At 30.3% G+C, this 144,179-nt stretch overlaps 17 protein-coding genes across 23 annotated transcripts; 7 read left to right on the top strand and 10 right to left on the bottom strand.

Annotated features, from left to right (window-relative positions):
- Window positions 1-25,368: 25,368 nt before the first annotated feature.
- LOC112719754 (ACT domain-containing protein ACR4) lies at window positions 25,369-29,329 on the bottom strand. Of its 2 annotated transcripts, none has more exons than XM_025770436.3 (8): window positions 29,159-29,329; window positions 28,428-28,512; window positions 28,297-28,342; window positions 28,044-28,158; window positions 27,739-27,806; window positions 27,023-27,613; window positions 26,805-26,909; window positions 25,369-26,069 (listed from the first exon to the last, which is right to left on the bottom strand). In XM_025770436.3, the coding sequence occupies exons 1-8, from the start codon at window positions 29,160-29,162 to the stop codon at window positions 25,725-25,727; spliced, it is 1,359 nt and encodes a 452-aa protein (XP_025626221.1). In that variant the 5' UTR covers window positions 29,163-29,329; the 3' UTR covers window positions 25,369-25,724. The 2 variants fall into 2 exon arrangements, with proteins under 2 accessions (XP_025626221.1, XP_025626222.1); XM_025770437.3 differs by having other exon boundaries at window positions 28,428-28,500; window positions 29,159-29,324.
- A 19,634-nt stretch (window positions 29,330-48,963) lies between these two features.
- Window positions 48,964-50,087, top strand: LOC112723720 (cytosolic sulfotransferase 12). The gene has a single exon (XM_025775170.2). It carries the CDS (start codon window positions 48,984-48,986, stop codon window positions 49,974-49,976), a length of 993 nt encoding a protein of 330 aa, XP_025630955.1. The 5' UTR covers window positions 48,964-48,983; the 3' UTR covers window positions 49,977-50,087.
- Window positions 50,088-54,926: 4,839 nt separating this feature from the next.
- On the bottom strand, window positions 54,927-56,155 carry LOC112723719 (cytosolic sulfotransferase 12-like). The gene has a single exon (XM_025775169.3). It carries the CDS (start codon window positions 56,128-56,130, stop codon window positions 55,114-55,116), a length of 1,017 nt encoding a protein of 338 aa, XP_025630954.1. The 5' UTR covers window positions 56,131-56,155; the 3' UTR covers window positions 54,927-55,113.
- A 5,057-nt stretch (window positions 56,156-61,212) lies between these two features.
- On the bottom strand, window positions 61,213-62,216 carry LOC112723718 (cytosolic sulfotransferase 12-like). Its single transcript, XM_025775168.3, has one exon. The coding sequence runs from the start codon at window positions 62,206-62,208 to the stop codon at window positions 61,213-61,215; it is 996 nt and encodes a 331-aa protein (XP_025630953.1). The 5' UTR covers window positions 62,209-62,216.
- Window positions 62,217-64,088: 1,872 nt separating this feature from the next.
- On the bottom strand, window positions 64,089-65,108 carry LOC112719753 (cytosolic sulfotransferase 5). The gene has a single exon (XM_072207812.1). It carries the CDS (start codon window positions 65,106-65,108, stop codon window positions 64,089-64,091), a length of 1,020 nt encoding a protein of 339 aa, XP_072063913.1.
- Window positions 65,109-73,243: 8,135 nt separating this feature from the next.
- Window positions 73,244-74,508, bottom strand: LOC112719751 (cytosolic sulfotransferase 12). The gene has a single exon (XM_025770433.2). It carries the CDS (start codon window positions 74,415-74,417, stop codon window positions 73,398-73,400), a length of 1,020 nt encoding a protein of 339 aa, XP_025626218.1. The 5' UTR covers window positions 74,418-74,508; the 3' UTR covers window positions 73,244-73,397.
- A 2,039-nt stretch (window positions 74,509-76,547) lies between these two features.
- Window positions 76,548-77,576, bottom strand: LOC112719750 (cytosolic sulfotransferase 12). Its single transcript, XM_025770432.2, has one exon. It carries the CDS (start codon window positions 77,574-77,576, stop codon window positions 76,548-76,550), a length of 1,029 nt encoding a protein of 342 aa, XP_025626217.1.
- Window positions 77,577-80,800: 3,224 nt separating this feature from the next.
- Window positions 80,801-82,089, top strand: LOC112719748 (cytosolic sulfotransferase 12-like). The gene has a single exon (XM_025770430.3). It carries the CDS (start codon window positions 80,940-80,942, stop codon window positions 81,942-81,944), a length of 1,005 nt encoding a protein of 334 aa, XP_025626215.1. The 5' UTR covers window positions 80,801-80,939; the 3' UTR covers window positions 81,945-82,089.
- A 746-nt stretch (window positions 82,090-82,835) lies between these two features.
- Window positions 82,836-87,405, bottom strand: LOC112719749 (uncharacterized). Its single transcript, XM_025770431.3, has 8 exons — window positions 86,582-87,405; window positions 86,362-86,471; window positions 85,506-85,585; window positions 84,858-84,999; window positions 84,633-84,782; window positions 84,149-84,350; window positions 83,204-83,305; window positions 82,836-83,082 (listed from the first exon to the last, which is right to left on the bottom strand). The coding sequence occupies exons 1-7, from the start codon at window positions 86,664-86,666 to the stop codon at window positions 83,205-83,207; spliced, it is 870 nt and encodes a 289-aa protein (XP_025626216.1). The 5' UTR covers window positions 86,667-87,405; the 3' UTR covers window positions 82,836-83,082; window position 83,204.
- Window positions 87,406-87,512: 107 nt separating this feature from the next.
- LOC112719746 (pentatricopeptide repeat-containing protein At5g06540) lies at window positions 87,513-91,769 on the top strand. Of its 3 annotated transcripts, XM_025770426.3 has the most exons (6): window positions 87,513-89,587; window positions 89,673-89,805; window positions 90,214-90,370; window positions 91,094-91,172; window positions 91,293-91,388; window positions 91,476-91,769. In XM_025770426.3, the coding sequence occupies exon 1, from the start codon at window positions 87,513-87,515 to the stop codon at window positions 89,115-89,117; it is 1,605 nt and encodes a 534-aa protein (XP_025626211.1). In that variant the 3' UTR covers window positions 89,118-89,587; window positions 89,673-89,805; window positions 90,214-90,370; window positions 91,094-91,172; window positions 91,293-91,388; window positions 91,476-91,769. The 3 variants fall into 3 exon arrangements, with proteins under 3 accessions (XP_025626211.1, XP_072063969.1, XP_025626210.1); XM_072207868.1 differs by having other exon boundaries at window positions 91,293-91,769; XM_025770425.3 differs by having other exon boundaries at window positions 89,673-90,370.
- Window positions 91,770-91,999: 230 nt separating this feature from the next.
- On the top strand, window positions 92,000-96,116 carry LOC112719747 (D-aminoacyl-tRNA deacylase). The gene is made up of 8 exons (XM_025770428.2): window positions 92,000-92,668; window positions 92,927-93,110; window positions 93,657-93,799; window positions 94,069-94,132; window positions 94,919-94,971; window positions 95,168-95,223; window positions 95,588-95,662; window positions 95,762-96,116. The coding sequence occupies exons 1-8, from the start codon at window positions 92,339-92,341 to the stop codon at window positions 95,916-95,918; spliced, it is 1,062 nt and encodes a 353-aa protein (XP_025626213.1). The 5' UTR covers window positions 92,000-92,338; the 3' UTR covers window positions 95,919-96,116.
- A 2,315-nt stretch (window positions 96,117-98,431) lies between these two features.
- LOC112723717 (uncharacterized) lies at window positions 98,432-100,888 on the top strand. The gene is made up of 4 exons (XM_025775167.2): window positions 98,432-98,642; window positions 98,781-98,842; window positions 98,948-99,011; window positions 100,421-100,888. The coding sequence occupies exons 1-4, from the start codon at window positions 98,525-98,527 to the stop codon at window positions 100,579-100,581; spliced, it is 405 nt and encodes a 134-aa protein (XP_025630952.1). The 5' UTR covers window positions 98,432-98,524; the 3' UTR covers window positions 100,582-100,888.
- A 5,064-nt stretch (window positions 100,889-105,952) lies between these two features.
- On the top strand, window positions 105,953-108,893 carry LOC112719745 (uncharacterized). Of its 2 annotated transcripts, none has more exons than XM_025770422.2 (8): window positions 105,953-106,111; window positions 106,216-106,351; window positions 106,515-106,857; window positions 107,134-107,328; window positions 107,447-107,536; window positions 107,693-107,751; window positions 108,233-108,383; window positions 108,529-108,893. In XM_025770422.2, exons 3-8 carry the CDS (start codon window positions 106,546-106,548, stop codon window positions 108,610-108,612), a joined length of 891 nt encoding a protein of 296 aa, XP_025626207.1. In that variant the 5' UTR covers window positions 105,953-106,111; window positions 106,216-106,351; window positions 106,515-106,545; the 3' UTR covers window positions 108,613-108,893. The 2 variants fall into 2 exon arrangements, with proteins under 2 accessions (XP_025626207.1, XP_025626206.1); XM_025770421.2 differs by having other exon boundaries at window positions 106,216-106,383.
- Window positions 108,894-111,134: 2,241 nt separating this feature from the next.
- LOC112719744 (phosphatidylinositol 4-kinase gamma 5) lies at window positions 111,135-114,676 on the top strand. The gene is made up of 2 exons (XM_025770420.3): window positions 111,135-111,518; window positions 112,109-114,676. Exon 2 carries the CDS (start codon window positions 112,387-112,389, stop codon window positions 114,316-114,318), a length of 1,932 nt encoding a protein of 643 aa, XP_025626205.1. The 5' UTR covers window positions 111,135-111,518; window positions 112,109-112,386; the 3' UTR covers window positions 114,319-114,676.
- A 5,780-nt stretch (window positions 114,677-120,456) lies between these two features.
- On the bottom strand, window positions 120,457-122,962 carry LOC112719743 (uncharacterized). Of its 2 annotated transcripts, XM_025770419.3 has the most exons (3): window positions 122,720-122,859; window positions 121,099-122,218; window positions 120,457-121,011 (listed from the first exon to the last, which is right to left on the bottom strand). In XM_025770419.3, exons 2-3 carry the CDS (start codon window positions 122,090-122,092, stop codon window positions 120,671-120,673), a joined length of 1,335 nt encoding a protein of 444 aa, XP_025626204.1. In that variant the 5' UTR covers window positions 122,093-122,218; window positions 122,720-122,859; the 3' UTR covers window positions 120,457-120,670. The 2 variants fall into 2 exon arrangements, with proteins under 2 accessions (XP_025626204.1, XP_025626202.1); XM_025770417.3 differs by having other exon boundaries at window positions 120,457-122,218; window positions 122,720-122,962.
- Window positions 122,963-123,974: 1,012 nt separating this feature from the next.
- On the bottom strand, window positions 123,975-129,128 carry LOC112719742 (uncharacterized). Of its 2 annotated transcripts, XM_025770415.3 has the most exons (5): window positions 128,567-129,128; window positions 126,590-126,647; window positions 126,174-126,257; window positions 125,821-125,962; window positions 123,975-124,366 (listed from the first exon to the last, which is right to left on the bottom strand). In XM_025770415.3, exons 1-5 carry the CDS (start codon window positions 129,069-129,071, stop codon window positions 124,088-124,090), a joined length of 1,068 nt encoding a protein of 355 aa, XP_025626200.1. In that variant the 5' UTR covers window positions 129,072-129,128; the 3' UTR covers window positions 123,975-124,087. The 2 variants fall into 2 exon arrangements, with proteins under 2 accessions (XP_025626200.1, XP_072063968.1); XM_072207867.1 differs by lacking the exon at window positions 126,174-126,257 and having other exon boundaries at window positions 128,567-129,121.
- A 4,761-nt stretch (window positions 129,129-133,889) lies between these two features.
- LOC112723716 (protein GOLVEN 7-like) lies at window positions 133,890-135,156 on the bottom strand. Its single transcript, XM_025775166.3, has 3 exons — window positions 134,992-135,156; window positions 134,724-134,761; window positions 133,890-134,204 (listed from the first exon to the last, which is right to left on the bottom strand). Exons 1-3 carry the CDS (start codon window positions 135,083-135,085, stop codon window positions 133,992-133,994), a joined length of 345 nt encoding a protein of 114 aa, XP_025630951.1. The 5' UTR covers window positions 135,086-135,156; the 3' UTR covers window positions 133,890-133,991.
- Between the last annotated feature and the right edge of the window lie 9,023 nt (window positions 135,157-144,179).

Below are 144,179 nucleotides of genomic sequence, written 5' to 3'. Positions count from 1 at the left end.
CAATGTAAAGAATAGATATATCGGATGTTTATTTTACTAGTGTACGGATGATTATTTTAATATTAAAATTTAGAAAGTTAATTTGGAGATGTAGTGTGTTTTTATTTGATTGGTGGTTGTTCATATTGTTCAACAAAGTCATTGTCCCCTAGCATTCCCCTCAAAATAATTATAATTCTAAAATTTCATAGTTATATTTTTGGATGAAACTTAGACTTTTGTATGGGTTTAATATCTTATTCAAATGGCAGAGTAGAATAAGTTGACTCTGTTTTATATATTTTTCATCAACCATCTTCAATTATTTTATATACAAAATTAGTAAATCCTATCACATGTTTAATATAATAATATAATGATTTGGACACCCTAATTTTCTCCCACAAAAGCTCAATTACCTGTGACTTCTTCTTGTACTTTTGTTGACACCGCAACATTTTCTTTGTAAAAGACTAAAAGTAGCTCTAGGTATTGTAAATCTAAGTAGAGATTCTCCAAACCCTTTTTTTAACCAGCCTTGTTGGAAAGTAGATATTGTAAATCTAGTAGAAATCTATGATGCACGGACATTGACACAGATACAGGTATACGATACGATATGTAATACGTCGATACGTAAATTTTAAAATTTTATAAGACACGGAGACACGTATGCATATAAAATATAAAGTATTTCTTAGATAAATCGTAATGATATTTTGATATTTTATTAATATTAAAATATAAATTAATTTTTTAATTATTTTTAATGTCTTATTATAGAGTTGTGCTACATGCACACCACTTTCAGTCACTATTTTCAGCCACCATCTTTGTACACGTATAGGAATACAAAATTCAAAAATTAAAAATCAAAACCCCACTCTCACTCTTTTACACGCGTTAGAACCAAAATCCCTCTTTCTCCTTCCCTGACTCTCACTCTCAGGCGTGAAACTTCTTCCTCATTCTCACTCTCAAGCGTGATTCTCTTTCCCTCTCTCTCCGACGGCACGATTCTCCTTTCCTCTCTCTCCGGCGGCACGATTTTCCTTCGCTCTCTTTCCGGTACGGCACATTCTCCTTCGCTCTCTCTCAGGTGCGGTTGCAATTCTTCTTCTTCTGTCTCAGGCGCTCTCTATCTCAGGTGCGAACTTCTTCGAATGCATTTTCCTTATTTGATTCTGCAAAGTAAATAGCAAAAAGGACACATAACTTCAGCCACAAAATTATACACCCGTCCAGTTGCTTTTGTGTGCTCCAATAAAATCTGCTAAGCAAGATAGAGATCAGGAATTAAGATAAGAAATTAATATGTTATGATTTGATTCCTTCAAGAATGATCAGAAAAAGTAAGCTACAACACTTACTTTTCGGATGTAATTTACAACTACTTTGCAGCCTTTAGTTGCCAGTTGCATAACATTTTTTAAAATGTTAATTGGTAGTTTAGAATCTATCTGCAGCCATAAAAAAAAAGAATGCATATTGGGATAACAAAAAAGAAAGGTCTAAAATTAACTTACATTGTTGACTAAAGAAATATAAAAAACAAAATGATGCCATAAAAATTAACCTGAAAAAGTATCACTTTATCCAACTTTGACAGAATTCCAACGGTAACATGAAGACCTCCAGCACTGTCTTCTGTAAGGCCCACATCGGTTGGGGAGGGGAACGAAGCATGCCTTATAAGGGTGTGGATACCTCTCCCTAGCATGACGCGTTTTGACGAGTGAGTGTGGGGGGCTTCAGCTATCATCCCTATCGTCAAAGGCAAAACCGTGAGGCCTTGTGTGCCAAAGCGGACAATATCGTGCTAGCGGGTGGTCTGGGCTGTTACAGATGGTATCAGAGCCAGAACCCGGATCGATGTGCCAGCGAGGGCGCTGGACTCCCTTAGGGGGTGGATTGTAAGGCCCACATCGGTTGGGGAGGGGAACGAAGCATGCCTTATAAGGGTGTGGATACCTCTCCCTAGCATGACGCGTTTTGACGAGTGAGTGTGGGGGGCTTCAGCTATCATCCCTATCGTCAAAGGCAAAACCGTGAGGCCTTGTGTGCCAAAGCGGACAATATCGTGCTAGCGGGTGGTCTGGGCTGTTACATCTTCTATATAGTACATAATTTATTATAGAAAAAAAACATAATTAGTCAATTTTTTTATAATTAAGACAATTAATCAAATTCATATAAATTAATAAAAGATTAAAAATTAATAGACATGACTTTTCAGGAGGATGTTCTTTTGCCTTTGAAGTTTCTGTTACAGATTAACTCCAACAGTTAACAAACCAAATAACATAGTATCTACTATAGCATTTAACAATTTAAAACAGATGTAAATTTAAACAAAATATAAAAAAAATATTAATTTTGATTCACTTCACATACCCCCAATTTAAATCGTCTTCCCTATCAAAATAAGAGTTAATACTGAAATTAATTAGTTGATCTGCAAAACTGTAAAATCGGAGGTAATGGATTAAAAGCAAAAGACAAATACAAAATAGACATAAATATATTACTTCTAACTATTAGACCTACATGAATTTAATTAATAATTAGTAATTAAATTAGTCAATATTCCAATTAACCATAGTTATTAGTTTATGGAATTAGTTAGAACTATAAACATGTACTCTTTTCCAACTGAAAGGAGTAAAGTATAGATAGCTTACAATTAGCTACTAATAACCTGTATAGTCAGTAATCAGTCATAGTTAGTATAGTGTGTATATAAATACATTAAGCCCATAACTGTAGTTAGTTAATCAACATAATATACACACACTCTTATATCCAGAATCTTCTCTTCATCTCTCTCTCTCTCTCTCTCTCTACTGGGATCTGATACCTTTCATGGTATCAGAGACAGATCCTCAATAATAGCCGACTCAAGTGATAGAAGAATTCAAGCCTTCAACAACCCGATTGGAATCAAGCTCGACGGAGACAACTTCTTGCCGTGGAAGGACCAAGCCGAATCAACCATCGAAGGATATGATCTCATCGATCATGTTCTTGGAGAAAGAATTCCAGGAATGTTCAGAACAGAGGAAGATTGAAGAAGTGGAACAATCTCACCCGATTACAAGCTATGGAAGAGACAAGACGCACTTTTGAAGACCTGGCTCCTCGCATCAATGACGCCGTCGCTCACCGCAAGAATGGTTAGGTGCACGTTTTCATACCAGATTTAAAAAAGGTTAGAGACATTCTTTGCCTCACAAACTAGCGCAAAAGAGAATCAATTGAGAAATAAACTGAGCAACGTAAAGAAAGAAAGTGCAATGTCTGAGTACCTATTAGAAATCAAGAAAATTGTTGACTCTCTGACATCTATAGGGATTCAGATGAGTGAAACTAAATGTGTAAATGTGATCTTGAGAGGTTTATCGGAAGAATATAGTCCGTTCATAGCAGCGATCAATACTAGAGAAACTCCAGTAAACGTTGATGTTCTTGAATCGATGTTGTTAGCTCAAGAAGAGTGGATTGAGAAATTTTGAAATTCTAAGGCTGTGATTCAAGCAAATGTAGCACAAAGAAAATTCAACAATGAAGGATATAGTAGAGAAAATGGTGGAAATAGACACTTTATTGAAGGCTATAACAGAGGAGCTGGAAGAAATCACATGAATAACAACTATGGAGGTGGCAACAACTATAATTTTAGAGGAAGAGGCAGAGGCAGATCCTTTCAGGAGAGGCCTACATGCCAACTATGCCAGAAATATGGTCATTCAGCCATGGACTATTGGCACAGGTTCAATAAGGAATTTTTCGGTGGACAGTTTAAAGCACAAGCCAATCTCACCACCACAGACACACAAGCTTCATCATGCACTATCTTTGATCCGAATTGGTACCCCGACTCAGGAGCGACTCACCATATGACACCAGATGCTTCGCAATTCACAGAATATTATCCATATAGAGGCAATGAGCAGGTGCAAGTGGGGAATGGTAACTCTTTACACATCTCTAATGTTGGTAGCTCTTTACTTAAACCATTTTCAGCTTCAAGAACTTTTAGACTGTAAAAATTAATGCATGTACCTGATTTAACAAAGAATCTTCTTAGTGTCCACAAATTTGTTTGTGATAATAAAGTTTGGATTGAATTTCATGCTGATGCTTGCTATGTGAAATGTCAGGATTCCAAGGAGACGCTTCTCCGAGGAACAGTTGATCATGGCCTTTATTCCTTTGGACCGAACAATAAAAGCCTGATTTTACCAGCTGCAAATGTCACCACTATTCAAGAAAATACAAATTTTCGCCTTTGGCACTTAAGCTTAGGTCACCCTTCCACTAATGTTTTAGTAAGAGTCTTGAAATCGTACAATATTCCCTTCAAAGTCCCTGATTTGATTTGTAGTTCATGCTATCTTGGAAAATTCCAGCAGCTTCCTTTCAATATTTCAAGTACAAAATTTACTAGTCCATTAGAGCTTGTTTACACTGATATTTGGGGACCTTCCCTCATTCCTTCAATAAATGGCTTTCGGTATTATGTACATTTTCTTGATGCTTATTCTAAATTCACTTGGATATATTTGTTGCATCATAAATCTCAAGTACATGATGTCTTTATGCAGTTTAAGAAAATGGTAGAACTTCAACTAAGTGTAAAGATTAAACAAATTCAATCTGATAATGCTAAAGAATTTGTTGCTCTAACGAAATTTCTTAGTGATGAAGACATACAACACAGGTTCTCTTGTCCTTATGTTCACCAACAGAACGGTAGTGCAAAGTGAAAACAACAGCACATTACTACAATGGGACTCACCCTTCTTGCTGAAGCCGGCTTGCCAATGAAATTCTGGGGAGAAGCCTTTGTAACTGTCACCTCATCAATTTTTTGCCCACAGCTGTTCTGAAGTTTAGCTCCCCAAACCAAAAATTTTTTGGTAGAACTCAGTCCTTGGACATGTTAAAGGTCTTCGGGTGCTTGTGTTTTCCCAACACTAGGCCCTATAACAAAACTAAGCTGCAATTTCGGTCAGAGGCATGTGTATATTTAGGTTTGGCACCACAATACAAAGGGTTCAAGTGCCTCACGAAATCCGGCAAAAAACTCATTACCCGAAATGTGATATTTGAAGAGAAAGTGTTCCCATTCAATGATCCCAGCTATGGCTTCTTTACCACCACAGCCGAACCTATCCCCATACCTCAACCTATACCATCAATTCCAATTATCCCAACACCAACTCCCACAAATAACCCTCCACCACAATCCTCACCTCTATTACCCCCTCAGCCTGAACCAAATTCAACTCAATCCAACCCTCCCCCATCTCCGCCTAGACCTTGTCCTACCTTAAACACTCATCCTATGGTCACGAGAGCTAAAACTTGTAAGCTCAGACCCAAATTATTTTTAGCTGAACTCAAGCAGCTTGTACCAAAAACAGCAAAAGAAGCCCTTTCCATACCTCATTGGAAGCAAGCCATGGATGAAGAATATGCTGCCTTAATGAGAAATCATACTTGGAATTTTGTTGAGTTGCCTGTAAACCGAAAACCCATTGGCAGCAAGTGGGTGTTTCGTGTAAAGTATCACCCGGATGGCTCTATAGACAAATACAAGGCACGACTCGTAGCTCAAGGTTTTCATCAACGACCAGGGATTGATTTTAAAGAGACCTTTAGCCCTGTTATTCGCCCTACCACCATAAGGATTCTGCTCACTATTGCATTTATTCATGGCTGGCCTATCAAACAGTTAGACGTTAATAATGCTTTCCTTAATGGAGAGCTTTGTGAAGAAGTTTATATGCAACAGCCCTATGGTTACGAAGTTGATGATTCTAATTTAGTGTGCAAGCTGACTCGCTCCCTTTACGGTTTAAAGCAAGTGCCGCGGGTCTGGTTTGAAAGGTTGACAGGTGAACTGCAAAGGCTTGGCTTTACAGCAACAAAATTCGATGTCTCTCTTCTTTACAAGGCTACATCTTCAGGCACTATCTTCATTCTACTTTATGTGAATGATATTATTGTAACAGGAACATCAGTCACTGCTATTTCTACTCTTATTCAGCAGCTTAATGCTAGTTTTTCTCTTAAAGACATGGGTAATTTGCATTTCTTTCTGGGGATTGAAGTTAGACCGGTTAGCAATGGCCTTTTACTCACCCAATCCAAATACATTTTGGTTGTTCTAAGGAAAGCTGGTTTAGAAAGTTGCAAGCCACTTCCCACACCTATGACATCTAATTTGAAGTTAACATCCACTGATGGTGATCTATTTGAGAACCCAAGTCTCTAGCGTTCTATTGTAGAAAGCCTTCAGTATCTTACTGTGACCAGGCTTAAATTAGCATATCCAGTTAATAAGGTTTGTCAGTTCATGCAGCAGCCTCGAAAGCCACATTGAAAAGCCGTAAAGTGTATTCTTCGGTACCTTCAAGGGTCCGTTACTTTGGGCTTGCATCTTCAACCAGCACCTTCTTTCAAGCTTGCTGGCTACACTGACTCATATTGGGCCTCAGATATTGAAGATCGAAAGTCCACCTCTGGTTTTTGTGTCTATTTTGGATCGAACCTAATTTCTTGGTCCTCCCGGAAGCAAGCCTCAGTCTCTCGCAGCAGCACAGAGGTTGAGTACAGAGGGGCGTGCAACTTAGCCACTGAACTACTTGCTATCAAAAAGTTTTTGTTTGAAATTCATATTACACTGCCTGTTCCTATGATATACTGTGATAATCAAGGAGCAGTGCTTATGGCAGTTAATCCGGTGCAACACTCATGGTCCAAACACTTTGAGCTTGATATTCATTTTCTCAGAGATCATGTTGCAAAAGGAAGACTCTGAGTCACTCACATTCCTGGTGATGCTCAAGTGGAAGACATAATGACCAAAGCTGTCTCCTCTACCAAATTTTTGGAATTTCACAACCAACTTAGGCTGCATAATTTCATCACCCTAAGTTTGACGGGGGATGAAAGGAGTAAAGTATAGATAGCTTACAATTAGCTACTAATAACCTGTATAGCCAGTAATCAGTCATAGTTAGTATAGTGTGTATATAAATACATTAAGCCCATAACTGTAGTTAGTTAGTCAACATAATATATACACACTCTTATATCCAGAACCTTCTCTTCATCTCTCTCTCTCTGCTGGGATCTGATACCTTTCACCAACTAATGCATATTGTGAATTAAGCATTGGAACAGACAGAAAGACTACGGATAAAAAGTAGAGCTATAAGCATGTACTTTTTTATACTATTCCAACTAATGCATACCTTATCAATTGAAAATGGAAGCATTGGGAAGGAGAGAGAAGAAACCAACGATCAGCAAACTGGGTAAGTCTGCACCCTGAAAAATTGAATTTATTATTAGGATTTAAATTTGGAAAAAGTAGGAACTGCTTATAAAATTTTTTAAAGGGATGGAGAAACAGAACGTGGGAGACCTCTGCACAATTTGGGGTCGAGAGGTTTGATTTTGCCATGATGAACATTGGATCTGTGGTAATTGAGAGTGTCCAGCTCAAGTTGGCTATGGACAAACAAGAACGTAGAAAACTTCTGCACAATTTAGCCACAGAAATGTAAGACGTTGCAAGTGATTACCACGGTCATGCAGATTTGTCACTACTTCTCGTTCGTGGGTATCTTCCCGTGGTAAACTCCCGTGTTTCTAGTAGTGTGTAGTGTTTTTTTATAGAAGAAAAACTTTCATTTAAGAAAATAATTAAACAGCATTTATAAACTACAGATTATATATTAGATTTGAAATTAAATAAAAAAATAGATAAATTTTATGTTAAACTAAAGTCTAAGAGAAAGCACAAAATTTAATTACAAAGAATTATATAAGAAAATAGATAAATCACAATCTACACAAAAAGTGCTACAACACAGAAAAATCTCTACTCTTTTTTTCTGAATAAATCTAAAAGCTTTTCGAATATGAAAATATTTTCATAGACGAAATGTTCTCCTCGTTGAATCTTTATCCTTGCTCTATAAAATTATATCCAAAACACCCATAAAAGGACTAATACCTCACATTGGGAAGAGAACAACCACAAAGAGATTATTTTATATTTAGAGCTGGATCTCAAATCTAGATCTATCTCTAAAAAATAGGAGTAACAACAAACAAACAAGCACAGAAAAACAATGATAAGGGCGCAGAGGAGAGGAATCAAGGAGCAAAGGAGGGCCATTGCAGTTCACAGCCCAAACTAACACGGTGACGGTAGCCCTCAAGAAGTTAAGTTTTGTTCTTGTTCTCCTTCGCAGAAGAGAGAGAGCTCAGTCGTTCTGTTTTTAATCTCAAAATTTTCTCTTACCCAATTCCGCTAGGTAACCAACAAGGGGTCCAGCCAACTCCTGCCAATTCCTATTGGACTGGACCCAAAGCCACTAAAAAAAATCCACTTCATTTATACTCCTCGTAACCCTAGTTTCAAAAAAAAAAAAAAAGCAGCCGCCTCATTCTCCTACTCTGCACGCTATCACACTGTTGTCTCTGATCTGCTCCCCACAGTCGCGCCGCCCTTGTGTTTTCTGCAACCGACGTCGCCGCTACGTCTTCTTCTCTCCTACACCACTGTTCGTCCTCTTCTCCTCCTACGTCACGCTGCACATTCTGGACCAAGAAAATGGTCCTCTTCTCCCATGCATTTAGTCATATCTATGCTCTGCGAAATCAATGCCGCCGATCGTCCCAAACCTTCCCTACGTCATGGTGGTAATGGATGTTTCTTTTTTGTATTAGCGGATGATTTTTGTTAAGACATTTGGATATTTTTTCTGTATTAGTGAATTTTTTTTCCGGTGCTGCGATGGAGGCGCGGCGGGGCGGTGGAGGCGCGAGAAGCGATGCGGCGTGTGTTTAGGAGTGGCGGCGGGTCTTGGAAGAGAGGAATTAGAATTTGTATAAGTTATTTATCTAATTCTAATTATTCAAAAACGTAACTAATGTCATTTGACTTTAAAAAATAATTTAAAATTAATAAATATTAAATGGAGTTGTTTAAAGTTGTCTGGTATAGAAGTTGGTTTCCTAGACTTTTTTTTATCCTATATAGTTGGCATAACTAACTGAATTCTTTAGGTTATGTAAGAACTTTGTTGCCAAATGAAAATGAAAGAGTAATAACCAAAAAATCTATCTCTATTCATTTATACGAAAAATAGTGTAATTTTTTTAAAATATAAATATAACACGTCTCCCTATCTTTATGATTTTGAGATAATAACACGATTCTTACGTTAAAAGTTTGTCAAATACTAACAGAAATTAAATTAGTGATAGTTTTATTTATAATTTACAAAGGGTGTTTAGTTTATTTTAAGCCTCTCAAATTATTAATTAATTTATTTTTTAAAAGATTTTTCACCAATGATGGTTTGATAGAGAAAAATTATTGTCAAAAAGGATTTCGCAAGAAAAAAAGCAAGTGCAGAACGAAAAATAGGATAAAAAACGTCACCGTTTTTTCTATAGAGAATGTGAGAGGAAAAAAAAAGGATAATAATAATGGTAAAACATAATAACACAATAAAAATATGGCAACTACTCCTATGAAGATGCCAAAAACATCTTCTCATGATGATCCTTGTTTAAAAAGTGTAACTTATTTGTTTAGCAACACTTTAAATAAAGGTAACACTTTTACTTCAAATAAAAATCAAGCCCTACAATTTATTATCCAATGGTCAAAATGAAATATCTTCACATGATGACAATCATAAAATCTTTATTGGAGTAGCCACCTAAAAATATTGTAGATAAAAATATAATAATAAAAATGGGAAAGAAATAGTAACAGTAACAATTGGTTCTTTTGTAAACATTACGCTAAACTCTCACAAATTCTAAATAAAACCACCGCAAAATTAATTCAATTAATATTTGCTGATTTTTTTTATTTAAAAGGTCCAGCTTTCTCAAAATAATAAGGTCACAGAGGTTCTTGTCTCGGTAAAAACTCAGGTGCAATCGACTTCACGTGAAGTTAATAGCTGAGAGTCGTTAGATGAAAATTTAGTCAAATCAATCAAATCATCTGACGACTCTCAGCTATCAACTTCACGTGAAGTCGACTGCACCTGAGTTTCCACCTCTTGTCTCCTAGTTTTTCACACAAATCACAATTTTGGTTGGAAATAAACCGGTCATATATATATATGTCTTTGTCTTTTGTATACGAAATATAACCGCATCCAAATAAAATCCAGAATGCAACGATTTAATAGATTTACAATAAGGTAAGATAATAATAATAATATAAGTCATAATCCAAAGTATCTCAAAATGCAGTTTGATTCCAGGAAGGGATTAAACCAATCTCCTAACATATTGATGATGAAGCGTCAGGAGAATCTGTTTTAATCACAACATTAAAAATCAGTGAAAAATATGAATTAGTTGATGATATATATGTAAAAAAAATTAAACAATTTATTACAAGTATATTTATTTATATTAACAATTCTTCTATTATTAGCTAATAGTCTAATACTAAATTATGGCACACCCAATCTTATAATGATTTGAAATTTTGGCTGTAGGGACACAGAAATAGTAACAAATAATGAAAGTAGTAACAATAGAAACTAAAAATAATAACTTATGTGTATGTTACTATGTTTTGTTTCTATGTCTTATTTTTTTTTAACATTTTTCTACCAAAACCCTAAATCAAAGTTACTATCTTCAAAATAAATGTTATTAAACAAATGGATGATATATGAATCTAACTAGAGAATCAACTTTTGATTGCCAACTTTATCCGATGTTGTTTTTAATTTTTTTATTCTTTATTCACAATCTCTTTTTCATTTTTTTTTCCTCAACTTAACCGATAACACCATTAAAAAAATTTTTTTTCATCGCCACCGCTAGCCATCTATTCACTGGTCAGCCACTATCATTATTGTTGTCGGCCGTCCTAAACTTTAAATCCTAAACTCTAAATTCTAAATTCTAAACCATTAGGACTGACAATTTGTAGGGTAGGGTAGGTTTGGACTCTACCCTAATCCTACCCACGGGTTGAAAATTTTATTAAAACTTTACCCTATCCTACTCGCAGGTTGAGAATCTCTTAACCCTAACCCTACCCGCACACTAAAATTCTAAACCCTACCCTACCCTACCTTACCCGCAGAAATATCAAATTTTTTTAAAGTAAATATAACATAAAAAATAAAAAACTAATGCTCTAAATTACTAAATTAACTAACTAGTTTTAGTAGTTATTCACTTATTGTAAGTTATTACATAAAGGAGGTTGTGGGTTTAACTCTCACTTCCTTCACTATATACCTGATTTTTATAAAATATGTGTTATATATGAGGTGCGGGTAGGATAGGATAGGGTACACTGTAAACCCGTATCCTACCCTACCCGTAGGCATACCCGGACCGTATCCTACCCTACCTGTAGCGGATCGGATAGTCTACTCTACCCGAACGAGTTGGACTGGGTTAGGTACCCGCAGACCCTATAAACCATAAATAATTATGATATCTAAACCGTAGAGACCTAGACGATAAACTCTTCAAATAGTGAAGGTTAAAAAATAATTTTAATATTAAAAAATAGCTAATATTGACTAGTATAAAAGTTAGCTTTCTACAAATTTTCAAGAGGTTCATATATGAAATAATTTACACTTTTAGGATATTGAAGGCTCTTGCTTACCACCATCAAAAGAGTGCATCAAGTTGTAAGAAGCTTCTCTCAGAAAATCTTCAACCATTCGCTTTCTTTCTTCTTTGTCTGCTTTCTTAATAATATCAATGAAATCCTCCTGATGAAAAACATCGCACCAATATTCATAAGCATGCATTTAATTACTTAAAATTTCACTTCAAATCTTAAGCTTTCATGTTGAGTATGGAAATGCTACATTATCAAAATAAGGATGCTAAGTTCAATTATTAATCTCATTTTTTGTTTTTTACTTCTTTTCTTCTTGCAAACTGGTGGAAGCAAAAAAAAAAAACACTAAAAACTTGTGCATTTAGATTGTGTTTTCATTTTATGTATTTTTTACTTTTAAAATTTTGTGAAAAAAAAATAAAAAAATTATAATAAAAAATAAAATTTTATTATTTTTATTGTTTTCTCTTTTTTCTTCACAGAAATATAAAAATAGAAAATATTAAAATTAAAATCAGAAAATAAAAACCAAATGTCAAACGATCAATTATATAAAGGTAATTATATATTCTCAGTAAGAGTAGCCTTTGATCTCTGTAAAATGAATTAAAAAATTAAAAAATCTTTTAATTTGTATATATCTATTTTTCTACACCAAATTATGTCCAAAATTCCTCTAAAAGAAGCATATTCACATCCAAACAAAATATCTTAATAAAAAAAATTAGAAAATAATGAATATCAAAATGAGCATATATACTCACTTCAGATGATTCTTGTTTCTTGTATTTGGTTTTTGTTTCCTTTACCTCAATACCAACCATTTCCTGAAAAAAAAAAAGTAGTAAAACATTAAAAAAAAAAACAACATTTTAAAAAATAGTTAGTGGTCATTAAAATTGCTAATAATAATTAAGGTTCTTCATCATGAGAATATATAGGAATACTCACCTCATCAGCATGTGTTTTAGGATTTTCAATATCTTGTGTTTTCCTTCTAGGCCCTGGAAGAATTCCATAATTTTCATACCTTTCCACCTCTTTCAAAGATCGAAACTTCATCCCTGTGTACTTATGATGATAGAACTACAAATTCAAACATTTTTTTTATTGTCATTATCACATATATATAATAAATATAACTCATGTTAATAATAAGCAAAAATATATGATGTATTGGGTATGATAAGAATATGCAATAGAAATTTCTCACCATTAGTCCAAAAAAATTTCGATGAAGAGGATTAGTATTTTTGGAATACTAATAAAGAAGAGAAAAGAGACACATAAAAAAACAATAAAACTGCATGCATTTGGTTTGCGTTTTTATTTTTTATGTATTTTTTTTAAATTAAAAAAAATAATATATGAGATAAAAGCAGAAAATATTATTGTATTATTTTTTTTTCATTCACAAAATTCTAAAATAAAAAAAACTTTTGAAAAAGAGAAGTCTTTTATTTTAAAAAATATAGATGAACATTTTTAAAAAATGTACTTTTTTCTATCTCATGTCACTACAAAAAAAAAAGAGCTATTTTAACAATTTTTTTTAACAATCATAATTAAGTGTAAAAATTAATATATATTTTTGACAAATATCACAAATGTCAAATTTTTTATGTTTTCTTGATGAATAATTTGACCGTAGAAAATTACTTCTCAATTTTGACACTCATTTGTTTTCAATTTACTCCATTATTCCTCTTCTTCTTTGGGCTCCTTCAATTTTGGCATCACACTGCTCTTAGTTTGGAATCATACTACTCATTTTTTATCTTCAAAATCTCAATTTATTATTCAGATTCAAGATTTCATCTCATTCTTTGTTAAAAAATTTTTGTTGAGAATTTTTTATGATCAATAAGTGTCAAAATAAATAGTATTTTTGACGACTAATAAATATCACAGAAAATATATTCTCAAATTTTTCTAACAAATTATTTTTAACAGTCAATATTTATCAAAATAAGATTTAACTTTTTTTCACAATTACTTATATGTTAAAAATATTATTTTTGACAAAACTTTTATTAACATATTTTCATAGTTAAAATAGTGTCAAAATTTGTTTTTTTGACGAATTTTAATTTTTTTTTGACACATATAGCTCTAAAAAATAATCTATATTATTGTAGTGTGTATAAATATTAAAATTATTACCAAATAGGTACATTTTATTCTTGTCTTCTCAATATGTACCCATGTCTTAAACATAACTTCTAAATACTATGTATATAAGAAGTACCTTTGTTTTGAACAAAATAAGAAGGAATCAATATAAGTTGTATTTATGCATTAACATTAATATAAAAAAAATAAGTGAACACTAAAGATAAATTATTATGTTACATACCTTATCAACCCTCCCACCTTGGCTTCTTGGTTTAGATATAACCTCATAATTTTGAATCCATTCATGTGAAACCAACTTTGCAGATCTTGATTTTTTTGAATTCGAAGATGCTTCCCCAGTAGTCACATTCCCACTCTAATTATAATCAACAATAAATGTTACCATATGCTTAGGATATATATAGACAAAGCCTAGGATCTTGAATTTTAAAAAAAAAAAAAAAACATGGAAATTGAGCTGAGTGATTCTTCCTCAAAAAAATCATTCTCTCTCATAGTTAATAAACTATATAAAAACAACTATTTTACATGGCAACGTTTGGCAATATTAAAAGTAGGGGTGTTATCGGTTCGGTTTGGTTCGATTTTGGACCAAAAACCAACCAAACCGATATGTTCAGTTCTTACAGACATAGCCGTTTGGTTTGCTGCTTTTACAACAACCGAACCGAACCGAATCGAACCAACAATAGTTTGGTTTAGTCGGTTTTTTCGGTTTTTAATTTCTAATAAGCAAAATATGAATCACAATAATTAGAGGTTTAAAATAGTCAATAAACTGAAATAATAAGAGTAAAACATTGAAATGGTTAGGAGTTGGAAATTTTTATTGTTAGGTTAAAGGTTAAAATGATTAAAACATTGAAATTGATGCATATCTTCGGTTCGATTTGGTTTCTATCGAACCAACCGAAAATCAAACCGAATCGATCGGTTTTGTAAAAAAAAAAACAAAAAAAAAACCGATTTTTTCAGTTTTTAAATCGGTTGTTGTAATTTTCGGTTCGATTTACGGTAATTTTCAGTCCGATTCGATAACTTACACCCCTAATTAAAAGTCTGGACATGAAAGATCATCTAAATCCATCAAAGATCCTTCTTTAATTTCTTATCGATAAAGCAAAAAAGACCTCTACAGAATTAGAAATCTACAAGAAATGACGCTTTTAAGATTTAGTTCTTTCAATATGGATCGTAGTATCAACAATCGATACCTTAAAAAACAAGATACTTCTATGCAAAAGATTTCGTGAAATCTAAAAAAAATCATGTATATTTTAAATTTTTGCCTGAATGTTGCTTAATTCGTGATCAGAATACCAAGAACCTTCTCCTACAATAGGAGAAGCTAGGAATGGAATCTACACAATAAAAGAATCTTAGGATACAAAGACCTCTAAATACTATTTCTAAATCTGTTTGCTAATAATGTTAGCATTCAGTAATCTAGTCTAAGCTTTGAATGTAAATAATTTAGTAGGTGACACATCTTAAGTATAAATAATTTAGTAGGTGATCTACAAAATGTCATAAAATTAATTATTCCAAAAGTATAAATAATTTAGTAGGTGACACATCTTAAGAAAAAAAGCCATTAACTTCAACATCAGAGACTTAATATATATATAAACATCATAGTTGCTATAGCATGAGAACCAAGGTATAGTTTCATTTTAACTTTTCAGACAACAAACTATTCAATCCATAAAAATTATAAATAAATATGCTATATATATATACTAAAATCAACGATTAAAATTAATTATTAATATATAATATACATTAAAATATAAAATACATATTTATATATATAATAGTTAAATTTAGTAATTAATTTTGATATACATATAATATTTTTGAATCACAAAATAAAAGAAAAGAAGGAGAAGAAAATTACCTTAGGAGTTTGAGTTGGGGTCCATGACATTTTTGTTGGAGTCGCAACAAGTATTGGATTTTTCTCACTTGCTTCTTTGGATTGTTCCTAGATTAAACACACCACAACCAAATAAGTAATAACATATCTTTAGAGAGAGTAAGACTGTATTTTAAAAAAATTAAATAATTGAGTATAGATAACAACATATTTTGAGTGTATACTTTTATATACCTTGACTATGTATAACACAACTTTTGTTTTTCATGCTAATACAAATGAACTCAAGAGTATATGTAAGTAAAGAGTCTAAAAATTAACTAGTAATTAATATTAGTTAATTTTTTTAATCTTTTTATTCACAATTTTTATTTTTGAGTAAACGATAAATAGGCCTCTGACTTTTAATCTCGAAAATAAATAAGTTTTCGACTAATTAGAAATACAAAAACGTCCCTTACTTTTTAAGATGCGAGACATTTAAATCTCTGCGGACTAATTTATCCTTATATATTTTGAACGAAAAAACTTAAATGTTTCATATTTTATAAAGTCAATGATATTTTTGTATTTTTAATTAGTCAAGTACTTATATATCTTCAAATTAAAAATTAGGAATTTATTTATTTATTTTTCTTCTTTCTTTATTTTTCTATCGATTTTATTTTTAATATCACTCTTAACGCTAATATATCTTTTGCGGTTGTCGGTTAACTACCCATTATCTTAAATTATAAACTCTAAATTCTAAACCTTAAATCTTAAATCATATCTTCTAAATTCTTATATCTATAAAAGTAATAGTTTAGAAAGTAATTTTAACACTAAAAGAAAGAATGAGGGTTAAAAAATTCATTTTAATACTAAAAAAAATTACAAATATTATTAACTGATATAAATGTTGGTTCCTTACACATTTTCATAAGCAAACTCTTGAAGTTGATTTAACTATAAAAGAATCTACAAAAATTTAATCCTAAAATAAAAATTTATTACCTTATCATCAAATGGAAGACTGCAGAACATTGGATCCCATTCGATTTCTTCAGCATCTGCCATGCTTGAATCATCTATTAATAATGAAGATTTTTTGCATTGATCCTGTTATCATTAAATAAAACACAAACAATTAACATAATAAAAAATACATTAACAATGATATAGTGTAAACAATACATTATTATTTTCATTCATTCTCTGTTTTTAGCGTTTTTTTTTTCTTTTTCTTTTTAATCACTAAACACTAGAAATAGGAACTAATCAAACTTGAAGTTGTACTTGCTAATTTTCTGAATGATAATCCTTTTAACCTAAGTTAATAAATAAAAGAAATTAAAATTACTTAATTTGTTCAATATTATAGTACATTAATGTGTATAATAGCACCTCTACCACTGCCTATTCTTTTAGGCTGCGTTTGAAAGAGAGATTAAGGTGAAGAGACAAAGACAGAAAAATTGAGACTAAATTAAATTTTTATATTGTGTTTGGTGTACAATATACTGAACGGAATTATATCTAAGTATTATGTTTAATTTAAGATAAATATAAAGATTAATGGAGTAGATTTAAAATTTAAAAAGTGAAATGAGAGTATTTTTGAAAAAAAATTGTTATTAAAGCTTCCATCTTCAATCTTAAAAATTTCAGTCTTTTCTATCCCTACTTTTTAGAGATACTGAAAAAAGTAAAATTTTAGTTTCAACTAACCACTAAATACAATACTGAATTTCAGTTTTTCAGTCTCAGTTTTAGTCTCTACAAACAAATTAAACACTATCTTATATTAGAGAAGTGTTATATTCTCTATTGCTTTTCTTTGTATTATTTTTCTTATTTTACTCCTCTATGTGTGTATTAAGTAAGTAAATTTGATATTTAAATTTAAATAAGATGTCACTACTTTGTATCTTTTTATTGGAAACTAGATTTTGGGTAGAATTATTACTCATTTTGTACCTTTTCTGGGCAAAAGTAAGCTTTAAACCAACCCAAGTGAATTCATTATTTTTTCTTTTTTTACACATTTATATTGTTTTGCACTACTCTAGCTATCTATTTGTGCTTCCCTTTAAAAACCCTCTCTTTTATAATATGTTATAAATTGATAAATCTTGTTCATAATATTAATTATCCGACCAACAATAATCTCAAGAGATGTAAATATAACTTATTCTTCTTTTTAAACCAAAAGTGAAAAGGGGATGCTTACATAAAAACGCATAAAACGTCTTTTTGTAAAGATGCTTACGTGCCGTATTATTATTGGATGTATTAATAAACTGGTTATTTTTGAATTTCTTAACAAATTATAATAAAATCGATTTTTTTATAACAATAACAATAAATCCAATTTTTTTAGGGATCTAATTGTATTTTAAAATTTTTAGGGATTTAAATGTTTACAAAAAAAAAAGTCAGAGATATATTTGTCTTTTTATAAAAAAAATTAAAGATATTCGATTTAGATTGTGTAATTCGATCGAATAAAATTGGGTCTAATAATTATAATGCAGAAAATTAGGTTTATTATTGTTGCTATAATAAACCGATTTTATTCTGATTTATTAAAAAATAAATTATTAACTGATTTAATAAAAATGTCCAATAATAACATAACACATATAAACATCTTTAAAAAAAATATTTTTAGTGTCTTTATTAAAGTGGTCTCCAAGTGAAAATAGAGAAAACTGGCTCAAGAAATGAGTATATATAACTATTTGGTGCATGCTATGTATCATATATATATATATATATCATTCAAATTTGATGATCAATACATCAAATTTTTATGCAACTAGTCTTTTAGAGTGTGTTTGTTACCATAGACCTTTATAGTTACGGTTTTCTACCGTAACAAAAAAAAAAGAAAAAAACGTAATCATAAACCTAAAATATTCTAGTATTAAAAAAAAAATTAAAAAAAAAGTCTAGAAATTACTGTTCAAATTAAGCCACTCTTTTCTTATTTCTTTACTCCTTCAATCCAACCTCACTTTAATTTATCCTTTTAAATTCAAATTGAATCATCAAAATTGGGTCTATAGGATAATTAGGTCATATATAATTTGAGCATTATACATAGTAAACTTATCAAATAAAATTTAACAGATATTTTATAAATAATAATGTATCTTTCTTTTGAACAACTATTACCCAAAACCTACATCCGAACACAAAAATGTTTTTCTGTTTAATTTTGAAGTGTATGCTCATTATGAATAATTGAACGGGGAAAGAATAGAAGGCGTCATAGATCTGGAATATTATTACTTAAAATTAAAGAAGGAAAAAAAGAAAAACAAAACATGTAAAAAAATATCCAACAAACAAAACGTATTAAAAAATAAATTATGTTCAATTACCACTGCACTTTTCTTCACAGAAGATGCGGTATTATCATGTTGGATATGATTTTCTCCTTCCCTCGAAATTGATACATTTGAGTCTAAATTCATTTCAAATATACAGGGAGTAAAAGAAATAGAATTGCAAAATTTTAACGTGAGAACTAACATAAGCCCCTTATATATATATATATTAGAAAACATTATTTAGGTAAACTATTAAGAGGTTTGAATGCAATCTTTAAATATGGGTTGAATCATTTTAGAGTAATTATCCAAATCAGTCTCAAAGATTTTAAAAACAAACATTTTAGTTTTTAAGAAAAATTAATACACAAAAATATTCCTAAAGTTTTACTCCAACAAACAAATCAGTCTTTAATTCATTTTTCGGCAGAGTAATTACCCAAATCAGTCATTCAGTCTCAAGAATTTTAAAAGCAAACATTTTAGTCCCAAAAAAAATTAATGCATAAATCAATCCTCAACATTTTTCTCTATCAGACATAACAATTCTCTGTCCAAGAAAGAAAAAAGAAAAAATTATTATTATTATTATTATTATTATTATTATTATTATTATTATTATTATTATTATTATTATTTGTACAATAATACTATACCACAATTTTTTGTAATTTTTTGACAAAAATAATGATAAATATGTATTTATAATATAAAAAGTATATATATATTCACTCAATAATAATAATAATAATAATAATAATAATAATAATAATAATAATAATAATGAATAAAATTATTAGAGATTATTTTACAAAAAATTTAAGATTAAAATTATTTAATATTTTTATATTTAATATAATAAAAAAATATTTTAGTTTAAAAAATATGTTTATATTAAAGGAAAATGTTTTAATTCGCTGGATTTCAAAACATTATTATTCACCTTACTTGTTTCTAATGAAAAGAGTGTATTAATATGTTAGTGCCATGTCGACATGCACAAAGCTAAGTTAATAATAATAATAATTGACATATAGTAAAATTAAATTGACAGTGACTATTATGTCTGATAGAGAAAAATGTTGAAGATTGATCTGCGTATTAATTTTTCTGAGAACTAAAATATCGGCTTTTAAAATCCTTAGAGACTAATTTGAATAATTACTCTATCTAAAAATAAATTAGAGATTAATTTATCTGCTAGAATAAAATTTTAAGAATTAATTTATATATTATTTTTTTTAAGAATTAAAATATCCACCTAAAATTCTTTAGGACTGATTTGGCTGGATAACCCATCATTTTAATAAGAATTCTCCTAATACGCCAAGAAAAAGAAGTATTAAATAATTTTTAAAGGTTATTTATTTCTTTAGTGTTTTTAGATTATCATTTAATGCAATTTGATCTATTCTTTAATTTTTCTGTATAATATTATTAATATTATATTTTGCATTAAACAACATTTCATAAATTTGTTTTTAAATTTTTTTTTAAATGGATTTTCCTTTGTCCACTGACTTTGAATCCTATATGTCAAAGTTTTTATTGCTTTGTAAATTTTTATCTTTTTCATTATTCTATTCTGTAAGTATAATCTTAAAATGAATCACACTCTTTTAAAGTTAACACGGTAAAGTGATAAAAATAATATTTTTATCATTTTTTGGTCAATGTAATTAGATTCATATATAATAAAAACTTTTAAAGACAAACATTTACCTCTATTTATTATTATGAAAAGTTTCAAATTCTTACTTTTAAATAAAAACTTTTTTATTTTTAACAAAATATTTTATTATCAAATGCTCTAAAAGCACTAGTTAAAATTTTCTAAGTTTTATACATTTTTCACATATACAAAATACTTTAAAAGCTTAATTAACCCTTTTTGATTTTTCAATATAATTTTTTCCCAATATTTTTAACTAATATACCTTTAGAGCATTCTTAATTAAATCTTTTCATGAAATGCTAATCATAAAAACTCTTATTATTATGCATGTTTGTTGCTACAATAAATTCATTCATATTCTCTTTGTCCCTAGCGGATTCAATGGAGGTGGGGTTGAAGAAAGAGAGCGACTGGTCCTTAATTTGGGCTGACCAAATAAATTTTCATATTTCATTAATTATTGAATTTAATTAGGGGTGAGCACGGGTAGCGGGTACTTGATTATCCGTTCGAATTCGAACCGAACTAATTAAATTGGTTCTGAAATCAATGGGTAATCGAGTCTAACCCAAACTAAACCGATGATTTTTGTTGGCAATTGGTTCGAGTATCGGTTTTGGGGGGCGGAATCTGAACCAACCCGCGAACCTGATCATATATTAATTAAATAAAAATATATATATGACTTTTTCATTAGACAATGATTATTCATTATTAATATGTTTGGATTTTAATGAATTTAGTTTTTAATGTATTTGGTGTTTAACATGTTTGAATTATTTCTATTGATGTTACATGTTTATTGTACTTGTTGAATTTTTAAGATAAAAAATTGATTTTTTTTTTATGAATTTTAAAGTCATCGGGTACCCAATTATCCGAACCGAACCAATCCGTTCTCAATCGGTTTGGTTTGGTTCGGATACATGTACAAAAAAATACAAATCTGAACCAAACCAAACCAATTATATTTTGATCGAATCGATTCTAATTTTACTATAAACCCAACCAAACCGACCCGTGCTCACCCCTAAATTTAATTATGAATTTAGCTATTTTATATCCTAAAAACACAATTTAAGAGGATAATAATATTTTTTTAAGTTTTTAATTCATTCGATACATTGAATATAAAAATGTTTATTTTTTAATAATAATTTTAAAATGTACCTTTAGATACATGTCAGCAAATTCTTTTAATTATTATGAATTTTACTAAACACTTATTAAAAATATCCATTATTTATGGATAAAAAATTAATCACTATATATTTGTGTATAAATATATATTATTGTTTAACTCATTTTTAATATGTATTTATATTTTAACACATACTTTCTATATAATTGACTGATTTTTTTTTGTATACATCTAATATAGTGTTTAGTTATACATGAAAAATTTGTATTGAAAAATAAAATATTGAATCTTTTATATATTATAGTTGTATGTAACTTTCTTAATTTTATTGATAATAGAATAAATATATTATTTTATTATTTTTAGTCATATATAAAAATGTAATAAGGGTTATTTCGATTCCTATAAAATATGTAATTTTTTAGACTAAAATAAAAAAGGTTCTTTTTTTAATTAATCATATTATAAAAAAAAATTTGATTAAAATTTAAAAGAATATTTATAAAAATATTTGTATTTAAACCATATGCGAAATAATAAAAGCAAGAGAAATTAGTAAATTTAAAAAATATATTAAAAATTTTAAATTTATAGAACAAAATTAGAAAAATTTGGTCTGAAAATTAATTTACATAATATTCAAATTTATGTCCTAAAATAAGTTACTTAATAAAACAAAGTTGATGACCAAATTAATTCACTTACAAAGTTACAATAATGACATATCGGATGATATGTAGTTATAATACGTAATATTGTTATCCATGTTATTACTTCATTATATATGGCTAAACCACAATATTATGCATAACACTATTATTTTGTATTATCAAATCACATCAGCATGTCGCTAACGAAAAATGAGTATGAACTAATGTAGTTTATATATTGACCAATTTTAGAATTTTTTTTTTTTTGTAATTTGAATGTTATAGACACGGTTTTGATATGTTTTAGTCCAATATATTTATTACTTAAAGAAATATAAATCATTTTCTAATTGATGTTATTAATAAGTCAACTTAGCTGGCCAAACCTTTTAATTATTTTCTACTATGCTCATTGTAGAAATACCATTCTATCTCTTTCTTCATTAAAATTTTCATTTGAAGTGGTATAATTTAAAAAGTCTTGTTAATATGTGTATTAAGAAAACATTTTAAGAATGATAAAATAGAAAATGTTTGACTAAAAATTTTTGAAAAAATTATTTTTTTTATACTTTTGATATATTAAATACATAAAAACTTTAACCATTTTCAATTTGTCTTAGTGTACTCTTAAAATGTGTTCTTAACTAAGTTTTAGTTTAAAAGTAAAATACGTTCTTATTTTGAAAGCCTTAAAAAAATTCAGTTTTCAACCATAAAATAGTACTCGAAGATGAAAAAAACAATAATAAAAAAAAAGACTAATTTTGTTTAATAAATCCGATTATTAGTCATATGAGCCACATTAGTTCACACTTCAGACCCATTAATTGTAGCTCATATTACTAATATGTTTGTTATAAGCCCTAGGAAAATTAGTATAATTTTCTCTAAAACAATAATCTCTTTAAACTAAATTATCATAAATTATCAAAATCATATTTATAGGATAAAAATAAAGTTTTATTTTATTTTATTTTTTTACGGTATTTTCTGTCTGGCAGGACAAGAACTAATCTGTTACGAATAAGAGTTTCATTTAAAGATTTGTCACGGACTAATTGATTGCTTCATGCATAAGACGAGATTCGAACTCTGACACTTGTTTAAGCGGACTAGTAAACTATCAACTAAATCAACTCAGGTCAATTTTATTTTTTATTTTTATTTTTAAAAAATACTTGTCTTAATTTGCACAAAGGCCCAACGGCTCCAATAAGTGTTTCTCTTTTATTTATAGCCTATTTTCTTAAGAGTGGAGTAAAAATAAAAAATAGAAAAAAAAAGGAGGAGGGGGAGGGAGATGCAATTAGATCACAAAATTAGACTCAATCCACCCAACACTTTATTGTTGGTATCATTAGATTCTGATTCTTCTTTGATTGGACTCGCCACCATAAAAATTCATTGTATTAAAGTTCCTTGGAGAAGGTGGAAATATATTCCTTCAATTAAATGGTTGATACATGAATTTTATTATTAAAAATTTATTTAATTGAATCTAATTGAAGTATTATAAAAAGAATAGATATTTTCCAACGATTTTTTTTTCATTTTTAGAATTGAGAACTTGATCTTTAATTATGTATTTGATTTTGTTATTGATAAAAAGAAAATCATACACAAAACCCATTACCCCACATAAATAAACTTTTTTTTTACAGTATTTTTTAATCCGACAGACTAAAAAATAATTATTTGCTCATCCACTATTTATTGGTTGATTATTGCTCTGTGAAAAATATTGATTTTGGAAACCGAAATAAAATAAAAGTTTGGAAGATTTTTTATATGGAATGATCCAATTTTTTTTTTTGTTTACTAGAAAAAGAAAAGGTTAGGCGCCACTAACTTTGGTTTTGGAAGGAAGATATTCCTTGCAAAAAGTATGGGAATTGCACATAACTCCCACAAACATAGAAAATAAAAAAATATCTCAAGTTTCTGACTCAATACAGTGTCTTTCCATGTAATTCACCATTAAGAATCTTCAAATTAATTTATAATATGAATACATGATTAGACTCAAACTAATATTTTAGGTTCTAGATTCTAGCTTATCAAATAAGACAAGGAAAAAACAAAAGAAAACAAAAGAAGGATTATTAATTTATTATATTTATAATTTTATATAGACAATTTGCTGGAAAACTGAAAATGAAGTTGCTGATCATCATTCAATCATTCAATTTTAAAAAAATCACTATTAGTGTCACAACTTAAATGTTGAACACAATAATCATATGCTAAATTTCATTTCTAAATTTTTTTTTGTTTACTCAAACGGTATCCCCCAACCCGACAGGTTAAGAACTAATCCGTCAGCATGCACAAAGCGGAGTTCGAACTCCGGCACTTGCTTAAGCGGACGAGTGAGCTGACCACTCGACCAACTCAAGTTGGTTTCATTTCTAAATTTTACTCCTTCTAGTTCCTTAAGCTTAATAGTACTTTCGGATGATAGATTTTCAATGTTAAAAAAATACTAAGAGCCTAACACTTTTATTAAAACAAAAATAGAAAATTAATTAGTACTTATTCAAATACAATAAAAAAAAATTTTAGACACCAAAAAATACAAGAAAAAAAATGATCATTTAATATTTCTCAAAAAAAAAAAAAGACTTTAATTTTTTTGTTTTTTGTGACTAGACTTTAATTAATATATATAGGTAATAATTTTGATTAAAAAAATGTACTTGATTTTTCTTGTAAGATTAATACCTCTAACAAGAATGAACCTTTCCCTTTACCTAGATTTCTATATTCACAAAAAGTTCCTATATTTTAATTTATTTTCAACATCTAATTTCCTAATGTAAAGTAACACATGATTTTTATACTGAAGATATATAAAACTTAAATCCAATTAATGTTATTAAAAATTATATATATTCAAATAATGTTCCTAAATTTTTCTAATTAAAAAAAAAAAATTCAAGAACAAGAATGAAGACACCAGATAAATCAGATCATGGTTGAGAAATTTATATACAAATTGTTTGATACTTGACCTAATTGTTTCAATTGAATTACACAAATAAGGCTCAACCTGCTATCAACATCAATAATCCAACTTTATGATTGGATCCAATGATGAACAACAAAACCAAACCTTGAGAACAGAAACTTGAGGCTTGAATTTACACAATATAATTGTATCTAAAAAGGGTTCAAATCTGCTACTAGGGTTCCTAATTCCCTACACTAAAAAGTCACACTTTTCCATGTACAAGAAAATGAAATAGATAGTGATAGAATCAGAGAAGAAGAGAGCATATTTTACACTTTCACCAAACCTTATTCTCATGAATAAGACTTTATCAAACCAAAGTTAACAAAGGACCTTGATTTGAAAAACCCACCAAAGAGGAACCTTGTCGGAGAATCCTGCGTCGTTGCCGGTTCCAACTCTTCCGGCCTACCCTTTACTTTTAGTATGGTGTTTCCGATTGCTTGCCGAATGGTGTCTATGGTTTTAGAATCTACGGGGCAACCGGATGCGCCACTAACATAAAATGTGTTAACGGCTTTGCCACCTTTGGTCGTCACTTCCGCCCTGTTAACTGTGAGGCTGTTCTCTCGAAAGATACGCGTGACATCGGACAGAAGTCCGAATCTGTCGGTTGTGCAGAGTTCTAGCTTCAAACCCTAATATGAAGAAAGTAATACATTAATTTTCAGATTATATGAACTGAAATAGTTTTCAAATCTTCAAATATTTACATCATTCTTTATGGTATTTACTGTGTTGCTTGCAATAATTAATGGATTTAATTTCTGTGCACTATCAGCATATTAAAAAAAAAGAAAGAAAAAATTAAAACAGGGACTTTTGATGTACAGCCACTTAAGTGGTAAATTAACAATTAAAAAAATTTAATGATCACAACTCACAATAACAGAAATACATACATGTAATACAAATATTTTGGATATCTACTTTTAAGGTTTGTTTATTTAGCAGGAAAAAAAAGAAAACAAAAATATGCATGACTTGCATTTTGTATAAATAATTGAGAGATGAGTATTTATAGGGTAGTAAGACTTTTGGAGCATAGAATATTAATTAATTTAGCAGAATCATACAGCGAAAGTCAAACCATAAAACATGATGGGTCATTTTCAATGTATGCTAGCTTCTGATTGAAATAATGCAGAAAATTCAGAAAATATAGGCTGAGTTTGGTTCTGATTCTTTTTAGAGAAAGTGATTTTAGTGAATACTGATTTTACAGAGAAGCTACTTTACTTATCTTTTCCATAAAGATTTCAAATTAATTATTTTTCTTTAAAATTCTGATCATAGTATAAACTTATGCAAATACATAAAAAGTGAAATTTTTGCTAGAAAAAGCGGAAAACAAACACACCCTAATGACGTACCTCGGATACTCTTCTCTGAATTGCAGCTTCAAGACACTGAATCACTCTTTGTCTTTCTGCATCCGATTTTACGGGGGATCCATCTATGTGTTTAATGTAATATTCCTGCATATAAAGACAGAAAGTATTTACCATTTTGCTTCATAAATGTCATTTAAACATATCGAAGGAATACACATGGTGCTCCAAGCGTGTATATGAGCATAATACATTAATACCTGAAATGCATTTGGACCCTCCGTATCGATACTTGCATGGAAAACCACATACTGCATATCTGTCAAAGTACAAACAATATCGAACAGAAGCTTTGCTCGATCCTTGCATCGGATAGTAACAACAGAGTAATCTTTGTCGGACCAATTCACAACGGTCACTTTTGGTCTTCTCTTCTCATCAAACTCATTGTCGTCGGGTCGTTCATAATCCCTATCGGCAAACATCATCTGGTGAAGCCTTCTATCAGTATGCGTAACTTGTTCGGTGACTACACTGCTAGCTCCCCTGACTTTGTTGCCACCACCAAGCACATTGGCTAGGAGTTCTTTAATTAGTGAGAGCCTTTGAGGGTCGGTGATTGCAGCGCCGGTTTCTTCGTCCGTTACATGCATCACGGAGGCTGCACGGGTATTGTGAGTCCACACCTCTGCATTGATTATGTTGCACTTGAGGTCAGTTAGCACCGCACTCACTTCTGAAAGCAATCCTGGCCTATCGCTTCCCATTAGTTCTATGGCGGTGTGGTCCATAGTTTGCTTGACCCCGACAGATCTCATGGACGATGTACAGCATGATTCTGGACCGAGTGACTGAAAAGGATAAAACAAACAAGGTTGTCAAACTCGAGAACTCGTCGACTCAAATGATTTTAGGAGTTAATTCAAGAGCCTATTAACCACGGAAAACCAGTTCAAGATCACTGAATGAGTCTAACCTTTCGAATGTAGTCCAGAATAGCTTCATCCATGACCTTGTTTCCGTCCTGGTCAGTGACATTAAACACTGGTACAATATAGCAAAAAAATAAAGTTTTCTTGTCAAAATTTTTTTGATTATAAGTATATTATTAAAACATAAAGTATCATGGAAATTAAATTGAATAAGAAATCCTCATATCCCCAAATATCACACACATGCGCGCGCGTGCGCGAGTGCACACATATTGACCTAAAGTATAATATAGTTTCAGAATTCTCAATGTACTAGTACTAGCAAAAGCAAGTGCGAATTTGACATTACCATCCATGAACCATCCTCCATCTGAAGAGATGTAAGCCTTATTTACGATGAGGTTTAGATCGGTCAGAATTTGCACGACTTCAAGGAGTATTCCATGCTTGTTTGCACTATCAACCTGCGAAACAAACCGAATTTCGTTAGCAAAAGGCGCAAAACTCTTCAATAAGATGGCGAAAACCACGAATTATGTAAACAAAAATGAATTGCAGAACTCAAAAAATCAAAGAACTAGACATCGAATTCAACTCCATACCCTTATAACAGTGGCTTTCTTGCTGGATTCATTATCAATTACAACTCTGAAACGAGAATCACACAAGTCAACAAACATGTGGAATCAAAAATTCAAACTAAGGGGGAAAAAACTTGAAGAAAATTTGGTACCTTGGTGGATTCATTCTTCTGAAGAGTTTCTCATATTCATCATCCATATAGTGAGAGAAACTCATATTAACCTCTGAAATTAAAGCTATTTATGCATGAGACAAGATAAATCAATCAGATGAAAGAGAAACATAATATTGAATTATAAATACAATAAGAAAAAAACACAAACCCATAAAGCTATTGAAACTCAAAATTCCAAATAAAAGAAGTGATAAAACACAAGAACAACAAGTAAATGAAGGAAAAAAAACCAGAACCACAAATGAAAAAACGGTTGTAGATTAAGGGAAGTGTTAAGACACGTGGTGTGGCATAGCTGTTTAATAATTATGCTTAAACAGAAGAAGGAATCAAGGAACAGAAAAACTCCATGAGTGTAAACCAAACAAGACAAAGAGAACAAAAACTCAAATCAAATCAACACTATGAGAATAACAATTCACACTCTCCCTTTATTTATTTTCTTTCCTATGGAACCAAATAAAAAAAAGGAATTGATTGAACAAATTCGCTATTGCAAAGAACAGAACTTTCACTCAAGAAAAGAAAAATTCCCCCCAAAACGAAAACCCCATATTTTGTTTCTTAGCCATACAATTATGGATGCAAAGAAAATCAAAAAAGGAAAGAAAAAAATCAAACTTTATGTGGAAAAAGCAGCGATTAAGAAAACCCAGAAGGTAGAAGTAAGAATTGAAGGGTAGAATAGGGATTAAGATAAGACATACCCATTGGAAGTGTTGGAAGATTGGTGAGAAGAGAAGATGATAAGCTTTTGTTGTTATAAGAGAAAGAAAGAGAAGAGAAGAGAAGAGAAAGAGAAGAGTGCGTAGTAAGTGGTTACTATATAACTCAGCGCAGTCACACACCCCTATTTTGCTGCCTTCATATTCTAACTTAGGAAACTTAATATTTTATATCATATCTACCTTTTTTTTGGGGGGGGGGGGGGGGGGGGGGTGGGTGGTATAATATGCTGAGTTAATACTCTGTGGGGGGGGGGGGGGGGGTGGTATAATATGCTGAGTTAATACTCTGTACTGAAATTTTTGGGTGGAATTTAAATTGATTTCTAAAATTATAATGGACTCAATTTATATTTTACAAATTAATTATAGTAATTTATGTTAGTTTTTAACCAAGTTGGGTTGGTCTAGTGGTTAGCTCACTAGTCCGCTTAAGTAAGTGTCGGGGGTTCGAATCCCGCCTTGTGCATGCAGCAACCCATTGGCCAGCGGCAAACCCTTAAATGGAGCTCAGTACCGCGACGGATTAGTCTTTGACCTGTCGGGTTGGGGGATACCGTGGGAAACCAAAAAAAAAAAATTTATGTTAGTTTTTGAATTAATTTTTGTGAATAACGTATTGATTTTATAAATTAATTTATCAAATTTTAAATTTTTCGCTTAAATTTTGTGAGTGAGATCTATTAGACCTTTTATAAGTTTGACTAGCTTTTCAACATCTTTATGAGACGATAATAATAAGTTCAATTTAAAAAATTTGGGGCTTTGAAAACAACAGACAAACTTTTATAAGCTCTAATAAGTCTCGATCATGTGAAACTTGGGCGAGAAATCTAAATCGGAGCAAAAATTCATGCGAGTTACCATTACAAATTTTGAAATCTAACAAGTCCATTGAAATTTCGAGAATCAAATTGATGAGTCTAGTCTTAAATTTCAAGGACCAAACTAAATATTAACTCTATTAAACTAAGGACATTTAATAATAATAATAATAATAATAATAATAATAATAATAATAATAATCTAACACTATATAATAACAGAATTGCTACACATTCAAGTATTTTTTCATTCAAGTTTATTCAATTAGGTCCAATACCAACAAAAATCACTCTCATTAAAAAAAAGCGTAATTACATGCGTTTTTTTCTTCTTCTCCTCCCTTGCGGTTCTTCTTTTAAATACACGCATACGTCCTCTCCTCCTCTTCTTCTCCTCTTTCGTTATCATCATTATCAACAACACCAATATTTTGCTAATGGGTTATTTTTTCAATCGAATTGAATGGAATGTAATTGCTAAATTGAATTGAATGGACGCATGTGTTCTGAATTGAATTGAATTGATAATCTCTAAATTGTAGACACGTGTTTTTTGAAGTTGATTTTATATAATGGATAATGTTCCGTTCATTTAGTACTATACAGTTATTTCACCTTAATAACGTGTTCGGTTCATTATGCAGAAACCTGTTTTGAATTTGATTTTATATAATGGATAATGTTCCGTTAATTTAGTACTATACAATTGTTTCACCTTAATAACATGTTTGGTGCAAAAATCTGTTTTGAATGATTTTATATAATGGATAATATTCCGTTCATTTAATATTATACAATTGTTTCACCTTAATAACATGTTCGATTTATTATGAATTGAATTGAATTGAATAAATGGACGCATGTGTTCTAAATTGAATTGAATTGATAATCTCTATCTGGAGGAGGAGAAAAAGGAAAGAAGAAAAATCTGCGTGTGCAAATTTGGAAAGAAGAAGAAGAAGGAAAGAAGAAGAAGAACCTGCACGAATTTGGAAGAAGAAGAAGAAATACGAGGAGGAAGAGAAGGAGAAGGAGAAAGAAACGGAGAAGGAGAAGGAGAAGAAGGAAAGAAGAAAAAGCTGCGTGGACAAATTTGGAAAGAAGAAGAAGAAGAACCTGCGCAAATTTGGAAGAAGGAAAAGGGGAAGGAGAAGGAGGGCGTGATTTAAAAAATTGTTACAACAATTTGAATAGACTTAGATAAAAATTTTGTTTGAATGTAGAGATTTATTCTATAAAATATAGATATGCAAGAGAATTGGTATATAATTTTTTTTGGTAAAAATTCATATATAATAGTCTTTAAATAAAATTTGTAGTTAAAAACTGTTAGATAATTTAACATATTTAACTAAATTATTATTTAATATTTTTTAACAATTAATTTTACGTAAAAACAAATAAATGAGTTTTCGTTTTTTTTTTTCTAAAATATCCTTCATTATATATAATTTATAAAAAAATTATACTTTTACTATTTCAAAGATTGGAATCCAATTTTTTTTAGTTAAAAAATAAAAATTTACCATATCGACTAATCTTATCTTTTTTATTATTATATATATTTACTAGTAATAATAATTGTGTTTTAAAATAAATATTTTATTACCATTTTGTTAAATTTACAGTATGTGTTTTATTTATAATATCTAGACTAGATAGTATTGAATTTTCTTTATATATTTTTATTTTTATATATTTTTTTAAATTAAGAGTAAGATTCAAATTCTAAGATTTTTAAGTAAAAATAGAGAGATTATGTCATTTAAAGTATAGTTTAACCTTTATATTAATTCTACATGTGATGGGAGAAATAATGATGTGATGAATTAATTATACTATTAGAAGTTTATGTTTTTCTTCAAGGGCAATTTTGTCTATTCATGTAATCTAGATTTTATATGTTTTTCTTAGTTCATGTGAATTTTGCATTTTGGTTTTTTGTTTTATATATATTATGTGCTGTTTTGGGTATATAAGCTAAGGATATGGGATAATAATTAACCCCTTTATTTATTATTTAGAATTAAAGGTAAAAAAATATTTGCTAGCTGTGATTTCATGTTATAGAATGAATGTTTTGTTTTCAAGAACTTTTCAAACTAATATTTTATGTTTGTACTCTCTTTGTTTATAAGTGTACTAATTTAGCGTTTGAAAAAAAAAAGAAAAGAAAAAAAAAGAAAAAATTGCTAGTCGTGATTTATGCTAGAAAATGGAGATTTTGTTTTCAATAACTTTTCACAATCATATTTTATACTATAAACTTTTTTGGTATGTAAGTTAGGCAAATGATAATTTAATAATCTACATATTTTAATTTTTCCTTTCATGTTATTGCATCAGAAGAATTTCAGGGATTCATGAAATCCTGATGTTATAGTAATTTTAGCCATTAATTTTAATTATAAAAAATATATAATATATATTATTTGAAATTAATGATAAAAATTATTGGAATACTCATATTTTGGAAATATTTGAAAATTTTTTCTATTGCATATACAATTATACATGTATATAAATATAACTATTACTTGAACGAAAAAAATTGCTAAAAGATCAATATTTATTATTTTATATATTAATAGTTGAAAAATAAAAAAACATTTAAGTAGATACAAAAATTATTATATAAAATAATAAAAATATTATTTATACACTAAAATTACTTACTATATTTATATAAAAATATATGTGTAGTTTAATTTATTTTTAATATATTTTTTATATTACAATATATATTCTATTCTAGTGGCTGAGAGTATAATAATAACGATAACATATTAAAAATGAAAATAAATAACTGATTATCCATTTTTTTAATTTTAAAGAAGAGGTTATAACTAAAGAATCAATTTCTTTTTTAAAAATGAATATAAATACAATATATACGTGTGTATTTTCTTATAGTAAAATGATCGACTTTTAAAACAATCAAAATTAAAAAAAAAAATCAAAGCTTTTCCAACAAAATGTCAAACATTGGTCAATATTATACCGAATATTAGTTAAAAAAGTTATAGTATAATTGAATTTTATTTTTATTTTCCATTTTTAATTTTTAATATTTTTTTAATTTTATACAAAAATAAAAAACAAATTTTATTTTCTCTCTTAACAAATTGTTACAAACAAAAATCATTCAAAACAAAAAACATTCTTAAACTAAACCAACATTATTATTTTCCAATTTTTCTAGTAAAAATATAAGTTATAATTTATAAACATCTCGACACAACGCCAAATAATTATTTTATGGTCAAACAATGTCGTAATATACATACATGTGATTTAGAAGGAGTGTATAATATTAACGTTGTAATCACTCCACAAATCGAATGATCTATTTTGATATTAAATAGTTAAAGCATTAAAAAATTTTATAACATCAAAATTGAAGGGTTCGATTTCTGTCTTCAGAAAATTAAAATATTTTTTAAATTAAAATCGGACTCCAATTTTACTTTTCACACAATTATAAAATTTAAAATTAAAATCAGATTCTCTAATTTTTATTTTAAAAAAATAAAAAATAAAAAATAAAAAATAAATCAGACTTTGGTTTATTTTGGTAAATAATGTCCACATTAAAAAAAAGTAAAAAATACAATATATTTAAAAATATAATATTTTAGCCCTATATTTAAATTTTCCAACTCCGACACAATGTTCCACTTTTTTATTTTTTATATTGGATTAGTGGTGGTGTATAACCGCACTATGAGAGTGTAGGGTGCTTGACGGGAGTGTGGCACCTAGAAATCGTTGGGTCCGATTTTATGGCCCTTAAAATTTTTTTCCCTCTTGCCAATAAATCGTTGGGTCCGATTTCCTTGTGCAAAAGAAAAATCTGAACATTAAGCATAAAATCGGTGGGTCCGATTTCTATGCACTGCCCTCCATGAACCACAAATCGAACGGTCTAATTTGTGTCCCTTTTCAGCTGCAATAAATCGGACCGTCCGATTACTTCTCTTCACCTAAACGCCGCCACACCAGTATAAAACTCTCCATAGTTCCGTAACCGAGCATTACAACACAGTTGGTGTCATATCAAAAAAAATTAGCCCACAATGTTCCAAAAGACAAACTTACAAGGCTACAACTTGACCAAGTACCTTTCAAATAAAAAAAAAAGTAAAATAAAATACAGTAGCCACTCTCCACCAATCACTTTTTTTTTTCTGAATTTTCCATTAAAAAAATAAATAAAAAGAAGCACATTATTTTGGTACACAACATCGTGATAACTTGAGTCACTAAAATTGGTGGAAGAAAACTAATCAAAATGAAAGAGGAGATTAGGCGAGGGATCCCATGGCGCATGTTAGCAAGATACGGTCCAAGAACTGCGGAAAGCAATTAAGGAACCAAGTGGAGAGGAGCATATTTGCCTCTGCTAAAGTGCGCAGGTAGGTAGGGTCAACTCTCAAGTGTCAACTTCTTTTGTGGAGTGTAATGTTTTGTCGGTCTAGAAATTTTATTCTCATTATTGGACAAAATCCTATAATTGGTAATTGTTTTTTGAAATTGAAATTAAAAAATTGAAAATAAAAAGAAAATGAAAAGATACTTAGTTATCATCTATGAACATGTGTCTATATTAAACATAGGAAAAAATGACAAATAGGTCCCTGATCTTTTGTCCCGCGGACATTTCTGTTCCTAATCATTGAAAAATATTTTTAAGTCCCTGACCTTCACAAAATTTGGACGGATCAGTCCCTCCGTCCAAATGCCTCCATCAGGGACTGATCCGTCCAAGTTTTGTGAAGATTAGAGACTTAAAAATATTTTTCAATGGTAAAAAACGAAAATATATGCGGAACAAAAGGTCAGGGACCTATTTGTCCTTTTTTCTAAACATAGAGAATCAACTTTTTTTTTTTTGATAAATATTCAGTTAGAACTAAAGTAAGAGAAGAATGAGAGATATTAGAGTGATAAAAAAAAAAAATTCTACACATGATATATCTAATGATTTAGTAAGGGCATATAGTAAGGTTAAGAGACATTTTATGAAAGATTTTGGAGAAAAAAAATATTAAGAATTGCATATGATTGTGCAATTTAGAACATGCATAATGAAATTATAATTAATGTGAGATTCAAAGATAGTACGACATAAGAATTTTTTTTATTGTATAATATTACACCAAGAGTTATACATAAGTCTCTATATTTTTATATTAATTTTGAAGTTACATACTAATATATCTAATAAAAAAATTATAAAAGTATATAATAAACCTTCAAACTTCTTCTTATTTATGTTAAGCTCATAAATAAATAAATAAATGGTTTAAAGATATCAAATCTTCCTTTCATTTTCCGTTCCTCTCCTTCTAAATCATTCCATTTACTTTTTCTCGCAACTCTCAAACATGATATCTGCAATCACTTTCAAATCATCAATTATGTGTTGATTTTCCGATACCAATGTCCATATTTGAATAACTCCAATTTATTGAATAAAAATAAAGTTGAATTTTGATGCACTCATAATGTAAAGTATTTTATATAGTTATGTAATTACATATGTTTTTTTGGATATCTATTCACGTAGTAAAAAATGTGAAAGGTAATTATTTTTATTGATATGACATTACGTAATTAAATACACGTTTAAAATAATTTTCTGCTAATAGTACATCAAAATTAAATTCATACAAATAAATGCCTTAACGATTTATATATTATACTCATTCACCTCTCTAATTTGTTTTCTTTAACATTCAATTCAATATAAAAATGTAAAAGCAAAATTTGAGAAATAAAATGAAATAATATCGACTAAATTTTTAAAATGGTCTCTGAAATTGACGTTATGCATCAAAATCATTTATGAGATTCTAATTACACCATATTAGTCCATGATCCGTTTTTCGTCACGCTGGCGTGGACTTTTAGTGACACATGTCACCTCATGATTTAACTACGTGTAACGGTGTGATGACATATCGGTAGCGACACGTGACATGTTGACATGGATGGTTATGTCACGTGTCACAATACTATTTTGCCACATGTCGAATTATGCCACGTGTCACCATGTTATTTGTCCACGTGTCATCTACTATGTATCATTACATATACATAAAATTGGTCCCTTACTTTACATCAAATGACTCATTTTAATTTTTGATATTGAATGTCGTGCACCAAACTAGTTCATTCATCAACAGATTATTCTCATTTTTTTATAAATTTAAAATCCTCAATATTTTTTGATATACTAATTTTTGATATACTAATTTATAATTTCACAACTATTTTAATAAATTTCACATTAAAAGTTGATCAAGAAAGATCATCATCAAAGAAGTTGAGTTTTGAGCAAAGAGAGATCATACCATTATTTTTTTTTTTTTTAAGAATTAAAATTTTATTTCCTTCCAAGTTCCATCTTGTATATAAAACTAAGTATCAAATAAAAGAACGTAGTTGAAAAATCATTTCTGATATACACCACAAATTTGAATTGAAACAAAGTCAATCATTGAGAGCAGAAGAAATAAATCAAGAAAGTATTTAAGTATATATAAAATTTATAATTGTAAAAAAAAATTCCAAGGACCTTCTTCCATACATCAAGTCAGTGACATTAAGTATAAGGTCAACTATGTTCACTATATAGACCCCATGTTCTTCTGGTCACTTGTCATATCAAAGGAAAAAAAAAAAAACATTCTCCTACCAAATCTGCAACTATTATTAGCCTCCAAAATGGATCAAAAGAACACTGTAATGGATTCCATGAGAATCAAAATCTAGATAATACTAGATATTCATTTCTTTTTTCCTTTTTAGGTCATCAAAGTTTTTGGAAAAGAATAGATTTCCATTTTAAATTTTTTGTATATATATAAACTGGGCCGTTAAGATGGGCCACTACAATAACTAATCGAAATCAATTGAGTTGGGCTTTATATCCACTACCCAACCCATTACAAATCCCCCGTCACCCAATTTTAATATTTACAAACAAAAAAAAAATGATGTTCTATTTTGTTTATTCTATTGTGGAAATTCAGGTGCAGTTAACTTCATGTAAAGTTGATAACTGAGAATCATTAGATAAAAATTTAGTCAAATCAGTCAAATCATTTAACCGTTCTCAACTATCAACTTCACATGAAGTAAACTGCACTTGAGTTTTTACCTTATTCTATTTCTATCCTGATTATTCTATTCCCAGACACGGAGTGGTTGAGGATTTTTTATTTTAATAAATAAAATAAATATAATAATTACCAAAATAAATAATTTAAAAAATATTTACCGATTTAAATTTTTCAGTCTTATCTCGTTTACACTGTAAACGAGATGACATTTTGTGTATCTCGTTTACAGTGTAAACGAGATAAGACACGTCAGCTGCAACGTGTCTATCTCATTTACACTGTAAACGAGATAATCCCTGTGCACACCTATAAGTAGAAAGTCGTTTACAGCGGCTGTGGGGTCCCTAATTTGACTTAGTCAACCTCTTTTGACCCTTTCCTACCATATTTTAGACTGATACAGTGATGGCGCGCCAGGCGGGGAACGACGGAGATATCAACAGGCTGAATGAGACGTCGCATTACGTTAGGGCGACCGACTTCGAGGTTAGTTGCGTTATTTTTGTTTAATCTAAGTATGTGGCTATTGTTAGGGTAGTTCTGAAGTGACAAGAATGTAGTTAAATGGTTTAGTGATAGGTCTGTAGGAGGAACTCTGTTTTTCTTGTGCTAGGTTGTTAGTATTTATTACGTTCTACTTAGGAAAGGCTTTCTGGCATATGTAAGTTAGAGACATGTGTAGGCTAGAAATATGGAAGTATGTTCTTAAGTAGAAGTAACTGTAAGTTAGATAGAAATATTTGCTGTGTATCACATTAAGGTGATTTAATTACTAAAAAAAATAAAAAGTAAGAATTCAGTAATGTGCATAAATTTATGATCATCTGTTTATAAGGCTGAATTTTTTTTTATTCTTTAGAGGCCTCGCCTTCTACTGCCCCGGCGAGTGAGCCATACCCTTCCTCCACCCGACGCCATTGTTCCATATCTGGCTGAGGCCGGATTCGGCGACACGGTGCCACTCAGGGACTTCACTTTGGACAATTCCCTGATTTCGGCACTCATGGAGCGATGGCGTCCGGAGACGTACACGTTGGCTACTGCTTCTCCGGGACTTCAGGGAGTGTACGATGCTTTCCTAGGGCTCAGCTGTGTTGATCTGTACGTACTAGTCACTTTGTTCGGCGGCACAACAGGGCATCACATACATCGCCGGTTGCACTCCGCTAGGGGTGTGCAAAAAAAAAACTAGTTTTACTGAACTGAATTGAAACTGTTTTAAATAAACCAGTTTTTTTAAATAAAAAACTGTACTGAAACCATAGTTTTTATGAAAATCAGCTTATTAAAAACCAGTTTTTATAGTTCAGTTTAGTTTTAAACCAAATTAAAATTGGTTTTATTTAAACTCCAAAATTAGTTTTTACATACTCTTTCTCTCTCCCTTCACTCTCTCTCCCTTTCCTCTCTCTCTCTCTCTCTCTCTCCTCTTTCTCCCCCTCATCTCTCCCTTCTCTCTCTTTCCCCTTTCTTCCTTCTCTCTCTCTCTCTCTCTCTCTCTCTCTCTCTCTCTCCCTTTCCGTCTCTCTTTCTCTCCCTCCTTTCCCTATATCTTCCCCTTTCTTTTTCTCTCTCTCCTTTTCCCCCTCTCCCTCTCTCTCTCCCCTTTTCTCTCTCTCTCTCTCTCTCTCTCTCTCCTCTCCTTCCTCTTTCTCTCTCTCTCTCTCTCTCTCTCTCTCTCTCTCTTTCTCTCTCTCTCTCTCTCCCCCTCCCCTCTTTCTTCCTCTCTCTCCTTCTCTTCTTTCTCCCCTTCCTCTCTCTCTCTCCTTTTCCTCTCACTCTCTCTCCCTCTCTTTTCTTTTTCTCCCCTCTCCCTCACTCTCCCTCCCTTCCCCCTTCTCTCTCTCTCTCTTCCTCCCTTCTCCCTTTTTGATGCACGAAAAACTTGTCTCATAACAAATTTTCTTTTGGCAAGTGTACCGAATTTGTCGTCAAGTAAAAACTCACAATAGAGTGAGGTCGAATCCCACAGGGATTGATTGATCAAGCAACTTTAATTAGAGGAATGTTTTAGTTGAGCGAATCAGAATTTGAGTTGAGAATTGCAGAAAATTAAATGGCGGGAAAGTAAATAACAGAAAAGTAAATGCTAGAAATAAAGAGCTGAATGTAGATGACGGAAAGTAAATTGCAGAATCTTAAATGGGAATGGGGTAATTGCTCATAAAAGTAAATGACAGAAATTAAAGAGAATGGGTAAGATCAGAAATGGGGAGTTCATTGGGCTCAGGAGATGTTGCATTCTCCGGATCAATTTTATTTTCATCTCTTCCTCAATCAATGCACTCATTGATCTCCTTGGCAATCTTAAGTGATCGAATTACAATTCCTTGTAATTCAATCTCTCAAATCTTGATCAATAGCCAATTCCTTGGTCAATTGCTCATGAGAAGAGATGAAGTATGGTCACTGATTATACCACATGCATTTCCCAAATCAAGTGTTGAGAGGATTATAGTCACATATCCATCCAAACCCAATTTGGTCCAGCATGAGAAAATATTTCTAGCATGATCTCTTCATTCCTCTTTCAAGGTTCAAAAGAGATCCAAGTTTGAATAGCTTCTTTTCCAAGATAACTACCCAATTGGATGAAGATCGAAAGCTTTCAAGTAAAATCAAGAGAAAAGATAGAAGAAGAATAATGAAAACTAGTATTGATCCATCAAATTACAACAGAGCTCCCTAACCCAATGAAAGGAGTTTAGTTGTTCATAGCTCTGGAAAATGAAAACAAAGATGGAGAATACATGATGAAACTAGAAGTGCAGAGAAAGTAAAATATAGAGAGTAGTTTTATGCCAAGAGGCTCCCTATAATTTCCAACTCCCAAAATAATTCAAAACTACTCCTATATATACTACTCTTCTGATCTTCTAGTTGGCTCTTCAAGTCTTGGGTATGGGCCTTTGGATCTTGAGTTTGAAGCAGCTATCTTCTTCATTGGGCTTGGCTTTACTTGCAGAGAGAAAGTATGAAGTGGGCAGAGACTTTAGCTCAGGACGTTAGTGGTGTTAACGTTCAGTGAAAATATGGGTTCGAGAACGTTAGTGACAATCACCTTTTTCACTAACGTTCCTCACCCAAGTAAGAGCCACGTTAACTTCAACGTTAGTGGCACAAACGTTGCCACTAACGTTGCCTCTTTGTCCTTCGCACACGTTATTGGGACTTACCTTTCCCAATAACGTTGAGAAGCCTCCTCCTTCCCTACGTTAGAGTCCACGTTAACTTAGTTAACGTGGCTCCTTAACGTAGGCTTGCCAATCTTCGAGAACGTTAGTGACACTTACCTTTGTCACTAACATTCCAATGTGCCCCTAGCTCCCACGTTAGAGTCCACGTTAACTAGGTTAACGTGGCCTTTAACGTGGCTGTGCTAGCCATCTCCAACGTTAGTGACAAAGGTGAATGTCACTAACGTTGGCTCATCATCTCTCCTCCTCACGTTAGCTTCCACGTTAACTAAGTTAACGTAGAAGTTAACGTGGCTCATTGTGGCTTGTGTGGGCTCCTTCCAACGTTAGTGACAATGTTAGGTGTCACTAACGTTGGCGATTACCTTCCTTCTTCACTTTAGCTTCCCCGTTAACTAGGTTAACGTGGGAGTTAACGTGGCTTATTGGGGCTTGTGTGGGTTAATCCCAACGTTAGTGACAATGTTTGGTGTCACTAACGTTGTTGATCACCCACTTTCTTCACGTTAGCTTCCACGTTAACTAGGTTAACGTGGGAGTTAACGTGGCTTATTGTGACTTAGCTAACGTTAGTGACAAAGTTGAATGTCACTAACGTTGGCTTCCCCTTTACTTCTTAACGTTAGAGGCCACGTTAACTAAGTTAACGTGGCAACTAATGTGGCCACTTATGAGCTTGGCCCAACGTTAGTGACAAAGGTAAGTGTCACTAACGTTGGCTCCATTTTCTTTTCTCCACGTTGGAGTTCACGTTAACTTAGTTAACGTGACTCTTAACGTGGGCTATGATGGCTTCGAGGACGTTATTGGCGATTACTTTTCTCATTAACTTTGCAAGCTAGCCTCCATTCCACGTTAGAAGTCACGTTAGTGAGATTAACGTGGTTCTTCCTTGCTTCCTTTGTCCTGAAATCAAGCAATAAAGTGCATCAAAGTTCTAGTCCAAGTCATGGGAATTGCAACATCCAATTTGTCATTAAATTCATGCAAAATCCTCATGAAATCATGTAAAGTGCACAGTGGATGCTTGAATCAAGATGTAAGTGAATATCTACCCAAAACTAACTTATTTTCTAAAGAAATGCATGAAACTACCCTAAAAACAGTAAAGAAAAGGTCAGTGAAACTGGCCAAAATGCCCTGGCATCACTTTTCTTTCTCTCTCTCTCTCTCTCTCTCTCTCTCTCTCTCTCTCTCTCTCCCTCTTTTCCCCTTTTATTTCTCTCTCTCCTCCTATTTCTCTCTCTTTTTTTCTCTTTTCTCTCTTTCTCTCTCCTATTTCTCTCTCTTCCCTTCTCTTCTTTCTCTCTCCTCTTCTCTCTCTTTCTTCTCCTTCCTCTCTCTCTTTCTCTCTTTTCTCTTTCTCTCTCAGCCTTTTCTCACTCTATATCCCTCTTCTCTCTCTCTCCTCCTATTTTCTCCAAAACAAGAGAGAAAAGGAGAGAGAGAAAAGGGAAAAAAGAGGGGAGAATGAGAGATAGGAAAAAGAAAGAGAGAGGAGGAGGATGAGAGAGAAAGAGAGAGAAGGGAGGGGGAGAAAAGAGCGCAAGGAGAGAGAGAGGGAGAGAAAGTGAGAGAGAGAGAGGGAAGGAGAGAGGGAGAGAGAGAGAGGAAGGGGAGAGAAAAGGTGAGAAGGAGAGAGAGAGAGTGGGAGAGAGGGAGAGAAGAAGAGAGAGAGAGAGAGAAGGAGAAGGAAATGAGAGAGAGAGAGGGAGGAAAAGGAGATAGAGCAGGGAGAGGGAGAGGGGAGAGAGAGAGGGGGCGGAGAGGAGGGGGAGAGAGAATGGGAGAGAGAGAAAATGTAAATACTAATTTTATATATGTTAAACGTTAAAACTAGTTTTATCCTATAAACCAGTTTAAACTGATTTTTTCAATTAAAACTGGTTTTATTTTTATGAACTATTTAAACTGGTACAATGTATTGTAAACTGGTTTAAAACTAGTTTCTTATGTGACAAAGTAGTTTGGTTCAGTTTCTAAACTATTTAAAATGGTTTAGTACAGTTTCAGTTCAGTTTATGAAAAAAACTAAACCATGAACACCCCTACTCCGCTGTTGATGAGCTGGTTCTGTCAGAGATTTCCTCAGTGGTATCCACCAGATAGAGAAATCTACCAGTATCCGCTGGCTGCAAGGTAACGACTGTTTATTTATGTATTTCCATTATATATTGTTGTCACCTCATATGGGATGTTACTTAACGAACTGTATATATCTTCTTGGGACCTGTCAGGTTGGATGGATTGCAGCAGTAGAGTAGGGATCAGCATCAGGCGAGGGTCCTCCATTGGAGGGTTTCGATCGATCGGTTACGGTTCGATAAGTTGAGTCATGAAATAAAATATATTATGATTTTGGGAGGTTATGTGTAGTTTTACATTAAATTTTTTATATTTACATAGGTATCATGTGGTTAATTATGTCGGTAAATCTTCAATTCAGTTTGCATGGAGAGTCTACGATGATCCTGCGATGCAGGCTTTGTGCCCGCCCTGGTTCCGTGACGAAGAGGAGTGGGGGACCTGGTTGTCAGCCATCCCCTTGGTGTGCTTCAATATTGTACGGTTTCACCACGTTGATCGGTGAAACGACAGTTCAATGGGGAGCAGCAGGTGTCAGGAACTCCGGTGAATCTTGACAGGTATGCACGGTGTATTAATCTTCGAAACTTATATGAGTTTAGATGTTTGTTATTCTGATAGTGACAGTCGTCCATACACATCCTGTGTTTAATGATAGGTATCTGACTACCACTGGCCGTGGTGAGGATGTTTGGTGGCCGGAGCGACTGCAATAGTGGTACGACAGTTGGACCCAGAGGTTCGATCCCGATCGCAGGATCATTGTGCATCATACGTTTGACAGCAGGCCGACCAGAGAGTACTACGATTGGTGGCATGGGGATTGCCGTGTTTGGCATCTGTCGGGGCATGAGGTTTTGGAGGACCCGAGGCTCGTAAAGTTCCCCCCGACGTACAGCCCACTATCAGCCAGCTGAGGGACGATCTCACCCTTTCAAGGGGCGTGCCGAATTGGCGGAGACGTGCGAGGGAGGTCAGAGAGGATACTCGACGACCTGCTAGGAGGGAGAGGGTGATGCCTCGTTGGGTTAGGGTTGATGCAGACTCCAACGAGGAGTCGGAGTACGACCATCAGGAGGATCCCGGTGATATCCCATAGCACGATGTGGCTTCACCTCCGGGTCCGACTCCTCCACCTCCTCCCCCTCCCCTGGCGCATGGAGCGTGGCATTCATCATGTTCAGGTGGCCAGCAGGATCGGCAGCATGGTATACATCACCGTCTGGTTGGTATGAAAGAGGTCCATCTGGGACCCACCAGGACGAGGAGGAGATGCTCGACAAGATCTTTCTTGATGACGCCTTCCAGCTTCACACCGCCGTGCCTGTTATCATGTATCGGATAGCCGAGTCATTCCGTAAAGGCAGGGAGGTTGGTATCGGGGAGTACCAGCACCCATCAGCTCCCACGCAGACCACTTCCTGGATGCCCCAGATATCACCGGCATCTGGCTCGTCATACGGGGAGGGTATCTGGCCAGGTAGCCATGGTGGGTGCCAGACAACTGTGCACTCCACCAACCCTCTGAACCTCCCTGAACACAACAAAATAGTATTGCTTCAGCCATATCTCAAACATACTTAATATATCGTACAGAAGTAATGAAAAGCACAAGTAAAGTTAAACTTACCAGTATCCAAGGTTCTGCCGAAGGGCCATACGGAGGCTCTATTGACACCCATTCTCACCTTGACAGCACTGCACATGGTACTTTAACCGGTCCAATTCGATTACCCGGTACTCCGCACTCCTGCGAATACTGTAGTTCTTCACACCCTACAGCACTGCCTCTCGGCTTCTAAACTTGTGGCCGACCCGAAACTCTACACCACCGTTTAGGTTGTAATCCTCTTCATCCGTGTCAGAAAACGGAGTCCTCTCATGCATGGCGTCCAGATCCAGACTGTGATAGTGAGTTGGCACTGCCGATAGTGCCGGAATTGGGTGAGGTGGAGGCAGGACATGGCGGGCCACAGTCTGGACAGGTGTCTCCAGAACACACTCATCCTCATCCCCACCATCAGACGAGTCGCTGTCCGCACTGTCTGCCATGTAATCATCGTCCGACTCCTCCTCGCCCTCCTCTGCCTCATCCACTGGAATGGCGACATGAATGGGCGGTGGTGCGAGAGGTCGGTCGTCCTGTACATAGGTCGAGTAAACGAAAATCCCACCACCACTGTGTCCCACCTAGGTGGAAAGCTCCATTACCTGCTCCACTATGATCCTCCCATGGATGTCGAACATCAGTCGCACATGCTCGTCCCCTTGAAGTTAGAATAGTCAAAACTGGAAGACTTTGTTATCCATGGGTGTCAGCAACCTATACGCCACCCTTCCGATCTCCCTCACTTCTGTACCACTGAGCTTGCTCGATATCAAACTCTTCAAATTCGACAACGTATTCAGTATTCACATGCTGCGTGCGAAACAATATCGGATTCTCACACTTAAATGTCACCCCGTTGTCGCCATTTCTCATACGACAATTGGGATAAACAAGCACAACTATGTATGGACTATTACTGGCCATTGATGCCTTGTTTTCGTGAGAAATATGAGACAAAAATGATAGGAAAAGTTTGTGAAGAATACCAAGGGTTACGCATTCTTTTATAGCTGTTGCCGTTGTCTTCTATATATCTCGTTTACACTGTAAACGAGATGGACAATTCATGTATCTCGTTTACAGTGTAAACGATATATATATGTATCTCGTTCACACTATAAACGATATATATGCAGTGACGGATCCAGAAAATTTTGTCAGTGGGGGCAATGTATATATAATATGACCATAATTTTTATAATTATATTTTGTTATTGTAAAATATAATTAATTTTTAAATTATCTAGCGAATAAATTTAAACACTAAAATAGTAAGTTAAATAGGTTTTATATTTTCTTTTAATTGTCAATACAATCAAATATTTTTCTTTCTATATATGCTATTGAATAATTATTTAAAAATTTATTTTCTATATGATTATAAAATCGACTCGTTATAATATTTATAGCTAAAAAGTTTCTTTAACTAATATTGTTGTTATTGGCAAACCTAAAAGTTTTAAAAAAATACTAATAAAAAAATAATATTCTTTCGAGTCTCTGTAACAATATTTTTTTTATTTTAGAAACTAAACCATTTGATTTTAGACAACGTTTTTTTTTTTTTTATTTTCATATATATTTTACTATAAATGAGATATACGAAATGTCATTTCGTTTACTATATAAACAAGATAAGACTGAAAAATTTAAATTGATAAATATTTTTAAAATTATTTATTTTAATAACTATTATATTTATTTTATTTATTAAAATAAAAAATCCGAGTGGTTGATAGTGGAGTAATGGTGGTAAAGTGACGTGGCCGTGGTTGATGGTCGTGAGCGACTGAGCAGAATGGACAAGGGACATGAACATGCAAAATAGAACGCTTTAAGTCAATATGAATATAAGTAGTAGACATGGATAGATTGAGTGGTACAAAAATAGAGAGATAGTGAAGAGGAGAGGAGAGGAGAGGAGAGGAGGGAGAAGAAATTTTTTATTTTTGAAAAAAAAAATTTTAATTATAATAAAAACGTGTCATTTGTTATAATATTTGACTAAATTTTTATAGTAATTTTTTAAATTCATGACTTTTATTAGTTTGGTTTTTTAGATTTAATTTCACTATAGTAGTCTTTGATATTAAATTCGGAATATCATAATAGTTTTTTAATTCTTTTTCTGCCTTGGCTCAACAAATACAGTGATAATCTAACACTCCTATTTGTCCCTGGTCAAAGAAATTTTGTTTTGTCAATCTCTCTTTGTTGCTTGACAAGTTATTTAAAGAAAAAATTAAAAATAATTAAATTGAAATAAGAATTAGAATGTTATAATTTAGTAGATGTTAGAAGTTATTCTATAAATATTATTTATACACACTTTTATTATCTTAATTTTTTTTAATTTTTTAATATATATTTTTTATTTTTTTGACTGAAATTTTGCTAATATTTTTTTTAAATAATGTACAACAGTTGCTACAAATAGCAGAGATTCATGACTTTTCTGACATATTGAATTAGGGATGGCAAAATTCTGCGGGAACTGTCCCAAATGGAGATCCGACTGTGAGGAATTTTTTTCGCAGGGATGAGGATGGAGGACGAAATTTCTCCGAGGCAGGTGCGGGACCCGAGCGGAGATCTTCACCCCATCTCCGCTAATCTCCGAAATTCTAAATTTGTTTAACTGTCCTTATTTGCATAACCTTTCTTTAGTTCATAGATCTCTAACATCATCCATATTCCATCCAACCTCTCTGCAGCCACCCCCTCGCCACTCTCCCGTCTCACTGCATTGTCACCCTTCACCGCTCCATCATTCTCACCGTGTTGTTCTCTATATTCGTGGCGTTCTTTTCTACAATTCTATCGTCCTGTCCATTCTCCTCTCTGATGCCATGTCCCCTACCTCGTCCACTGCTATGTGCTCTGGCTCGCCATAACGTCTTCCATTGCGTCATTTTGAAAGTCACCATCTTGACGTTTAGACTTTTTGTATAAAATCTTGCTGTTTTTGTATAGGATGGATACTTTCAACTCTACTATAAAAATTAATAATTAGTTAAAACTATTAGAGAGATGGAGAATGGGGTTCTCGCGAAAAATGGGGCCCTATAAAAAAATGAAAATGGGGAGCAATATTCTCTCACGGTGAAGAATGAAAATGGAGATGGGGAGTAAATCTGGGGGTGAAGATGGGGAGCAAGGAGGCCTTCCCGCCCCCACCCTGTCCCGTTGACATCTCTATATTTGATGACACCGACTGCGTGCATTGGCAATAAAAAAAATATTAAAAAACATAAAAAGGTATATGAACATACGTGAATGATTATCGTAAGATACAATTTTAATCATAGTGCTTGAGATTTTGACTCTTGAAATTTTTAGATATGATATGTATTTTTTAGAATTTCTAGTTATCAACATGTTAAATTGATGACCTCTGTTCGAAAATATTCCAAAAGATCGTATTCTATCATTGACAATCATGACATTATGTGGTACTATCAATAGTAATAAATTACACTATTAATAAGACTTAAGTTAACACTTCCTATTAAAGAATAGAGTGAGAAACATACATCTTTAGTCCTTATTTATTGTTTATGACATAAAAATTTACATAAAATTATTTTTTATAATAAATAAACAATAAATAAAAATTGTGGTAAATTTTTTATTGAAGTTTTTCTTAATCTCATTTCTTAGAGCCAAATCAGAGTTATTGGAATCAGAACGAAAATGTTTGGTAACAAAAAAAAAAATAACAAAAAATAGCAATAACTTGTCTTATTTAACATTTATTAATTGTTGAGAATTAAATTAGAATTACTTGCATACATAATAGAGACATCAACTACAAGGGAAAAATCTTGATTGCTGCCATGCATGTTTATTAATTTTTCTTTCAAAATATCATCACCAACTACTCTGCTTGTTTTGGCAATATAGTTAATTGCTATTTATGACATTCTGTAAGATCAAGGACAATTTTAGGTGCGGTTATAAAATTAATTTACATGCTTGTATATGTATGTCACTATCATCAATCAACATGCACCCACATACATATAATAGCACTATCTTGTAAGATTTCTGAACATAATAAATGAAGGAAACATCATAAGAGTTTGGATTTTGATGGTTCAATTAAACTGATTATAAGAATAGAATAAAAAAAGATATTAAAAATAAGATATAAAAAATAAAAATATAAAAATTAAATTTTTCGATCATATCAATTTTGATACTATCTCATAATATCACTTCTCTCAAAAAATTAAACTAATAAAAAAAATATAAATAATTATATATCTATCAAACATAAAGAAATTCCACTTATTACCAAGCACCCTATAAAGGCCGTCTTCAAAAATTACATAATTAGGTGATTATTGGTGAAAAGAAATGAGAGCTAATTAATAAAATATTTAACTTCAATAAAAAACGGAAGTTGTGTAAGTTTTTTCACTTCATATAAATAAGGGACACATCACAACATAAACTACATCAATACGCTAATTTTAAGTATTTGTTAGATAAGAGAACACGACATATATAAAATATAAAATTTTATAGATAAATTATAATCATATCTTGGTATTTTATTGTTATATTAAAGTACAAATAACTTTTTTATTAGTTTTAATATTTTAATTATATAAAGAATTTTAGATATTTTTTTAATAATTAACAACACATTATTTTTAAACTCAGTTCATCAAAAATATTTTAAAAAATAAAGTTGGATACGCTTTTATATAATCGTATAATTGGATGTGTTGAAGCATATTCAAATGAGTATTTTTATAATTTTTTTAAAGACAATATTAAATACAAAATTAAATGAATGTCGTATTTAAAATGTATCTGACACGCTTGAACATATCCATTCAACGAAATGTCCGTATTTAATAAATTAGGGCAAATTACCTTATTCTCCCCTCTTATATATGCATGAGAGCGAAACCTAATTAGCCATTGAATTCTCAAATAGCTCCCTTTACTCAAACCATGCCTCAAGCCAATAACATAATGCCTAAATACTTGCAAGAGTGTGAAGTGTCCCAAGAATGCAAGGATTTGATAGCAACCTTGCCAATGGAGAAAGGTTGGCTTGCAAGCCACTTACATCAATACCAAGGGTTTTGGCATATCACTAGGCAATTGCAAGGAGTATTGTCTTGCCAAAAACACTTCAATGCTCTTAACTCAGATATTCTCATTGTTACAACTCCAAAATCAGGTACCACTTGGCTTAAGGCATTGACATTTGCATTGCTTAACCGCCACAAATACCCTAAAATGTTCCAAAACCACCCTTTGCTCACTAAAAACCCTCATTTTCTTGTACCCTTTTTAGAGCTTGATTTATACAATGATAAGGATTTAGTACCTGATCTAAATTCAATCCCTTCACCAAGGCTTTTCTCCACACATATTCCTTATGTTTCGTTGCCGAAATCAGTAATCGATTCAGATTGTAAAATAGTATATCTTTGTAGAGATCCTAAAGACACATTTATCTCGTTGTGGCATTTCACGAACGAACTTAAAATGGAAGGTACATGTGCCAATTCACTTGAAGATTCATTGGAGAAGTTTTGTAATGGGGTGAGCCTATGTGGACCCTTTTGGGATCATGTTTTAGGGTATTGGAAGGAAAGCTTGGAACAACCAAAGAAGATAATGTTGATGAGATATGAAGAGATGAAGAAGAACCCTAGCTTTGTGTTGAAAGAGCTTGCTAGGTTTGTTGGGTGCCCCTTTTCAAAAGAAGAGGAAGATGAAGGTGTCATTGATGATATTTTGAAGCTATGTAGTTTCAAGAACTTGAGCAACTTGGAGGTGAATAAGAAAGGAAAGTTGTCAAGTGGTGAAGAACATAGGGCTTTCTTCCGATGTGGCAAAGTTGGAGATTTCGAAAATTATCTCACTATTGAGATGATTGAACAACTTGATATTATTACCGAAAAGAAGCTAGGACATTATGGATTTAGATTCTAGATATAATATTAAGTGATTTTAATTGTATATTTAATTTCGTTGTCCGGTCCATTTGGAAAAGTGAGGTGTGATCTTAATTTATTTATTTGAATTAAAATGCAATTCATGAAATGATGAAGTGAATTATATATATAAATATATATTATTGTTTTCGATAACTTTGACTGTCGATTCGACTGAATTAATTGAAAATAATTAACCACCACACTAATTTTATTTAGTATAAAAATCGGTTTTCAGCAATTCCATCAAAACTAAAAAAATTAAATCGATTAAAATAGAATAAAATAAATAATGTGAGATATATATACCGAGATTAACAGAAATAAATAATGAAAATGTGCTGGAAAAAAATGTTATATATAATTCCTTTATATTTTATGGGAAGAAATGAAATGGAAAATCAAGTATGACAAACTCTTAGCTTCCGATTCATTAGAATGTGTGTGTTTATTTATAGGTACAGAGGATACTGAAATAAAGATAAAGATATATTAAATTATAGTCGACAAATCAGACATAAATAAAAATATTATGTCCAGAGATATTAAATTAATATATTTTATGTTTATCCTAACAAAAAGAATATAAATACACTAATAAGATATATAACTTATTTTTTATTTTTTTATTATTTTTATTAATTTATCATAATTATATTTTTATTATTATATTTTTTAATTTAAAAAATAATAAATTAAATTTTTATAATTTATTTTAATTTATCATCAAATTTTTTATTTTTTAAAAGAAAAAAATAAGATAAGATAAATAAAAAGAGAAAAAAAGTTCATATAATAATTTAAACAAACTCAAAAGAAATTTTTGTTTGAGGAGATAGGTTAGAAATATAACAATTCATATGTCTCTTTTTATCATCTAAAAGTTATATATGAAAGAGATAAAAATTTACATACAGTTATCTTTATATGAAGTTGATAGTTGAGATAATTTATTGATAAATTTAGTTAAATTATTATTTAACGATTTTTAATTATCAACTTTAATTTATACAAAAACAATTGCATATGAATTTTCACATTTAGAAAGAGTGACATCATGACAACCTCAACCAATCATAGTTAAAGAAGAGAAAATATCAAAATTTATTCATCTTTTCTCTATTGTAGACAATAATTCAGTTGATATGATAAATTGATTCAAAAAATTTTAAATTTTATTTCGTACTTAATTAGGCAATAATTGAATTGTTAACACTAAAACTTGTTATAACAATAAATTTATAAAATGCAACAAAACAAAAAATATGTTGATGAAATAAAGACTAATTTTTTTATATTAATTAAATATATATGTAATACATTGTTATTGGAAGATTGAGTGTTTTTCTTTGATATGATATTTTTTTTTAATTGATATTATTCAAATCGGATGGTCCGACTTGTTTAAAGAAAAAAATAAACTACAAATCTAATTTTTTAATTTTTTTTTTTTTTGAAAATAAAAATCGGATGGTCCGATCTTAACATTAAATTTTTTTTTTATTTTCTAAACCACAAATCGGACCGTTTGATTTGTGATTGTTTATTTAAAAAAATAAAACAGTACAAAAAAATTGAAGACACCGATTTGTGTAACCCATAACAACATAAAACACTTCTCTCCTCACACCATCCTGTAATACACATCTCTCTCACATGAAAAAGAATAAACGTGAAATAAAAATTACATCATCGCTGAAGTTCAGTGCATGAGAGTAATTGTTCACTGTACACTCGCATGTGAATCTCAATTATTATATTGCAACAGAATTGACATAAATGGCATGACCTAGCTAGGTTGGATCGGATATTATTGGTAACTACTTGATTTGTTAATAATAAATGAATGAAAAAGACTTGACATGAAAAAGTTCTCAAGAGAATCAGGGTTGTTATGAAGCACACATAATTTGAGTACGATGTGTTGCCAAAAATAGGGTTTCCAAACAGCAACAAGAAAAAGTGCAGCAAAAACCAACCATGTAATGTGAATGATTTCACCTTTAATTTGTCTTCTTAGGGATATCAAATGGACCATGCAAATCTGTTTAAGGTTTTTGACGAGTTTAGGATCTCACAATAACTGAATAATGAAGATTCACGTACAGTTATTTTCATGTAAAGTTAATAGTCGAAAACCGTTACATGAGAATTTAATCAAATCTGTCAAATTCTCTAACGGTTTTCGACTATCAATTTCACATTATGACAATTGCAGGTAAATTTTTATCTAATCGAATCTGTTTTTTTTTTTTTCATGAAAATTCATTTTTATAATTGTTTTGTTTATAGTTAATTTGCGAGTCTGATCCGATTGTTTGTTTATTTATTTATTTTAAAGATAAAAACTAATATAAAGTTGAAAACACATTATGTTAAATTATTTTTAATAATAATGCTAAAAAAATTTAGCAATAAATACTCCCCTTAAGATCAAATTCATGAATCCAAATTGAAAATTGGAAGCATAATGAGAGAATGAATAACATCAATAAGATACAAATTAAAGTGTGGACAAACCAATGATATGATATGATAGGGAGAATATTATCCGATACTAGTGAGAATTCCAAAAGAAAAAAAAAGGTTGAAGAAGTGAATCTTACATAAATAACCAAAATTAAATTATAAAATTATGTGTTAAATATTAAAATTTATGTATCTCTATTTAATAGTTTAAATTTTAAAGATAAATAATTTAATAATATAATATCAAAATATTTATGACTTAAAAATTAAAATTTAATTTTTTGTTGTCTAATATTTTTTAAAATAAAAAAAGTTAAGCATAAAACAAAAGTATCTATATATAATAAAAAATATGTTAAATATATAACTATTTTTATATATTTATATTTAATTATTTAAATTTTTAAAATGAGTAATTTATTAATATATAGTTAAAATAATGTTTAATTAGATTGGTCCCTAAAATTATGCGCTTTTGAAATGAATTTGAATATTAATTCATTCGGCTAATTCCTTGATCATAATATATGGATAATTTTAGTTAATAAATTATAATTTAAATAACATAATTTTTTTATATTTATCTAAAAACTTGTGGGTTTAAATCTATCTGTAACAAAAAGAATAATGTGAATAATTTTAAACGTGTCTAATAACATTAATTAAAGAGAGCAAAAGAATAAAGCATTGAATGGGTTCCACTATTATTGAATGCTGCTGCAGTGCTGCCGATCCCATGTGGCCATGTGCATGCTGTAAAGGCAAATTTCACTTCTATATTATTATTATTATTATTATTATTATTATTATTATTATTATTATTATTATTATTGGGCTTTTTTATGATATACATGTATACGTCGTACATGTGTACATGTTTTTCTCTTCCTGTGAGTATAACTAAATATCTATGCTGTCTATCACATGATTTTATTATTTACCCTCTGTATTATTTAAGTAAGCATCAAGAATTTGAATTTAATTTTTTATATATATACAATAATTATTTGATTATTTATTAACAATAAAATTTTAAATAAAATTTTAATTTATAATATATTAATTTTTAATTTATCAAGTTAAAAATTATTATAAAAAACAAAAATAAAAAATAATATAATAATATTAATATTAGTCCTTTAAGCTGGCTATAAAATTGTGCTGGTTAGAAGTAATTAAATGATAATTAAAGGTAACGACATTGAAATTCGTGTCTTTATAGGTGGCTAAATTTTTTGGACTTTTTAGCAACGAAACAATTAAAGTAATTGGTTTAGTGACGATATCAAACTATTCTACTTCATCAGCTTACATTAATAATAAAATTATCTCAATTTAGTTCATATAAAGTGATTAAATTTATTAAATTAATTAGAGTTTTTATCACATACTGTTCTATTTTTATATTTTATCAGAAGAAAAAGTGATCAAATATAAAAAAAGCATATAATAAAAACACTAATTAATTTAGTGAATTTAATTTCTTTATATAGACTATATAAATTGATATAATTTTATTACTAATATGGACTAATAAAATAAAATAGTTTTATATGCGATATAATAACATGTTATAAGTACTTCTAAAGCTAAATAATTGGGCTATATTTTTTATGTTTGTGTTTAGAATGTTTAAACTTTAAAGGGCTTATGGTTTTATTGGAATTTAGGGGCTTTTGGCGTGATTGTGTGAATATTATTAAAGGCCAATGTGATTAAAGAAAATATACTCCTAATTTCTACCATTTTGTTGTGTCATTTTCTTCGTATATATGTTAAAATACTAATTAAAAAATATTAAGGTGACATCCCATATTTGGGTTAAAAAAATATTGTTTTAAAATACATTTACATGTTATAGTGTCTCTAATTACGACGACTATAGTGACTCTAAGTGTTAAGAAAATTAAAATAATATTTTTTAATTTAAAAAATAAAAAATATTATGAAAATATAAAAAAAGTAACTTTATTTAATTTTAGCAATGTTTTTAATTTTAAGTGTTACCAAAATTATTTAGCCGTCGTAACTACTGTAATCATACACTTCGTATTGACAATATTATATTAACAACAATGGTGCGGATCATATATTTCATGTGTACTTAGGTTGGGTTTGTTTATTTTCTTGTCTAACTCTTAGAGAGAAGAAAATTAAATTAATATAAAATGATATTATTATTTCATCAATACATTTTAAAATACACCACATGCAAAACAAACATCCATTAATTAATATAGCACACAAGACACAACTATCATAACCGATAAAGATGAAGGAAGCTATATATAGAGATATAGCAAAGATATATATAATACTTTAGGATTTTCTATTTAAATAAATTAAATAAATATTTTAATTATTAAATAAATAATTATAAAAATTATTATCGTAATCCGTCCTCTAGTCTTATCTTGTTTACAATAAACGAAATAAATTTGCACAGTGTAAACGAGATAAAATATATAAGTGTGATACTATATATCTCCTTTACAGTGTAAACGAGATACGTACAATCTTATTTCGTTTATATAGTAAGCGAGATAAGGATGAGGGACGGATTTTGATAATGACTCTTATCATTATTTATTTCAGTAATTAAATTATTTATTTAATTTATTTAGATAAAAAATTCTAATACTTTATATATAATGCAAATTAAAATCCTAAAATTTAAACCCAAAAATAGCCATTTTGTTTTCAACAATAGTATTCAATTGGTCAATCATTTCGTGGGTGAGATGATTCTTCCAATCTCCAATTTCACCACGACGGAAGTAAGCTTTGTTTGCAATTCCAGATGGCCTTTTACCATTTTTATTCACTTCCAAATTCTTCAAGTTCTCAAAGCTACATAGCTTCAAGATATCATCCACCAACCCTTCATCTTCCTCCTCTTTGGAAAAAGGACACCCTAAAAACTCAGCTAGATTCTTCAAAACAAAACTAGTATTCATTTTCAATTCTTCATATCTCAAAAACATTACCTTCTTCTTTGGCTTCTCCAAGCTCAACAAGCTCTCCTTCCAATAGCTCAATATATGGTCCCAAAAGGGTCCACCAACATTGATTCCTCTACAAAACTGATCAAAGGAATCTTTAAGGGAATTCGCCCCTTTAAATAATCTTAACGAATTAGAAAAATGCCAAAGCGAAATAAAAGTATCTTTCGGATCCCTGCAAAGATACACTATCTTACAGTCAGAATCTTTCACTGATTCTGGCAACGAGACATAAGGAAGGTGAGTAGCGAAAAGCCTCGGAGAAGAGAACGAGCTTAGATCCGGAACTACATCTTTGACATGAAAAAGGTCAAACTCCAAAAAGGGTACAAGAGCATGAGGATTGTTAGAGAATAAAGGGTGATCATGGTTTAGGGTTATAGGGTATTTGGTTTTGCGGTTGATCAAGGAAAATGTTAATGCCTTGAGCCAAGTGGTGCCTGATTTTGGTTGAGTTGCAAGGAGAATATCAGTGTCTTGGGCTTGGAAGTGTTTTTGACAATTTAAGAGTCCTTGCAATTGCCTAGGGACATGCCAAAATCCATTGTATTGGTAGATGGTGTTTACAAACCAACCTTTATCGGTTGGTAAGGTTGATATCAAATCCCTAACATCTTCGCTTAGTTCATCTTCTTGCAAATATTTGGGTACAATAATGGAGGAGGGTTGCCCTTCAGCCATGGTGTATGTGTAAACTAGTTAACTAGTTAGGTTTAAAGTTGATGCTTGAGTTTGCATGGAATTGTTGGTTATATATATAACGATTTCATGAGGAGGAGTGTTAGGGATCAGCAACTTTTGTATTTTGTAACTATCAATTGGTTATCAATAGTGTTTTTAATAGTGTGAGATTACATTCAATGGTGGGAGCGAGATCACTCACTTTTCTTTTGATGGTTAAGTGCTCGCCACAAAACACAAAAGTTGCTGGCCTCTAAACTTTTTTTTTTCATGAGATATGAAATATTGATAATAAATTAAGTTAAAAGTTTTCTTTAATAATTAATCAACAATAATAATGTTGATATTAAAATAAAAAATATTTTGAAATGTAATTTTTTTGACAAATATTATAAAATAAAAAAGTGTTACTAATTAAATGTTGTCATGAAATCTTCATCATAAAAATTTATTTTTCCGGCAATATATTATGTACAATATTTGTGTGTTTGAAACAGAGGGATATGCGTATATCATTATTTAATAATTGATTTAGTAATGGTTGGCTTTTAAACTGCCGCTAAATTTGGAGAATTTATAGCACAATCTAAATTTGCCACTAAAACGTGTGTCTGTTGTAGTGATAGTCTTTTTTTAGACTTAAAACATAATTATGTACATATTTCTTTACTTTATACTGAAATTGTTTAAGAGCAATAATGCAAAATTCGAATTTTTTTTAAAGTTAGGAGTGAGATTTGAATCCGAGACCTCTAGATGATGATGAAGAGATTATGCCATTTGAGTTATAGTTCGTTGGCAAAATTCAAATTTTAAATATTTTAATAATAAAAGTTTTCATATCTAATTAAACTGATAAATAGAGACATACTAATGTTTTGTTATATACCTAACTAATATTATAAATAAGACAACTAACTATTTGACTTGTTTTCTATTATTAAAAAATCACTTTTGTTTTTAATGATAAAAAAATAATTGTTAATATATTTATCGATAATTTGACATTAGCCTTCTTATATTGTTACTAAAAAATTTTAACATCAATTATATAATTACTGATAAAAAAATTTTAATAGTCACAAAAAATATATAATTAAATAAGATATATAGTTACTATTATAATATTGTCACTAAAAATATTTTTTTGTTATAGTGGCGTAAGATGATCATTTTAAACGTTAGCTTAGCTTTCCAAAAAGAGTCATATCATTTAGCTTTTAGAAAAGATTCATATCATACATAGCTTTTAGAAGTTTAATTATAGCCATAGATAGATATGTTCAAGATTATGTAGGGTAGATGGTAGTTAGGGGTGGCAACGGGGCGGGTAGGGGCGGGTTTTCGCTCTACCCGACCCCGCCCCACCTGACAAAAAATTCGCATGAAACCCGCCCCGCCCTACTCGCGGGTAGTAAAATGTTAAACCTTAACCCGCCCCTGTGGGTACCTGCCCCGCCCCTATAATTATTAAATCCAACAAATAAAATAAAATTTTAAAAATTATATAACCACCATTTACAAACATAACATAAATTAAAGTAAAAATTTATATATGATATAATATTATTAATCATTTTACTAATTATTTTATATATGTTACATATATTATATATACAGGGGCGGGTAGGGGCGAGTTTAACCTAAACTCGACCCCACCCCGCCCCGCACAAGAACCCGCCCCGGTGCGGGGGCGGGTAATTACCCACCCAGAGCGGATAGGAGCGGGGTGGGTACCCGCGGGTTCGGGTAGTGTTGCCACCCTTAATGGTGGTTAAGAATTTTCCATGCGAACAACGTTCATGTCGTCGGCATATGAATAAGCTATTAAGCTAATGATCATGCACATACCATGATGAATAAGCTAATAATGAGTCGATTCGAATTAGACTAAATTTAAGTTTGGTTACTAATCCTACTTATTAATAATTGAACTTAATTATAAAATTTAATCTCGACGTTCAGATTATTGTTTGAAAAACTCTCGCTTTCGAAGGAGAGATGAGCTCAGTATTCAGTGTTTATAAGATTATAAACTAAAAGTTTACAATAACTTATACAAAAAAAATAATTAAAATACCGACTAATAAAAAAAAGGTTTAATTATTCTGTTGATCCTATAGTTTTGCGAAATTTTCAACGCCATAAACAATATGATAGCAAATACTCCCTAATTAAACACTAAAAAGGTATCAGAAGCTTTGAGGAAAAGTTTACAGAACAATTTAGATGCGAGAACTTAAAAGCAGAGTTAAGTGAAATTAGGGATTTGTCGTTAGAAAAGAATTGAAAAGTAAAATGCTAGTAGTTTTTATATGTGCTAAGTGAGAGTGAGATTTGTGGTTACAAGTTGGTTAAGATTACAAGTTAGTTAGGAGCTAAAATAGAATTTAAAACAGAATTGTGCTGAGCTGTTATAACTAATTTAGCAGTAAGAGCCAAGTGTGTGAAAGATTGTGAAAAGTTCTGCATTTTCTACACTAACAAACACAATCAAGACTTGATATTTATGTAAAATTATTAAAAGAAAGAGAGTCTATTACTACAAGACAAGCAAGACATCTACACACTACAAAAGACTCACCATTTTTCTCATCATTAATTGAACTTCTTTCTTTTGATTCCTATTTCTGAGTTAAATTTATATCTTCCATCTTATTTTTTTTATTCAAATCTTGTCTAATGTAATTTATCAGAGTCTCATCATTACTACAAGTCAGATTAAGTTACGATCTTGTTCTCCAAATTTTAGTAATTTTATTTTTGGATTCATTATCTTCACTTGCACTTGAAACTTCTCATTTAAAATCCGTCTCACTTTTTTTTTAATAGTTTTTTCTTTGAATTTCTATTTTGCTCTTCTCCTGAATTTACAAGTTGACTCAAATTTACGAGTTAATTTGTTAAATTTAATGGATATAAATTATGTAAAATTATAATATATAAAAATAATTATCAAACATATGTTGTCCTTAGTCAAATCCATATAATCTATAATAACCATATATAAATATAAAAATAACTAAAAATTTTATATCAAAACATTAATATAAATATATTGCATTCTTTTATCATAAAAAATCTAGTTAGGATTGGTCATGATCTGACTTATCAACCATTTGATTGAAGATAAAATAATAAAGAATTATAATTTAGCTATGACAGAAATAAAAAATATTTTACTCTCAGTTATAGGATAAAATATTATTTTAGTTTTTAATATTTAAGATAAATTAGATCTCTAATGTTTTAAACATTTTATTTTAGTACTATTCACCGTTAAATTTGACACGAATAATTAATTGAGTGAGTAATGTAAACGTCAACAACATTATTTGTTAAGTATAGGGTTAAGTATAATTTTAGTTTCTAACATAGAGGCCGAAAATTTATTTCGTCCCTGACCTTTTTTTCGCTACAAAATGGTCTCGAAGGTTTAACTTAGTTTTAAAATCGTCCTTTTTACTAAATTTTTCATTTTTATTACAAAATTACCCCTAACTAAAAAATATATAAAATAAAATAAAAAAAACGGGAAAGGAGGAAAGGAGAAGGGATTCAGGGAAGGTTGCGCTTTGGGGGGCCGCCAGGGGGGTGTTGTTTCCAGGGAAGAGGGGGAAAGGGGAAGGTCGCTGCTCCATGCCGCCGCCGCCGCTGTTCCTCGCTGTCACCACTGCTTCCTTGCCACTACTCTTTTCTTCCTCATCACACACACTAACGGCAAGAGAGGAGAGAGCAGAGTGAGAGAGAAAGAGAAGAGAGGAATGGAGCCGTTCTCGTCGCCACACCCCTTCCCTCGTCGTGATTTGCAGCGCCGCCAACCACCACAGCGCCCTCCTCGTCGCGATTTGCAGCCCGCCACCACCGCATCGCCGTTCTCGTCGCAATTCGCGGCGTCGCCACTACTACCGCATCACTTTCCACACAATCCACCACCAACACCGTAGCTCTCCTCCCCTCGCGATTCGCAGTTTACCGTCGTAGCCCCTCTTCCCCTACCATTGCCGCAGCCCTTCCCCTATAGTGTTGTTTCAATTTTTTATTCCTTTTTTCTTTAATTTTTCAGATTTAAAGGAAGGTGTTTTGCTTCTGTTTATTCTATTGTTGTTGTTGTTGATGCTTCTGGTTGCTTCTATTTATTTTTTTTATTCCATTGTTGTTGTTGATGCTTTGGTTGCTTCTGCTTCTGCTTGTTTCTGTTTTTACTTTTGCTTCTGGTTCTGTTTTTGTTGTTGCTCTGATTCCATTATCCATTATTATTGTTGTTGTCGTTCTGCTGGTTGTTGTTGTTTGATTGTTGTTATTTTGCTTCTGCTTTCTACTTTTGCTTTCTGCTTCTGCCTACTTCTGTTTTTGTGTTTGCTTGTGTCTCTGTGCTTCCGCTTCTGGTTAATTTTGGGAAAGAAGAGGGGAGGAGTATTTTCGTCCGAATGACGCTTTTAAAACTAAGTTAAACCTTCGGGACCATTTTGTAGCGAAAAAAAGGTTGGGGACAAAATAAATTTTCGGCCTCTATGTTAGAGACCAAAATTATACTTAACCCTTAAGTATATCTTTTTATTTCCGTATATTAAAAAAACATAATCAAAATATTCTTGTAATACTTTCTCTTCTTGTTTTTCTTTTCATACAAAACCTTAAACTATGACAATTAACTATCAACGCTATAAAATCAAAGAAAAATCATTCACATTGGTGATCGTTAATGACTTAGTTTGACTTGCATACTGAAATTAAACGTTATTGTTTCATTAAAATGTTAATTATTTGTGTCAAATTTAATAATGAGATAACATTAAATGTATTTAAAATTTTTTGGAATTAAAATAAAAAGTTTAAAACGTTAAATCCAAATTACCAACAAAAAACTAGTAAAAATAAAATAAATTCGCTTACATGGTCGTTGTCATAATATCATTTTAGATAATAACATATATAATTCACTTTATTTATTGAATCACATTTTAATTCAAATCACCTAGGATAAAATCAAGATAATAGAGATTCACTTATTCCAATGAAGAACCAAAATTAGACACACAATTAAGAACACTTAATATATATTACTTAATAATATTATATCTAGAATCTAAATCCATAATGTCCTAGCTTCTTTTCGGTAATAATATCAAGTTGTTCAATCATTTCAGCAGTGAGATAATTATTTGAATCTCCAACTTCGCCAAGTCGAAAAAAAGCTCTATGTTCTTCACCACTTGACAACTTTCCTTTCTTATTCACCTCCAAGTTGCTCAAGTTCTTGAAACTACATAGCTTCAAAATATCATCAATGACACCTTCATCTTCCTCTTCTTTTGAAAAGGGGCACCCAACAAACCTAGCAAGCTCTTTCAACACAAAGCTAGGGTTTTTCTTCATCTCTTCATATCTCATCAACATTATCTTCTTTGGCTGTTCCAAGCTTTCCTTCCAATACCCTAAAACATGATCCCAAAAGGGTCCACATAGGCTCACCCCATTACAAAACTTCTTGAATGAATCTTCAAGTGAGTTGGTGCTTGTACCTTCCATTTTAAGTTTGTTCGTGAAATGCCACAACGAAATAAAAGTGTCTTTAGGGTTTCTACAGAGATACAGTATCTTACAATCTGAATCGATCACTGATTTTGGCAACGAAACATAAGGAATATGTGTGGAAAAAAGCCTTGGTGAAGGGGTTGAATTTAGATTAGGTACTAAATCTTTATCGTTGTATAAATCAAGCTCTAAAAAGGGTACAAGAAAATGAGGGTTTTTAGTGAGCAAAGGGTGGTTTTGGAACATTTTAGGGTATTTGTGGCGGTTAAGCAATGCAAATGTCAATGCCTTAAGCCAAGTGGTACCTGATTTTGGAGTTGTAACAATGAGAATATCTGAGTTAAGAGCATTGAAGTGTTTTTGGCAAGACAATACTCCTTGCAATTGCCTAGTGATATGCCAAAACCCTTGGTATTGATGTAAGTGGTTTGCAAGCCAACCTTTTTCAATTGGCAAGGTTGCTATCAAATCCTTGCATTCTTGGGATACTTCACTCTCTTGTAAGTATTTTGGAATTGCATTATTGGGTTGAGATGACATGGTTTGAAAAAAGGGTTGGTTTGGTTTGGTTTCACTCACTAGCTCTCATGCATGTATATATAAGAGCAAAGAAATAAATTAATCTAACCAATATAATAATGTATGTATAGTGTGTGAAAGCTAGAAGCAACAGAGCAATGAGCATATGAATGAACATTAAAAACGAGATTTAATTTTAGAATGACATACATGTGTACAAGTGTTAAGTCCCACAATGATATAACAAAATAATATAACGTTGTTTTAAGTCCCTGACCTTTACAAAATTTGGACAGATCAGTCCTTCCGTCCAACTATCTCCATCAGGGACTGATCCATCCAAATACCTCCGTCAGGGACTAATCTGTCCAAATTTTGTGAAGGTCAGGGACTCAAAAGTATTTTTCAATGGTCAGAGACGAAAATGTCCACGGAACAAAAAGTCAGGAACATATTTATCCCTTTTTCTAGTTTTAATAATCTCAATTTCTTATGATTTAGTTTTGGGTTCTACTGTGTTCTTTTGTTAGTTTGGGCTAGTGGGTCAAGTTATGTTTTCTTTTTATCATTTATTTTATTTTTATTTTAGGCTTATGTTTTTTTTTTTTTTTGTTTAAGTAGCATTTTTTATTAGACTCAATGCACGTTTCCAGACCAAAACAAAAGACTCAATGCATGTTTTGTTATCCTTTTAGTCTTATACTTTGTTTATTCTTTTTGTGTTAAAATAAAAAAATAAAAAAATAAAATAAAAAACCAAATAAATAAAATAAAAATTAGATGGTATTTAGTATTTAATTTCACCTTTTATTGTTCTCTCTTTTTTCTTTATTTTTAGTCCCACTTGTAGAATTAAAGGTGAGAGATCACACTTTATTCTCTTAAGTATTAAAAAAACTGGAGACGATACATTCCCCGTAGACACCTATGTCAACCAAACAAAAGTTTTTATATATTTTGTCTTTAGTTACCTATCATCCCTGTAATTTAATTTGTAGTGTCGTTATGGTTTTGTTATTTAAAATGAAAATATAAATGTTATTTAAATTATAAAAGTTCACATGATATACCCAAAGTAATTGTTTTAAACATATATATTAAAAGTACAATAAAATTAAGTTTTCATCATTCTTTATGCATAATCAAACAGTTTTCGAATTCAAGACAGCTTTAAAAGTTCAATTTTCACAAATTAATAGTTCTACTCAATTTCCATAATAAAATTAGTAGCAGTTCCATTGACTTTATTAAAAAAATATAAAATCCCAACTATTATTATTAAAATAAATATTTTAATTAAAATATTATTACAAAAAATAACATAGCTAATATTTTTTATTTAAATTTATATAATTATTTTATAAATATATTTGTACTTTTTTATATAAATATCATGTTATATAAAATATTTTTTATTCATAATAATAATTGTAATTTTATAGCAAAGTACTTATATTGTCATATCCTAATAACTTAATTCTTTTTTATTATAATATAAAATGCTTCTATAAATATATTCAAAAAAAAAATATTTTTCTGTTCGTTTTTGTTTCTACTTTTTCTTCTTCATATAAAGAAGTATGTTTTTCGATCGATCTCACAAATAAACGACATCAAAAAAGTCGTTTTAGGCACGACCCAATCAATTAAGGTCAGGAACACATCGGTAAAAGAAGGAATTAAATTAAAATAGTGAGTAATGACACTATAAAATTATTGATCTGGATTAACATTAATACCATAATTTTTTTTTCATAATAATAATGTCTCATAACTTTGGCCGGGCATAGCATCATTCCACAATAATATATAGTAACGCTTCCTACTAATAATAAAAATAAACATTAGAAAGAAAATATTTATTTATTTATATCTCATAACATTATTATTACAACAATCATCTAAAATTGAATCCCATGTTCAGTCAATTTATTTGCAATAATATTGTTCAATTTTTCAACCATCTCTGTTGTGAGATAGTTTTTCCAATCTCCAACTTGGCCACGACGAAAAAACACATTGTTTTCTACTCCAAAAGGCATCTTTCCATTGGTGTTCACTTCCAAATTGCTCAAATTATCAAAACTACAAAGCTTTAAGATATCTTCCACCACTCCAAGAGCCTCTTCTTCTCTAGAAAAAGGAAACCCTAAAAATTCAGCTAGTTCTTTCAAAACAAGCAATGGATTCATTTTGATCTCTTCATACTTTATAAACATTATCTTCTTCTTATTTAAACTTTTCATACCTTGATTCCAATACCCTAACATGTGATCCCAAAAGGGTCCAGAAGCACTCACTCCTTTGCAAAACATCTCAAAAGCTTCTTCAAGTGAGAGGTTGTCTATGATTCCTTTTCGCACTTTGTTTGCAAAATGCCAATGTGAAATTAAAATATCTTTAGGATCTCTACAAAGGTATACTATTTTACAAGATGATTCCTTTACTGAATTCGGCAACGAGACATAGGAAAAATGAGTAGATATGATCCTTGGAGAAGAGGAGAATAATGATGATGACGACGACGACAAGTTAAGATTAGGAAGAAACTCATTATTGGAATTTAGGTCAAGCTCAAAAAAGGGTACAAGAGCATGAGGGCTATTATTGATCAAAGGGTGATTTTGGTAATTTGGATACTTACTTCTATTTACCAAGGAAAATGCTAATGCCTTAAGCCAAGTGGTGCCTGATTTTGGAATTGAAACAAGGAAGATATCATTGTCATTTGCATGAAAGTGCTTTTGAAGAGTTACTAGGGCTTGAAGGAGAAAAGGGTTGTACCAAAAGCCTTGGTATTGGTAAAGGTGTTTTTCTGTCCAACCATTTTCCATTGGCATGGTTGATACCAAATCCCTAAGTTCTTGGGGTAACTCATCTTGAACAAATTTGTGCAAAAGGGAGGGTTGATCTTCTGCCATGGTGCCTAAAATTTGTTTTAGGAAAGAAAAGCTTTATTTGATTATGGAGCTGGTGGATTTGATTTACATACTTGATGGGTATTTATAGATGTATTTATCATGTTATATATGTTTTTAACTCATAAATTGTGCTTGTTTATAAACACAGAATACTGAAATAGAGATACAGAGACATACAATTATGTTTGATAGATAAAACAAAAAGAAAGATATTATATTCAGAGATACTAAATTACTAATAAGAAAAATACTAAAAAAAAAAACTCAATTTATTTTTATTTTAGTAGACCTTTAAAATAAACCTTTCTTAAAACCCCATATGTTTTATATGATCGTCTGTGTTCTAAATAATAAGCCAATTATTATTGAATGTTATGGTCCCATTTTAGTTTCTCTTCGTAATAACAATGTCTAGTGCTCAATCATTTCAACAACTGTAACAAAGTTTCTCTATGGCCAGTGTTGCCACGACAAAGATATGGGAACACACAACTAAATTTAGCATGCTTTAAAAAAAAGAAAAAAAAATTGTCGGCAGAACCTGCCAAGAAAGAGAAAAATATAATAAAATGTTGGGAATAAGTAGTATGATCACAATCCAATCAATCACGTGTCAAATAATTTGTTATTGTTATTATATTAAAATGTTAATATAATAAAGTCCTTGATTAAATTTAGAGATTTATCATTGTGATAGTGATCATAATATTGAGAGATAAATCTTTTAATAATTTAATCTAAATTGTTCTTGGTTATAGGATTATTAAAAGGGACATTAATAATCCGGAAAGATCAATATATATATAATGGTCTTCATTGGATGAAGATTAATAGATCTCATTTATTAAATTATATATATAGATGGTGCATATAGAGATATATGACCATTGAATTGACTCACTTTGAGAATTCCTAATGGTTATAATTACCGCATATTTGTCAATAGGATATTCTCAAGATGAACATAGTAATAGAGTTTCCTTTGACCTGCGACTATCATAGTAATTAACAATGTATTTATTATACTTTGATTCCGGACACCTAATACCCTAGGGTACTAGTTGAATAGATATTGGGTATGATTTAAATACTTGTAGAATTACTGATTAGTCAATAAGGAATCCGTCAACTCTCGGTAAAGAGTTTGAGCTCTATGATTATAATGACTGAGATTAATAAAACCTTGGCCAAGGGGATTGAATGAATGAAGAAATGAGTTTCTTTAAGTCATTCACAGTTCATTATAATAATGATAACAAGTTAGAGTTTGACAATTAAACCATACTCTAAAGGTTAACCAAGAGCTAGAAAGATGGAAGGAATTATACTTTGTTCTTCTGAGGTTCTTAGTAAAAATACATTACTTCATACTATCGGGTCGTTGAGGAGTGTTGCTAGACGCCAACCTTGATTAGTAAATTTAGTATGACTAATTTACTACCCGCTTAGTATTGAACCTATGGGGTCACACACTAACGAGTGTTCTAATCTTTGCTGTAGAATTATTTAATTATTAATTTGATTTGATCAAATAAATAATTATATTAATTCAAATGGAATATTATTATATTTTTTGCTAGCACCAAGAATATAATAATAGTATGATAATTGAGAATATTATATGAGATTTGAGAATAATTAGTTATTCTATTTCTAAACTTGAATTCTAAATTTGGATGAGATCCTAACTGATTCTGTTTCAAATTGAGTTATGATATGATTCATAAATTTGAAAGATTCAAGTTTAAAATAACAAGATATGATTTAAATTTGAATTGAGAATCAAATTTAAAATCAGTAACAAATCTCATACTATATATATGTATGCCAAGAGTAAAGGAAAAAAAAAGAGACGAGAATAACAAGAGTTTTATTCCGTTACCTCTACACACATAAACGTATGTGAGTCTGATTCTTGGAGAAGAATTTTATGGCGTGCAAAGAATTGTAAGAGGTTTCTCAATTTAGATTAGATGTCCATTGGTCAAGGAGTTGACAGCAAAGGTTGGTCTCGGTGTGGATACGCATAGAGTCTTCGTACAATCGAAAAATAAAATTTTTACTAAAGCGCCTAAAAGTATTTAGATCTGATCTATATATTACTAGAATAAAATTTAAGTACAAAATAGATATTAAGGATTACTTTATTTTCTTCCGCTGCGTGTATTATGAACACATAGTAATCCTTCATAAAATAATGTTAAAAATTGAATATACATCATTATTTGGATTTTTATTTTTGATATGTCAATTAAATTTGTGTAATATGGAGAAATGAGGCTTTGATCTGTGTAATGCATAAATATGAAATTCATAACGGTGTTTATAGAAATCAGTAAAATCAATTTGAAAGAAATGGTTAATAACAATTTGTCAATGAGTTATAGTTCAAATGACATAGTCTCCCTATATTTAATTAAGAGGTTGCGAATTCAAGTCTCCTATCTTTAGTAAAATATATATATAACAATTTCAGTAAAGAGAGAGAAAGTGAAAGAAAAATCAAGAATAGTTGGATTATTGATTAACGGCTAGGATTACTGATTTTATAGTGTTAAGAGATTCTAAAAATCGTTAGTCACATTTTACTTTATTTTTTTGTTCCTTTCTGAAATTATTAGTGAGTTAGTCATGATTTTTTGTGATAATGATAACTTTTATATCACAGTGCATTACACTAAATTAATATAATATCACCGTATTACATCTTTTATTTTATAATAGAAAAAGTATGAGAAACCAATGAAATATTTATACAATATGTACAATAGAAGTTTAAAAAGTATTAGAGATATAATTATTAGTGTTACTTTTTTTCATTAGTTGAAACTTTTGGGATGAGTGGTATCATGATATGGTATTAGAGCGCTAAATACGAAAGGTCAAGAGCTTGATTCTTCGTGAATTCCAAAATCAGTTTAAATTTTTAGAAAGATGTTTATTATCCCTAATACTCGGATGGTTATTCTAAATAATATGAGGGATGTTCATTTTGTAACTCATCAATAATTCATTATAGTCCATTATCTTCCTAGCGGGATCTATATCCAAAAAAATCTGCCTCATTATTTATATATATATAAATTTGATCTCTTTTTATTCTAATAGAATCAGGTAATTATCTGCTTTAATAAAGTAAGTGTGGATTGGATATATATGAAATAAATATCAAGAGTATGTATGTGATGATTGAAAAATGAAAGAAAGTGGTGGTTAATATGTTTATATGAAGATTTTTTTTATGGTGTCTAATTTTTATATGTAGAATTTAAAAATAAAAGAGTGGGTTTTATTTTTTTTATTTTTATTTTTAAATAATTTAAGTAAAAAAAAATTAGATGTAAAAAAAGTTCCCTTATATAAAATAAAAAAAGTAAAAATAAATCTATATTTGTGAAAATTAAAAATGAATTAAATAAGACGTGATGTGTATCTATATAAATAAGATAAAGTATATTTTTTATTTTTAATATTTTTTAAAAATAAAAAAACTTTAGCATTTAATTTGTTTTAATTTTGTTCTTAACATTTTAAATATCATTTAATTATATACTTGATTTAATATTTGAGAATTTAACGTTTATTATTTTTATTATATTATATAATTAAGAAATACTAAAGTTATTTTATCTTAATTATACAAAAATTATTACTATAGTTTTTATCGAACCGAATAATTCTGTGGACCTCCATGGAACCAGAGACAGATGTATTCATAAGGGAGTGGGGACAACTGTCCCAGTAAAATTTCAAAAAATAGAAAGTAGTTCTTAATGAAATTATAAAATTGTCCCCACTATATAATTAATTTTGACCCCAGTTCAAAGTTCCAAATTCCTAACTCTTCTTCTTTCTTTCTCCCCAAATTCTTAACTACTTCAGCCTCCGTCCTCTAGCCTCCAGGCTCCAGAGTTACTACCGACCGCCACTCTGCGTCTCTGCCAGTGTGGCAGTGTCATTGGCTTCCTGCCGCTGATGTCGCTGTCATGTTCGGCATTTCTCCTGTGTAGCTCTGTTAGTTTCTCCTTGTATTGCCGCGATTATCCCGCGTGGCTCCGTCCTCCATCGGTTTATGCTTACATTGAAACGAATATCTGCTTGCTTAGTTGCTTCGTTGCTCAGTTAGTTAGTTACTTCATTCAGTTTATTACTCGCTCATTTGCTTTATTGTTTGATAATTGATAATTTGATATAGTTGGTTTAGTAATTGTGAATTTGGAATTGAATTTGTTTTAATGATGTAATTGATAATTTAGTTTTATTAATTTGTTTGTTAATTGTTTTTGTGTATTGAGTTATTTTGAATTAGGAATTTGGGATATTATTAGTTGTTGGCTCTGCGGTTGCTTGATGGAAATTAATTTTATTAATTGATCAATTTTGTATTTATAATTTTATATTGAACTTTTTTAGTTGTGTAGAATTGTGAATTAATTTTATTAATTAATTAATTTAGATTTATAATTTTATCCTATTAATAATGGAAAAATATTTTAAAAGAACTTCATTATTGAATATTGGATTCCAAAATAATTCATCGACCTCTTCTAATAAGATGAGGTTTTTAGAATTTGTAGTAGAGAGTCTCATAATAGATCCAGGACAACGACCAAAGATTTCAAGTTATCATCCGAATGACAGAGACAAAATTAGATGTGCATATTTGCAAAAAGGTCCTTATCAACTAAAGACTCATGATTTTTCGCAAACTACTTGTGGTTCTTCTTTTTAAAGATTTAATCCTAATTCGTTTGATGATTATGGCAATTGGTTAGAGTATAGTATATCAAAAGATTCTATTTTTTTTGTCTTTGTTGTTATCTTATGAAACCTGAGATTGAAGGTGGCGATGCTTTTGTAACCAATGACTTTTCAAATTGAAAAAAAAAAAAAGAGAGATTACAAACTCATATTGAGATTCATGATAGTGCTCATAATCAAGTTTTGAGAAAATGTGAAGCACTTATGAAGTCAAAATAACACATTAGTGCTGCTATTAAAAAACAATCTGAGCAAGCTAAAAAGAATTATCAAATTCACTTGATAGCCGCAATTGATTGTATTAGATTTTTTTTACGACAAGAATTAGCCTTTCGTGGTAATGATGAGACAGATGATTCAGTTAATCAAGGAAATTTTTTGGAACTTCTAAATTTTCTTGCACAACATAATGAAGAGATTGATCGTGCTTTCAAAAATGCTCGTGAAAATCTTAAACTAAGAGCACCCTCAATTCAAAAATACATTGTAACTTGTAAGAGCTATTGCAAGTGAAACGATAAAAGTTATTGTTAATGATCTTGGGGATAAATTGTTTGTTGTTTTGGTTGATGAAGCCCGCGACATTTCTATTAAGGAACAAATGTCAGTTTGTTTAAGGTATGTGAATAAAGAAGGGCAAGTTAAAGGAGAATTTTCTTGATCTTGTTCATGTTTCTAATACTAATATTTTATCTCTAAAATTAGCATTGGAGTCTAAATTTATCAAGAGTACGTGGCTAAGGATATGATGGTGCAAGTAATATGTAAGGAGAATTTAATGGTTTGAAAACTTTGATATTGAAAGAAAATTCTTATGATTTCTATGTACATTGCTTTGCCTACCAACTTCAGTTAGCCCTTGTAATGATTGCAAAAAAATAAGTTGAAATTACTTTACTTTTTAATGTGTTAACCAATTTGTGCAACATTGTTGGAGTTTCATGTAAACGAAGAGATATGCATCGTGATAGTCAAATGACTAAGACAATTGAAGCATTACAAAGTGAAAAATTTCTAGTAGACGTAGTTTGAATCAAGAAATAGCTTTGAAAAGAGTTGAAAACATTAGATGGGGTTCACACTATGAAACTATACTTAGATTAATTTCTTTGTTTACTTCTGTGGTCAATGTTCTTGAATATGTTGAGGAAAGTGAAAATAATTCAGAACAAAGAGCTGAAACATATCATTTATTGAATGTCATTCAATATTTTAAATTCATTTTCAACTTTCATTTGATAAAAAATATCTTGGAAGTTACTAATGAATTATCTCAAGCATTACAAAGAAATGATCAAGACATTGTAAATGCTATGGTATTGGTTAAAGTGTCTAAGCAACAGTTGCAAACTATAAGAGATGATGGTTGGTATCTTTTATTTGACGAAGTCTCATTATTTTGTGACAAACATAATATTACTGTTCCAAAAATGGATGATATATTTGTGTCACAAGAAAAATCAAAACGCAAAGCTCAAAAGATCTCAAATTTGCATTATTTTCAAGTTGAGATATTCTATCAAGTAGTCGACATACAACTTTAAGAACTCAACAATCATTTTACAGAGGTGAATACTGAATTGTTTCTTTGAATAACTTGTCTGAATCCAAGACACTCATTTGTTGTGTTCGATAAGGAGAAGTTGATCCAGTTAGCCAATTCTATCCATTAGAATTTTTTTCTACTCAACTTTTGGCACTTGATAGTCAACTTGAGAACTTTATATTAGATGTGTGTTCTGATGATCAATTCTCAAACTTAAATAGGATTGGTGCTCTTTCTCAAAAATTGGTTGAGACTCGAAAAAATATTATTTACCCATTAGTGTTTCTACTTTTGAAGTTAGCTTTAGTTTTGTGAACTTTTTCTGCTATGAACACCATAAAGAGTCGGCTTCGCAATCGTATGGGAAATGAATTTTTAAATGATTGTTTAATAACATATATATATATAGAAAGAAAGACATTTGATTGTATTCACAATGAAAAAATTATTCAATTTTTTTAAAATATGAAACCTAAAAGAATAAATTTTTAAATTATTTTTTTATTTTAAATCATTATTTTATTATTTTAATTTGTTAGTTAAAAAATTTGAAGAGTAATCATATTTTATAATACTGTAGTATAATTATAAAAATTATTATTATACTACATATATTTTATTTCTATTAATAAAATTTTCTAGATCCGTCAATGCATGAAACTATATTTCCTTGTGTGAATGAAATTAAATTAAACTGGAAAAGAACGTCTCTAGGTCGTTAAAAATGAAGATGAAAACAAATTTTAGGATTTGAAGTAGGGAATGATTCGAGGCCTTATATTTCCATCACTAGTAAAAATTAGGGGTGTATATAGTTCGGTTCGATTTGAAAATTCGATCTGGACCTAAATATTTTAGGAGTTAGTTTGGTATGATTTTATTGGATTTAGAATTGGATACAGGTCTCAAAAATGGACTTGGTCATTATTTAGGACCGAGTCTGGATCAAGATGAACTCAATTTTATCTGGTCCATGTACATCCTAAGGAAACTAAAAAAAGTATATATGAAATGGAGCTCAGATCTGCGACGGATTAGTAATTGACCTGTTGGGTTGGCAGATACCATGGGAAACAAAAAAAAAGTATATATGTTTTAAATTAATTCTAATATTATGTTATGTTAATTATAAACTTATTATTTTATTTTTAATCACACTTGTTGAATTAGAAAATAGATCAAAGAAGTATCAAATTAGAATTTATAGACAAATTCAAGTTCAAATATGAATATCAACTTATCAGTAACAAGTTTCTTCTTTATAAATAAGTGTATCATAAATAAGTTATTTTATAAATAATTTTTTTATAAATTATTGTTAATTTTTTAAAGGCTTGATTTTCATCTGGTTTGAACTCGTTATAATTGTGGCTCGAAAATGTTTAGGTTTCATCGAGTCTAAAATCGAATTAGGGTCTAAAAAATAGATCCAGTATATATTAGAAACGGGTCTAAATTAAAACAAACTCGATTTCACTCAATGGATCCATGTACACTCCTACTAAAAATTTCCTGAAACAATCATAGTCTAATTCTTAGGAATATTAAAAGAAATTCCTAATAAATTGTCCTATTAAAACAAACACCTTGTTTTTTTTTATAATAAATAAACTTAATAATATTCTAAGAAATATAATTTCATAAATTTTTTTAACATTAAAACAAATGCTCATTTAATATTAAATTACAAGTGGCTAGCATGCATTTAACATTAGAATTGAAGTTAGTTAAAATTCTTTAGATTATTGTTGTATAGCTGACTCATCAAATAGTATATATATATGTTTCTGTTAAAATTTTAATTTACCACATTAGTAGTCCTAAAGCATATAGAATAATAATACATAATATCATAATCATGTAATTACATGGGTAGCGGAAAAATCAAATGAATTATAAAAAAAAATTAAAATTTTACTGCATCAACGCTTCATTATATATACATTACAACAATCAACCAAAATAAGTACGCATAAAATAAATCATACCATGGTAAAATTCTCAAAATTTAGGCCATATTGAGAGAATTTCTTTAGAGTAATAGTGTTTATTTTCTCAACCATTTCTATTGTGAGAAAATTCTTCCCATCACCAATTTCACCACGGCGGAAGAAACTTTTGTTTTCTATATCAAAACCAAACATTGATATTTTTCCTTTTTTATTCGCCTCCAAATTTCTCAAGTTATCAAAACTACACAACTCTAAGATATCATCAAGCATGCCACTATCCAACTCTTGTTTGGAAAATGGAAACCCTAAAAATTCAGCTAATTTTTTCAAAACCAAAGTAGGATGCAATTTCATTTGTTCATACCTTAGAAACATTATTTTTTCTGGCCTTTTAAAGCTTTCTTTCCAATACTCCAACACATGCTCCCAAAAGGGTCCATATAGATTCACTCCTCTACAAAACAACTCAAAAAATTCATCAAACGAGTTAGATCCTCTAATTTCCGGCATAAGCGTCTCCATAAATTTCCACATCGAAACAGATATATCTTTCGGATCTCTACACAGATACACTATCTTACAATTAGACTCTTTCGCCGATTTCGGCAACGAAACATAAGGAGCATGAATGGATAGTAGCCTTGGAGAGGGAAATTGGCTTAGATTTGAAACAATATACTTCTCATCATAGAATAGAGACTCTAAAAAGGGTACAAGAATATGAGGGTTGGTAACAAGCAAAGGATGATTTTTTTGTGTATGTGGATGTTTATTCCTATTAAGCAATGCAAAAGTCAAAGCCTTAAGCCAAGTGGTGCCTGATTTGGGAGTGGTAACAAGGATGATATCTTTGTCATTGGCTTCAAAGTGATTTTGACAAGATAAGATTCCTTGAAGAGCCCAAGATCCATACCAAAAGCCTTGGTATTGGTAGAGTTTGTATGTTGGCTCCATTGGCAAGGTTGACATCAAGTCCTTACACTCTTGCCTTAAGTCTTCATCTTTTAGGAGTTTGGGGAGATTGGAGGGTTCATCACTTGCTTCCTCCATTTTTGTATCATTAACTTTGTTGTTAGCCAGAGATTTTTTTATTTGAATATATGGTTATGTTTTATGGTGCACATTATTGTTGTCCATATTCATAGGACGGAATCTAAGTTTAATAGTATAGGCAAAAAAATAAAGTAAAAACTCAGGTACAGTCGACTTCACGTGAAGTTGATAGCTGAGAACCGTTAGATGAAAATTTAATCAAATCAGTTAAGTTATCTAACGGCTCTCAACTATCAACTTTACGTGAAGTTAACTACACCTGAATTTCCACCAAAAAATAAACTGACATTTTAAAAATCGAGTCGGTCATTAAATTGATAGAATTAAAAATTTCAAAAGTTTAATTGAGATTTAATTAGAATTAAACTGCTTATAATATAATAAAATAATATATTTTATATGTATAATATATAATATTTTATAAAAAAATATTTTTGTATTTTATTATTTTACACCAATAAAATATTTAAAAAATATACTGATTTGATTAATTAACTAATTTTTTGATCAATTTTTTAAAATTTTTTATCAATTTATTACCAATTTGTTTTTATTTGAATCGAATTGGTCTGATGATTGATTTTTGATTAATTTAATTAAATTAATTGATTTAATTTGATTTTTAAAATTACGAAATAAACCTGTTAAGACGTTTCTTTTATTTATTTATTTCTAATTATTTAAAATTTTTTGTTTACATTATTAAATAAAAATATTTTAAATATTATAAAATTAATTACTTTGTCAGCATGTTAAATAATTGCCCAAAATAATGAACTTTCCTTACAAATTTAATGATCCTAACAACCTTATCATGTCGGAGTGACACAGTTGAATTATGGTGATAGTTGTCATATCACTATCAATGTGGGGTTGCTGCAACTATTAAATATTAGAGTAACACTAGACAGACAAAAAAAAAAAAAATCAGAGTTTAATAAATATTTATTAATTATTATGATAATTAATAAATATTAAATAAAATAAATTATAATTTTTTTATTATTAAATGTTTTCGTAAATATTAATAAATGAAGAAAAATAAAATGATGCATACTACATTGGATTTATATAGTTTGAATCATTCACGACGATGATGGGATGATCAATGATGTACCCAAAATGAATTTTAGTATCTAGACACTAAATATGACCATTTTTTTTGTTAATTACGTATGAAACCGAATACTTTCAAGTTTTGTATATATTTAATATTACTAAAAATTTAATATATGTATAATTTAATATGTATTTTATATTAATAACTAATTTTAGTATTGAAATATAAATAATAAAGTATCAAAACAAAATATATAAAAAATGGTTACATTATTGGTGCTTTTTGGGTACATTATACTAGAGAAATCCAGAGATAACTACTAGATAGATATAAGAGAACATGCAGGATGACGTTAGTTGATTTTGATAATAGAATATGAAAAAATATTAAAAATAAAATATAAAAAATAAAAATATAAAAAAATATTTTTATATTTTATTTGATAATAAATTAAATATAAGATAAAATAAATAATAAAATATCTGATTTATTTTTATTTTTTTATATAAAATTAAATAAAAGAATAAATTATATTTTTATTCAATATTTTTTATTTTTTATAAAAATATATAATACATTAATTTAATATTTTAAAATATAATATTTTTATATCTATATCTTTACATGTTTGAAATTTGAAATGATTGAATTTTATATTTGTTTTAAAAAATTTGATATTTCTGCGGGTAAGATAGGGTAGGGTAAGGTTTAGAACTTTAAAGTGCGGGTAGGGTTAGAATTGAGAGATTCTCAACTCGCAGGTAGGGTATGGTAGAATTTTAATAAAATTTTCAATTCACGGGTAGGGTTAGGGTAGGTATCCCTACCGTACCCATTGCCAACCTTATTTGTAATGTTTATTTTTAGTGTTTTTGCTTTTAAAATTTTATTTTAAAAAAATATTTTTTTTTATCTTTTATTTTTTTTCCGTAAAATTATAAAAGTAAAAACATTAAAAATAAAACAAAAAATAAAAACACAAGAAGTTCTTGAATTTCTTAATTTTCCACATTTTACAATAGCATCGAACAACTTAATGTTATTGCTATACTAGCGTATAATAAAAGCTAAAATCTTAATCCATGTTTAACCAATTTATTTTCTGTAATCTTATTCAATTGTCCAATCATTTCACTTGAGAGAAACTTTTCTCCATCACCAATTTCACCTCGGCGAAAGAAACTTTTGTTTTCAATATCAAGTAGTGGTGATATTCCGGTTTTGTTCACCTCCAAGTTACTCAAATTATCAAAACTACATAATTTCAAGATATCTTCAAGCATTCCTTCATCTAATTCTTCTTTGGAAAATGGGCACCCTATAAACTCAGCCAATTCTTTCAAAATTAAAGTAGGATGTAATTTCATTTGTTCATACCTTAGAAACTTAATTTTCTTTGGCCTTTCCAAGCTTTCTTTCCAATACCCTAATACATGCTCCCAAAATGGTCCACATGGACTCACTCCTTTACAAAATTGCTCAAAATACTCATCAAGTGATTTCTTTACCTGAGTTTCTGGCCTAAGTTTGTTTGCGAATTGCCACAACGAAATAAATGTGTCTTTCGGATCCCTACATAGATACACTATTTTACAACTCGACTCTTTCAGTGATTTCGGCAATGAAACATAAGCGAGATGAGTGGCAAATAATGATGATTTAATAAGGTTATTAGGGTTAATCTCTACTTTATCATCATCATAATTACCAAAGAGGTTGAGTTCTAAAAAGGGTACAAGAAGATGAGGGTTGGAAGTGAGCAAAGGGTGATTTTCATGTGTATTTGGATATGTGTTGCGGTTAAGTAATGAAAAAGTCAAAGCTTTAAGCCAAGTAGTACCTGATTTTGGAATGGTAGCAAGGATTATGATATCATTATTAATGTGATCATGGGATTGAAAATGTTTTTGACAAGATAGGAGGCCTTGAATCTGCCTAGGGTTGTACCAAAATCCTTGGTATTGGTAGACATGGTTTGCAACCCAACCTTGTTCCTTTGGCAATGTTGATATCATGTCTCTACATTCTTGGCTTAAGTCTTCATCATCTTGCAAGTGTTTTGGCACAAGAGAGGGTTGACCAAGCTGTGATGACATTTTTTTTATGATGTGCACACTATAGCTATATAGTTGTGTGGAATAGATAAAAGAATTTGATATGTCTAACTGAAATACACATGTTTATATATTCGTGAAAACTCGACTGCAGCCAATTTCATGTGAAGTTAATAGTTGAGAGTCGTTAAATGATTTGAATTATTTGATTAAATTTTCGTCTAACGACTCTCAATTATCAACTTTACGTAAAGTTGACTGCACCTGAGTTTATTCTACCTTATCTATATGTTTGAAAAATAATAAAATTAAGTTTAAAATAGTTAATTTTTTTAAGAGTAAATGTCCTTTTCGGTCCCTAACCATTTGTCCGATAGACTTCCCAACCCCTAAAAAATTTAAACACCCAAATCAGTCATCTACTTTGATATATGTACGTTCTAGTCCCTATCTACTTTGAGTAAATGCCCTTTCCAGTCCCTAACCAGGAACTGAAACGTACATATATCAAAATAAATATAGACCAATTTGGGTGTTTAGATTTTTTAGGGGGTATGAAGTCCATCAAACAAATAGTTAAGAATCGGAAAGGGCATTTACTCTTTTTTTAATTTTATATTCATTAATTATAAATATTTATATATATAAAATTATAAATATTAAATTAAATAAAGTAAGTTTATATTATTTCTACCTAGCATTACATTGTATATATAGGAATCACATCTTATGTAACTTTAATTAGGAATGTACAATAACATTTGGTCTTTAGTGGTGGTGGGTTTGTGGCCCTTATATTATTCCAGAAATAATAACGAGATATATTCGCCATTATTGGTGAGAATTTATGCAAAGGTGGAGAGATACATAAGAAAAAAAATTAATTAATTGGAATTTTCCCTCATTTTGTAAAAGAAATGATAATGAAATAAAATTGTTGATTATATATTGGTTAAAAATTTGTTGTCACCTAAACTTTCTTATCAAAACTTTCTCTTTTTATGGTGCACATTCTTGTAGGGTTCATCAAGTCGCTTCTTCTATTTACTTATTTTTTTTTAATTATTTTTGAAAGTTTTGTTTACATTATTAAATAAAAGTACGAATAAATAATGTATATTTTAAGATATTATAAAATTATTGTATAAGTAAAATAATTACTTTGTCGGCATGCTAAATTTTCAGTGCCCCAAAATAATGAACTTTAATTTCCTTACAAATTAAATGGTCCTAACTAGCTTAGCACAATGAAGGGACACAGTTGAATTATGGTGATAGTTGACTAACTTATCAATGTGAGGCTGCTGCAATTATTAAATATTAATGAAGAAAAATAAATTGATGGATAGTACATTGGGTTTATACAATTTTTTTTAGGTGGATACTTAAACGAAAATTTTATAATTTTTTTCATGTAAAAATATATTTTTTTTTATTTTTGGATGATAAATTGTATGGTTAAATTTTGATATTTATAAAAGTGTTATTTTTGTTTAAAATGTGACTAAATAAATAAATTACACTTTTAAACAAAACATCTTCATTGGAGTAATTATTTTTTTTTTATGGTATTTTTCATCAATCTGACAGTCTAAAATCTGACAGTCTAAAGACTAATTCGTCACAAATCGAAACCCCATTTAAAAATTTATTATTAACTAATAAATTATTACATGTACATATCGGAATTTGAACCCATCAACCCAATACAGTCGCGACAATGATGGGATGATGTACCCAACAAGAATTTTAGAATCCAGACCCTAAACATGAGGAATTTGAGAGAAAAAAGTGATAAGAATTTTGTTAATGAGTATTTTTAAAAATGTATTAATTATATACATAAAAAATATATTTTCAAGTTTTTTATATATTTAATATGAGAAAAATTCAAAGACAATAATTTTAACTTATATTGACCAATATTTTTGGTCAATGTTCAGTAATCCAATACTTTTAATATGAGAAAAATTAAATTGTGCTAGCTATATAATATTACTCATTTAATATTACTAAAAACATAAAATCTTATTATTTATTTGGTTTATATTTTAATTTTTATTTTTTCCAATGTTTCTTTTAGAAGATTTTTTTTTTAAGGAGAAAACAAAAAATATGATTATACTAATTTTCTTTTTCTATTTTTACATTTTCTTCGCACAATCTTAAAAGTAGTAAATAAAGTTTACAACTACTTCTTGTGACCTTATCCTTATAAATTTTCATTCTTAAACCATTGTTTTAGCAAGAGTCTTAGAAAAACCAAACCATAGATTTTCTCCTAAAGTGTATATACAGCAATTCATTAGCCAGAAATGAAGTTCCGATCTATGACAAATTAGTCTTTGGCTTGTCGGACTGAGAAATACCGTGGAAAACCAACAAAAAATGTTTGAACCAATGACGAGTTTTGAATAGTCTCCATTGTTACAGATAGTATAAAGGATAAAGTATTTTTTGTAGTTCCTAAATACATTTGAATTGAAAATCAAAATTTTAAAAATAAATTCTCCTTTTGAAAGACAAAAATCTTAACACGCCAAAATGTGGGGAAAAAGAATTAGAGCATATATAACAATGAAGCGAAAACATAATAGAAAATAAAAACAAAAACATTTTATCAAACTTTCTCCAAATTCTAACCTAAGCTTGTTTACAAAATGCTATGCTTAGGATCCTTACATACATATATAGATACACTATATCTACAATTTGACTCTTAAACCATGTTGTGCTTGATTTTTTTGGAAGGGTAACGGGGATGATAATATCATTTGTCTTTGGCATGAAAGTGGTTTAATTTTGACATATAATAGTGCTTGAAGGATTATTTGTGAGCCAACACCTTATGTTTGAGCAAGATATTCTTGTATTATTATGTGATGAAATTTGAATGAATAATCATAATAACACTGGAGAATATCAAGGAGAGATCTATCATAAAGAGGGGATGTTTTGTTATTATTTTCAGGAGGAGGTTGCTATTAGGAATTTATAGCCCTAATTTTTTTTTATTGATTGCTTATGTGAGTTTGCTATTTTGTTGATTTTTTTTAACCTAATCTAATCTTTTTATATCCAAGGCTTCTTTTCTTTTTTAGTTTGTCTATCTTTCTCTATCCTAAATAATTATCTATTTAAATAAAGTGATATATTAAAACATTAGTTGTCTAAATATAAATTATGTTTTATGTTTAATACATTGATAAATAGCAAATGCTCTTCCTATATAAGATTATCCAAATATAAATTGTCCATTTAAATAAAGTGATATATTAAAAGAATTATTTATCTAAATTTAATAAGATACAAATAGCAATACTAGTCCATATATAATGAGAGATGAAGGTGAACCTTAGAAACATCATCATACATGCATAAATTCAACCCTAGAGACTTATCAAAATGGCAATGGCTCAACTCTCTAATAATGTGATCAAATGTGTTGAAGAAGAAAAAGAAGAAGACTACTTATTAAGTAAAGAATGGAAGGGATTGGTATCAACCTTGCCAAAAGAACAAGGATGGCTTTCAAGGAACATATACAAATACCAAGGTTTTTGGTATGACACTAAGCACCTTCAAGGAGTCTTATCTGTCCAAAAACACTTTAAAGCCAAAGAAAAAGATATCATCCTTGTTACAACTCCCAAATCAGGATCAACTTGGATCAAAGCTTTAGCATTTGCATTGCTAAACCGCCACAAATATCCAAATGCTCAAAAGAATCATCCTTTGCTTACTAACAACCCTCATCTTCTTGTACCCTTTTTAGAGATTAGTCTCTATTCTAAAAAAGACTTTGTTCCTGACCTTGATTCAATTCCCTCTCCGAGATTATTCTCTACTCATCTTCCTTTTGTGTCTTTGCCAGAATCAGTTAAGAACGTAAATTGTAAGATAGTGTATCTTTGTAGAGATCCTAAAGATGTATTCGTTTCGCTATGGCATTTTACAAACAAACTCGGGCCAGAAACTAGGTCAATTGATGAATCGTTCAAGCAGTTTTGTAGGGGAGTAAGTCCGTTCGGACCGTTTTGGGAGCACGCATTAGGGTTTCAGAAAGAAAGCTTGAAAAGGTCGGACAAGATAATGATTCTAACATTTGAGAAAATGAAATTGCATCCTGCATTGGTTTTGAAAGAATTAGCTAAGTTTATAGGATGTCCATTTTCTAAAGAAGAGTTATCTAAGGGCATGGTGGATGATATCTTGAACTTATGTAGCTTTAATAACCTAAGCAATTTAGAGGTGAATAAGAATGGAAAATTACCAAATGGTGTAGAAGCCAAAGTTTTCTTCCGTCGTGGTAAAATTGGTGATTGGAAAAACTATCTCACGACTCAAAAGATTCAGAAATTGAACACAATTATTGAAAATACTTTGGCTAAACATGGGTTAACGTTTTAGCTTGCTTGGGTGAGGATATAATTAATTAATTATTGTTGCAATTGTTGTTGCATATTGAAACTTAATATAACCTAGGAATTTAAGTTTAGGGTTTAAGATTCTCCAGTGAGGCATATGTTAATTTGTCTTTGAAATACTCATTATGATGAAGCATCAATAGTGAATTAAATTTCCCTTATATTTTTCTTTTTGTGCCTTATTATACTTCTTAGTTGCTCATGCGGAGAGGTTAAAAAAGAGTTTTTTTTTTTTTTTTAAAACAAATCTAAAATAGATTAATAAATACTAGCATGTCTATTATCCCTCCTTTTTTTTTAATTTTTAATGTTAAAAGTAGCTAGCAATAATAAAAATATAAATTATTAACATTTGTTGTCAATACTAATTGTATAATTTAGTGTTAGTTTTCCATCACATGTATAATATTCAATTCTGAAAATACAGTGATTTAGTTTCGGAAAACCTGCATTATGATAACTGCTTTTTTTTTTTTTTTTGGGTAGATATTATCATAACTCTTTAATGACTTGAAACTAATATATTGGTCTAGTGCAATGGCAAAATAAACACAAATAACAATAGGGTTTAAAACAACAAATATTTATAAAAGCTTGTGTTTATATCTAATTGAAAAAGATATTACAAGGGCCAAACAATTTTTTTTTTCTAATAATAATAATAATAACAAGAAAACTTAGGTGCAGGAAAGTTTCAACTCTGAAACTGAAATGGTAAATAGTAAAACAATTTTCTAAGAGAATTTTTTAACTATTGCTTTAGAAACATTTACAACCAATTAGATTCTAAATACTACTCTACAATGGCTGATTTATGCTTAATTAGTTAGTTATATGGATTAAATGCCAAAACGAAGACATAGACACAATGATGTATAGCTACTAGATTTTGTGATAAACTAGAAAGGAACATGGATGTTAATATCATTGCATAATTCAAACTTCATGTCAATGATTTCTTTAATCTCAAAATATCTAGTACAAGCTAACACTAAGATTATGCGGTCAGCTCAAACTTTACCAGTAAAATGGCACAACCGTTCGTACCATGTTTGATGAGAACGAAGTGCAAAATTTCCTTGCCAATATTGTTGATATTGATTTTGTGCAGTGATATCAACCTTAACAATTTAAACATTCAATGGATTGCTGTTATATGTAAACTCCGGCTTCGTTGGAAATCGTTAAATAGAAAATTGACAACTTAAATGAAGGAAGATTGCGACAGAAGAATGAACATACCTCATAGTTCGATATCTGCGACTCCAACTAAGAAAGAACCCGGATCATCGGATCCAAGGAGTGGAATATACTCTGATCCTCTCACATGAACACTAAAGCAAGCTACATTAAGAAACATTTGTTAGCAAGATTTTGGGTGAAAGTTGAATACATTAGAAGACCTGAAACATTCTCAAGACAAACTAAAAAGCTCATTATATGAGTAGAGAATGCATAGGTAGAAATCATCATTATCATCATTCATGCACGCATTATAATTAAAGGGCAAGAACAACTCTAGATGTAAATACATTGTAAAAATTAAGAAGATACACTTCTGATAAGCATCAAGTACATGTATGCAGGAATAACATCAAGCACTAAAGGGTTGGCTTAAGAGAACAGAGCACTTTTTTATCATCTAGAGGCTATATCACAAAATTTTCAAAATAAAATAACTTGGCTAAAAAATATTTAAGGGACTTAACTATAAATTTTTAAATCATTGGAACTACAAATGTTTAAAATATAGGTCCCTAAAAAAGGGCAGCCCGGCATACAAGCATACCACCTTAACGTAAAGTCTGAGGAAAGACAGCACCCAAAGAGAATAATGCAGGCAGTCTAACCTGAACCTGATAATTGCATCAGGTGGCTGATTCCACAGCTTAAACTAGTGACTTTGAAGTCACACGGAGACAACTCAACCATTGCTCCAAGGTTTTCTCCAAATTATAGGACCCTAATTGAAAACTTTTATACAATATAAGACTTTATTACAAACTTCTAAATTTTAAGGACCTAACTGAAAATACAATGAAACTATAATAAAATAACCCCAAAAGTAGTTTTTACCTTTTTCTTTCTCCATCAATGGCTATATTACTATCTTCGTGACTCAAGCAAGACTTTAAACTTAAGGCAAAAAAGTTTATAGAATGAAATTTTCAATGTTGCTAACGTTACCATTCTCTATTTTCATGACACTTTGGAGCATTATTTCCATCTTTGTCTTCATATCATGACTATCATCCATATGTGGCACTACAAGCGTAAGCTCCCTGTATATATCACGCGCAAATCTGCATATCTTCTGAGCGAATTCAAGCTCACCATCTGATATCCTACCGATAGCCAGACGCATCAGTTCTCCAGTCAAATCTGCAAGCTGTAAAAAAATGTTCAGCACCTTCAAAAAACAGCGTCGGGGAAAAATCGCAATTTGATTTAAAGCATACTTCATGTTCTATAAAAATCATATAACTGTATTTAAAAAGAAGACATAATTGGTTATATTCATTACAAACAAATCAAGCACTTGTAATAATCTCTTTGAATGGCAACATATTGTTATATGGTGTTAGTGTATGTGTTATATCTACTAATATTCTATTAACAGCATAAATAAGTCACTGACATGGATAATAAATTAAAGGGAAAATATATTTACCCCTAATAGATAGTCAAGGATATTTATTTGTAGAGGCTGAAGTGATGGATCACTAAGTGGTAACAATGTGTTGTTTATCTCGTCAAGCGTCAAAAGTGTTCCATTTTTACAGAAACCGCAGAAAGTAGCTGCTTCAACATACTCTTGTATCTACAAACACCAAAGGCATGTATCAGATGAAAGTATTTTTGTCCTCAACCAATAAAAAAGTTACATTAAGCATACCCCAGGTGAGTATGCTCGTCGTAGCTTCCAAAAATCGGTACCCTGCAATTCTTTGACTAATCGAGACATGTACTGATTTGTCACTGCTGCTAGATCCTTTTCAGCTTTCTGAAGTACTTCCTCTTTATTATACTTACTCATCCTAATTAAGACATTAAAATAAAGTATTGCCAATAATATCAGAAAGATCAACATTACATGAAAGAATAAATCAGTAGCCATCACAAGTAGATTTTGGTTTCACATTTCTTATCATTTTTTTGTTTTAATTAAGATAGAACATTTTCAAACTCACGCTATTCACAGATTTATTAAAGAACAAAGGAAAGCAAAGGATATGTATAAAGTATGAATATGAGGATAATGTGATTATTAAGATAAACTTACTGCTAATAGAAAATAAACTCATTGTAGTACATCCAGGGAACAAAATGAGAGGTTGATTCAGATGACCAATTGAAAGTATATATAATAAAGCATTGGCAAAAATAATCAAAACAAAGGCCGCACAACGATCATGTTTATGTAATTTAGCTGATCCGAGACGGAACTTGAATCAGTTGAAGATCCTAAAATATCTACCCAATCATTCACAAGGCACAAGAGAGAAACAAACAGAGAGAGAAGAATGGAAAAGCGAAAGCTAACCTGTGAACTTGAAATATGACTTTTTTGCTGTTCATTGTTACATCACGACTTGCTTTAACCACTCTTTCCCGTTTCTCATTCTACAAACATAAGTAACAAACAATGAGCAGTGTATACAGAACACGCACGGCTTCTCGATATCCATATGTTTTTTCAACATGCCTATTAATATAAAGCATGTTTCAAGATATCATCATTGAAAGAATTTCTTAAAGGGCCATGTAGTGTGTGCTAAGTTTATCAATTCTAACCATCCAGAATGAATTGAAACCACTACTCTTGAGAAGGTAAACTAGTAACACAACATTTTAGGCGAGCTTGTCTGCTGTGCAATGCTTCCTACATAAACAAACCCTTCCACTTCAAAGCACTAATCCTTTAGAGTGTGTTTCTGAGTTGAGGTGTTGGAGAGAAGAACAAACAAAAACAATCAATGATTCTAATTTAATATCCCAAAACTCCCATTTCTAATGCAATGATCAAACAGTTCACCACTCTCCCAAGCATAAGTTTGGAGAGAGAAATTTTCATTTCAATTCAAGTAAATATAATTATTTAGAAAACAAAATGTTATGAATAACATGATATTACCAATTAAACCTTCCAATGATCCCTCAATCACTTCCTAAACACTTCATAATGCTCCAAATATACATCATCTAAAAATAAATTATAAATTTATGCACCTCAATATTTACACTTCAGCTAAGTTCAACTCAATTTCCACTAGCTACTGAAAATCTATCAGAGTGTCGTACAAACTAAAATAACGAATCATCAAAAAAAAAATTGAAACTTCGAATGAAACAAGAGCAAAATAGTTAAAGTAGGGTATGAAATCAATAAGAATACTTACAAGGTCATTGAGATATTCAACATATTTGGTGAAAGGAGCCTTCATTGCTGACTCAGTAGCCATAGTTCTTGCCCTCTTTACCGTTGAAGCTTGAATGTTACCACCTGCAACTGCCACAACCGAAATCCCCCAAAAAAAGCGTAACTTTTCAATGTTAGTGACTCAATGAGAGAGAGAGAGAGAGAGAGAGAGAGAGAGAGAGAGAGAGAGAGAGATTTACTTTGATGGAGACGTTGAGGTTTGGAATTGGAAGCCATGATGAAGAGAGAAACCCTGAAGAATGAAGCGGTGAATGAATGCAACATCTGTTATACATAGATTTGGGGTTTTGGGGTTTTGAAACATTTTCAGGAAAAAAGAGGGTCAAAAAGTTTGGTTTGTATTTCAATTAATTGTTTCTAAAGAATTTCTATAAACAATAAGAATTACGGTTTTTTATTTAAATAAAATATATATTATTTAAGAAAATGTGTAAAGATTGAAAAAAAAAAATATTTGTAGGTACGAATATGATAATGAAATAAGTGGAATATTTTTTAAATGGATTTTGCATGTTTAGTGTGAAATATGACAAACTATGAAATGATTATTATTTATATCAGGAAAGAATATATTGATATTCGTAATTTTAAGTTAATATTTCTATTAATTTTAAAATATTAATATTAAGAAAATAAAATATAAAAAAGATTCAAAAAATTTTAAAATACTAATAAAATAAACTTGTAAGATGAGTTTATATTGATAAAACTATTCAAATGTCAAATTTTTATTGATTTTATTAAAATATTAAATAAATTTTTTAAATAAAATAATTGAATATAAATATTATTTTATACACATTTTTAACTATTTTATATATTTTTAATAAAATAATAAAATTAAAATAATAAATTTTTTATAGTTAAATCATGTAGAGTTAATAGTTAAAAATTATAAAATAATTTGATAACTAAATTTTTATCTAATAAACTATCAACTTCACGTAAACTTCACCAAAATTTTCACCTTAAATTTTAAAAAAAGCAGTATATGAAACTGAGCTTGTGCATGTTTTCTCGATCAAGTTTACTTCCGACAATGAAGAAGAGATTGTTGTGAATTTATAAGCTTCATTGTTTAAAACCTGAATTTATTGTTCTCTCTCTGCTATGAGCTCAATTCCACCATGGCTTCGTCTCTTGCAAGGAACCATAAATCGAAGCACGAGAGAGTTAAAGCGAATCCACGCCCACGCCATCACCAATGGCCTTGCAAGATTCTCCTACGTCTCCAGCAGACTCTTGGCCTTCTATTTCCGACACCACCAGCGCAACCGCCGCGATATGCGCCGTTTAGAGGCCTTTTTCATTCACATGCCAATTCACACTGTGTTTGACTTCAATGTCATGATAACAGCTTTTTCAAGAGACTCACAGTTTTACAACTGTTTTCTGCTTTTCAAACGAATGCTAGCCACTGGTGTTAGGCCTAACTCTCACACCTTCACCATGTTCGTCAAATCTTGCCGTGGATCTTTGTCTCTCCTCCAACAAGCCCATGCCCAAGTGGTGAAGTTGGGGAGTGTGGATTATGACGCTTTTGTGGTGAGTTCTTTGATTGGTGTTTATTGCGATCATGGAGAAGTTGGTGCTGCACGGCAGGTGTTCGATGAAAGTTCCAACAAAAATGTGGTGTGTTGGACTGGTCTTGTTAGTGGTTATTGCAATAATGGTTTAGTTGAGGAAGCAAGGCTGTTGTTTGATGAGATGCCGCAAAGGAATGAGGTATCCTACAGCGCCATGGTGTCTGGGTATGTGAGGAATGGTTGTTTCAATGAGGGCATTCAAGTTTTCCATGAGCTCAAGTGTTGTGGAAATGTTATTAATTTGAATGGCTCTCTTCTGGTGAGTGTGCTCAATGCATGTGCTGCTGTGGGTGCATTTGAAGAAGGCAAATGGATTCACAGTTACATTGAAGAAAATGGTTTGGAGTATGAACTCGAACTGGGGACTGCATTGATTGATTTCTACACCAAGTGTGGGTGGGTGGAAGAGGCAGAGACAGTGTTTGATAGTATGCCTAGTAAGGATGTTGCTACTTGGAGTGCTATGATATTGGGTTTGGCTATTAATGGAAAGAATTATATGGCTCTTGAGCTTTTCGATAAGATGGAGAAGGTTGGACCCAAACCCAATGCAGTTACTTTTGTTGGTGTTCTAACTTCCTGCAATCACAAGGACTTGTTGACTAAAGCGTGGTGGTTTTTTGAACAAATGAGTGAAAAATATGGCATCCTACCATCCATTGAACACTATGGATGCATGGTTGATGTTTTGGCGCGAGGCGGGCGAATCAAAGATGCTTTAGCGTTAGTTGCTAGGATGCCGATAGAACCGGATGGAGCCATATGGGGGTCTTTGCTCAATGGATGCATGATGCATTGTCATGTTGAACTGGCACATAGAGTTGGGAAGTATTTGATAGAATTGGAGCCTCAACGTAGTGGATATTACATCCTTCTAGCAAACATGTATGCAAGTATGGGCAAATGGGAAGGCGTCTCCGAGATGAGAAGACTGATGAAAAAAAGGGGAGTGTCAACCATTTCTGCTTGGAGTTTCATAGAAATTGACCAGTCCATCCACAAATTTGTTGCTGATGATAAGTGTTGTACATATTCAGAAGAAATTTACGGAGTTTTAAACCACTTGAGTAAGGGACTCGAGGATTTAACCAGATCAAAAAATACATTCTATTTATTTGAAGTAATATAACTTAAAAAATAGTGGTCTCAGACTCATATTGCATATGAATTTCAAGATATTACTTATTGATCTGATCAGCCATCTGTACATTATGGAATTCAGTTTGGCTTCTGAAAATTGAAGGGCTCATTCTTTATTTCAATACTAAAGTTGGTTGTTGAGACTGCCAAACTCACTTTATGGCTAATGAAATGGTCTTGAGGTCTAAACTCATTTGGAGAAGGTTAGTTATCGGTATCTTCAAATTCAATACTTTCCATTAGAACAAGAGCATCATCCACTGATGTCTATGAAGAATGGTCATGTTGTGATGCTGACAAACAAGGAAGATTTGGAATTAAATCGAATAGTTGCACAGATCATTGAGCAGAACATGTTGGAATTCCAAACATCAAATTGGAAGAGCTGTTTAAAGGCCATGGAGTCCTCTAAAACCTATTGCAATGGAAGAAGCCCTTAATTTTGTCCTCAAGATTAAGGTACAAACCCTTTGATTCATATCTGTCTATCTATCATAAATAGAAAGCTCGTGAGTTTTTGATTTGGAATTTTCTCTGCATACAGAATTTCTTTTAAAAGGTGAAAATTGTCACCATCCGTGGTTGATGTCGGCGATGACGATGACTTGCGGTTTCAAATGGTTAGGGTTGGTAAGGAATCGGGAAATGGTGCTTGCTGCAGACATTAGTCACTGTTGGTACGGCCTGCTGCGGTGTTGTGTCTGAATCGTGCTCTGGTTCTGTCCCACCGCTTGACCCTGTTGTTTCTGTGTTTTTTTGTGTTGGATTGTTATGTGTTTTCTTGCCAATTGATTTGTTAGGGTTTGTGGTTTGCAATTTGTTCGTGTGTGTATGCCAATTCTGGAGTTTGATCCTTGTGTTCTTAATCTTTGCATATGGAATTGCTTTTTGTATTTGTGTTTTGAATGTCCGGTTATATCTTTTCATCTTCTGTTTCCCTCATTGTTCTTCCTTGATCATTGTTTGAATGTGGGATGTTGAAACTTGCATGTCTTTGGTGGGTATTTTGGAGAGTGAAAATGAAGTAGATGATGTTCTTGTTGACTATGCTTAGCTCATGGTTTCTTGACTGGTCCGATGTGCAGGGTATGGCTTGCTTATGTAACTTCCTTGAACAGTTTACAACTGTTTCCTTGATTATGTAGAATTCTAATTCATAGGAAGTTTGAAGAAGTTTTCAGTTGGAGTTTTGACTGTTCCTGTTTAGTGGAGGAATGTCAATGGTGTCCTTTTTCATGAGATGTAAGTGTTTTATGTTTTATTAAGTTGATATCAATTAGGGTTGCTTTTAGGCACATGCTGCATTGTCCAATTGTTGGGTTCATAATATTGTAGTGCTCTGTTTTTAATGTGGCAAAATTCAGTTTGGTTTTGGAGTGATGTAGTGTGGAATAAGTGTTGAAAGAGTATGTTTTTTGTAGGTGTTTTTATTGACTATTGAATCTTGCTATTTGTGTCTTCATAACGGTTTTGGAGTTTTGGTTACTTGGTTATATGTATATACTATTGGGCGTAAATTGCTTGGATGTTTATATAAAATTCCTCCTCATTCTTTTAAACATTGTTTCCTCTCTGGATCATGGGGGCAATTGATATTTAGATATACATTTTGTGTTTAACTTTATTTGAAGATTTTGTACTTTTTCTCATCGAGAACTCATTTTATAAGTGTTAAATAACAACAAATTACATAGTTATAGAAAGAAGAGAACAAAAATTTAGACTTGGAGACAAAACTTTAATATGAAATGATGAGATCCATATCCATACTGTAGTGCATTAGGAGAGACTTGGGTGGAAACTTCGGGCAGGAAAGTTAATTCATTGTGTTTTTAAAGTTGTGAGCAAGATGTTTTTCCTTTTGGGTTCACTTTTTTTTAGCATAAGTTGCATAAATTTTTGTTGGTATCATTTGATGTAATTTAGAGTGACAAATTATATATTCCTGCACTTCCTTGTGCTCAGTATTGCTAGGAAAGCAATTTGGAGAAGTCAGACTTGGATCCAGAAAGCTCCGAAGGATAGGTCGATGACCAAGAATGTGGTATGTATCTGTTATGGACCCTGTTTTTGTTTCCTCTTGTATATCTAATAAGTGGTTTATATTAAGCTACTTTTGCTCTATGAAACTGGCTAATTTTTTCCACACTGCTATCACTTTTAGGCTGAGGAAATAGCTGAGAAACTATGTGAATCAATGGCAGCAAGTCTTGAAGGCAAGAAGCTAGCTTCATTTACAAGGATCTCTTCAACAGTGCACGTACGAACCAGTCTCCCCCTTAATTCTGGCCTTTCTTTTTAATTATTATAAGGCTTGTCTGATGCTGTGGTTCAAAAATCAAAACAGGCAGCAATGGAAGAAGCCCCTGTTCGTATTTAAGTTTTTAACCCCTAGACACTATTCAGGGATGTGCATGCTGCCAAGGAGCTAAGGAAACCATATGTTGTTGTATTTGTTGGAGTTAATGTTGTTGGAAAATCTACTAATCTTGCTAAGGTGAAGGAGAATAATATTTATTGGGCTTTTCCAACTGTTCAAATTAATTGACAAGAAGTCAATTTGTATCACTTTAATGTTCATCGAGCTTGTGCTAATTTGTGCTACTTTAATATTAATTTTTTGTTCAAATTAATCGGCAAGAAGTCAATTTCTGTTGTGTGTGATCTCGGGAATATGCAGGTCAAAATCTTGTATGGTCTAATCTCCATTTCTATCTGCTGATATTCATAAATTGCTCTCTTCGTTTAGCTTTTTAGATATTTTTGCTTCACCAAAAGGGGAATCAATGAAGACAATCGATATATCTATATAAAGTTTTTTGTTATTCTTATATAATATATATTTGTCTCTAAAATTTAAAATTTTTACATCCGTCACTACACGAAGTTAAATGCTTTTCTTGATTTTTTTGGAAGGAAATTTTTTTGACCAAAAATTGTCTATATCTAATATTGTATTGATTTTTGTTAAGATGCAAGAGAAGCATTCAAGTTCATGAATGTGATTGAAGTGAATGGAAAATAGCGAAAATGCAAAAAAATTCCTTCAATTCCAAAGAGTTACTGCTGATTTGGGATTTATCATTTTGTATGTCCAAAAAAACACATTTATTTTAATAAAAAAAAAAAAAGCCTCCAAATTCCAAAACCAATTTGGAGTTTTACTCCTTAGTCCTTGGTCCTTGGTAAATCAGTGGCAGAAGACATAACATGCTACTTCGTACGATTGGTTTTTGTTGGACAACAGCTGCAGCCGCCAGTGTTCCACTTTTCATTACTAGCAGTTACCTTAACCGTGTGCTACCACCTTTTTCTTCAATACCGCTTTCAAATTCCAAACCATTATTATTCCCTTCCCCTTCTTTTTCTCCTTCTTCTTCTTCTTCATTATCATCATCATCAAATTCAATTCAAGTGAAGCACCACCACCACTCAGCAATGGTGACTCTTCTTGTTGCTACAACCTCCGACCCTGCTTCCATCAACCCTGCCAATGCCCTCTTGGCCATGCCAGCTTGGCAACCAGGTCCCCATCTCCAGGTTCAATTATCAATACTTCATTTTCAAATTGATTCTGATAGATATGATAGTGAATTAATTTGAGGTATTTCATGTTTCGAGAACTGAATTAACAACTGTTTTGACTATTAACCGTTTTCTACTGTAGATATCATTGAGTTAGTTAGATATTAGTAAGTAATGTTTCTTATAATTAGTAAAAATTCATTTCTAGGTTGTTTTCTATGAATTATTTATTCTGATCTAATGGATTGCAACACCTTTGATTCTTTATTATAGGATGATATGAAGAGTTTCTGTAATGAAGGGGTTAGGGTTTTGCTTCATGGGAAGAGCATAGTGGTGGAGGATGACTTGGACAAGAGGTGGGAAGAGAAGACTGGTGAGGTTGTTGATGAGGTCATCTTCTTCAGCAAGCACACTGCTGTTTCTAACAAACCTGCCCTCACTGTTCATCCCATTGGTATTAATTTCTTGTCTTGATTGCCCTCTTTTTCTGTTCTTCTTGCTTGAGATAGCAACTTATATAGTTCTTTCATGGTTCTTTAATATGTTTTGTCTAGTTCTCAGTTCAAGCTATGATAAGTGGATTTCTTTTTTTTTTTTTTTTGTTAGACATGAGTTAGATTAAGGCCACGTTTGGATAGGTTTGTGACTTTGTGTCCCGGATGTCTCTATTTTTATCCTAAGGCAATATCCAAATGCAACCTAAAAGTTGAAAGGGTGACTCTTTCACGAGGAAAATGTCCCCTCAACCCTTAGTCGATATGAAATTTGGACGTAACGGATATAACAAACTTGATCTAATTTTTACACTTGTGTCGTAGATTTTTTCTTTTCAGACATGTGTTACCTTAAAATTTGAAAGGGTGAGTCTTCATGCCCTTGGTTGATTCAAGAATCGAATATAATGGATATAACGGACTTGATCTATTCTTTATCTTCTTTTTTATATTATGTGGAGTAAAAATGTGTGTGTTGATCATTTTTTGGTGGAACGTATGCGCAGGAGTTCCTCATTTGCGCGAGGGTGATGTTCCACCCCAGGGTGGGAAACCGGGATGGGCTGCACTGCCGAATCCTCGGATAGGTCCTTGGCTTCGACTTTTGAAGAAATTGGCTCAAGCTCATAATCTGGTCCCTGAATTTGAGGTGTGTTTCCTTTTGAGCAATTGAAATTCAGAATGCCTTTCTTTAGAGCCTTTTGATTCTTTCCTGCATGTCAATTTTCACTACGAGAAATGAGCCATTTTTTTCCAGTTATATGTCGAGCATTTCTTCTTAAATTTAGCACTTTTCGAAATTACATGCCTTCTTTCCCATTGGACAAAAATGGCTTATTGTCAAATTGTGTTTTTGATAATGGGATTGTACTTTCCAAAAGCTATTCTATCAGAATTTGATATGTTTCCTCAAATTAGATTACTTTGGAGGCCACTCATCACGGGCCATTCACAAATAAGCCAACAATGTTTCTTGAGATTGGTGAGTGCTCTTTTCTTCCTCTTAGATCTGTTCTGAATTGATGGATTTGATATACCATATATCATAAGTACATTGCATAATCTATTATTAAGGTATAAATTCATTACTATTCCCCCAATGTTTAGTTTCCAAGTCAAGACCGTCTTTCTTTATCTTGATGTTTAATCTCACATTCAATTCATATTAATCTTTCCCTTTTGTGAGTACTTGTTAGTCGTGTAGAAGGTTCCATCTTTCAAGTTTTTTGGGTGGGAGAAAAAAAAAACTGATGTTCAAAGAGAAATATAGGTGAAGCTTGTAAATCACCAGTGTTATTGTAGTTTAATACTTGGTGCAGGAACATGATTTTGGGTTATTGGAATTGTTGACTGTCCTTAAGTTGGTCCTCAATTAACCGTCTCTCACCTGTACCGATACCCTTTTATGTGTTGGAATCCTTTTTTTTCTTTTGGGTACAACGTTAATATCTTTTGGTTCTCTTAAGTAATTTGCACCATCTGAACAGCATTCTCATGTTTCATTAGAAGCTGTTAGCTATGACTTTAGGGGGGGAAAAGGGGGAAGATAAATACATTTGAATTTTGAATGAATAAATTAAGATGGTATAATTTCTCTCTTGGTGATTTGATGACGACTTGTAGAAGACATAGAAAAGTATCATTAAAGAGGGTAGACCTAATACAAAATATACGAAATCGCTAAGGAGTTATTTGATTTGGTTATGACTTGTGAAAACACTTTGTTGTTGAATAGCTTAATATAAACTGGTTTTCTTTTATGGTATAGGTAGTACCGAAGACTATTGGAAAAGACAGGATGCTGCTCAAGTAATGGCTCAGGTTGAATGGATTTGTGCTTTCTTCACTTTGCATCAATATGTAGAATTTTGCTTCTACGAAATTCCTTCGATAAGGAATTTTATCTCTTAACTATCTATACCTAAATAAATGGAGTAGGTAGGAGCTGATTAGGAATAATTTAGTCTTTTTTTTTTTTTTTTTTTTTACTGAGATGATGGTGTTTGTGTTGTTGTAGTTAGTATGGGAAGGACTTGGACTCGGAGGAGGGACAGATGTCGGAAACTGGAGCAGGTAGAATGATGAAGCCAATTGCGCTTTTGTTCCGTATTTGGTGTTTACATGAGGTCATGTGTAATGTGTTTTCAGATAGCATCATTCATTCATTCTCACTCTGTTTCGCAAGATGGAAAATACGTTTAACTATAGTCTTCCAATTTTCACACTCGACTTCGTGGACTATAATTTAGCATCTGCTCTTGATCTGCTCTTGATATCTTTTAAATTGTTCTAATGCTGCCAACATTGCATAATGCATCTTATGGAATATAGTTCTTGAGAAAGATCATGTTGTTTTCTTTAGTGTAATATCTTCGTGCTACAGTTTTCAAAATTTGTTCTAACTTCTAACCTGAATCTATATCTTATGATCTTGTAGGGAGAATGATAAGAAGAAAGTCCTTCTTGGGATAGGTGGCGGACACTATGCGCCTCGGCATATGGATGTAGTATTGTGAGGAGTCATTATCCTTGTAATTTAATTTTCTCTCTGACTTTTGATAGACATTGTATCTTCTCGTTAATGCATGTTTTTGTGTAAAACAATATACAGGAAAGACGATGTTTGGGTGGGTCACCTCCTTTCCGGATATTCAATTCCGATGGAAGATCCGAACCAAGCGAAAGGAGAAGCAAATGCGGAGATTGGTGGAACTTGGAGACAGTCTATATTAGCTGCATATGAGCCTTTTGTTTTTTTTAATTTTTAGTGTTTTATATTTTTAAGATTTTGTTAAAAAAAAAAAAGTAAAAACAATGAGCCTTTTGTTTTTTCTTTACAAAATTCTAAAAATAAAAAATATTAAAAATAAAAATAAAAAATAAAATACAAACTAAACACACTATTATTTCTTAATAATTTTTTTTAAGTTAAATATTATTGAGTAGTTTCTTTTGGAACAAACAAACTCATATGGTATTAACATAGGTCATATGTCTTATTCAAGGACAAATGCTAATGTGTTCCAATTAATTTTCAGAATGTAATACTCACTATAAAATGACATGCTATCAGAGATCATAAATAAAGTAATGAGTAATGAGTATTCGTTTTTCTTTTAATTAAAAAAATGATTAATTTAATTAACAGATTATCCATTTAAATCTTAATCATTCATAATAAAACATAACAAAACAAAGCATTAAAATTATCTAATTAATAAAGAGAAGACAAATGAACCAATTTAATATCTAAAGAGGAGAAAGATCATTTAATCTGAGAGAAAAATCCTAAACGACTCCTGACAATTATTTTGAAAGACAACGAGACCCTTAAAAAAAATATCCAACCCAACCTTTGAGTTTTATTTTTATAGGACTGATTAGCCCCTATGTGAGTGTTTTTTTTTTTTTTGGCACAGGTTAATCAATCTCATAAAAGTAAAGTTCAGAGACTGGGTTGAGTATTTTTTTATTTTTTGTTAACGACCTCGTAGTCCTTTCGAAGTAATTGTCAGAGACCGAATTGGATATTCACTCTTTATCTGAAATGACATTTTTAAATAAGTGACCTACTATATACATGGCTTCTTTTCTGAAACACAAAAAAATTAAAGATTTATACAAAATCATTACCCAACTCAGGGTCATGAAAACGGTGCTTATGTTTTTTTTTTTTTTTTTTGCACTTTTAACTATAATAATGCATGTGCTTTAGCTTTGGTAACAGCAAGAGTTTCCATGAATGATGCTTTGGTGTAGCTGCATGTCTCTTGAATTATTTTTTTTTTTTTTTTTGTGATGGTTACTCATAGGGTTGTAAATTATCGAATTGGATCGAAAATTAATGCAAAATCTAATTGAAATATGCTACAACTGAGTTAAAATCGAAAAAATTGATTTTTTTTTTAGTTCAGTTCAATTGTAGCAGAAACAGCAAATTGATTGGTTGATGTTGTGGAGGAACTGAATTAGTTGATTCAGTTGGTTTTGGGCCCAAAATCAAATTGATAACACTTTTGTATAAAACTGTTTTTATGATAATTAAAATATTTATATATAATATATTAAATAATTTAATAAAATATGTGAAACTATTTAACATTTTTCAATTATCATTAAGAATCTGATTAATCCGACCTAATTTTGCAGAAATATGTAAAGAAAATTTTTTCATATCCAAAGTTTAAAATTGAAACATCTAATTAAGAGATCAAGTCACAGTCTTCATTGGTGTACGTCTCTTGAATTTGACAAGGAAACATGTGATCTTAGATTATAAATTTGAAACAATTCCCAGTTCCCACTACATATTATTTTCTTGGCTTGCATCAATGTCGGTCAACTTGGGTGATTTCTTCGAGGGTTCAATTCAACAATAATATGTTTAATCTTTACCATATAAATATTTGGAACCATTGGGAGTATAATACAGAATTTAACAAGTTTTTAACACATTTTTTTTTTTTGTATTTTGATTGCATAGATAATTAAATACATGTATAAACAGAGCTTTTAACACATTAATACTTTTCAACATTCAAGTTGAAAAGTTTCTGTATTTTATTTGAACACAAAAATATATGTATTTTGTTTGGAAAAAGAATAGGATAAAATACTTTATTAGTTTCTAATATTTAGGTTAATTTTTAATTTCGATTTTATAGTTTAAAATGTTATATTTTTATTTCGAATATTCTCTGATCAAAAATAAATTTATTATTATTATTATTATTTTCTTTCTCTTATTCTTTTATCATTTCCACCTTTAAATTACTACAATTACTATTATGACCATTATCATTATGATTGTTATCGTTATTTAGAAGAAGACGAGATGATAATGAAAAAAATGGTAATTTTGGAAAGAAAGAATTTTAATGTTATCAAATAATTAAAATAGGATGAAATAAGATAAAGGAAATAAAAAATAAAATATTTTAAAAATTATAGACAAAATTAAAATTTAGTACAAATATTAGAAACTAAAATAATATTTTATTCAACTATATATATAACTAGAAATATACACATATACATACAAAAATAGATATTAGCTCTTTTAAAAAATACTACATATGCACCAAAATTAGCCACCATCTATTTGTGTATAAATATATTTATAGTTTAACTTATTTTTATGTGTATTCTATATTATTAACTGATTTTAGTATACATCTAAGATAGTTAAGTTGTTTTTTTTTTTTTTTAGTGCCTAATGTAAACTAATCTTGGTTATTATATTAGAAAAAAAAAAAAAACCAAGGGCCCTATTAATGTTCTTTTACTTGTTTTGGAGCTCTTCACTTTTTGGAGTGTTTGGTCTCTCTTCTCATGTTAATGCTATTTCTCAAGCTTGAATAGAGTAAGAGTAGAAATGGTGCTCATAATCATCATTACTTTGCTAAGCATCATTTTCATCTCTTATATGCTACCACCTTCTTCTGCTTCTTTTCCATCAACTACTCAATTTCAACCTTCATTCCAACATCAAGGTATGCAATAATAATAACAATAATAATATTAATTAATAATTAATATGTAAATCTTTCTTTTTTATTCTTGTATATGTATATTTATTATGAGTAATAATCCAATAAATAATTATTATTTCTTATCATCCTTTTGATTAGCCAATAATGCACACAGTAATCACCCAAGGCTGGTAAGAAAGTTAATAAGGGCTACTGAGAAGGTACTTGCTAATTATTTATAAATTAAATATAATAATTAATTCTTCTTCTTCATCATATTTGACTATTCATCAGCATTATTTTTACGTTTATATATGTTGTTTAAGGGACATAATGAAGATAGAGACTTCATTGCATCACAATACAATAAGCAGAAGGGTTACCTTTCAGGTAATAATTATTAATTTAATTAAGAAGTTAATTTTTTCAGTTAATTTTTTTTATCTTGAATTCTAAATTTTAAATGTTAAAATTTAAATTATATGTCCTAAATTTTATAATAAACCCTCAATTCTAATTTTAAATCCTAAATTCTCCAAAATGTGAAAGTTAAAAAAATTAATTTTATAATAAAAGATTAATTAATATTAACTAATTAAACATTAATTCGCTGTACTTATTCAATAGTTATTACATTACCGATCAATATCTAATGATTAATTATATACACTCGTTAAGGTTAATACCAAAGAAAAATTTTAAACTGGTAACAAATTCAATGTTGTTGAAATTATGAATAATTTCAAGTGTGATAATAAATTGTTAAAACGATTAAAAATGGATTAATATACTTTTATTAAATTTTGTGAAGGTCTTATGGCCTCAATTATGTTCACTACTATTGTTGTCCAAATTAAAGTTTGACTTGTTGTATTTTTGGCCCCTTCACACTACAAAAAAAAGTGGCAGACAATGGGTTTTTAGCGGCGGTTTCAAAAAATCGTTACTAAATAAAAAATGACAGCGTTTGACGCGACAAAAAAGAGAAGAGCTTCCAATAGTTTGTTATTTCAGCGGTTACTATAAATCGTCGGTAAGGGTTTTGTCACTCTCTATTTTGGAGCGGATTGGCAACCGCTGCTATCCATTTTCTGGTGGTTAAAAAATGTCGCTATCTGGCTCACTAATCGCCAGTATCTGCCAGAAGTGGTGTAGTGTCATTTAACCTATTCCTATAATTAATTAAGTTATTAAGATATTTTGATGCATGATACTTGAAATTTCAACATGCATGTATAGCTCACAAAACTTCATCTTAATAATTAGTGAACCTTTTAGAATTATTCATGCATCAAATAAGGTAATTGCTTTTGTTACTTTGGTTATGATGATATTCATTTTTTCTTTGTCGAATTCTTTCCTCTTTTTGTTATCAACATTATTTAATTTATAGAGAAGAGAACTCTTTATTTGTGTGAATTATACTCTTAGTTTGTTTAGTTCACCTTCCAAAATAGACTTCTAAATTTGATAATAATTGAAACTCAACATAATATATTTATTTAGAATAGAATTTAATTATCATACATTGATAATATAAAAAAATTACACAGACATGCAATTTTATATTATTATATTATTAAAAATAATTAATTTTTAAATTTATTATTTAAAAAGTTATTTAAATTCATGAATTTAATTAGATAATATTATTTATACTGCTAATACATTAAAATTAAACTTTTTAAAATATATATAAATAAAGATTATTTCAATTAGAGATGTATAATTATACATGCAAGATCCTTTAATAAAACTCATTCTTTTTCAATGAATATGCAACTTTTTTTTTTTTTCAGGAAAAGTACAACATAGGAAGAAAAATATGGTGGCCGGAAAGAAGGAGACAAAAGAAGAAAAATATGATGGAGAAGACCCTTCACAATATTTTGCTAAGGATTATTCCCATGTTGGAGGGAGACGTCCCATACACAATAAGAATTTGCCAATTGGTCCCTAGAATGTCATCATTGTGATATTGGTTAGAAGATAGTTAGACATATGTTCTTACTATTTCGTATTACAAAAATATTATTCGTATACTAAAATCAGCTAATAAAATTAGTCACTAATGTATTTGTATATAAATACATGTGTGGTTTAATTTATTTTCAATGTTTATTTGAATTTCAACATATATTTTATACTAGCAACTGATTTTAGTGGCTGATTTTAATGCATAACCGTTCATATTATTAGAAGCACAACAAATTTGGAAAGCCCTTTTAAATTTATGTTTAAAGTTTGCACAAGTGTATGTGTTAGTTGCAATATTGAAATCAATTAGGAAAAATTAAGTAGTAGAGAATGTCATTTTGTTCTTGGTTCTTTAAAGTGTATCTTATATTTGAGAGGTTAAATGTGCAACTTTAGTTTTTTAATAGTAAAAAACTTATGAACAATTATTCAATTTTAGGTATTATATTATAAATTGATGTATATTATACATTTATATATACTATTTTAAGTGTTTTTATTCACTATTTGATGTCAGTCAAGATTTAAATTCGGATGTGATTGTTTATGACACACATGAATTGCCACTATACCAAAGTCTTAACCAGGCTTATTTTTTTTTATATGCCATGAGTTTGTGAGTTGTGCATGAATATAAATTATATGAGTGGTAGGCTTTGGTGTAGGACAGCTTTTAACTAACACAATAAAGAAAGAAATTAGACTATCTGATTTTTTTGTTTAAAAAATTTGGTCACCAATCAGACGGTCTAATTTGTGTGGGAACGAGAATTTAAATTTTGGCTTAGTTAATCGGACAGTCCGATTTCTATATATATCATATTTTTTTTATTTTGCGAAAATTAAATCGGATGGTCCGAGTTGATTATTATATAATTTTTTGAATCAGTTAAAACTAATCGTTGGGTCTGATATATATATATATATAAGTGTGTGTAACTCATAAATCACTTCTCAGATCTCCTTTTCTTGTTCTTCTTGTTCTGCTTGTTCTTCTTTTTTCCTCAGCTCCTGTATCTCTCTTCTTTCGTATGAACTAAAAAAATTGATAGTGAAGTTTCTATTTATGCGAGTGAGAGAAATGAATGATAGAGTTTTTTTAAAAATATATTATTTTGGTCAGATTTTGTTACAAACATCTGAATGAGTAAAATTTACTTGTGAAAATCCGTTAAATGTTGTTATTCCCTTCACAATCTCATTTGAAGAGCTTAAATGTGTGATTTGTGAGAAGATAGATTTTGAGATGTCAAAGAAAATATCATGTATTTTATACAGATATCCCATACCAGTATTTGGTGGATTCGTTCAGTTTAAAACCAAATATATAACCGACGAAGCGAGTATGCAATAGATGTTTTCAATGTATATGGAAAGACGCGCTCAGATCTCGTTCATCGAATTGTACATTGAATTCGAACAATCTGAGGCCGACCGAAATATTGAACGGAAAGATTACAATAGTGACAGTGAGGAAGAGTTCAAAAGCAATTACGAAGTTGTTGGTCCAGACGGAAATGAAGATCAAGGTGACAGCACTATGGCTCTAAATGTGACAGACGTGGCAAATGCACTCGCAAACGAAGTACCATTTGAGGAGCCATCTTTCATGCGAGTTTTGGATTTGGAAGCCATGCATGCTCCGAAGTTTTCGGAATATATGAGTGCAGGTACGTAATTACCTATATTTATACGAAGGATTAGAATTTTGTAATAATTTATATTGAATGATGGATCAAATAGTTAGGTGACATGTGAAAATATACTCAATTAGCATTTATTTATGTGTTTATTTAGTTAAATTTAAGATAATAATATTTTTAGTGAGTTATTGATTTAGTTAAATATTAATTAATATTTATTAATCAGTATTTATTTATGTCTTTATGTTTTTTTTTTTTTTTGTTAAGATTGAGATAATAACCTGATATAAAGTTTATTTATATTAATATTAATGTAGTGAGTATTGATTTACTTTTAATTTCGGTTATTAAATATTTGTGTATTAAATATTTATCGTATGGTTGTCGTCGTGGCAGAAATTCCTATTGTCGCAGATGGTGAATTTGCCGTGGGAATGGAATTCAGTTCCAGGGAAGCTGTTATTATGGCGATGAAAGATTATACCATCCGAAGAGGTGTAGACTACTGGGTGTATGAGTTGGAGCCGTGACATTTTATGCCAAGTATACACAGTATGAGTCAGGGTGTGATTGGCTTATCAGGGTTAGCTTGATCACCAGAAAGTACTGTTGGGTTATAAGTAGGTATAATGGTAGTCACACATGTATCAGAGTCACCATTTCTCAGGATCATTCGAAACTGAATTCGAACACAATTGCAGAAGCAATAACAGTAAGACTAAACCCGAAACAAATACTTCTTTAATGAAAACACACTTGGCCTTCCTGAATATCATCCAATGACTTCCTAAAGTGAGCAAAAGTAAGAAATCTATAACGTCGGTCTACACGGACCCAGTTACGCCACCTAATATGATTTATTTCATTAACACAATTAAAACATAAATATGAAAATACGATGTAAGTCGATAATGTTACCTGTTTGCAAGCGAAAAACTGCGGGTTTCCTAGGAACCGGCACAAGATACGGTAGATAGATCCAAGCCCAAGTTAGCAGAAGTGTTAGCAGACCATCGATTTTCTTACAGTCAAAATGAGATGCCCTGCATAGTGCCATGTACAGGTGTGTTAGGCATGCCGATCCCAATTATACTGTCCGATACTGCCAAAATCACGAAGCAAAGGCAGGAACTTCGAGTGCACAGATGCTCCAAACTTGTCTCCAAACAAGATCGTACCAAATAACAACATAATGTGGCACTTCACGTACCTCTGAATACTGTTTTCGTCAATCAACTGTAAACGTTCTTTTAAATCTCGAAGCCACGTCAATTTTATGCAGCTTCCTCTGCAGTCTGACTTTCTCGGTGCATTTTCAAATTGGTGCAAACACTCAACCTCTAAGGCTTCAAAACTGCTCATAGTCATTCCTGTGACTGGAAGACCGTTTGTCGGAAGACCAAGAATTACAACCACATCTTCCAGTGTTACAACACACTCATCAACCGGAAGTTGAAAGGTGTGTGTCTGGGTGCCACCTTTCAATTAGAGCATTTACCAGTACTTTCTGACATTGAACTATTCCAATCTGAGAAATATGATAAAAACCAGTAAACCGTAAATATTCCTCCGCATTTTCATGGTACCTATCTGGAGGTAGTGGGTGGTTACATGTCAAAATCCGTAAACTCTACAAAAACATAACAAACTATTAGTCAAATCATTAATAATTACTAATTTACTATTAAAAGTTAATATTTTTCTAATTAGAGTAACTAATTTATTAAACTAATGCTAAACTTTCTATTAATTAGTTAATTTAGTAATTACTATGTATCAATAAATACAACTAAAAAAAATAATTTTACTACATCCAATTTAGTACACAGTTCACTACACAAGATATATTAATTAAAATCACACGGCTATCATAAATTAAAACCAACTAAAACAAATAATTTTACTAAATCCAATTTACTAAACTCCCGAGTAATAATAATTTAACTTCTAAATTTAATTAATAATCCTACAAATCATTGTGAATGCTTTTTAATTTTTAAAAATTACGATATTATTATGCATATTAATTATTTTAGCCATACTGTTTCCTAAAGTAAGTATCGAATTGTTTCTTACATAATTATTTATTTATTTAGTCATAGATAATTTATCGGATAATAATTCCTATATCACTAACTATAATTTCTAACTTATTATTAATAATAATAACTAACAGATAAATCCAATTCTTATTTAACTAATAATGTCCCATTTTATTATTAAAATTTTAACTACAATAATATATTTATGTCAGTTAAAAAGCTAACAATAAACAAATAAATATTACCAAAAAATAAATATATTATATTTTACAAAACCTAATTATTAATCAAAATTCCCAACATTATTACAAAAAAGTTTACACCAATTTAGTTTATTTATTTTTACAAAAAATTATTATAATTTCTAAAATTATAATTTCTAAAATTAATTATAAAAGTTAATTAATTAATTATAATTTCTAAAATTATTACAAAAAACTTCTAAAATATTCTATAACAAACTACATCTAAACATATATATTTCTAACTATTATTTAAACATATATTTCTAAATTTCTAACAATAATAATATTTCTGTCACATATATATTCCTAAATTCAATTTCTAACAATAATAATAAAAATTAAATTTCTAACAATAATAATTAGAATTCTGAAATATAAAAAAATTTTAAAAAATAAACTTATATAATCAGGATGGCAGAGATAATTTACAATATAAAATTTAGGATGATCAACATCTTTATATTTGTGTTTTTTTTGGTATTGTAATTTTTTTTTCATGCACCTAAAAGAAGAAGAAGCTGCTAAACAAAGAAGAAGAAGAGAGAATGGCTGCTGGTGGGTTGAAGGAGAAACTGATTTCGGAAGAAGGGAGTGGGTGCAGGAAGGGGGTATGTTGGGTTTAAGAGGCACCATTCTGGGGAGCTTGGCATGCGCAACACGTGGCAGAAATGACACAACTTGGACCGTCTGTGTTGTCACCCTCAAATCAGACTGTCTGATTGGGCAGTTTCAACTCACACCGTCCGATTTCTTCTCCCCTAACACTACACCCTGGTAAAATACATATGCACTCCATATTTGCGTCCTACTCCATTCCCCCTCCATATGAAAATTAAAAAGCGTCTTGACCACTACCAAAAAAAAAAAAAATTTTGCAAAACCATGTGAGGAGTTATAAAAAGGCCTTATGGCTGCATTTGTTTATATATTGAGATAGAGATACAAACTTATATTATTATGTTCAAAGATATTAAAATAGTATACTTTATATTTTTTAATAAGAAGATTCTTTTTGATAGGAAGGTACTTCCTGTTAAAAAAGACGCAAAGATACTAACAAAAAATATAATTATTTTTTTTATTATTCTCATTAATTTTTTATAATTATGTTTTTTATCATTATATTTTTCTCTTCAAATTTTTTATATGAAAAAAAAGAGTAAATTAAACTTTCATAATTTATTTTAATTTATTATCAAATAAATATAAAAATACTAAGTTTTATATCTTTATTTTTTTAATCTTATTTTTAATATCTCATATCAGTATCAAAAACTAGAAGCCACTTGTAATTCTTTTCTTTTTGTCATACACTTGTAATCTCTTTAGTTTCAAAAATTAAAAAAAAAGAAGAGATTAGGTCAACGGCCCAGCCCAATCAAATATTCTCTCATAAAAAAACGATAAAATTAAATTTTGAAACCGCCTTTAGAAAAAAAAAAGAAAGAGAAAACTCTCTTTCTTCTTTCTCTTCGCACCAAAAGCAACATCAGGACTTGGCGGTGGTGGCGACGGCGGCGAAAGTGACAACAGCCAACAGGAACGGCGGCGGAAAAATGTTTCTCAAATCAGTCCGTACACATGTAAAACCATTTATCAATTTGGAAATTTAGGGTTTCATTTTGATAGCGTTTCTTAAGTTGTTTGATTATACTAACATAAGCTAGATTGATTGTGCTTGATGCAGATCCAAGTTTGCGTGATTGGACATGCTTAACAATAAGAACAAAAGCTTTTTCTCAATGAGCTGCGACGAGTTTATGGATCTTTCAAGAATATTGTGTTTGATGAGAATGCTCACACTTGAAGAAACTTGTGCCAGAGTATGATCAATTTTTTGTAACAAATTGATTACGTAAACCACTCTTTTCTCTGTCTAATTTTAGCTTTTAAATTATTTTGTGGAGAGGTTTCCTCAAGGTTCATTAGTTACTCATCATTTCTGTTAATTTAACTAGTCTTGTGTCTTGTGGTGGCTAATTGCAGTTATCAGTTTCTGTGATTCATTATTTTAGCAATGTCGGAAGCGTCGAAAAGTTTGGGTGGCCATGAAAGAGTAGGACCTGATTACTTTGGTTATTATTCTTCTGAAGTTGTTAATTTGTTGTCACAAGATGAGGATGTTTTGTCTGTTGCTACTGATGCGTCCGAGGTGCCTCAAAATAAGTGTGGAGAAGGAAAAGAGAACAATGCAGTTGATAGCAATGGCAATTGTTCCGGGGAATTGTTCAGTGACGGCATTGGAGCTGGACTTTCAGACCTGAAAAAGGACAGATTAAGATCACTGCTCAGACAGAGTGTCACTACTCTTTCGTCCGAAGTTGATGAGGTATATCATGCAGCTTGAATCTGTTCTGGTTGTAATTAAAATAATTAAATAAGACCCATTGATGATATGATATTACCAAGAATGTTCATCGCATAAGCTCTACAATTTTTCATATAGAAATTTAGATATTTACCAACAACATTGAATATTGATACAAAAACGATATTGATGCATGTTTTGAAGCTGCTTCTATCGATACATTGCATACCTGCTGAGTTGCTGTCTTGATTATTTAAGGAGTTTGGGTACGTTACTGATTGTCAACCGAAAACGCAGGTGGTAGACCCTGTTTTTGCTATACATCAATTGCAATCTAAACAAAGAAGTAAAAAACAGACGCTGGATCATACAGCTGTTGCATCAAACAATGCTCAGCATATTCCTTGTAAAAAGTCCAAGATCTTATCACCACCCTCTTCAGCTAGCCTCCATGAACAATTTAGTGATGTCAATCCCACATGCAGTACAGAGGTAAGAGGTATCATTTTCATTAAGATTCTAATTAACATGTGTCTGTAATTTAGTGTACTAATGTGCTCAAGAATTGCGCTAGAAACTAATTTTTTCCTTCATCCCTTTTAACACTTAGGTGAATGATGATCTCCAGTTTCTATTAGAGAATGACAGTGTCGAGGTTCAGGAGATGGTGAAGAACTGTGCAAATGAACTGAATGGAACAGTAATTCTTGAAAATTCTGTGTCTAATATTGATCGTCTTCTTTTAGCTTTTAGATTTCTGTGTCAAATTCATTGCATTTGTCATGTGATGTTTGTATTATATATAGTGCAAGCATGTAATGCATGTATCTAATTGGTGTTTATTGTTGACTTTTAGTTGGAATACATGGAAAAACAACTGGAGGTACTACTTGATGCTGTAACGTCGAAGTGCAGGTATGCTGTGATACTCTATGTCAATATGTGAAGAATGCTGATTCTTGCATGCTTTATTATGTCTCCTGATAAGTTGACATTGACATAATATTGCAATAAATCTTAATATAACAAGTGAGATAAATATATCAATGGTGAACTTTTCTGCTGTTTCTCTCACGAATGCATTGTTGGCTTGAAATCTCAAGTGTCCACCTTTCACCACCTTATCAATCCCAAATGTAAATTGGCATTGGATTTTGATAAATGGTGAACATACTTTACTCTGGAACTTGAGATTAAAGTCTCATGCATGGCCTTGAATGAGAAAAGTAGTGAGGAATCCTCTTTCCACCTTTGATTCTTCACCTAAACAGAGCTTCTAGCGTATTTTGTAACTGCTATCATATCAAACTTATTTGTCCTTTGTGGTGGTTATGAACTATAGTCCCCCCTCCCCCCTCCAACGGAAAAAAAATCTGCATAATTCTAAAACTTACAGGCCCATGACCCTTGGGGAGAGGCAACAGCTTCAGAGAATGATTCAGAAACTACCAGCAAAAAATCTTGACCGAATCGCTGAGATAATTTGTCGAAGTAGGCCTACAGAACAACCAAATTGTGATAAAATCTTTGTTGATCTGGAAAAAGAGGTACTACAATTGGGATTATGATATGATGATATATTTCTTGGTTCCATTGTTATATTGCTTAGTGACTTAGTGTAATTTGGGTTATGGATTATGATCATGATTTACATTATAAGTTGCTTATTATGTTATGTTACATATTCTGCAGGATAATGCTACACTTTGGAGACTGTATTATTATGTTGAAGCTGTTGAGAAAGCCAAAACACTCTCTTGCACTCCAGAGGTTTAGTTTTATAAGTGTTTTTTGAAAACTTGAGCTCTAATTCTAGTTCATTAGAATTCAATATCAACATTAAGAAAATTCATTTGTGCTGAGTATATAGATTTTCATCTTTCTAATGTAGAGGGGGCTTGGTGATACCAATTACCAAATGAAGTATCAACCATACTTTGTGCCCCAAATTGGAAGCATTTGACATTTAATTAGATTTTTTTTTATGAGCCCCTCTTTCCCTATCTTGACATTTATATTTTGAAGAAATTAAATGCAAAAAATTCATTTACAAGATAGTTATGTACTTGTGTGTCTATTTTTTTTGGTAAACTTATTTCTTGCTTCTTTTCTTTTTTGGGTCATGGTCACAAATGGGCCTACCATGTTCTGCTTTCTTGGGTCATGGATTCTCTTTCATGAGACTGGGTTACTACTTTGACTCTAAAAGAGAGTTAATTTACAGCCCAAAAAAGGGTTAACTAAAAGACCGATAAGAAAAACAGAGGTCAATTTAATACTACCAATGCATTAGGGCATTAGGCTTTCTCAAAGATCAGTTACTTGACCAACTCTTCTGGGTTTTTTGGATTATCAATAGTTTAATTGTTGAAAATTATCTTTATTCATTTTAATCTTTGTGTATGAGTGACATTTTTGTATTTATATAACGGTACAGATCATAAATAAATGTGACAGATATACTAACTAAATTCCGATATTAAATTAAGGAAAAGTCTAGGGGCAGCAACTTTGTTAAATTCTAGCCAGCATGTAACTAGCAAAGAAAAGTGAGCCATTGGATGAAATCTCACACCAATCTCACACCATTAAAACCATCATTGATGGCTATTTGATGGCTACAAATCACAAAAGTCATAAAAGTTGCTGCCCCTAGCATTCCTCGTTAAATTAGATTGTCCTGTTATTATTACACTTCTGTTCTACCTGTTCTACAGTTATGACAGAAATTGTACCATTCCTATAAATCAAGGAACATGCGGTAAACAATGATTATGTCCTGATATTGTCATGTTTTTTAATTTTGCAGGAACTGTTTGTATTTTTTGAGATTATTTTTTTGTTAATAATATAAATTTTTGAGTATTATCTAAGTAGTTTATCTAAAAATTAAATAACTAAAATAAATGAATGATAATGATATTTCTATTATAACAACTTGATTGATTCTTAATAATATTTTTTAAACTTGTGATATTTCAACAACTAATTCTTTTACTATTAATTGATTCCATATGTATTAACAAAATACTCTTTCATTAGTGATTAAATTAAATCGGTCTGTTAACTACTAATTTATAAACTTACTGATTTGTTTTGTTACATTTTGAGATCTAATTTGTCAAAATAATAGTTGAAAAACCACTATAAAAAATAAATAGATTTAACTAATTTATATTCTAAAAGCACATTTTAAAAATATAATAATAAAATTTTTTAAATATTTTTAATGTATTTAATACATTCAAAACATAAAAATAATAATTTTATAAGATTTTTATAAAAAAAAAATTTATAATATACTTAACTTATGCCTTTTTAAGACATAAGTTAGCAAAAATTCTAAATAAATTACCCCAAATTCAGTGAGTAGGAGGAAATTCCAAGGTTGTCAGGGTACTATAGGAATTTCACATGGCGCGAATCCATTGGCCATTAAGCTGTGCGCGCTCACAGGATTACTCAACGATGATCACTCTACGGGAATGGGCCCCAATAATTGCGATAAAGCGCCCCATTCATTCGCTGACATTGCTCCCTTTGACCGTGACACAATGACACGTCACTGTCCAATCCGTTTTCGCCACGTCATCATGTTAGACGGTTCTGATCTCTCCTTTCTTCAGGATCAGCGGTATCTGATCTCATATTCTAGACTATTCTTCTCACGTTTGATCGTAGAGAGAGAAACCATGCAAGTAAAAAAGAGCGTACTTATTATTTTTTTTTCTTTTTTCTTAACTTAATAAATCTAGGTCAAGGAAAGAAAGAGTTAAGGAATGTAACAGATTCTTATTTAAGATTGGAATTTGAAAATAAAAAAAATATAAAAGTAGTGCCTTTTCTTAACAAAGTAAAATTTTAAAACTATATCAATTACTTTGGAAAAATATATATATTGAGCCTAATTATGTTAAATTAGTAAATTTTAGCTTGCCATTTGTTAATACTATAAATATACAAAAAAAATATTTTTTCTATAAAATATAAATATTTAATTACGTATCATTGAATATAAAGACTGTTTTTAAATTAGTGGATGTAAGAGAATATTTAATTACATATCAATAAATGTGAAGACTGATTATAAATTAGTAATTCTTTTACCAATATAAAATTTCACAATGCACAATTAAAATATGTTTTTGGCTTTTTGCTTCTTAACCTGTTAAGCTTGCTTAATTTTAAGACAAAAATTCATATTCAATAATTAAGACCCCATTAAATATTTACAGCACACGTGGCCGAATCCAATATGTCAGAAGAAAACATAAATAGTGCGTGTCTTTCATCACAGAAAAAAGAATGAGTAAGAGAGAGAGAGAGACTGAGGGTTAATTTTAACCGTGGTTAGTTTTCGAGCCACGAGTCAATGATTCATGAACCCGTTTGAGTTAAAGAACGTTCTGAGCAACGAGGAACCAAAAATCACTGAATAGAAAAAGAAGAATAAAACCATGACTCACACGTAAATATAAAAAGAGAGAGAAAGGGTTTTCTTCTTTTTCTGAATTTATGTTGTGAATTTTAATCAAACCCTTCCTTCTCCTCCGAGTTAACTCGGAACGAGTCATTTCCCCCTAACACACACACAACTCGCTCTTCTTCTTCTTCTTCTTCTTCTTCTTCTTCTTCTTCCGATTCGATCCCCAAATGGCAACAACAATAATCATCATCATGTGGTAAATAATAATAATTTCTTCGCAGTTCTTTCTTTTTCCCTTTCGATTTCTTCGATCCTTTTTTTTTTTATATTTTTCTCAGCTCAATTTTATGGTTTCGATTTTGGAAGCTTTCTTTTATTTAGCGTCAATTTTGTGTTTATTCTTTTGAGTGTTTGATAAATCTTGCATCTTTTCCTTTTGTTTCTTTAATATTTCATTCAAATGCTTATCGGTTTTCAGGTTTGTTTTAATTTATTCATTTTTAAAAAGAATTTATTAAATTTTAATGCTCGGCAGCTTGACAAAAGAGAAGAAAAAAAGGCACAAAATTTGTGCATGAAATGCTTAATTTTTTAATTTGTGATTATGAAAGTGAATTTTAGGAAGCATGAGTTTGCTGAGTCTGGATCTGTGTTTCTATGTTAGGAATTGGGATTTTGTGAATAGTTTCCATATAGGACCGTGTGTGGCAATAGAAATAAGCAATCAAGAAGCCTTTGATATTAATATAAGCTCATTCATGTATGAACCAAGTTTGATTTTCTGTTTGTAATATTTATTATGTTGTTATGAATTATGATGGAAAATATTGGTATTATTATCTGCAGATTTATTGTTCTTCCATGTGGGGATAATGATGATGGCTTCAATGTAGAAAACCAGCTAGAATCTATCTCCATTTTGTTCAACTCTGGATCTGTGCTGATATTTGGATCAAATTCCCTTCCAATTAATGATTGTTGGGGAACAAGAGATCGGTCCCTCAAAATCGCCGTTGGCTTTGGAGTTCTTGGCAACTACTGCGAGGGAAGAAGCTTTCTTCCATCGCTGCCAGCTCTGTCGCCGTCTGTGAAAACTGTCTGATCTCAGCCGTCAACCACGGTTCATGTCTAGTAAATTGGACAGCCCAATTCAAACCCAGATGGCTGTGGCAGTGATGAGGAGCCCTTTAAGCACGGAGTACCGTGGGGGGAACAAGAGCATTGAAGGAGAGAAGCAACCTGCTGGGAGGAGAAGGGTTTTTGTGCAAACCGATACCGGGTGTGTCCTGAGCATGGAATTGGATCGAGGTGACAATGCACATACTGTGAAGAGGAGGCTGCAGGTTGCCCTTAATGTGCCTACTGAACAGAGCTCACTAACATTTGGGGATTTGGTCTTGAAGAACGACCTTAGTGCTGTACGGAAAGATTCGCCCCTTCTTCTCACAAGGAATCTTATTCATAGGAGCTCATCCACACCGTGCTTGTCACCTACCGGACGCGATATGCAGCAAAGGGACAAGAGTGGGATTATTGAGATATTGGGGCAGTCAAATCACCTTAATAGGATGAAAGATATGGTCAAAGACGTTGTGAAGGCAATTAAGATGGGGGCAGATCCAATTCCTGTTCATAGTGGGCTTGGGGGTGCTTACTATTTCCTGAATAGCCGTGGTGAGAATGCAGCAATTGTGAAACCAACTGATGAGGAGCCTTTTGCCCCAAACAATCCGAAAGGTTTTGTTGGTAAAGCTCTTGGACAACCAGGTCTGAAGCGCTCGGTTCGGGTGGGGGAAACAGGGTTCAGGGAGGTTGCTGCTTATCTTCTTGACTATGAACATTTTGCAAATGTGCCTCCCACTGCCTTGGTGAAGATAACTCACTCAATTTTTAACGTCAATGACGGGGTCAATGGGAACAACACTCAAAGGAAAAAGCTGGTTAGCAAGATTGCCTCTTTCCAGCAGTTCATACCTCATGACTATGATGCAAGCGACCACGGGACATCAAGCTTCCCAGTCGCTGCTGTGCACCGTATAGGGATATTAGACATTAGGATTCTTAATACAGATAGGCATGCTGGCAATTTGTTAGTTAGAAAGCTTGGGAGTTTTGATCAAGTAGATTTAATTCCCATTGATCATGGTCTTTGCCTACCAGAAGCTTTGGAGGATCCTTATTTTGAATGGATTCATTGGCCTCAGGCTTCAATTCCTTTCTCTGAGGACGAACTTTCTTACATTGCGAAGCTGGATCCTGCTCAAGATTGTGACATGCTACGTGCTGAACTTCCCATGATCCGAGAGGCGTGTCTTCGGGTCTTAGTACTCTGCACCATTTTCCTCAAGGAAGCAGCTGCTTTTGGTCTGTGTCTTGCTGAAATTGGTGAGATGATGACTAGGGAATTTCGCAGTGGTGAGGAGGAACCCAGTGAGTTGGAGGTTGTTTGTTTGGAGGCAAGGAAGATGCTGGTGGAGAGGGAAGAACTGTCTCCCTCCCCGAGGACTGACTTGGGAGAAGACTACTTCCAGTTTGATATAGACTGTGATGAAGCTGGGTCTGATTTCAATCCAAAGATGGCCATGGATGATCCTTTAACAAGATCACCTAAACCCATTTTTGGAAATGGGTATGCTCGCAGCCCCCTCTCGAAACTGGATGAGAGCATTGAAGAGGGAGAAGAGGGCAGTGATGGCGAATATCCTGAAGGTCCTGCCAATCCTACCCATGACGGAAATATCCCACCCGTTTCAAAACTTTCTGTGTCACTGAAGAACACCATGCTAAGCGAGGCAAGCCAGAAACATCAGACATACTTTGGAGGGAAATCCGATACTGATGCCTATTTTGCAAATACATCATCTGGTCATAGGAGTGCCAATGAGCAGCTTCCTGCAAGCATAAGCTTTGTGAAGTTGGTTGATATGACTGAGGATGAATGGACTATGTTTCTGGAGAAGTTTGTAGATCTGCTGTATCCGGCATTTGCGAGGAGGAAATCCATTACCTTAGGTCAAAGACAGAGGCAGAGGCTTGGTACGTCGTGCCAGTTTTGAACTTGAGCTTATATACTTTGTTCTGATAGAGTGACTATAGAATGAAGAATAAGGCTTTTATAGGTTTTCCGGGAATGAAGGGTTTGCTAGGATAGTGTTATGGTTTGATGATATATATGGATGAAGAGGATGAGTGTTTTTAGTGTTTGGGAGTGAGGGTAGGATGAAGAACTGATGTAAATATGCTTGGTATCAGCCAAGTGGTAGGCCAAGTAGAATTGCTTGTAGTTTGATCTTATGATTTCATTTCTTCTTTTCTCAAATCACTTTGTGTTGTCTGATAAATAATATGTAGGATTAAAATCTTGAAATGAAGCTTATGTATATAATGAAAATGTCTTTCCCTTTTTGTTCTTAATTTGTTTGCTCCTTCAATCTACATTTATTCTCAGCTCTAAACTTTGATGCATAACTAGTGACTGGGATAAGGGGTCCTGATTTCTAGTTTCCATTTCCCCATGATTGTGTTACCAATTCATTTTAAGGATAAACTTGTAAAATCTGGTTAGTTATCCATTTTCTAGAGTTTCTTGAAACATACAACTTTTAATTTGTGGACAATATCTTTATTGATTCTAAAACTTACAATAAGGATGATTGTGCTTGCTCAATAATAATCCAGCTAAGGTGGAATCTTACTTTATTTTCCAAGAAAGTTTCATAAGACTCTTAATTTTTTATAAATCAATGTTATACCTCACAATTGGTGTTCTTGATTATAAGCTATTTGATAATAGATTTAGTTTTGATATTTACGTATTAAATCTTTTGTTATATAGTTACATAAATGAACTCAGCCTGTTCTGTTAGATTTTTTATAGTCAACGTAAAATTTTGTCGAATTTCAATAAGATGAATTTAGAAACTAATATTGTATAATTAAAACATAACAAATTGAATGTCTTTAATAATAATAATAATAATAATAATAATAATAATAATAATAATAATAATAATAATGTGTATCCATCAATCCTAGGCAAGTTGTGTCAAAAATTTCAAAAGAATGATTCATTTTAGTCACTTTCTTATCTTAAAAGCACGTTTGATAAAGCCCCAGTATAGGTGGGGTTGGAGGAATCATCAAATCACTAATTTGGACTTTGGAGTCCAAATCCAAATCATCAAAACTGTGAATACTTTCTGTTTGCATTTGTTGTGTTCTGCTGCTTCCATGTAAGTCTAAACCGCCCAACGCATATTATTGTCATCAAATGTGCTTTTTATTCATCAATATGGTCGACTAATAAGTTTACTCGTTCGTTTAAATAAGTATTTAAAATTTGAATTTTATTTCATATGTGCAATAATTTATTGGTTAATAACAGATCCTTAGATAAAAAATATTTTTTTTAATTTTATTTTTAAGAAAACCTTTATGTAAGTAGGTTTGATACAGGTCATTTAGGGTTAAGTGACTAAGTCATATCTTCTTTGAGTATTTATAAGTATTGATAGTAAGAATTGAATTTATAAATTATAAAATTAGAAATAAAAAAGAGAAAATTTAGAAAGCCAGCATTTTTATTAAAATTTTGTCAGTACTTAACTAGAAAAAAGAAAAGTGAGTAATGTCACACTATTGAATGTAATCTCACACTATTAAAAATATTAATAATGACTAATTAATGGCTATAAATTATAAAACTTGTTGGCCTCCTAACACTCTTCAATAAAAAAATACACTTTATTTAAAGATAAATAAAATGAGTTAACATAACATACATATTAATATCCAATACAAAAATATATGAACTAAATATTTCTTTATGCAATTAATTGGCTGTCATCAGCAATCTGATTTTTTTTTCACTGAATAGTGACACAAAAATTTTGTTATTGCTCAGCAAAGATAAGTGTGGAAGCAAGTTTTATTTTCGATATTTTCTATGTTTGTGACTCATTATTTGCACTATACTCCGTTAATTAATTGGATAATGCTAGGAAGACAAAAAATACAGCTAGAATTTGTCTTATTTAGTATTTATTAATTGTCGCAACAATTAATAAATGCTAAATAAGACAAGTTATGACTGTTTTTGACTAATTTTCTTTGGTTACTAAATATTTCCGTAATTAATAATTCAGAAATAGACACTTTATTTAAAGTCTTTAAATAATTGAACACTGACTAAGAAATAGTTGAGGAGGTAAACAATCTTAACCTTATATGAAGAAGATGATGTAAGTTCAAATTTTAATAAGTCAACTTTTGTGAAAATATTAACACTAACATTAATAAATAAATAAAAAATTGTTTTTGAAAATAATTTAGAAATATTATACTTATAGAAGTACAAATTGTACGGCTTAAATATTTAAATTTTCTATATTTTTAAATTCGTTTACAAATATGTTTTCACTTACATATATCCTCAACGAAGTTGATCAAAGTAAAAAATAAAAGAAATAAAAGGAAAAAAAAATGTAGCTAGCACATCATTATCAAGACTTAACAAATATATATTATTCCTCAAGTTGGCAAAATATTTAAAAATAGGGATAAACATACATAGAGATTTGGTGATGTATTCTTGATCACTGATCAGTGATCATCACATCATTTTAGTAAATCTTTTCTTTTTTTAATTGGTGGGCCGGCGATGATTTTTCATCATAGCTTATGTCCTTAGTTGGAACATTATTTTAATTATGTAAGAACAATATGTTTATAATTAATTGATATTGATATAAAAAAAAAAAAACAAAATGATGGTTATTTAATTCAGATAATAGGTAGAATACGCCAAACTTGATTGCCTATATTATTTTTATATATTTCTATTGAGAGAGTGCTTTTATTAAAATTCTCGAGCACTTCCATCACTCCAATAATAATGAAATTTTATTATGAGAAGTGTAGTATTATTAACTTTAAAAATAAAAATAAATAAATAAAGATAAAGAATGGTGCATTTAGTTGGGTGCATTATTATTGTCTCCTAATAGATTGTATTTGTTTACAGCACACCGAGATAAAAATACAGAGACACAAAATCGTATTTAGTATATGAGACATAGATAAAGATATTAAATTTATGTATTTTGTATCTATTTTAATAAAAAAAAACACAAAAATATTAACAAGAGATTTAATTTATTTTTTATTTTTTTTCACTATTTTTATTAATTTTTTATAATTATATATATTTTTTAATTTTTTAAATGAAAAAAATAAAAATATTAATTTTTATATATCTATTTTTTGTGTTTTATTTTCAGTATTTTATTTTATCACGTTCTCAAAACCAAAAATAACTCTATATACATAGTTAGAATGATATATGAAATAACTACTCTAGTTGATACTACTAAATAGGATAAGATTTTATATATATATAGTCTTTATTAGTTATGTATATTGTAAAGCTGCTAGGATTAACATTATAAAAACCAAAAGTAATTTCAAGTGATTCGTAGTAATAAACATAACAAAGTACAATGTTATGTATTGAGTTTATGATTGTTTTATATACACTAATCAGTGTTTGTTGATATTTTAGTCATCAAAAATCTATTTAATCAAATAATCTTGTATGATCTAACAAGTAAAGAAAAATTATTACAAGTGCAGCATCGATCAAGAATATGTTTTCTATATAGTGTTTATGTGAGGTAATCATTATTTTTTGAACTCATTTTTAAAATTGAATTAGATTTAACAATTAATTCAAATCAAATATGCATGGTATTAAAATTTATCCGATTCAACTTAATTGAATTACCCATTTTTTAAATTTCATATTTCAAACGTTCAACCTTCACCTTTTGAACTTGTTTTCTAGGGTTGATATTTGAGATACCCATAATACAAAATTATATAAAAAAAAATGTCATTGAGAGTTAAAAGTATTATTGAATATTGTGTATATATCTAAAATTTGTATAGGTCAAAGTTAGATATATAATCGTATATATAATTATCGACAAATTCTAATTCAGATAGTATATGTCTATCTCCCATCTAAAAGTCTCGAATTCGAACTTCACCTGATGTAACTTGAAAAAAAAAAAAATTTACATAATACTTAACTCTTTACAATAAGTGATCATAGTTAGGGATTTGATTTGATATATGAGGATTATTGAAAAAGTGAGTTGGTGATGAAGTGGCAGCCTAATCTGTTGTGTTTTCCGTAATATTATATTACAATTTGTCATAAAAAAAAAAAAAAAAAAACTGGCCAGTGAGAGTGTCCTAATGTGAAGCTTTAGATTTCATGGTTTGCATTGCAAGATACTATAATGATATGCAACAAACACATATATAAATATAATAAGGTGAAGAAAAAAGAAAAGAATTAAAGTGAGACTGAAACTTGTCTTCTTGTCCCCTTAATTAACCTTTCAAATCAAAGGTTTTTTTTTTTTTTTTTAGTTATGACATTCTCAAGTTTAATTTTCAGAGAGTAATTTGCATATTTAAATTTTAGTTTATATATATATATATATATATATATATATATATATATATATATATATATATATAAAACATATTTTTTATCATATTAAAATGTAATTAACCCTTAGAACGGTTAGAAGTCTTATGGTTTTATGCATACATTTATAATTTATTATATATATATGGTCATAATAATAACCCTAATATTTATAATGCATATATTTCTTTAATAAAAATAAAATAATAATGTATATATTTCTGACCAAATAAAGAAATAATTCTGGTAATTAGTAGCCATGAGAGAATTGTTGATTGATGGAACTCCACCAACATGAACAGAGAGGAGTATTGTCACGTTATCTTTGGAATATTTTCGAGTTTCCAATAGAAATGATATATAAATCGTTTAAATGAACATTTTCAGAATTTATTCTTATATATATAGGTGAAAACTCATATGCAGTCGACTTCACGTGAAGTTGATATCTGAGAGTTGTTAGATGATTTGACTGAATTGACTAAATTTTTATCTCACGGCTCTCAAATATCAACTTCACGTGAAGTCGACTTCACCTGAGTTTTCACTGTATATATGAAAATGACGACATGTAAGTTTGTTTCTTTGCATGCAAAGGTATCAACAATTAATACTTCAAAAGCAATACATTCAATTAAAAGATATAATTAGATAATTTAAAATTAATTCATCCTAATTCAATTTAGTAAGAGATTTAAATACTAAATATAAGTTTTTGGTTTCAATTTTGCTAACCTTACACCACAAGATATATAGTATGATGTTACGTATAACTTAAAAGTTCTTATAATTGAGATATAAAGCAAGGCATCTAGGTCCATTTCAACAAATCAAAGTAACAATAATTAATATGTGTGTGATTATCTATGAACAATGGAAAGCTAAACAGCATACAAGTGTTAAGATGCATGTGAGTTAGAGTAAAATTTGTGTCAAGAGAAACCCTTTTTTATGTGTGATTCAGTCACATATAAAGAATAAAAGCAGGTAGAGACCAAGGCACATGTCTGTGAATGATAGACAAAGGTTAGACATGGAAATTAAAATACTCTTGAGGCTCAAGTTTCATAGAATGTTAATTGAAAATTATGAGGATGAGGATTCTTGGTTACTCTCTCTACCTTTGGATTATGTGGGCAGAAAGAATGAAACATTCTTGGTGAAAATTCAGGTGAAGTTGATATCCGAGAGCCGTTAGATGAAAATTTAGTCAAATCAGTCAAATTATCTAACGACTCTCAGATATCAACTTCGCGTGAAGTCGACTGACACCTGAGTTTCCACCAACATTCTTAGTCACACCATGAAATATCTCTCTATTATGGGTGCTTTTTTTTAGTGTTCTTTTAAAGGGTTTTTTTTTTGTCATGTGATATAAACTTTTATCCTTGATACCTAATTGAAGAATTTTTGGAATTTTTTACGGTATCTTCCAGTCCAACAAACTAAAATGGTTGTTTCGGTCACTTTAAATCCGAAAAATTCCCTTGCACTTCAATGTACTCCAACCCAAAAATTAAAAAGAAACCTAATTTTATTAAAATACATATTAATATTATCTTGACTCAATGATAATCTCTTAGAGATTATTTTCAGCATTAATCCAATTATCCTCTGTTCCAAGGTCTTGAAATCCTTGCTCAAAGATGTGATTATTTTACACTGGATAACAATTTAAAGCACAAGTAAACCCCCAACATCAATGAAGATATGAATAAAATGTGTCATTCAACTTCCTTCACCAAAATGATCATATTCTGGAGACTCGCAATGCATTTACAAGTTTATGTCCCTAGATCGAGTTTATGAGTTTGAGCTTTACAATTAAATTTTTGAAATGTTTACATCAAAACAATTCAAGAAGTTACAAATGTTCAATTAGTACTGCAGTGCAGAAACTGGATGGTAAGACATCATATCTTGCTTATGGAATTTATCCATGATTCTGGAATCACTGATTTCAATTGCATGAGAAATGAATCGCAATGATCCGAAACAGGAGAAATCTGAGGCGATACAGCAGCAATAAGAACAAAATTTTCGCCATTTCTTACATCTATCTTGTGCAGTTCACAGAAAACTTCATGCAAATGGTTTTCCAGGGACTCATAGAAGGACTTGCTCAGAGGAATGACATTAATAACAAGAATTCCGTTTTCGGACAGAATTGATTTAGCAGCAAGAAGAACATCCCTTCTGACAAATTCCAACGGCGGCGAACTAGTGTCGTTTCGTATGTCTCTTGAATCTAGATCTACCATAACAACATCAAAATTAGGGCTGATCTTGGCATCTAAAAAGTGATCAAAATCATTATGCTCGGAACTAGCAAAAGAACTACCATTGTGCATCTTTTTGTGGTATGCAATCTTCTTCGTAAATTCAATTCCATCTCCGATAACAACTCGAATAGATTCATCAGCTTCCAATCCAAAATAGTGCTTTGCCACACTCAAAACTTCGCCGTCGTTCTCCACACCCGTGACCTCAAAACCCAATTGAGTTGTCAAGAAAGTAAGCAAAGCTCCACCTCCAACCCCAAGGCATAAAGCTTTTGGTTTAAACCCATCTTGAATTTGCCTTGCGATGTTTTCGCTGATCAACGAAAGACTAGCCACCATTGGGGCCAAGTAAGGATGCACCAAAACCCGATGATCAAGCATAAACTCCACATCTTTGATGCTTACACCATCACAACTATGGTCTGTTTCTGGAACTATATGAATCTCTGTTTGAATCAAATTAGGCATCCTCTTAAACCTCAACCGCCTTCGAAACTCTCTTTTAAGGCTACTATGATGAATACCATTCTCACTTTCGATTTCAATTTCAACATCTTCAACCAACATCTCACCAACAAGACATCCAACACATCGATGAATTACTACACTAGAAATTAAATTATCTTCATAATTCAAAAGGGGTATCTCAGGGATACCATTCTTGAACAGAGATCTAGGAGACAAAGCCAAGAGAAGAGGCTTAGACCACACCTCGAATCCCTGCTGATGCAATGAACATTCTAATGGACGATGATAAATATTCGATGTACAATCACCCTCCTTCAATTGGTTTCCTACCAAAATTAAACGAGATATTCCCTGAGAACTATACAGAAGCTGAGAATGACCTGATTCGGTAGAGAAGATCCAATCCGCTTCACGGCCATCCGGAACTAACATGCCACCAACTTGAGGGCTGTCATCAGCAGGTTGGATATGTGAGTCAAGCACAGCAACTCGGAGCAGCGAATCTGAACAAGATGGATTCGGTATAGTGAAGCAGATAAAGCGAGAAGGATGAATGCTTTCGAATGCTCCTGCTTCAAGGGCCATCAGTATAAACTCATCTAAAACAATTGATTTTAACCATAATTATCTCTTACATCATTGCTACTCATAACATCACCACACCTAAACTTGCACCTTCTCAATATATTGGAATCAACGAAACAAATACACCTTGAGAACATAAAGGAAAATACAAAAATAGGGTAAGTACAAATGAAGCCACGAGGATGGATAATTAAACATAAAACAGAAAGCAAGTATCAAGCAAAATGTGAAATCAAACAAAAACAGCAAGATAGATGCAAGTTATTGCAGTGACAACAATTTTAAAAACAAAACCACGGATACACTCATATGAACAAAACATACAAATATGCAAGTACTTAACTTAATTCATGCAATGACCAGAAGCTACTATTTTCTTTTTCATGATTATGATACTCATTTATCCATCAAAAGCTAGAAATCGAAAATGAAAATGAAAATACAAAATCAAATCATTAATTCCATTCAATAGGAGGTGTTTCTAATTTCTTTCGGGCATTTCATCAAACACCTTGTATGCAACTGTGCAAGTAACCATAACAAATACTAAACTAAAAGAGAGACTCAATTCTCAATTAAAAATTAAAAAAATTAAATTTAAAAATAAAAAAGCCATAGATTAGCTACCGTAGTGAGAGGTGATTCTCAAACAGTGATGAGGTCTGTAGCATAAGCTTGCTACGATCCTAAGACTACTTGTTTTTTTTTCTTTTTGTGATACTGGAATCCTAAGACTTGAATACCATACGTGGTTGTTATTTTATTTTTGGTTGCGCGTAGTATCTCCTAGCCTGACAGATTAATGACTAATTCGTCGCAGATCGGAACTCTATCTAAGGATCTGTCGCTGGTCATGGTTGCTGCATGCACAATGTGAGATTTGAACCCAACACTTGCTTAAGTAGACGAGTGAACTGACCACTCCATCAACACAAGATAGTTATTTTATTTTATTTTATTTTTTTACTGAGAGGACTAGTTTTTTATATATTGGGTTTATATGATACACTTTACTTGGGATTAAAGCCCAATAAGGGCCCAAAATAAATCACAGTTTGATTTTAAAAAACTATTCCATGTCCAAAAAGAATTATTCACAACTAAGTAAACATCAAGTAAAAAAGTATTTTTACAAATCTCTTCAACACTGTTGTTCATGACTTAAGCCAAATTAAAGGACTTGTCTTCTTTTAATTAAGAATTGAAGGATCAAATTTTACTTTGAGTATGGATAAATTTTTAAATTTTGGGTCAAAATTTTATTTTGAATATAAAAAAATTTTAAAATTTTGGATCAACGATTTCATCTATCAAAATACCTATAAGCTAATAAGAGATTAGCTACTTTATTTGATCGTAGATACTTGATTGTGAAAAAAAAAAAAAGAAATAACCATTTAAAATAATTCTCCAAAATTATGAAATAGGTTAAATTAGTCTTTAAAAACTTATAAATGGATATTATTTGATATATTCCCTTTTTTTTATGTTTGTTTCTAGACATTAAACTTTTCCTTAATGAGATTGCATCAATCACTTTTGAAATCTACATCTTCTCATTTTTTTATGCACTTGCCATACCAACTCAAAGAGTTTGAATGTCTCACAATCACTCTAATTGAAAGTATCATTTTTTTCAAATAAAAATAGATACATAATGAACTGTGAATATTAAATCACCAAAAAAGAAAAGCATAATTCAAAAACAAAATGAATGAAAATAAAAAGATAAAACACCCCTTGGTTGCTAAATAGTGAAAAATCAAATTAAATTTAATCAATTATATAATATATAATTATTGTACATAAAATATCATATAAATTCATTTATCATTCACTCTGTATAAAACATCAACCCTACTAAAATTTGATTAAATATTGGTTAATAAATGAACAAAAATAAGTATAACAAATATGCATTAATCATTGAGTTATTACATTGTTTTTAAAAGTAAAAAAAAAAAAAAAAAAAAGGTGATAGTGACATGATGTTAATTAGATATGCCTCCAAGGTCTTTCAGCTAATCTCACACAATCACTATGCCTATAACAATGAAGAAGATGGTCAATGGTCAACCCTGCAGCTTGCATGAAAGAGTGAACAATAACTGGGCCCACAAACCTAAACCCACGTTTGACCAAGTCCTTACTAAGGGCCTCAGCTTTTGGGCTTCTCAATGGCACATTTCTTGGGTACCTGTATCTGTTTATTATTGGTTTGTGGTTCACATAGCCCCATATGTAGCTACTGAATGATCCAAATTCTCTCACAATCTGTCCACAAATAATAATAATAATAATAATAATTTAAGGATTTCTCATTAACAAAAATAAATAAAAAAACTAGGATGAATAATATTAAGAAAAGTAAAGTATCGTTTTTGTCTCCAATGTTTGGGGTAAGTCCTATTTGTGTCTCTAACGTTTAAATCGTTATATTTGTGTCCCTAACGTTTATAAAAGTGATTCAATGTTATCCTACTATCAATTATACTAACAAATCAGATTATATTTTTCAATTATTTTCATTTAGATGTATTCATTCTCAATTAGGTATCACTTGGATGTGTTCGATTTTAATATTATACCCACTATTTGTGTTTAGATTCAATTATGTCCCTAGAAAAGTGAATTATGTAACGTTGTAGAAATTAGTTTCAACTTTTGATGAGCTATTTTTCGCAGTGGATCATCGATTCTATCCCAGACATTTGTATTCTAACTTTAAGAATAGATTTTTAAAACTCAAACTAAAGCGTTCATGATGTGTAATTGACGGTAGGATAACATTAAATATCTTTTACAAACGTTAGGGATACAAATAGGACGATTTAAACGTTAGGGACACAAATAGAATTTACCCCAAACGTTGGGACAAAAACGATACTTTACTCTATTAAGAATTAATGGTCAAAATAATTCTTAAAAAAATTAATTATACATCAATCTTTAAATTAATTTTTAAAAGATATAACTGTGAATCAAATTAATTTTTCTATATATTAGATAATGATATGTTAAATTAAACGTCATGTGGCATGCTGACATAATGTTTGACTTATGGATAATCTTTCAGATGTTATTTTGACCATTAATTTTGAAAAAAAAAAAATTTGTTTTATCCTTCTACAATGTTGGATCATATTATATATGGTGCTTTTTTAATTTGTAAAAATTAGATGGTATTATTAATTATATTGTATGTTATGAAATTTGAAACTCTTTTCTTTTTGATAAAACATTTTGGGAGGTTAATGTAAGTATGAAAAAAAATACATTAAGTGATTTAATTTTATTTATAGAAATGAAGTTATCTTTTCTCCATCTACTACCACAAGATAATTTGAGTCTTAAGAAATAAATACTTCAATTATGGGTTCAAAACTTCAAATAAATAGTATATATAACTGCTAAAGAAATTAATAAAAAAAATTATATAGACATGAATATAATAATAAAAAGGAAAAGTATATGGTACCAACATATTATCTGTCAATTTATTATCAACAATAATTAATTATTATATTTTAAATACATATATAAAGAGACACATCCAGAAAATAGATTTATAAAGATACTTCTATTAAATACAGCTATAAAAAAGATATTTTTATTAGACACATCCATAAAGATACTTCCATTAAACACAGTTATAAATAAGAGTTGGCAGAAATTTGCAGAAATGCTGTTAATAACATAACGGGATTGTAATAAAAATGTGTACTTGCCTTCATTATGCATTTAGCATTGTCTACTATGCACATGATTCTACTATCTGCTAAAGAAAGTGCCTTGTTTGATATTATGTCCATGATTTCCTTTTCCTCCATTTTTGCAACAATATTTGGATCAAACCCAGCAAAAACTTCTCTGTGCCAAACACATATAATAATCTAATTACTATATATACCCATATGTATTTTTAATATAATTACTTACAAAAAATAATTAAAACTTAGATACACAATTATTAGGAATATTTACATCATCATCATCATCATCATCATCATCATCATAATAATAATAATAATAATAATAATAATAATAATAATAATAATAATAATAATAATAATAATAATACCTAAGTGTTTCCTTTCTTTTTAGAATTTCTGTCCAATTGTAATCCATAAGCAATCCACACAATGCTAGCAGTTCAAACAATTTGCTGTTTCATAATAATTCAACCAACAATATAATCAAGAGACTTTAATTAATTTGGAATCAATAATGCATTATAGGTTGTTGGTGTTTTTTTTTTTTTTAATACATTTTTCTGTTAATATATGTCTTTATTGATAATTACATATGTGCCAAAATATTGTTCTATTCTATGTTGTTAGTTATGATATATTAAGAAAAAAAGACAACCTCTTTAATTTTTTATTTTTTAAAAAGTAATTAATTAGGAACTAAATTTTTTTATAATTATAATGAAAATGAAAAAGATAAAATAATAGGCTAAAATTATAAACATGTTATTACACACTCTATACTTACTTGTCATCATAAGCTGGAACTCCCCAGCATTCATCATGAAATTCTATATACACCTTATCTGCAAGAAGAAAAATAATTTTTTATGTCTACTTTTTTGTATTTTTCTATGCCAGCAATAATATTCAAACACAACTTTTATGTTTAATTTGTATTGGTTAATAAAAAAATACTAAATCTATAATGTTTTTGTGTAAGTGTATATAATCATTCATTCCATATTTAATATATTAGGTGATAAAAAAAATGTTTAATTACTCTGTTGATCTCTATAGTTTCACAAAATTTTCAATTAGGTTCTTATATTTTTTTTTTTTTTTAATTGGGTCCCTGCACCAAATATTTTTTTCAATTCGGTCCCTCTTAACAGTAATTGGTTAATTATATAGGATCCAATTAAGGAAAAAAATTGGTGCAGGAACCCAAATAAAAGAAAAAAAAAAGTATAGGGATCTAATTAAAAATAAAATTTGGTACAAGGACTCAATTAAAAAGAAAAAAAGTATAGGAACCTAATTGAAAATTTCGCAAAACTATAGAGACCAACAGAGTAATTAGACCTAAAAAAAAAAATAACATTGTTAGAGTCAACTTATAAATAGTTAGAAGTAGGTGGAACCCAACCATATATAGTTGAGGAAGATATGACTTAAAATTGTATATATATGGTAGTGTTTTAAATTTTTTAGATGAACATCATAAATGTTAGCTCCAACAAGAATTTGGTCAACACTATTTTTCAATTATTGTTATTTTTATTGTCAATAACATTATAACTGATTGTAACAAAGTACCAACTTTAATTTCATTATTTAATTTACTTCTTCAGATAAGTAATTAATTAAGTTAAGCAACACAAAATAAACAACCAAATTCATATATAGGCATGATTTGACATTTGAACTAAGTAGAAATAAATTAAACAATATGGTTCTTTGAACCTTCATTACATAAAATAGAATCTTGTGATAATAGAATATATAATAAAGACTTGTTTTCAGAGGGAATATAATAATAAAAAAATATGTTTTGCATTTTTTTTTTTGTAAATATTTAGAAACAAACCAATCCAAATAATATACAATTTCTTAGCATTATGATGAGTGGTGATGAGAACTTCAACTTAATTATTAGGTAATTATATATATATATATATCAGATTATATTCAAAAATTCAAATAATTATTTTTGTTTAAAAGTTAACAATTGATGAGAGTAACAAAAGTTATAGTTATGACTCACTAAAAATTACTACTATGTATATTCTTCATACTTTGCACAATAATAACTTATTGTTCATCCCAAGAGAAAAGAAAGAGCCTAATGATATATAAAATTTTGTTGAAAAAAAAAAGGTAATCTTACACACAAGATTCACTACAACAATTTCTTAAGATAGCGCCGGTTATTTTGCGGCGGTTTTGTGAAACCGTCGCGAAAAGACAAACTGCAGCGCATATAGTGAGATAGAAGTTAGGGTTGCAATCAGGTCGACATTTAGCGACAGTTTTTCTTAAACCGCTACTATATTTCTATCAGGTTTGTAATTCGCTGCGTCTTTTCGAAAACCGCCGCTAAATAGCGTTTTTGTTGTAGTAATTCTTATATACTAGTAGATGGGGTTAACAATATATACAATAATAATCACTATAATTAATAAAACACAGCCAAAATATCTATAATAATAAAAAAAATGTTACTTTTAGGCCATAGGGGTCACAAAAGCAACAATATTACTACTGTCGTATACACTAGACTCATAATAACCATAATTTAATTAAAAAAATAACTATGTCACATATACCTAAAAATTAGTTACTAATTTAACTATTTATAATAGATATATTAAAAATAAATTAAAAAATATATATTTATATATAAAAATAGATAATGACTGATTTAATAACTAATTTTTCGTGTGCATATAATATTAATAAGATAATTAAAGTGAAAATAAAATTGATCATAAATAAATCATACCACTATTCTTTGTGATCCAATTGCATCTTCTCAATTCACCAGGCTCATCATCATCATTGTTGAGTAATATTGTTAGTGAACTTGGTTGTTGTTGATGATGAACAATTTTAGGCAGTGAGTTATTAATATTAACCTCATCTCTAAGAACTTCATGACTAGTAGTTTGTGGTGAAATCAAACGCAATGCCAATGAAATCTTCTCATCAAGTGGAGTAGTATTAGTGACTGAATCATCAGCTTGAGACAATAATGAATCATTTGAGTTTTGAGACAAAGACAATGATATTGAAGACAAAGACAAAGATGAATTGCTTTTTTGAAGACCAATTGGGTAAACTTTCTTTAAGAATTTTGGGAAGAAACTTTGGCTCAATAATAATGCTTTATGATTATTATTATTTTTACTACTATTATTATTATTATGATTATTATTATAACGTGTTTCTTTCACACTCTTGCTCTTCTCAAGAACATGTTTTCTTACACTATTTGATTTAGACATCATAAAGATAAGAAGAAGAAGAAGAAGATGTTAAATTGTGTTGTGTTGATTGTGGGATTCAAAAAAATTAAAGAATTTGGAGGGTTTTTATATGGAAAATAATATATATATAGCATGTAACAATGATGTCTAAGGTGGTTGTTAAAATGTGAGTTTCATGCAATATGAATTTTTTTTTTTTTTAAATGTTTGGTTCTTAGGGTTCAAGCAAAATTTGATTATTGTGTGAGCATATAGCATTGGCAACTAATTTTGTTTTCTTTGAAATCAAACTTCTGACCATGGCCCACTGAAAACATATTATAAAGTATGTAAGATTACCTAAGATCTTTGTATTGAAATATAAAAGGTCCATATATTGATAGTAATTATAGTGTATATATATAACTATATATATTATATTGTTAATTATAAGTAGACTAAGACAGTTGATGGTATATATAATGATTTTATGGTCAAACAGCAGCACCATTTAGCTAAATGTGTGAGTATTAATGAATTCAACATATATATATATATATATATATATATATATATATATATATATATATATATATAGGGCTGGCAATTCATACCCTTGCCGCGGGTACTCAACCCGGTCTAACCCATTCGGGTAGGGTAGGTTATCCGACGTGCTGCGAGTAGGGTAGGGTACGGTCCGGGTATGTTGTACCTCATATATAACACATATTTTATTAAAAATTGAGTATATAGTGAAGGAAGTGAGAGTTAAACCCACAACCTCCCTTATGTAATGACTTACAATAAGTGAACAACTACTAAACTAGTTAGTTAATTTAGTAATTTAGAGCATTAGTTTTTTATTTTTTATGTTATTAATATGTATAAAATTTGAAATGATTGAATTTTATATTTATTTTAAAAAATTTTGATATTTCTGCGGATAGGATAGGGTTTAGAATTTTAGGGTGCGGGTAGGATTAGGATTGAAAGATTTTCAACTCACAAATAGAGTAGAGTAGAGTTTTAATAAAATTTTCAACCCGCAGATAAGGTTAGAGTAGAGTCCAAACCCTACCCTATCCTATCCATTGCCAGCCCTATATATAAGTCATACAGGAATCTAAAGAAACAAAATATTGGGTGCTTTTATATATATATATATATATATATATATATATATATATATATATATATATATATATATATATATATATATATATATATATATATATATATATATATATGTATGGTTACAAGATAGATATGCTGTATTTTCTTTTAAATTAGGAAGAAATTTCATTACCGTTGATGAAATTAATTTTAACCTTAAATCTTTTTTGCAATAATCCATCACCAGATTTTTTATTTTTTATAAAAATTCTATAAATTGCAAGATTACATATATACATTTGTATATTTATAAAAAATAAATAGACAAATATAATACTAATAGAAATTGTTCTCTCTAATCTGTTTTCTTCATTTCATAAACCGCACATATATACAACTAATATCCTCACACACCAATAAAAATTTTTAAAAAATCGAGACTAATTATAAATTAAACAATAAAAATTTTCCTAAATTATATACAAATTGATATTATCTATATTTATTTATATTTTCAAATTATAACTCAGTTATTGATTGATATTTTCTATATTTAACTAAGTTTTTTGTTATTTTTTATATTTGGCTAAATTTTCTGTTATTAAATACCATCATAAAGGAAATTTGTATATCGTTTCCTGACTAAATTAAAGCTGGAACATGAATCACACATTATTATGAAACGTATATAGATCCATTTAAACCAAAGTTAATTATCAAAATGATACAAGAAATTTTATTCATCATTATCATTAATTGGTTTTTATAATTAAGACTCCTACAATATAGGGTTTCTTTTTTCGTGCAAGATAGAATCTGTTATATATAGGGGGTTTCCTTTATCCTTTTTAGTTAGGTCGGAATTTTTTCATTTAATTAACTTTAGCTTAAGTTTCAGTTTGATATAATTCTAAATGTTGCAAATTTTGGTTTAAAATTTTACAAAAATACTCTTTAATAATTTTTTTAAGTTCATTATTGAAGAGTAGTTACTATAATTTATTTTAATTCTTTTAAAATAATATATAATTTGAGTTTCTTGAAAAATCAAATTTTGATTATTTGTTTACTGTTGTATAATATATATATATTTTTTTATTGTTAGACTTTAAAACAAATATACACTAAAAATCACTAATAAAATCAGTCACTATTATTCTAATAATTTTAGTGATAAATTATTTAATTAGTAAATAAATATATATACAAATTATACATATATATTGACTGATTTAATAAATAATTTTTAGTTTACGTTTGTTTACCAAACTCCTAATTATTTATTCGATAATGTTAGGGAGACAATACAAAAAAATAATCCAAATTTATTTTATTTAATATTTATTAATTTTAACAATAATTAATAAATACTAAATAAAATAAATTTTAATTGTCTTTTATTATTTTTTTTATTATCAAATATTTTCGTTATTAATCTAAGACAATAATAATAATGAGAACTCTTTTTAGTTGCAGTGTTTTTCTCAATGCAAGGTGGTAAGGGGTCCGCCATGGCATTACATTCTTAATTCTTACTCTTAAAATTAAAATATTATATTATTATTATTATTATTTTTGTGCCTTTAATTCTGAGACATACCTTTGGCCTGCAAAGACAAAGATATACCATCCTTCATTCTTCTTCTTATTCTTTCTTGTCCTTAGTCATTTAATTTCCCCTTGAAAATTCTTGCAAAAAATTATATATCTTTGTTCTTTGATACAATCAATCAGCTTATCTAACGTGAGATTGAGATATTAATGATTTGATGTTGATTGTATATTACATTATTTAATTAAGTATCTATATGAGAGGATATCACGTGGAAGATATATAAATATAGTATTCAAAAATATTTGGTAAAAAAATAACAAAAAATAATAAGAATTTGTCTTATTTAATATTTATTAATTATTATATATCGCATATTATTACAGAAATAGATATTAATTAATATTTTTGCATGCACACCAACTAGAAAAAATGAGCATTGTTAATTAATGGTTATTAGAAATTAAATACTTTACACATGTATTTGAAAACATAATTATTGAAACATTTTAAATTAAGAGTAATTCAAAGATAATATGAGAGTGACAAATATTTTAAAACAAAGAAATAAACTAATAAAGTGAAGAAAACATAATAACGGACTTTAAAGTATAAACATCTATCCATAAACTTGAAACCAACAATTAAGGCATTTAGTAACCTTTAAGGATTTATACAACTAAAAGTTTTGTTCTATATATTAATGCCCAAAGTAACGTAATCCAACCGAAACTAGAAAATAGAGTTTAAATATATTGTCTAAGGTCTTAATAAAATTTAATAATTATTAAATAAATATAGGCTTGTTAAGTCAAGTCATACTACACTCAAGTTCGACTCATAAAAATGATGTTTAATTCAGAATTCGATTAAAAATTTAAGTTTAATTACAAAAAATTCATAAATTAGTTCAAATTTATTCTGATAATATGAACATAATTTATAATTTTATATAAATAAATTATATTCTATATACAAAAAAAAAACTATCAGTTATATGTTATGTATTTATCAATTATAATTTATGCCATCTATTATAATTATATATAAAATTATATTTGTCTGTAAAGTTATATTATATATATGTGCATGATTAAATTATATATAATCTGATTGATTCATAAATCGATGAGCGAGTTTGTCCAAGTTCAAATTCAAAATTTAGACTCAAACTTAGCTCAGACATTCATATATTTAATTTTTTGATTTATTAATAAATTGGGTTAGTTTAAACTAATTTACGAGTTGACTTCATTCACTTTTAATTTTAACTCTATGTATGCATAATGAAAAGAAAAATTATAAAAATGTTCCTTAAGATATATTTTCATCTACAATAGATGTTCGGATATTGACATGAACACGGGATACGATACGATACAAGATACGTTAAAATCTTATAAAATCTTATAAGATACGGGATACGCATATATGTAAAATATGAAGTATTTTTTAGAAAAATAATAATAATATTTTGATATTTTATTGATATTAAAACATAAATTAAATTTTTAATTATTTTTAATATCTTATTTTAATTATATAAAATATTTAAAATAATTTTTGTTTTAATAAATAATAATATATACTATTTCTAAATTTATTTCAACAATACATGTTAAGAATAAGGTTGGACACACTGATACATGATGGTATCTAGATGTGTCCAAGCGTGTTCGAAGAAAAATTTTTTATTTTTTATTAAGACACGGTTAGACACGACAGACACGCGTATCAGATGAATGTCGATAAATATCGTATTTGAAATGTGTCCAACACACGAACACAACAACTCAACAAAGTATCCGTATTTTATAGATTTTTATATTACACGTCTCCTTATTTTAAACTCTGTTTATTTCCTTTTTTTTTTTTTTACCAAATTCCACAAATATCCCTTTATTGTTTTATCTCCGTTATTTTAAAACTAGAAGCTAATCTAACATGCATGAGTGCAAAAACATTATACTTCTTGATTAATTAGCCGGAGAATGACTATGCTAAAGGAGTAGAAAAAAAAAATAATATAGTCCTAGCCAAGAGTTATTGGTATTTGCTAGCAAAAAGTTGAAACAAATTAAATACTCAAGGAACAAGTTCAAAGTAAAATACACATCACTTTGATTTGACATGTTTAACCTTACTATGAAAATCAAGATACAAACACTCATCTCATATATCATAGACACAAAACATAAACAAAAACAAAAGTTTGAGTAAAAACAAGAAAATTAAAATATACCATATATTTCAAAATGAAAATATGAAATGGATAATAATTTCATGATCATATATATTCATTTGTTGTTCTTAGGTGGATGGTGCCTTGGTGAATGGTAATCGGCAGTAAAAGCCACAAATCCTCCATCAATTTCACCACCCAAACGACTCCTTAAACTTCTCTTATTCTTCACATATTTTCTTACATTCTCCTTTGCACTTTTCTTATTCATCAACTTGCCTTCAATTTCAACTTGATCTCTCACCTTAATAGTGTTTACAACACTAACCTGTTTAATGTAAAACCCAGTTAATTAATAATTAATTAACCTATAAATTAAAATTTATTCTAAAAAATTAGAAATGTAATTTTTATAGCTTAATATGATATAAAAAATTAAAACGAGAATTTTGTCTAGGATTACCTTCGACTTTCTTAAAACATTACGTTTAACAAGTTCCTAATGATAATTAATATATGGTAAATCACTTTCTATTAATTTATCCAAATAAAAACACATCATTATTTTTTAAAATATATTTGGTTAAAAAGTAAAATATGGCTAAAATTTTGTATATACAACATAAAAATTTTAATTCGATCTATTTAATTTTTACGTTAAAATAATATTTGCGGATAAAATTAAGGGTGAGATAGAGTTTTCATAAATGAATTATAAGTGTAATTTTACATATTATTAAATTCATCGATAACAAAATTTCATCCATTTTTATCTTTAACCAAATATACCCTTAATTATTATTATATAAAAGAAGATTAAAAAGATAATATATAGTAAACAAATCACCTTTGTAATAACAGGAATGACATTAACTTCAGCTCCACCTGCATTTTATTTTCATGCTTAATGGTCAACATTTGACTATCATAATCATATAATAATGTATTCTTACAATTATTAGAACAAATAAATTCTAACTATTTACATATATATATATATATGAGTGACTATTAATACATACATAATAACACTATAAGAGTATAAATAATAATAAAAAAAAAACTACATAAATATATGAATAAAAACAAGAGAGAAAGATTTAAATTAAAGAAACCTGAAGGGTGTAACCGAGCATTGGAGAAGCAAGAAGCACAAAGCAATAAAAATAAAACACAAAAAATGCTTCTCTTCAACATCACCATGACCATGTATGAATGTGTTTGTTTAATTTTTTCACTCTACTCTCCCTTTGGTGTATATATGTTTCTCCAAAATTCATAAATGGCAGAAAAGAGGGAATGACTCCAAAGGAACAAGCTGCTATTTATAATTAATCTAGTGTATGTTGTGTTGATTTAATTATTTAAAAAAGAAATTAATAAAATAAAAATAATGTTAGTATAGATATACGTACACACCTATAGCTAGCTATATATTATTAAACCCTAAGTCAAAGATAGGAGCTATTCTTCCAACATTCGCCTTCTTCAAAATGTTTTCAAATCCCCATACATTCATCTAATGTCTCAGATGAATCTCATGCATAATAATAATAATAATAATAATGAAAATTGATGGAGCTACGAACCAATCCTTTGTAAGACTGGACTAAAACCCTAAAGTAGTCCATAAGATTGGGCGAGTTACCCCTAATCGTTCTTGACTTTTAAAATTCTCTAACAGTATCTTTTACATTCAGTTTCGGGATTCATAGTTGTCCTGCGACCCTTTACGGCGCATAGTCAACAAACGGAGTAATGATCTAGCACCTCTCATGCCATGCTGGAGCCAGCAACGGCTAGCTGACGTGGCAAATCTTAATTTTCTATCCAATGTGGACCTGGTCCCGTTAAAACCCTAAAAGCTAAGAATGATTATTATATGTAGTATCTATTCTTCCCTTCTCCTTCGTCCCATAATTGTGGTCCACCATTATGATTTAACGGAGATTCCATTGATTCTCTGAAGCAATGTTTGGAGGTGAAGGGCAAACCAGTGATTATTCAGCTATGCATAAATGCCCTTTATCTCAATTTACTCATTCCATTGATATAATATATAATGCTAAAAATACAAGGAAAAAAATATTGGGCAAATGATAAATATTCATAAGTGAATTTCAACCCTAATTTTCAAACATGCAATCCAGACAACTGTGCTAGATTGATAATAGGAACAAAAGAATAATTAATACCTGGTTCTTCCTCCTACCAAGTGGGTAATTAAACTTGCAATTGAATCTAAATTCGCAAGTTTCAGTTTTAAGATAGAAAGCACAATCTTCAACATCAGGCTTCAGTGGATATTGTTGTTGAACTCTACCACTGCTTCTATCTTTCTTCTTCTCCATTTCTTCATCACCTTCAACTTCAACTTCATCATCACCATTACCATCACCATCAACATCAAAATCTCCACTTACCTTATCAACCTCACTCTCTTTCACATTCTCATTCCAGCCATAACCCTCATCATCATCCCAACCATCATTATCATTACTCCCTTGTACTTCACCTGTTTCCGGGGCACAACCACCTTCACCGCCCAATTCCTCACCACCATATTCTCCACTACTAGCTACAAAGTCCGAATCTTTCTTCTCATTTTCAGCTACCCTTTCATCCTCATCCTTCAAATCCAACTTCTTGTGGAACTCTGCACAAAGTTCATCACGAGTTTCATCCTGCAACCCCAAATTTTCACTGAGATCTGGCTCTGACAGGTTGATTTTATTATGTGAAAATCACCTTTGCACATGTCAATGGAATCTCCGTTAAATCACAATGGTGGACTACAATTATAGGACGAAGGAGAAGGGAAGAAGAGATACTACATATAATAATCATTCTTAGCTTTTAGGGTTTTAATGGGACCAGGACCACATTGGATAGAAAATTAAGATTTGCCACGTCAGCTAGCCGTTGCTGGCTTCAGCATGGCATGGAAGGTGCCAAATCATTACTCCGTTTGCTGACTGTGCGCCGGAAAGGGTCGCAGGACAACTATGGGTCTCCGAAGCTGAATGTGAAGGATACTGTTAGGAAATTTTGAAAGTCAAGGACGATTATGGGTAACTCGCCCAATCTCAAGGACCACTTTGGGATTTTAGTCGTAAGACTGTCGATAAACGTTAAAGAAATTAAAGATGCAATTTTTTTTATCAATCTTAATTTATTCTGTTTCTAGAAATGATAGATTTATGGTGAAATTCTTTTAATTTTATTGGGCAATAATCAAAGTAAACGTTATCAGTGCGATTAAAATATTTTTTGGGAAGTAAATTGCTTAAAGCTTTCAATCATACTCATATTTATCTCATTTCAAAAATTCAGAATGCTACCTCTATGAAACAAATCAAGCCTATTAGCCTTAGCAATGTGGTATATAAAATTATTTAAAAAATTCTTGTGCATAGAATGTAAAGTGTGATGAATAGAGTTATTAGTGATTTGTAGAGTGTTTTTATAAAGGACCGGCTCATAAATGACAACATATTGATAGCTTATGAGTTTATGCACTATTTGAAGAAACAAACGGAATAGAGATCATGATTTAGCACTTAAACTGGATATGATCGATGAGTAAGTCATATGATAGAATGGAATGGAGTTTTGTTTGGGAGATTATGAAAAAATTGAGTTTCTGTAATCAATGGATAGACTGGATCAAGGAATGTGTGATAATGGTTTTTTATTTTGTTATTGTAGATGGTCAACCTCATAATTTTTTTAAACCATGCAGAAGAAATTGCGTCAAGGCAATCCGCTCTCTCCCTACCTATTTCTTTTTTATGCAGACGGTTTAACCCACCTGCTCCATAGAGGAGAATAGAGATTGAAATTTTTCGGATTGAGACTCAATCACAGATGTCCTAAAATTAACCATTTGTTCTTTGCTGATAACTCGATTTGGTTCAGCAGAGCCACAGAATAAGATTGTACGTAGTAGATGTTTACTAGAAATACTACATGTGTATGAGAAGATCAGTGAACAGATAGTGAATTTAGACAAATCATCATTCTTTTTCAACAATAATACCCTTACTCACACTTAAGATTACCTAGCTAGCATTCTCTTGGAACCCATGTGAAAAACAAAGATAAGTATTTGGGATTACCATCTATTATACACAAATCTAAGAAGACCACCTTTTGCTATATAAAGGACAAGGTCAATTAAAAATTGCAATTGTGGAAAATAAGCTTTTTGTCTATAAGCAGCAAGAATATGATATGCAGGACAAAATTACAGAAAAAGATGAATGTACTGAATAAGTTGGAATATGATATGCAGGCCAAAGAAATAAGGAGGTTTAAATTTTAAAGACTTGAGAGTATTTAATCTCTCATTGTTAGCTAAACAAGGGCGACTACTCACTAGACCAAACTCATTAATTTACAAGATTCTCAAAAGTAGGTATTTCTGATTCTCAAACTTTCTCAAGACAGAAGTAGGTTTTAACTCGTCTTGGAGCTGGAGGAGTGTTGAAAAGGAGAAAAGTTATGAAAAAAAGGTATTTTGTGAAAAATTGGCAGAAAAATTTTGGTCAGAATAAGAGAGGATAATTGGATAAAATTGTCTAATTCAATGCCTTTAATTATTATTGTTCTCACTAATTTTCAAATAGAAATAGTATCGGACATTATGTTATCAAACAGACAATGGAACCAGACATTAATTTCAGAGATATTTAAGAATTTATCATTAACCAATAGATTGCTGTATGCATAAGATAGAATTTAAATTCCTAATATTTATTTAAACAGACTAATAAATTAACTATTAGACTAACCTAACTTGATTTGATATTTAATCCCACAAGAATTTTAATCTTAATTAAGTATGGATTAATAGATACTAAATTAACCAGGTATGAAGGCATGTGGTCCAAAGAATGTATAGAAGAAAAAAGGCATGAGAGAGTGTGATAAGGGCTGAAAGGGCATTGTGCCACCCACCATATATACCATTGGGAGAAGAGAAGAATGCAGAAAGGTTGACACATACAACAATGGAAATGGAAAATGCTTATAATCACAATACCGTAGAATGCAAGTTAATTAATTAGGTGTGTTTTGCGTTTGTCTACCACCGTTTTTCTCATGCATCCATGCATGGATTTAATTTATTTCCCAAAAGCTGTGCTTTTATTTCAATTGCCGAGCCAATAGTACATATAGTACGTAAAACAATGTCTTCTTTAATTATTATTATTATTATTATTCAATTTCACACTGCGATTTCCCACATAGAAGAACATGAACATTTTGCAATTCAAGGACTCAATTTAAGTTTTGAAAATATATAACATATGTAGGTAGCAAATTAAAGTTGGTCAAAATTAACTTTTTACTAATAAGCTTATATTAGGCGGATGTATGTTATTAGAGAAAGTATGGAGAGTCACTATATGTAGTATATAATGTGTATAATGAGAGGGATTATGTAGTGATGGTTACTTTTGAAATTAGGATAAATGTGGGTAAATTTTATTTTTATCTCATTATGTTCCATTGTTCGTTAGGATAAATGGTAGGTGGGGTGTCGGGTCGAGAGCAACTAGAGAGAAGAAGATATCTAGACTTGATCGTAAGCTTTGCAACTAATAGCAATTGAGATAGAGTAAAGAATTGGAAGCATGAAAGTGTTCTCATACATTGATGCAGAAAATAGAATTGGAGAAGAAGAAGGAGACTTAAAATATGGAAATGGAAGTGAAAGTGTGAAACTGAAACTAATACATTGCAATTGTAACTCCTGTATTGAATAATAGAGTAATACAATATATATATAGTGAAGTTACTAATAGAGACTAATTAATTCACTTATATTCATTCATACAGCCCCCCTCAAACTTAGTAGTATGGGTTGAAGAACCACTCTAAGTTTATTTCGAAATTTGTGAAATAGAGATGATGAGAGGGGTTTGGTGAAAATATCTCCAATATGATCTATAGAGGGTATATGGAGGGTATAGAGTTGTTTTTGATTCACTATCTCTCTTAGGCAGTGAAGGTCAATTTTCATGTGTTTGCACCTAGTATGAAGGACCGGGTTAGCCGCTAACGAGCAAGGACTTTGATTATCATAGTAAATAGTAGGTGCTATTGCTTGTGGAATCCGAAGCTCCTTTAGAAGATACTGTATAGACACTAATTCTGACTGACATGCTGCCATACTTCTATACTCTGCCTCAGTGCTATTGCGACTAACTTTGGCTTGCTTATTGCTCCTCCATGATACCAAATTGCTTCCTAAGTATACACAATAGCCAGTAATTGATTTTCTGACCTCCAGATCTCCTGCCCAGTCTACGTCTGCGAATGCAAGTAGTCTCAAGTCAGCACATTTTTGAAATTTAATGCCTGCTGATACTGTACTTGCAATATATCTGAGGATGCGTTCGACAGCTTTCCAGTGCTCAATTGCTGGAGAGTGCATGTATTGAGATACATTGTTCACAGAGAAAGCAAGATCTAGCTTTGAAATAGTCAAATACTGAAGTGATCCAATAATCTCTCTATACAATTTAGGATCCTGAAAATGCTCAGCACCATTTGATGTAAGCTTCAAGGCTGAGACCATAGGGGTAGACATTGAATTTGTAGTGTCTATTTTGGCCTTTTGTAACAAATCTCGAGTATACTTTTGTTGAGAAACTAGAATGAATCCATCTGTTAAATAGGAGAATTCTAATCCAAGAAAATAACTGAGTTTTCCAAGATCTTTAAGTGGAAAGATTTTATTGAGATCAAAGATAAGTTTGTCTATTTCACCAGTGTCACTTCCAGTGACAATAATATCATCTACATAGGCTAAGAGAAAGGTGGTAGATGTATTAGTGTGTTTAACAAACAATGAAATATCACTTTTGGTTCTAGTGAAACCAAACGTAATAACGTAGCAGTCAATGTATTGAACCAAGCTCTTGGAGCTTGCTTCAATCCATAGATTACTTTAATTTGTTCAACTTACAAACCTGTGATGCATTCCTAAATTGGTAACCTGTTGGTGGAGACATGTATACCTCTTCTTCAAGAATACCATTCAGAAAGGCATTATCAAAATCAAATTGTCGTAGTGTTCATCCACGTGATAGAGCTATAGTAATTACAATTCTCACAGTAGTAGGTCTCACAACTGGACTGTATATTTGGCTGTAATCGATGCCTTCAACCTGCAAAAAACTCTTCGCAACTAACCTGGCTTTGATACCATAATAGCAATTGAGATAGAGTAAGGAATTGGAAGCATGAGAGTGTTCTCATGCATTGATGCAGAAAGTAGAATTGGAGAAGGAGAAGGAGACTTGAAATATGGTAGTGAAAGTGAAAGTGTGAAACTGAAATTAATACATTGCAATTGTAACTCCTGTATTGAATAATAGAGTAATATATATATATGTATAGTGAAGTTACTAATAGAGACTAATTAATTCACTTACTAATTCACTTATATTCATTCACAGCAACGAAGAATGTTATCACGAGCGTCGATGGATTGGTGAATGGAGCCACTGTAAAGACATTCCGATGTCAAAGTAAGTATCCGTACGATGAATCGATTAATTAGGATAAAAAATGACGTACTTTGGGGGAGGGGTAGGTTCCTCCCCATTTATACTTTGTATTCGGACGGATTCTTTAACTTTGGTTCGTCTACTTGGGAACTTCTGCCACCTATTTAAGTCTTTTTTAGGTGATAGAGTGACACGTGGGTCATTTTAATTTTGCACGTACGAGTCGAGAATCCGTCGGATCGATCAGTAATCCATAAAGTGGACCTCCCGTCTATATTAGACTGGATTAGAACAAATTAATAAATAAATTTTTTATCTTTAAAAATATAATATATTATAACAAGATTGATTTGAAATTAGTAGATCTTGAGAATTAGACAAATACAATAAGAATCGCTGGAAAACTTAAAGGATATATAATTCAGATAGAAAAAAAAAATAGAAGAAATTGATTGCATAGCTAAAAGAAAAAGGATTAAGCAGCAGAGAGCGAGCCCGTGCGCACCTTATGGATACTTTGCAAATAAAAAATGTGATTTGTATACTAAATAAAATTAGTCATTATATATATATTATTTAATTTATTTTTAATATATATTTTATATTTATATTAATAATTAATTTTAATAACTGATTTTAATATATTTTTAATATAATTATATTATTCACAAATTTCATTACGAGTATTACAATAATTAAAGGACGGTGTTCTACCAAGTATTATTAAACCGATTATTGTTACTTTATACTTTTTTTTTATATATAATAAAGGAGTATATTGGTAATATAATTATGATACACAAACATTAATACAAATACTATATAACACGAGATATATAGATATACGAATTTTAAATTTTTATAAAATATATATAAAGATATATCATATATGATGAAATGAGTTTAGAGGTGAATTTTTGTGTGTTCCCATAGAGATGAGAGAAAAATTGAGTGAAAGAATAAGCATGTGAGTTTGATGAAGTGATTTTATTATAATGGTGAATCACACTTTTGCACTATATATACAGTTAGATTATTTATATAGTAAAGGCCTAACAGCTACTTGTACCGCTAATAATGTAATTAATTAGTCTTAATCAGTATAGAAAAATATAAATGAGTCTTTAATAAGAATATTAACTTAATTAACCATACATTAGGTTATGTCAGTAAGGTAGTGTTTGTTTTGAGGTATGAAATTGAGAGATTGAGAGATTGAGATACTACAACAATATAGACTATTTTTTAGGATTATTATGTGTCAAAAAAATTAAAATTCATTAAAAAAATAAATTTTGACACTATTTTAACTATAAAAATATGTTAATAAAAGTTTTGTCAAAAATAGTGTTTTTAACGTATAAGTAATTGTAAAAAAAAAATTAAATCTTATTTTGATAAATATTGGCCGTCAAAAATAATTTATTAGAAAAATTTGAGAATATATTTTTTGTGATACTTATTAATCGTCAAAAATACTATTTATTTTGACACTTATTGATCATAAAAAATTCTCAACAAAAATTTTTAACAAAGAATGAGATGAGATCTTGAAATTGAAGAATAAACTGAGATTTTGAAGATGAAGAATGAGTAGTATGATCCTAAACTGAGAGTAGTGTGATGCCAAAATTGATGGAGCTCAACGAAGAAAAGGAATAATAGAGTAAGTTGAAAACAAATGAGTGTCAAAATTGAGAAGTAATTTTCTACAATCAAATTGTTCATAAAAAAAATATAGAGAATTTGACATTTATGATATTTGTCAAAAATATATATTAATTTTTACACTTAACCATGACTGTTAAAAAAAATTATGTTAAAATAGCTCTCTTTTCTTGTAGTGAGACTCAGTATCATGTTTGTTGGTTCAGAGATTGATACTAAAATTTCTGTCTTTGTTTCTAAAATTTTAGTATTTCAGTACCTCCAAAAAGTGGGGACACAGTAGACTAAAATTTTTAGAAATTGAGACTGAAATTTTAATAATATTTTATATATAAAATACTCCTATTTCAATTAATTAATTCCAATTTTATTTTTTGTGTAAATTAAATTAGAGTTTCATTTTTGTTTCAATTTTTGTCTTTCATTTTGTACCAAACAGAATACTGAAATTTATTTCAATCTCTGTCTGTTAGTTTCTGTCTCTCAGTCTCAGTCTTTTTGTCTCAGTCTCTCACCAAACGCTACCTAAGAGTGAAGAGTAAAAATATTTTTATTCTCTAATAATATATATAAAATATAAAGTATTTTTTAGATAAATTATGATGATATTTTAGTAATATTTTATAAATATTACAATATAAATTAAATTTTTAATTATTTTTATGTTTTTTTTTTAATTATATAAAATATTTTTGTTTTAATAAATAGTAATATATATTATTTTTAAACTAATTTTAATAATATATATTAAAAATAAAGTTGGACATATACTGACATATAATGCCATTTAAGTATATCTAAACGTATTTAAAAAAATTTTTAAGACACAAAAAATATGTATGTCGAACAAATATAAAAAAATATCGTATCTAAAATATATCAAAAATATATACTCACACGATAACTCAATAAAATGGTCATTATTCGTAGGATATTAGTGAACCCTAAACCCTACTAATATCACGGCCACATATCCTCATGTATGTGATATTAGACTACTTAACTTTTAGTTACATCTAATTTGAATGAAATTGCGTTCCTATTTATCATTTTATTGTCTTCTCCTGAGTTGTGTTGGGTCACGGATGGATCTAGAGGATTGAATCACAGCTATA

The sequence above is a fragment of the Arachis hypogaea genome, chromosome 11 (assembly GCF_003086295.3).
Source record: "Arachis hypogaea cultivar Tifrunner chromosome 11, arahy.Tifrunner.gnm2.J5K5, whole genome shotgun sequence".
In the NCBI taxonomy this organism is placed as follows: Eukaryota; Viridiplantae; Streptophyta; class Magnoliopsida; order Fabales; family Fabaceae; genus Arachis; species Arachis hypogaea.
The sequence above is the reverse complement of the archived record's forward strand: the minus strand, read 5'-3'. Positions and strand labels throughout refer to the sequence as shown.

Bases quoted from the DNA above. Each gene is read 5' to 3' on its own strand.
- LOC112723718 (XM_025775168.3), bottom strand. From the start codon at position 62,208: ATGTCATCTCAACCCAATAATGCAATTCCAAAATACTTACAAGAGAGT.
- LOC112723720 (XM_025775170.2), top strand. From the start codon at position 48,984: ATGCCTCAAGCCAATAACATAATGCCTAAATACTTGCAAGAGTGTGAA.
- LOC112723717 (XM_025775167.2), top strand. From the start codon at position 98,525: ATGGTGCTCATAATCATCATTACTTTGCTAAGCATCATTTTCATCTCT. The intron at 98,643-98,780 runs GTATGCAATAAT...CCTTTTGATTAG, and splicing joins ACCTTCATTCCAACATCAAG to CCAATAATGCACACAGTAAT. The intron at 99,012-100,420 runs GTAATAATTATT...TTTTTTTTTCAG, and splicing joins GCAGAAGGGTTACCTTTCAG to GAAAAGTACAACATAGGAAG.
- LOC112723716 (XM_025775166.3), bottom strand. From the start codon at position 135,085: ATGGTCATGGTGATGTTGAAGAGAAGCATTTTTTGTGTTTTATTTTTA. The intron at 134,762-134,991 runs GTTTCTTTAATT...AATAAAATGCAG, and splicing joins TGCTCGGTTACACCCTTCAG to GTGGAGCTGAAGTTAATGTC. The intron at 134,205-134,723 runs GTGATTTGTTTA...TACATTAAACAG, and splicing joins TCATTCCTGTTATTACAAAG to GTTAGTGTTGTAAACACTAT.
- LOC112719744 (XM_025770420.3), top strand. From the start codon at position 112,387: ATGTCTAGTAAATTGGACAGCCCAATTCAAACCCAGATGGCTGTGGCA.
- LOC112719746 (XM_025770426.3), top strand. From the start codon at position 87,513: ATGAGCTCAATTCCACCATGGCTTCGTCTCTTGCAAGGAACCATAAAT.
- LOC112719743 (XM_025770417.3), bottom strand. From the start codon at position 122,092: ATGGCCCTTGAAGCAGGAGCATTCGAAAGCATTCATCCTTCTCGCTTT.
- LOC112719751 (XM_025770433.2), bottom strand. From the start codon at position 74,417: ATGGAGGAAGCAAGTGATGAACCCTCCAATCTCCCCAAACTCCTAAAA.
- LOC112719747 (XM_025770428.2), top strand. From the start codon at position 92,339: ATGCTACTTCGTACGATTGGTTTTTGTTGGACAACAGCTGCAGCCGCC. The intron at 92,669-92,926 runs GTTCAATTATCA...TCTTTATTATAG, and splicing joins AACCAGGTCCCCATCTCCAG to GATGATATGAAGAGTTTCTG. The intron at 95,224-95,587 runs GTAGAATGATGA...ATGATCTTGTAG, and splicing joins GATGTCGGAAACTGGAGCAG to GGAGAATGATAAGAAGAAAG.
- LOC112719749 (XM_025770431.3), bottom strand. From the start codon at position 86,666: ATGTTGCATTCATTCACCGCTTCATTCTTCAGGGTTTCTCTCTTCATC. The intron at 84,783-84,857 runs GTATGCTTAATG...TGGTGTTTGTAG, and splicing joins GACGAGCATACTCACCTGGG to ATACAAGAGTATGTTGAAGC. The intron at 84,351-84,632 runs GTAAATATATTT...ATTTTTTTACAG, and splicing joins TCCTTGACTATCTATTAGGG to CTTGCAGATTTGACTGGAGA.
- LOC112719748 (XM_025770430.3), top strand. From the start codon at position 80,940: ATGGCAATGGCTCAACTCTCTAATAATGTGATCAAATGTGTTGAAGAA.
- LOC112719754 (XM_025770436.3), bottom strand. The intron at 28,159-28,296 runs GTATGGAGTTGA...TTTGTTTCGCAG, and splicing joins AGAAAGCCACTGTTATAAGG to GTTGATAGTGCAAACAAGCA. The intron at 26,070-26,804 runs GTACGTCATTAG...TCTTCATATTAG, and splicing joins TTCAGAGAAGAGTATCCGAG to GGTTTGAAGCTAGAACTCTG.
- LOC112719742 (XM_025770415.3), bottom strand. From the start codon at position 129,071: ATGATGTCTAAATCAAATAGTGTAAGAAAACATGTTCTTGAGAAGAGC. The intron at 126,258-126,589 runs GTAAGTATAGAG...ATTATGAAACAG, and splicing joins GTTCCAGCTTATGATGACAA to CAAATTGTTTGAACTGCTAG. The intron at 125,963-126,173 runs GTATTATTATTA...TGTTTGGCACAG, and splicing joins AAAAGAAAGGAAACACTTAG to AGAAGTTTTTGCTGGGTTTG.
- LOC112723719 (XM_025775169.3), bottom strand. From the start codon at position 56,130: ATGGCTGAAGGGCAACCCTCCTCCATTATTGTACCCAAATATTTGCAA.
- LOC112719753 (XM_072207812.1), bottom strand. From the start codon at position 65,108: ATGGCAGAAGATCAACCCTCCCTTTTGCACAAATTTGTTCAAGATGAG.
- LOC112719745 (XM_025770422.2), top strand. From the start codon at position 106,546: ATGTCGGAAGCGTCGAAAAGTTTGGGTGGCCATGAAAGAGTAGGACCT. The intron at 107,329-107,446 runs GTAAGAGGTATC...TTTAACACTTAG, and splicing joins ATCCCACATGCAGTACAGAG to GTGAATGATGATCTCCAGTT. The intron at 108,384-108,528 runs GTACTACAATTG...CATATTCTGCAG, and splicing joins TTGTTGATCTGGAAAAAGAG to GATAATGCTACACTTTGGAG.
- LOC112719750 (XM_025770432.2), bottom strand. From the start codon at position 77,576: ATGTCATCACAGCTTGGTCAACCCTCTCTTGTGCCAAAACACTTGCAA.